Raw genomic sequence first — 144,179 nt, 5'->3', positions numbered from 1 at the left:
AATTAATTTTTAACAATGCCATATTCAAAAAACCTTTTAAAATTATGCTACTGATTTCTAACTGGTCGCACTCTTTTATAAACCCTTTGAAAACCACCAACACATTACATTTTGTTTTACTTGCAAATTTAAATATAAGTTATATATTTTGGTAGATTTGTTGTTTGAAATTGTTCAGTCAACAGTTCAGTGTCAAAGTTTATGTCTAAATTTCATAAAACAACATAAAGGCCATGTCCTTACCGCGGTTGTCCCCACATATAGCAAGTATGGCGCTGACTTGCTAACCAGGCGATCCCGCCTTCTATCCCCATGTATGTAGAGATTCGAGAACGTTCTGCAGGGACTTTCATGTCTGGTTTCTTCTTGTCATTGGTGCAAGACGAAAGTCCAAGCAAGGGAAGATTGTTAGGCGTTCGTCATCACGTTCAAGTTTCTCTAAAGGTTGTAAAACGAAATAAGGGTATGCCGTGGCAAAGTTTCCATTCTTGAATAGTCTGTTCGGTACGCAAAAGTAAGACGTTAAACCGTCCAATTCTATGTCATTAATCCAATACCAACATCAAATTTGTTCAATATATTTATTTTTTGATTTTGTTGTTTATTGATTTTAATTTAATTGTTGACGGATGCATGTTTTTGATGGATTTTTATTGATTGTATTTTTTTTTTGTTTTTTTTGTTTTTAAGTTTATTTAATAATTGATTTTATATCCGGTTGATGAAAGTCGTTTGATATTTGGTCCAGTTTAAGATCATGGTCTGTACCATACAGACAATCTATTGAATCATTATGCATGTCTATTTAACAATCATTTTCTATATTTTAATATGATCAATTTACTAGATCAAACAATGAATACATTCATATAAAACGCCTTTAAAATATATAGCGACGAATGGCATGCGAAACTTGCCTTAAAGGGACGCAGCGGCAAAATACATAGTTACAGGTTTTCATTTGAGTATTTAATTAACTACAAAAATGACCGTGTATATGTAAATCAAAATTATAACAGGCGAGAAATAGGCCAGTAAAGAAAAAAAAACACTAAATAATTGCAACGGTTTTTTTTTACAGAAGTAGGGAGCACATAAAGCAATGGGGTACCTCCATAAATCCCCTTACTCGTAAGCTTAAGTTCGTTATACAGTGAACTACGCACTCAAAATCAAATAGTTCGATCACTTCTAAATACCCACGGGAAGCCGTAAGTGTGTCTGAATCGATTTCAATTCATTAGGAATTCACTACAAGCCGAATAAAGAGAAATAAAGGATATCTACAATTATGTCAATTGTCGCCTTTCAACATATTTTTCAATCTGATTAAAATACAGTTCTATATTTCGTTTCGTTTTTTTATACTTTCGATGGCCTACACTACATGAAGATCTGACAAGTTATGGCGATTGGTCACGTCAGGGGTCAAAGGACCGACTTATGATCCTATGATGTCAGACATTTGATTAACCAATCTGCATTGATGTTACTAGTGGATTACCCACAGTTCGTGCAAAACACGCCTAATGCTCGCCGTAACATACCGTTTCATTGGCTTACCCTGACACCATTCAGAACACGAGTTAAATAACAACTCTTCCAGATCTAAGTGTAATAAAGACAAATATAACGAAATTTTGTACTATAAAAACGAAACGAAATAGGATCTGTGTTTTAACCAGATTGCACATTTCTTTAAAGACTATCCTTGTGCCCAATGTCAACTTATATATATCGATATATTTTAAGACGTTATTCTAGTAACAGGGATTGTTATCTTCATTTTTTTTAAAAAAAGGAAGTATATTTTATCGAGAAGTGTTAGAACTGCCAAAAAGATGATTGATTGCAATCAAAGAATGTAAACTGAAACGAAATCATTCTGATAATTTTTTATAATTTTATCAACATAAGGATATCTTAAATACTCTAATTTTTCAAACATAAAAAAACGTAAAATTGAAATATAATATTTATTTTGATATTACCACATTCAATCTTCACTTCTAAATTTATTGGTCATTCGTTATTGCCAATAAATTTTTAAGTGAAGATTGAATGTGGTAATATCAATCGACTAACTCTCTAACTTATCAAACCGATCTCTTAAAGATGCATTATGTAAGATTTAGATAAAGAGCTGACCGTTCTTGCTATAATAGTTCCAAAATAGATAATGAAAAGTGAATATATTAAAAAATTCAAATTACTTTATTCTGAGCGATGGTATGATGTTTGAAGATCTAGCGCATATTTTTTATTATCGTAACAACGGTAATTGACAATCGATTATCCATTTTATCGTTAAAGTTTTAAATCTCGCGGGTGTTTTAATCTATTTAAATCTCAGCTACCCGATTGTCTAGAGAGTTGATTATAGGCTTGCCATGTGCATAATTGTCTAAATAATAATTTACATAACATTTGTAACCAAAATAAAGACCTGCAATACGCATATTTGGCTCTTGCAAAATGCATCCTTAGGGTTGGTTTTAAGCAGATTATTTTAACACACGTTGCACTTCAGATGTAAACCACATATTCCAGATTTGTATGTGGAAAACTATTGAAATCAGTTAATAAAATGTACATATTCATTCACATATTTTCGAAATCAATTAATAAAATTTAAATAACATCCATTAAAACTACATTGACACCAATTACTCACATACACACAGTAATCAATAAAATTGTGAATTTGATTTGTGGATAACCATGACTCCCTAACTTCAAATATTTCAAAGAATTGCCCCTTCCCCACGCCCGCATGCTTATCCATAAAACAACTTACCTATACTAGGTACTTGTACGTTTGTTTTATTTTCTTAAGAAGCCAGCTTTTATATTTTTCCATGTGGTGTCATAAGGCTGGTGTCGGCCAGGATCGTATCGATTAAGGCGGGGAAGTCATTACATGTCATTTCGCCTTTTTATTCGCCGTCTGTCAAATCGAGGATGAAAATATTATGGAAGAGCATCTTTACATGAACATTGGTTACTTAAACTTAAAGTAATGCGCCCCAAATTGATGATTTTTTAGGGAAAATATTTATAATGTATTTATATTGTGCTTATGCAATCTGCGTTTTCAAGTGAAATGAGATGCGTGTGAATTTACGTTACGTAAGTGAATTACAGCCCACATCGTAACATCGTGATAAAATGAACATCTTTAATGTTTTAATCTCAATTTTACACTCTACAATATACATAAATGGAAGAAACAAATATATCAAATTTTGACCGCTTCTCTTCAGTGTACAGACTTTCTGGGTTGATCGGTGACTATTTCGGTTAACAATAGGTCATATTTGAATGATTATAACATGTAAGTGACGGCGCAAGAGGGGTGAGCGCCCTTTGGTTGATTAATGTATGTACTTTTCTTTCAAGAGCCAATTTTCCTCTTTCGAATCTATGCTAAGCAGTTGATTGCGTTCGTATTCCAAGACACACTACAAGTCGCGCATTTAGCCTGGACGTTTGAGAATTTTCATGTGGAGCCCCACCCTAACATTATCGACGGTCCCGGCGGCGTCACTGTATGTAAAAACTAAAATGTTTTGCATATGCAAAATGGTTAAAACATGTTATTAAAAAAGAACAAAAACATAAAGAACATCTGGAAAACAATTTGTTACCAAAATCATATTTCACGAGATGCTTCAAAATTTCCTCATTTTAATTTAGGTAGGTGACACTTTGAAAGACTCCATCATTATAAATGAAATGAAATGTGGTTTAACGTCCTACTGTTCTGCTCCTAACCTGGGCTAATGAAGACGGGCATACGCCATACAGTGTGCTATGAGGGAAATTTTGACGAGCAGCGGCGCTACGGCCTACTCTTATATCGAATTCCAACTACCAAGGGATCTTTTGCGTGCACGCCAATGTATACACGGGACCTCGGTTTGTCGTCCCATCCGAACGACTAGACAGCTGTCCTTGTCAGACCTTGCATCCTGCATCACTTACAAGGGGAAACCACGCCGGAAAATCTGAATGAACTTTCTCGGCCAATGCAGGGATCGAACACTCGACCTCCAGGCTAGCGAGCCAGCGTCTTTTACCCACTTAGCCACGTGATCCCCTCCATCATTATATGTCTAATTAATATTGAAACGCTCGTTGTCAAAGCTGAATCTAATACATTATTGTATTTAGGGGTTATTGTTTTATTTGTGTTCATTGGTCTGTAAAGATGGTATTCTTTCTGACAAAAAGTAACAATTATTATTTCGGATAAAACACATTTGGATTTTTATACGCCCACATTTTCATCGCCCTTGTCCGTTCACAATTGTTTGTGGACAATCTACAGGTCATAATTTTTATCCGATTTCAACGAAGCTTGAAATATAGCTTTATCTCCCTATGATCTCGATTCCTTTCGATATTAGCATGTATCGGACCGTAACTTCATGGATTATGTAAGTTTATAACCCAAAGATCTCGGTTCCTTTCGATATTCGTGCATATCGGACCGTAACTTCCTGAATTATGGCCCCTGATTGTACGAAAAATAGCGTTTTTAGCTTGTGGACCCTATAGAGGTCATAATTTTTATCCGATTTAAAAAAAAGGTGTTAGTATATCACCGTTACACCCTAAGAACGGTTGAGTTCGAATTTCGTGAAAATTGGCCCAAAACTGACAGACAAATTGGCCGCCCCTCGTTCTCAAATAGCGTAAAAATATGGTATATCAAGGTTTAGGACCCTCTAGAGGTCACAATCTTCTTCTGATTTTGATGAAACTTGAAATGTAAGTTTATAACCCATATTGGATAGTAACTTCCTGAATTATGGCCCCTGATTGTACGAAAAATTGCTTTTTTAGCTTCATTTCTAGTGGTGGGGTATCCCTGACAAGAGTTATCTAATTTCCAGACCACAGCTAGGCTAGATTAGCTGAAATCTGTACCACCTAAAACAGCTTTGGAGTAGTTCAGTACCACGACGGGAATCATGAATGACCACTGCCAAACAATTTGTGCGGTTGGTAACCCCTAACAGACATGCCCAAAAATGCCACGCCCCTAACTAGGCTAGATTAGCGGGCACCGTTCCCGTGTTTTAAAAAAAATAAAATTTTAGCCAGGATGCGTAGCATACTAATACCTAGCACGTATGGAAGAGGCGATAAACTGCGGTTGAAAGAAATTGATTTTTGGGCAAAAAACGTTTTATGGGGCGTGGCATTTTTTGGCGTGTCTGTTAGGGGTTACCCACCGCACAAATTGTCTGGCAGTGGCCATTAATGATTCCCGTCGTGGTACTGAACAACTCCAAAGCTGTTTTAGGTGGTACAGATTTCAGCTAATCTAGCCTAGCTGTGGTCAGCAAATCAGATTTAACTCTTGTCAGGGATACTCCACCACTACAAATGTCTGGCAATTACATAGCTCTGTCGGGGGTACCCCACCACTAGAAATGTATGTCGAGTGTTTATGTAATACCTAAAGATTCACGGTACACTTTTGAGCTAATCTAGCCTAGTTGGGGGCATTGCATTTTGGGCATGGAATACCACGCCCACCACCAGAAACCTGACAGACTTACATTCTGATAATACCTGATATACATGCATTGATACCATATAGGAGAAATTGGTACACTTTTCAGCTAGGTTACCCCCTGGGCTCCCGCGCTCTATGTAGAGGTCACAATTTTTATCCGATTTAAAAAAAACATGTGAATATATCACCATTACACACTAAGATTTTGGGTCCTTTTGATAATTGCGTATATCCGAACGTAACTTCCTGGATTATGGCTCCTGATTGTTCGAAAAATCGCATTTTTAGCTTGCGGATTCTCTAGAGGTCACATTTTTTCCGATTTTAAAAACCGTTTAATTATTTCACCATTCCACCATAATGAAGGTTGAATTCGAATTTCGGGAAAATCGAAATGAAACTGCCCGACAAATTGGCCGCTCTTTGTACGCAAATTGTGTAAAAGTATGCAATACGAAGGTTGTGGGGCCTCTAGAGGTCACAATTTTTATCATATTCTAATGAAACTTAAAACATATCTTTATATCCCAAAGATCTAAGTCCCTTTTGATATTTGCACATTTCAGACCATAACTTTTGGATTATTGAGCCTGATTGTACAAAAAATCTGGTTTGTTTTTAGCTTGTTCTCTATCTATCTCTCGCAAAAATTCTTTCAGGTATTGGTAAATATTCATGATTTTAATGCGGAAGGATACGGAGGTTGGTTAGGTTGAAATGTAGGGCGGAAGATGGCATGTTTACTGTTCTTTACTTCCAGTTTGTGTATGTCAAGATTTCCACGGTGAACCTCATGCGTGCTTTTGAGCAAAAGGTTGCCACATGTTGCTCCATGTGTGGTAGAAGGAATTCTACCCAACGAAAATTTGGGAAAAAGAGACGAGAATTAACATAAAAGTCAATGGGGAAATCATGGTGATCTGTGGCAAGATGTAAGGTACTGGAGTCAACCGAGTGTGCCGAATGGGTTATTTTAGTATGGGGGTCGTCGCGATTATCAAATCATGTATACGACCGAAGATAGAAAATATCTATCATTGTAATACTATAGGGTTTATTTTAGTTATAGGAAAAGTGTTCTGTTTAATATAGAAATTCTTCACCTACATGTGTGACGAAAACTAGGGTAATGAAGTAGCTTGCATTATTCTACTACTATCTTAGACTAACTCACCGACAGTTATGTCAGTATCATTGCTGGAAGTAGGGTACTATAGTCCAGTCATCTCGTGCACGGATTAGTACAATTAACTAGAATAGTGTTGACGTAAAACGGTGCCTATACGAAACGCTTACCCAAAAATGGCAATTGTCCCGCCCTAATAGCTAAAACATTTACAATTTCTATATAAGAAAGAGCGAGTTTAATTTACCTTCAGATATCATGATAAGACCGTAGGGAAGACCATCATTCAGAGCTCGGGGGAACATACCCATAGCCTCCTCGTCTTAGAGGCTAGAGTGAACACACCATTCTAGCGCGAACCTTATGTAGAACTAGCAAGAAGTATGTGGCTCTTGCCACGTTTAGGATATTAAACTCAGACCGTGGATATTTTAATAACTCGAAAAGTACTATCATAACTTTGTACTTTGCTGTATTTGTTTAATTATATAAACTTAGTAACAACATAAACGGTGTTCCAGAGTCAGTTAATTGATGATTGAAATAATTGATCCCACAACGTGAAGTCGAAGAAAGTCATAGACGATAGTGTCACAGCCTATCTCTTATTTGGAGTCCGTGACCGGGATAGTCACATCTGCCCCGTAGTGCAGTGGTTCTCAACCAGTGTGCCGCGCCTCATCGATGTGCCGCGAGATTTTCCTAAGTGTGCCGCGGAATTTTGCACGGCACACTAAGAAAATACGAAAAACCACGTAATCCTAATTGGGTATTTACTGGAGTCAACTGATAAGTTCATAGCTGTGTTTTTTTCTTTATTTAGTTTGAGTCATTCTAGGTGTCTACGGCTGTATACCGTCTGAGTTACCATGTTTTTATTTTGCAAAATACAAATATTTTTCATATATATTTAACCAGGTGTGCCGCTATTTTTTCCATATGTCTCAAGGTGTGCCGTTGGCAAAAAAGGCTGTCAACCACTACCGTAGTGTCACATCATTTTCGAACTGCACAATATTTTGAATTGAAAATGACGTCTTTAAAGAGACGTCTTCTTTTTACTATATTCAGAAAGAAAGTGGAATTAATCTAGAACATCCCATGATTATAAGATCCTTGTGGTATTTTGTCAAAGAAAAATTGCACAACCCGAAATTTATTATTCAACCCATTTGCAGTAGTGTGTGATCCTGCAAACGGCAGATTTAGCTTTTGAATAATGCCCCTTAAACAAATAACAATCTAATACATAAAATTAACTATTTATTCGCCCACGTTTCCATGTGGACGTATTATGCTGGATGTCTGGTCACATTTGTTGGTGTACACTCTACAGGTCACAATTTTTTATCCAATTTTGATGAAGTTTAAAATATATTTTTATTTCTCGCAAACATATTGATTATTGGCCGTGATTTTACGAAAACTGGGTTCATTAGAGGATAAACTATCGATATTGCGTGCTTCTGTTCCGGAGTTACCCAATTTGCCGAAAATGTAGAGACTACATTTGGTTTTCCAGAGTTCTCGCCTTTTTCTAAAGCATTGTGAACACGATAGAGCTTCAAATGTGATGTGAAATGAAATAGAGTTTATGACCTATTTATCTGCACTGGGTTAGCTAATGCAAGTGGGAGTTTGTCATACAGTGTGCTATGAAGTAAATTTTGCCCAGACAACGGCGTAATAGCCTAATCATATTTCGAACACCAGCTGTTTAGGGTTTTTACATGCACGCCAACGTGTACACTGGACCTCTTACCAGGCTTTCTCTCCTGAACCTTTGACAACGGGAAACCACGCTGGGAATTTCTGGGGAACTTTCTCAACCACCACCAGGATTGAACCCAACACCTCCTGGTTACTGAACCAGCCCCTTATTGACTGTCCACTACGGCTCGCTCGCAATTTGGGACAATGAGAGAATGAGCCCTATCGATGTTCCCTGTTCAGCCCGTCTCTTGCAAAGTATGGGCGTATCCTGCAAGGCAACAACTTGTTATTTTCAAAATTGTTTGATACTTTTAGTAGATAATAATAAAATACATTTTTATTTGGGGGGGGGGGGCAAAAATAAAAATCTCGTGGTTTTTATTTTTGTTTGTTTTTTGTTTGTTTTTTTTTTTAATTCTTAAATACAGTTTTATGTAAATTTTATAATGTCAATACGACCAAAATTTACCTTACATAAAAACGTCTTTGGAAGTTTGTATAGCGAAACATTATACACATAATATCATCTATCACTGTTAAGTATTTAATAATACTGTCCTATTGAGAAAGCATTACACTCTCCCCGGGAAAATAAACATAACTAATCATTTGAACGTCTCATAAATTTCAAGTAAAAGAAAATTATTCGTAAAAGATAACTTACAAGTTTGCATATCATCTTATTTTATCATACATGATATACACGAATGTTTCATTCTCGGCATCCCCAGTGGTATCGTTTCATTCTACTCCATTAAACTCCAAGTCCATCCAGGGGGGTTGGATGGCTGAATGGTTAGCGTGCGCGCGCTGTATCATAAAGTCTGTCATTGAGTCGACTGGCGTGGCAAGGAGTAGGGTCGCCTGTCCAACCTCGTGGGTTTTCTCCGGGTCCTCCGGTTTCCTCCCACTGCTAAAGACCCCTACGCGCAAGCGAATTATGTAAATAAAATTAATGACCTAGTTTGTGTCGAGTGGACGTTAAACCCCATTTATCTCTCTCTAAGTCCATCCGCGGGGGAGATACAAATTCAAATTATCCGCCCTTGACACTTCTGCTATTTTTATCGACCAATCGAATGAGCGAAGGGAAGTTATTATCTCGTATTATTTGAACTATTTTAAAGGTTCCGAATGAAAAATGGCTGCCCCCATGGAGATTTCTGTGGAGAGTGTATTATATCAACAAACGTCACGTTTGGTATTGGGTTTGGGGAATTACCAGGGAATTTTATCAAACCAGCAGCCTTGAGACAAAATCTCTGCTCATTTAGGTATATACACTCTACAAAAGACGCAATTTGGGACTTTTTTGTAAAAGCGACACATTTTCCTGTTTCAAGTAAACCGGCAGCCGCATCGCAAATGTATGGTCGTAGGTACATATCTCTTACTGTCATGCAGCCGAGATTAGATTAGATGTAGGGTAACGGAATCTGTCGAGATTTGCCGAGTGGTATTATATTGCAACTAGGATTATCGTGGTGAACGTAAGCAATAACGCTAAGGCTAGTATGTAAACTGTTTTATGAAGGGTTGGTTCTCAGAATCAAGCTACGATAAAGTGCCGGAAAATTATGCCGAGACCTTTTATCAAGGTCAAAATTTTTATAGAATATTTCCTTAGAATCTTAAAGTAATTTTCTTACATTTTTAATGAAGTTAATAAAAACATAAAGGTTTTTTTATGTACTGTTATGTATCTAATAAAGTTATAAGTAAACAGTTTTTCTTGCAATCTAAATAAGAAATATTAGCCATTAACACACTTTTTTTTAAGGCTACGAAGAAAGCTTGAAATAATAAAAAAGACAGGCTTCACCAAAGAAATAAAGATAAAACATCACTGCTAATTAGAATATTGTAGAGTCTAGACTTTTATTAGGCTGGACGAAATATTACTTCAAATAAAACCAAATAAGGTTTTATAATACATGTTCCTGGTCATATCCGCACTGAAAATGATTATTTTATCTTGTTGTTTTGGTTACTATAATCCAACAAGTTAAATGTTACCCTGTTACTGTTGGGCCTGTATGGTAAACTACGTAGATAATACCCTTTTATACGAAGGACACATTTACTGACAACTAATCGTATTGATACAAAATAACTTACACATTATTTCGGATATATCTTGGTAGTTATACAGAAATAGTTCTGTTCTTTTTTATTCCGAATCTCACAGAGCTCAGACTCATTTCTTCGTGTTTTTCTTTGACCGAAAATAGACCACGGGAAACGCCTTCGCGCATACAAGTCGGACTTTCCTTTTTAGTGCAATTCTCTGGTGACACGAAGTAGGGAAGCCTCCAACCTCGTGGGTTTTCGCCGGCCCACTACGCGCAAAAAGAAATTGAACTATATATTTGTCCCGAAATGACCCATTTTGTGTCGAGTGGGTTTTCGCCGGCCCACTACGCGCAAAAAGAAATTGAACTATATATTTGTCCCGAAATGACCCATTTTGTGTCGAGTGGACTTTAACCCCCCCCCCCCCGCGTACAGTACCTACTTTTATAATCCTGTTTTAACATATCTAATTATTCTCATAAATAATTACATGCATACAAATTATCTTAATTTTCATATATAATAACAAGCAATTAGGAAACATAAATTCCAATTAGATATGTTATGGTAGGCTAATTTCGAAATTAGACAAATCCTTCGTTTGTATGTGACCCGCCTAGAAAAATTATAGGACGAAAACAAATTGTAATGGATAAGGTTGACAATAATATGTACTTAAAGTTGGGTGGGACGATTTACCAATTACTACCGAATAATACCCAATACCACCCCATTTACTACAACATATTGATGCAAAATGGGCATATTGCTTGATTGTTTTTAAAAGTAGTGAGTTATATCGGGGGAAATGTACTTCAAATGCCATTACCGATATCTGACTTTCCATTTACCTCTCATATCAATAAGGGGCGTGTTTTACGAAATTTTAACTAAGATAAAATCCAAATTTTAGTAATTTGATTGGATAATATTAGATTGATTTTAGTGCTTAGCCAATCAAAATTGAAGTATCTACTAAAATTTGGATTTTATCTTTAGTTAAAATTTCGTGAAACAGGGCCCTGTTTCACAGAGTTATAGACTAATAGCTCTGTAAAAGATGACTTCTTTATCATGTGACGTCACACCTTGCGGTGTCAATCATTGGCTTAATGGCGCGTGCATTGTTTACATAAGACGCTACTAGTCCGGGCAGAATAGTGCCTTTTACTCATTTTACATACTCATTTACACTAAATAGGAAATATTTTTTACCTACATATCCTTAAAACACTTTTGTTTATTTTTCTAATGCTATTGTTTTTAATGTTTTGGGCTCATTTATAAGTCGCATCGATGTTATCCCTATCTTGTATACTTGTTAACGCCTCACTGATTCCTTAATCCCCAATAATAAAAAAATAATGTCTCGGTGAGACTATTCAGTTCTATGTGAATCACTAGCAAACTACACTATTGTAACAGAATTTAATCTATTAGAGTCTAATAGGAATACCAGTGCAAAGATGTTTTAATTCCGTTCAGTATTTACAAAGCTGTGTGGAACTGAAATTTCATCGATATAGTCCGCCCTCATTTATTGATAGGCCGGTTTTTAAATAATATTGACTCCAAGCCAGGACATTATCTATCGTTGATATGTTCATTTTGTGTTCGTAACTAAATGTTAAATAATTAATTTAGCATTGATTAAACTGTGATGAATATGATATTTTAACGAAAAATGCAAATGACACCAAATTACTTTAAATGAAATGAAATGGAGTTTTAATGTCCTACTGTTCTGCTCCTAACCTGGGCTAATGAAGACGGCCAAATTACTTTAACCAACGGAATAATTTGTTTCATATGAAATGAGCGAGACAAATTAATTAGCATCTATAGCTTATTAAGAGTGCTTTGCTTTTAGATTTTATAAATAGATGCCATCACCAAGACAGTAGCTGTAGCCATATTCCACTTGTCCTTTTGATCAAAACAGATTGGAGTAAGCGAACAACGCACCTCTATCGCATAATTTCCAATAAAAGTTATAAATTAGAACAAATCAAATCAAAAATGGTCCACTAAGTTTCATACATTTAGTTACCTATGTTTTGTTCATTATTTACAACTAATACACATGCATATTACACTTTCTTCGTAACTGTTTATTAGAATCAATTAATCTGTTAATCTAAACAAGTAATAAATTAATTGACACACGACTGTTTAAGTACATGTTCAAATCCTTAATTCCACGACGCGTCGGGTACAACATACAGTACAATAGAGATAAAATGCAATGTACAAACAACAATATCAAACATAAACAGATATTAATTTAAACTGGATTACATATCTAAATATACGGTAGAATTATTGGAGGCAAACGTGTTTCTGTGTACGTTGCTTGTTTGTTAAATATATGTATAGGAACAGCGTCGAGTTGTTTGGTATTGAGAGAGGGTTTATAATATTGTCCATTTAACCATGCTTGAAACATTAGAACACGAGACGCGACAGCGTCAAGTTGTTCTAATGGATAATTCAAGCATGGTTAAATGGACAATAAACCCCCGATAGGAAACATTTTTACACTCATTTTAAAAAGTCCATATTTGGTTACGTGCTTGCGTTCATTTTTCAGAATATTCTCAATAGATTTAGACTGTCCTCGCTTTCCTGCAAATTTAAAATGCTTAAGAGTCTCGATCGTCGCTGGTAATTGAATTATGAAAGAAAATGTTTCTATAACGTTTGGAGATTTTTAAAAGAACAAGAAATTAGTCTTATTACGGTGTTTTGAGCCGTCAGTGTCAGCCTTGATTGAAATTGTTGGACAGGCGACCCTACTCCTTGTCACAAACAAATGGGGAATCGAAACCCCGCCAGTTGACTCCAGAGTTCGCTTCGGCAGTTCCATAATAAGTTTGGTAAGTTTTCATACTTTATTATTTTATTTGCAGACTGTTATCATAATTTTGTATCTATTTCTTGTTCATATACAATTGCCTTTCATGCTTACATCCTCAAAAATATCCTATAAAACTGTATGATGTCTAGAATTCTAGCGGTTGCTATGTATACTGTTCTGGCGTCAACAATTTCAATTTTGGCATAGAATTCCTGTTTATTTCAGCAACTATTTTCGACTCTCTCATTAAATTATTAGGCAGATCATGCTACTCAGAATTTGATTAAAGCGTGATTTTTTTTTTAAAAAAATCCCAACATTGGTGAGTGAAGCTAGCCTACCAAGAAAAGAAAACATAATTGTACATACTGCCACTGCCTAGTTACGATTAAGGTTGTAATCGAAACTTTAAAAAGTGTTTTTAGAGTCCCTGACACATAAAAGGCAATATATCGAATAATTTTATTTAGATCGATGTGAAATTGTTGTAAAGTGTTTATTGTAAACACTAGCAGCTTTAAGTACCTATAATGTTGTTCGATCAGTTTATGTTCTCTTTAATTATTCCATTTGGCATGAATATGCTATTGCATAACGGGTAAGATAATCCCACACGTTAGTGTTGAGAGACACTGGCATAATCAGGAATGGAAAAAGAGATGGAGAAATTGAATACATGGTTGGTGTCTTTAATCTAATACTGTCATGACAATTTGGACGCACCCAGAAACATTTGGGTGTATCCATTTTTCCCCCAGGAACCATTATCAAATTATATATCATGACGAGATCGAAGCACATAAACAATAATCATATACTCAACGATACATCGCCGTAACAAACTAATTATACACACTAATTGGGCCGTAATCGACATGCACGGTGCGTTGATTGATATCGTAAATTACAGACATTCTAATGAATAGCTTATAATGACATAAGTTGACAGGCAGATGATGTACCGAAAACTACAATGTTTAATTATGGGTTATAGAAAGGTATTGGAGTTATAGAACGGTATTGGAATTACACAAACTGGTCCTAACAAAAATAGTTCTGTACCCATTTAGTTGTCTAAAGAAGCCCATGTAGTAAGAGGGCTGGAGGACAATTGGGAAACACAAAATATTCCTGTTAATATGAAGTATCTATCTACCTGTCTATGCTAGCTAACTAGCTAAAAACAAGGTCTGTCCTTGAATCCACAAGTTGCATTTCAATTCTTTGTGCCAGACTCCATTAATTGACTTTATTCCTGGTTATCCCATCTTTAAATTGGTTAATAATCAGGTAGCGTATTTTTTATTTCTAAATAGTCCAGTCATTATAAGGCCAGTCAGTGCAAAAAGTAGACGGTAAACCTAATTTCATTTCATTTCTAAATGATACTTGATAAAAATAATAAAGCCCCGTCATACAACAGACTGAATTGATCAACCCACTGATGAAAATCGACAAATTATAGAATATACTTTTAAATTGTTAACTGCCTTGTTGATTATTCTCAGCGGGTAAGAGGGGGTATCAGAAGTCTTCTATTGTATTTATTTAAATTCGAGATTTAGTTGTAGAAACCATAACCGCCGTATGACTTTCTCCAGCATGGCAGCCTTTGTAGAAACTTAAATTTGTATTATGTCTGTATACAAATATACTTTATACCAACCTCCAAAGAGCTGAAAATGTTTCATCCCGTCTTGTCTTTTTAGGGGGTTGGGGGGGGGGGGTGGATGGAAGGTTAGCGTGTGCGCGTTGTATCATAAGGTCTGCCATTGAGTCAATTGGCGTGGCTTCGATTCCCTGGTAGTACGTGACGAGGAGTAGGGTCGCCTGTCCAACCTCATATATAGTTCCTGTCTTCACTTACCCTGTCTGACATATCCCTGTCTTCATTATACTGGTTAGTGCAGACAAGAGTAAGTACCCTGTCTGGCATATTCCTGTCTTCATTATCCCAGTTGGTGCAGAAAAGTAGAACGTTAAGCCGCATTTCATTTATTCATTCATTCATTCTTATGTAGTTTTTCAGGCTTTATTTTTTATAGAAGATGCATCGAGCTGCATCCTGTTTGAATTCTTGGATGTTCGAAACATAGCCAGGGGCGATTCCGGGAGCGGTTTGACTGCATTTGATGCGAATTTATTTCGTACAGCTTTCGAGGCACATTCCGGGTGGTATTTGACAGCAATCGAACCACTACTCTTATATCATTCGTAATATTGTGACTGCATTCTACGGCATTCTAAATATTCCTGCTGTCCAACTATACTTGAGCTGCATTCGAGAGCTAATTCATCCGACATGCGCAAGAATCATTCGAGGCGTGCTCGGCGCGCCTTCTAAGTATTCGAGCGGCATTCTTACGAAGCTGCAAGCTTTTCGTAAATCTCAAATTCCCTCCCGAATGTTAAGAATTCTTCATGGTTTTCTGTGTTTATCATAATACTTTCAATCAGTAATAGACACGTGGTAACATGCATGGTTGATTAGAATAATCGTTGGACCCAGACATGACTAGATCATTTTTTGTATTCCCTAGATGCATGTATCCTCTCATATGGATTCTCTCATATGCTTGCCGAGGAAGAATAACCAGACCGCTGTCCCAGTGTTCCCAATCCTTACAAATTAGAACATAACATTTTAGAGATCTGGTTGGAAAACAAGGACATAAATTCTGTATGCAACACAGCGGTCATTTAAAGTTCATGATTTATTTAGACAACTATATATATATGTATATAATGTTCAAAGATCATGCGTATTAAGGGTGTTTTGTAACGGACGTTAAATACACTTTAATCATATCTATGATTAGTATATACGCGTTTTAAAGTTTTAGTAAGTAAGAATGTACAATATTCTAGAAATAAATACTGTTTAAACCAATACCCCCATCAGCAGCTTTGTGGTACGCACTGTAGTAAGACTACGTCTCGTGACATTTTACTGGGGGGTTAAGGACAACAAGACAACGTTCACGTAAACTGCATTTTTTGACAACAGATTTTACAAAACAGGACAAGGTTATGAGTTAAACTTAGGTTGCCAACGGATATAATGGATACTTGTTTAACCACAGAGTAGAGACAAATATGATTTTTATGTACACCAAACACAAACTAGGCCCTTTCATCAGGGCTAACATCTCTTTTCGTTATATGATGGAGGAGAGAAGAGAAAAAAATAGTACTTAAATGTCCACTCACCACAAACTAGGTCCTTTTAGCATTAATATTTATCTTATGTCTTTATTTGAATAATTCGCTTGCGTACAGGCGCTTTAGCGGTGGGAGGAAATCGAAGACGTCGGAGGAAAACCACAAGGCTGGAATGCCTGTTCACGACGAAGTGAATCTACATCCCCGTAACGCCACGTCATATGGTAGAGATGCATTTTTTCTTCCTAAAAAATAACAACGTACGAGTGAGAGAATCGCGCCATATGCCTTGGCTCCATCATTTCGATCCCGACAGTGTCAGTTGTGGCACAGGGTGCGATGACATACACGCCTCAACATCCATGCATTTTTATACGCCCACATTTTCATGTGGACGTATATTGTCGTCGCTCTGTCCGTCCGTCCGTCCACAATTGTTTGTGAACAGTCTACAGGTTACAATTTTTATCCGATTTCAATGAAACTTGAAATATAGGATAACCACACTAAGATCTCGGTTCCTTTCGATATTGGCATGTATCGGACTGTAACTTCATGGATTATGGCCCCTGATTGTACGAAAAATCACGTTTTTGGCTTGAGAACACTGTAGAGGTCACAATTTTTATCCGATTTGGTTTAAACTTAAAATGTATGCTTATTACCCAAGAATCTCGGATCCTTTCGATATTCGCGCATATCGGAACGTAACTTTCTGAATTATGCCCCCTGATTGTACGAAAAATCGCGTTTTTAGCTTGTGGACCCTATAGAGACCATAATTGTTATCCGATTTACAAAAAACGTATTATTATATCACCGTTACACCCTAAGGACAGCCGAGTTCGAATTTCGTGAAAATCTGTCCAAAACTGACAGACAAAATGGCCGCCGTTCGTTCTCAAATAGCGTAAAAATATGGTATATCAAGGTTGTGGACCCTATCGAGGTCTCAATTTTTATTCGATTTTGTTGAAAATTGAAATGTTAGTTTATAACCCAAAGATCTTGGTTCCTTTCGATATTCGCGCATATCGGACCGTTACTTCCTGATTTATGGCCCCTGATTGTACGAAAAATCGCGTTTTTAGCTTGGGGACCCTTTAGAGGCCATAATTTTTATCCGATTTAAAAAAAAGGTAGTATTATATCACCGTTACACCCTAAGGACGGCTGAGTTCGAATTTCTTGAAAATCGGCCCAAAACTGACAGACAAAATTGCCACCCTTCGTTCTCAAATAGGGTAAAAAATATGGTATATCAAGGTTGTGGACCCTATAGAGGTCACAATTTTCATCTGATTTTGTTGAAACTTAAAATGTAAGATTATAACACAAAGATCTCGGTTCCTTTCTTGTTCCTTAGCTTGTGGACCCTATAGAGGCCATAATTTTTATCCGATTTAATTATTATATCACCGTTACACCCTAAGGACGGCCGAGTTCAAATTTTGTGTAAATTGGCCCAAAACTGACAGACAAAATGGCCGCCCTTCGTTCTCAAATAGCGTAAAAATATGGTATATCAAGGTTGCGGACCCTATAGAGGTCACAATTTTAATACTATTTTGATGAAACTTGAAATTTCCTGAATTATGTCCCTTGATTGTAGGAAAAATTACTTTCTTTTAAGCTTGTTCTCTATCCATCTCTCGAAAATGTGGGCGTAGCCTGTCGGACAGCCGCTGGTCTACATATTATGAAACGTTTTGAGGGACATTTTAATTAATCGATATAACTTGAGTCCTTCCTTCAGAAGCTTGAATCGTGTATATAATTTACATACACTCCAGAAGTAAAAAGCTGCTTTCTACTTTTTGTTAACAGACTCGGCAAAGATTTGATTTGAAAAGCTGCCACAAAATTGTTTTTATGAGCAATCTTGGAAAAGTTTCATCAAACATTTCAAGGCAGCCTTTTCTATAGCACTTGAAGAAGTTGAATATGAATCGATTACACAAGGTAGCGAAGCCATTGATGCGTTTCATAGCAGATTGATGAGACTTGGACATCAGCTATCAAAAACTATTCACCCCCTTTTATTGATGATCGACAACTCATTTTCACTTTTTATTTTCTTTATTGTTATAGTTCTTTGTATTTATTTATTTAGCATAAATGTCCAACCTACTGCTCTTAAATGTACTCTCACCTTTACCAATTAAAAATAACCACCATGCCAGGAAGCGATATTCATAAGCATGCTGCTTGTTTTCGTATCCTTTAGACTGTACCATTGTATGATTATATATAATTATATTGAATAAATTAATATTGTTTAAACCAGCTATCAAAAACCGACATGGATATTTTATCGAAGTTTATCAAGGGTCTGTCTCCCTCTTTTGCATTTTTTGTTCGAGCCAGAAACCCAGTCCATTTTTTGAAGCTTTGTTGGCAGCAAAGGCGGGTGGGTCATTTGGATATGCCTCTAACAGTTTCTTCTTGCACTCACATACATCACCTGCAATCCAGATTTCAACACTTACAGCCACAATCGAATACTGGTACATGTTATTCTTGTTATGGAATAGGTCATCAGCAGAAACATGCCAAGAGGCCATCTTCTTTCAGGGTTTCACAGTAGCGCCTGTCAAGAGTGTGTACATTGCATGTGCATTATTAGATAGAGGTAGTTCAATTAATACTATTTCCAATGATTTATTTTGTCAAATGCCTGATTATATTTCTATTAAGTACAATTTTTAGCCGATAATAGTTGTATTTCTATTTTAGGTACTTGATGTTTAGATTTTGGAACTACTGTTAATGTCAATTTTTGTAGTAAATTTTATGGGTGTACAGCTTCTTAAGACATCAAAATGTATTCTTGATTTTTCTAATGTTGCTAATGCCACTCATGTGAAATGTCCTAAAATGTACAATTTCCTGTTGCCAAAGAAATTATGATTTGGGGTAAATTGTCTCAAGAATTTGATATTCAAGGATTGTTGGTTGCATCTCAAAATTTACTGCGAAAAAAACATTATTGTGTGCAAAATATTGTGTAGTTTCTAAATCTCATACTGTGCCTGTAGGAATTTTGAATACTACTGACAATCCTGTGAAATTATTTAAAGGGATTGTTCTTGCAGAGTTTACTTCCCTTGATAACTCATACTCTATTTCGGATGTTAACAAATCGTCAACTTTCGCGTCTTCATCGGATGAACAGATTAATTTGTTATCTAATGCTAATACTGATACTTGTACTCATGAGTCGATTTTGGAATAACTTAAATTTTCAAATTGTGGTGTACACAGGAAAGATTTAAAAAAAAACTTACCTCTTCGCTAATTGCTAATAAGGACATCTTTGTCACTACTCAGAATCCATCATTAGGATTAACTAATTTTGTTAAACATAAAATTTTGTTAAAACCGGATGCTGTAGGTATACATCAGAATCCATATAGACGTCTCCCTGAAATGCGTGAAGTGCTTAGTCATCAATTGTAGGAATTAGTTGCGCAAGATGTTATTTGCCCCATCTCAGACTCTGAGGATGTACCTATTATCAACCCTGTCGGATTTCCGCTATCACAATACTCAAAGTCTTGACTTTGATTATCGAAAACCATACTTGCTCGAGTTAACAGAAGCTTTCCCTACTAAAACACCAAATTTTATAACCACAATTGATTTATCATCTGGATTTTTCCGAATAGGTTAGATCCCTCGTCATCAAAATACACTGCGTTTTCAATTTGTTTTGCTTGTTATAAATTCCTTCGTTTACCTATGGGTTTAAAATCCTCACCTAATTCATTTCAACTCTTAATGGATAAAGTATACTAGTGTTCATTGTCTTGACGATGTGCTTATTTTTAATGTGATGTGAATTTGCTCAAAAACACTGTCTTTACCTCTGCCACAGAGCGATTTCCGAAGTGGGGGGTCTGACAATTTAGGGACGAAGTCCTGATAACGAAGCGTCGCGTAACGACGTGTGGGGGTATCGCTGGAGGCGTCGGAAGCTTTGATGTGATTTTTTGCATTTTAAGTAACCCAAAACCCTCCTGCTATCATGAAGAAAAGCTGACAATGACTCACCACCCGCGTTATCCATGACGAGAACAATACTAGTTATAATTATTATAAATGTAGATTGGGACGTCGATTAGCGAGACGAAATTATGTATTTCGTGTTTTGTGACGTATGGGGTGTCGTATCAGTTCTAAATGTTACGGTGGTATTGATACATCTGACGACGCTTATTAAGGACAGGCAGCTAAATTTTGATGTATCAGAATAAAAAAATAAAAGAGATTGAATTTTTATCTGGACGTTTTTTTTATTTCTTTATGTTTGGCATGAAAATGTTGTCGTTGCGAGTGGCACATTCATTTGCAACACTCGTACAGTTAATTTTTGAAGTTCTTTCCGAATGTAAAGTTAAATTATGATAATATCAAGGCACGCGTTTTCTGTTGTCGTTGCGGGTGGCAAATTCATTTGCAACACTCGTTAAGGTTAATTTTTGAATTTCTTTCCGAATGTACAGTTAAGCAGGCTAAGTTGTTGTATCTTTGCTGGTTCATGGAAGACCGCAACCAGGTTTTGAGACGCCTAGCGGTGGAGAAGGACCTCTCGCTTACTGCGTCAGTTGCTGGATTGACCAGTATTAATTTTATCAAAGTCATTATCTCGGACTACAGAAATGTTTCAGGCTGTGAGAGTTGCAGCACGCTACGGTAAATATCATCACAACAACCAGGTGCTGTGGATATGAGTTGTCGAAATATAGGCAATTGGGCCTCCAGGAGAGTGACATTTACATCAGATAGGCTCGTTCATCGCTAATATCCTCCGACTTTAAAGCTTTTACAAGGGGGGGGGGGACTAAATTATCGTATATGCCTTAATTCCTGGTTCGTCAAAGCGTTGTTTTTTTTAGCATTGATAACCATATCAATAGCTTCAATATAGATGCTACGATAATGAGCGTCGAAGGATTCTGCTTGGTATGGTTCTCCTGTACCAGACTCAAAGCGGAGAAGAGCACGTCGATTTCGGTGAAGCTGTGGGTCACTGGGTCAGATATTTCCAGCTGTCTGGCTTTCATTTTGACACCTTCATAAAACAATACAAACATCTGATCAGTTCTCATAATAGACATAGCCTGTATCACCAAATTGGCACATCGTTGACCTTCTAAGGCTGACAACTTCGTTTGCTGCAGTGTTTTGGAAAGACTGTCAGTCTGTGTAAATAAACGTGCTCCGAGATTAATTGCAAAAAAAAGTTGAATTTTTCCATCTGCGCCTTTGCACCTATTATTCGGGCTCTCATTTCTGTATCCAGTTTCCCCTCTAAACATAAATCCCATTCTATAAGTAGTGCTTCGTAGTTCTGAATTACCTGCTGGAAGCTATTGCCGCGGACTGTCCAGCGCGTTGGACGAAGAACTTTGATACCAGGAGTTTCTAAATTTATATTTTTCCTTATGTTAAAGTGTATTCCCTCGCGCTTTGGAGAAAATTTAATCAATTTGCATATTTCGCGGGTTGTGTCCATTGCATCCGAAAGAATTTTACATCCTTTAGTCATATCATGTACAGCTAAACTTAATGCATGACCGTAGCAATGTGTTAGAAACGCAGTCGGGGATTCAGACCAAATCTGTACTGCAACGCCATTTTTACAGCCTGCCATAGGACCACCAGCGTCATAACATTGTCCACGGCAATTAGATAGGCCAAGATTCATGCGGAGTAGGACATCTTTGATAGCTGCAACTATTGTGTTGGCGTTGATATTTGGGATATGATAAAATCCCAGGAAATCCTCAAAAGCGTTAAGATCTCGATCAACGTGGCGTATACAAATAGCCCGCTGTTCTTTATTTGAAATATCGGTGCATTCATCAGCCAGTAATGAGAAAAATCCATCATGTTTAATGCTTTCTGAAATGTCGCGAATAACCTGAAGTGCCATAATATTAGAAGCTCATTTTGAATATCATGAGATGTGTATTTTTCAGCCAGTCTAATATTTCGGGATCAACATTTGCTCTAAGTTTGAACAGCTGAACAAAATTTGATTCTTCCTCTGTTTGGCCTTGTAAAGCAACCCCTTGCTTAGCTAAAAATTGGATATTTTCCAAAATTTTCATAAGCATTTTGCGGTTTATTTGCATTTCTTTTTTATTTGATTCTGAAAAAGTTTTTGGTACAACTATTACTGCGTCTACTGCTATTAAATGACATGTAGATTTCTGGTGTTCCCGGAATCGATCCAATGCCTTTTTCCAGTTGGAAAACCCATAAAGAATGAATGTCTTCTCTTTATTCTTGGCAGACTCAAGCTGTTTTCTTCTTTCTGCTAGGACACACGTATGGCAGAAAACTTTATCACCAACTTCGTCATAGTGTAACCAATGAAAATCATCAAACCAGCCACTCTGGAACGGTCGTTTAAATTTACCATATTCCTTTTTAGGAAATGAAAATAATCTCGGCTGGTTGGGTTTATCTTCGGGAATCTTCAAAACTTTTTCGGAATAATATTCATCAGTTTCTGCGTTAGTAGGCCTACTCTCTGCTGACACAGAATTAAAATCATCATTAATAGTGTTAACTGATCCTACTGACGAAGAATCGCGCATGGTAGTTAAGACAGAAAACTTAAAAAACGAACTAAATGTTTTCTGTTTCTTACAAGAATTTTCTGTCTTTTCTTCGGGTGAATATGTGTTGGAAAACTGTAATAAAAATAATAGTACTATTTACTCACTAAAATGAAGGATAATTGCTTTTAAAACAATATATATGTCTATTTTATGATATGGAGGTCCGATAACTTTTTTTCTATGTACATGTATATATATTTTATTATCTTAAATGTAAACGGACGGCAAATCCCCATACAGGTTGTTTAGGCATAGTTTAATAAAAGCTACATATTATGCGATACATATATCTATATTTAGCGTTTACTCTATATATAGCAAATATAGACATCTACTCCCCGGCGATAAAGGGAGATAATTCCACAGTCGTCATAGAACGTTATAAAATCATCATGACACGTCGAGTTATCACCAAAAACGCCCGGTAAATAATCACTTAAGTGGTACAACAGCTTGCAACAATGTGTAAATGTTGAAATAGTGAGTGTAACAATAACATACCTGTGAACAGCGTTACAAACGATTTATAATATAAAACACAAAGTAGCAGACAAATCTATATATTAAACAATGAAGCAACTGGACTGTCATCCTCATCCAACAATAAAGTTTGTAAAAACAATTAAAAGTTCAGTTTCACGAATAACCATCAACCCCATTGGGGCTCCATCAGTAACGAGTACATGAATAACACAAATCACACCACAACCGACAAGTCTCTGGTAGCGACAGGATTAACTAAAGATTTTCGAACATCTAATTAATGATAATAATAAAATAAAACCAAGTACGAACAATCCAAACCATTAGACAAAATTCGAAGTCCTAAAAAAGCGGTATAGGCAAAATAGTGTACAAAATACACGACAAACAGTGGTAACAGGTGTCCGGAAGAGTAAGCTTATTCTATTAACAAGCCAATAGTGCGGCTGATGTCCCCCGCCAAAATCCCCAAATAAACAGATGACACATATTAATTATGTGCATACTGATCATTATCAAAAGTATCGAGTAATCAAACTGATTATCTATGCTTAGTCTAAACATAATGTTCATGATGAAACTCATGTCAGGTTTCGAAGTACCAGGTAGTGAAACTATACACTAAGTTTCACCACTCTCTATCAGTTAGAATCAAAGTTATCTTGTCCCACAGCATCGACATATTCTGTAAATGATGATCGAGGACGTCGTGAGAGCCGACCGGTACGGGTTCGAAAACCCTGTCTTAGCGGATAGTCGTCGTCAGTGTCTTCGTCATTAATGTAATCATCACAGACATCCAGAACAGTTTCCTGCTCCGACACGGCACTGTGATAATCTTCTTCGTGACACGGTAGGGAGAACTTTAGTTTTTTCTGTAACTTGTTCGGAATCTCTTTCTGCTTCACGGGGAATACAACCATACAAGCAGATCTTCATGTAACGACTCACGTCCATGCTTTGAATCGTAATAATTATTCTGTCTTTTTGATCGTCCGCTTAGGTAGTGTCCCGCAAACGAATGCGCATCTTCCATCGTTTGGCGGCGATGACCGCATCGACTTCGGTTCATTCGTTCCAGCTGACCATTCGATTGCGGGCGGATGGTTCCGGTTTTGTTAATTCCTAAAATTCTGCACTACTCCTGAAAAAGTTCATTCTTGAACTGCCTCCCTTGATCATCCGAATGAACATCAGGACGAAATTCCCCGCCAGAACCTTGGCAACCGTTATTGATTCCATGTTTGGGTAGGCCCCAGTATTCTTAGTAAAGTAATCTGTCAGGACCAAAATATAAATATTCACATGAGTGGTAGCAGACTCAATTCTTCCAACGATTTCAATAGCTTCCCTCTCCATTGGTGCTCCTGTAGCAGCTTTTCGCTTCCTGAGTTTAACTGGAGAGCAAATGTTACACGTTTTCACATAGTCTTTAACATCTGATTTCATTTCTAACCAAAAGTATTTAAGTTTTGTTCGGTTTATCGTCTTCGTTATACCCAAGTGAATGCTCGTTGACGGGTTATGTGAAAGAACAATAATTTCACTTCTAGCAGCTAATGGTCGATAATCTGTGATAGTACGGCCCCAATGCCACACCCACTTGCACCAGTTTCCAGTATAAATGGATTGGTAAGATCTGGATAAATCAACACGTCATAAGTGCCCGTGAGTCAATCCTTAGCATTTTGAAAGCTTCTTGACATTCCGAAGTTCACAGATATGCTCTTCCTTTCTCTGTCCTTTTTTAAAAGAGGCGCCGCTATTTTGGCCTATCCTTCAACAAAACTCTGATAGTAACCTTAAACTGTGTTACATCGGCGGGAACAGGGCATTCCCTGATTGATTTGATTTTTATCTGGATCTGTTGATACTCCCTTTGGTGAAACAAAATACCCAAGGATTTCTACCTTATGCCTCAACAGGAAACCCTTCCAGGTTTTCAGATTCAAACCAGCGGCTCCAATCTTACTAATGTCTAGATTCAAATGCTGTGCATGCTCAGCAAACGTCCTCGAGATAATAATCACATCATCAAGATACACTAAGCAGATGTCCCACTGGAATATTCCAGCGAGCAATAATGGGAGATCATTACGTTTCTGCTCGGCTCCACCATGAATGACATTTTCAGATCTCTCCAAAACTTCCAACTGTCACATCTGTATGCAAAGTCTTTTCACTATCGCGGGCGGGGGGGACATGACTGATAGTAAATTCTTGCCGGTCCTGCTTCGCCTCACCTAAAGTACGGGCAGGTCGAAATCTATTACGGGCTCATTTAAAACCAGGGGTAAACGTAAAGAGCTTTGATTGGTTTCCCTTCAAATAGGCTTTAACCATTTATTCATGTTTCTGGGATACTGTAACTGTTTCAGCTAACTGGATTCCGCAAATACCAATAGGTCCTTGCACATCTGTTCTACATGTTCGCGGGTCAATGATTTTCCAATAATATCAAAGTACATATGTGAGCTTGCATCCAGTGATACATTGGGATCCTGTCAATATTCAGCTCCATCAACAGGGCCGTAACTAGCCCAGAGCAACGAGGGGGCGGGAACCGTTCTCGGGGGTGCTTTAATATTGACGGACAATGTATATCTAGTTTTTTTATGGTCGAAATTTTTTTCACAGGGGGGCCTACCCATATGATTTTAGTGATTTGCCACTGGCAGCTTTTAGTTCGTGTCCAACGGGTAATAACCTCTAGTCCATTTGGGATTCTCTCATACAATCTCAATGAGACGATTGTCAATGTTGCACCAGTATCCAGAAGACAATAAGCGAGTTTACTACAAACCCTGGCAGCTATATTATTTTTACTACAAGACCTCAATTCCTTTTTAAAACATCAATGTTTTCTCTGAATTATTTACCTCAGACAAGGCAGTTTCGTGTTAATCGTGTGAATGCAAACGCTTATCAACTAAAACTTGCCAAAGGTGATTATGTTTATCTTAATGTTGTTTGTCAGGAGCTGGACAAAAGTTGCATCCAAATTATAAAGTATCTTATGCCGTGTGCTAAATTATGGGTCAACATCTTGACAATATTAAACTTCCAAGTGATAACCATGTTATTAAAAATATACATTTGGATTGGTTAAAGTGTGCTTGTGTTCCCAATCTTATTAAGTATTTTCCGCCGTCCACGGCCACAACAAAGGAGATTCCAGTAGATAATCTATCGCCAAGTGACAATTTATTAGATGATGATTGAAAATTCTGCGGCTTGTCCAAATGATGTGTGTTTGTGATCTCAACAAACCTAATGGATCAAATAATAATGTTGAAATATCTGAGACACCTCCAACTACTTGTACTCGACCTACTCGTGCACGACAAGAAAGGCTTCGTTACAGGAATTCGGATCATGCTATTTATGACACATCATCGATCCTCATCTAATGATGGGGAATTTTATCCCATTAAACATGTATTAGGTTAACGTTTAAATTCTCAGGGTAAACAATGAGTATCTTGTGAACCTGCTCAGAATTCCTTCTGGGTCGTAGAATCCAAGTTAAATAGCAATGCAAACTATACTTTTACAGCCAAACCCCCACCTTTTATCTGATATATTTATATAGGTATTAAATATTCTTACACATATCTTGTGTTACGTATTACTTAATGTTATTCTCTTGTACATCTTGTCAAACGTTGGTATGATGTTTTTATTTCAAGTTTTACTTAATGTTAGATTTTAATTGCCAGATTAGTATTGCTGTTGTATTTTCTGTAAGTCTTCATGTATTTTTGAAATTAATATCCAAACATTTGCATATTTTTATTAGACTTACATAATTGGCCTATAAGTAATATCTCATTTCACTATAACTTTGTCATTTATATTGTTTGTTATTACTATCTTATATGTCAATGTATCTTTGTAATCTTGCAGCACCACATAGTTTCATGTCTCATTCAAGATTTGGGTTACAGAATGTATAATTTGTCCCCCTTCATACTTTGATGACTGTGCTGTATTTTAAGATACTATGTATTGGTTTCTATTCCATTCATTTTATCAAATGTTTAAGTATTATCTATCTATTTAATAATGGTCTTAGGCCAAATTTTCAAAATTCAAGAATCAACAATATACCAAATATTGTGTACCCGTTTCTAGTCAAGAAAGTGATAAGCTTATTTTACAGCATATGGGAGATAACTCCTTTGGGCATAATGTACATTCCTTAATCGCTACATTCCGGTAATCATTTCTTTTTTTAACGCGACTTATTTCATATTATCATTGTGTAGCATTGTAACTCGATCACTTAGGCCCATTTAAATCAACCAGAGTTTGATCTTTCAAGTACGACGGTTGTCAAATTTATACTTTGATAATGGACCCGTATGATCGAGTCTTAGGACAAATATAAAAGGTGATCAAAACAATTGGCGGAATGAGCGGAGCGGATAGAACATCGCCAATGTGAACTATTATAATGTAAATGCACGATATCAGATAATAAAACAAAATGTCTTTGAAATTATTTGAGTGTCGTAATGCCTGTTCACGACGAAGTGAATTTTCATCGCGGTAACCACACACGTCACAAGGCCTATAATATCTTTTGGATACAATACATTAAAGTGCCAAACCGCAGTAATTTTTACGTTATAAAACAACACTACCTGTTCTCTCTTTTAATTAAAGACGGCGAATTTGTACTGAATTGGCTATATGGATTAAAAGATTTTGTCTTGAACAACTCTCGATCCACAGCTGCTTCGTTCGAAATTTTACGGGTATCGGTTATAAGAGTTTTGTGAATCGCTATTTCTTTTAATTGACGATAATAGATTAAAAATTAAAACATTCAAAATCAGTGTTATAAACAGCTTCTAATGCCAACATATTTTCGGATATATTATTTGTTTTCGCGCTCGCGGGCGTTCCGCTTCGCAGGCTGTGGTCCTGTGCAAAACCACTTAAATACAGCTATATTGGGCCACTTTCTAGTTGCTGCACTCACGGCCTGGAAGAGCAGTAATACGCGTTTCAGCCGTCTAATTTAATTGTTAATCGTGCATTGCTTTAAAAGCAAATTTAAATTTGACCTCTGTTATTCAAGATGGTGGAACGGATATCGGCATTTGGTCTATTTTTTCGGTCCGGTTACGTCAATATGTCAGACTCATAATATCAGCGGTACACGTATCTTATTTTGTACCCTAGGTATTGGTTGCAGTTACTTCGTCCTAGCAGTTACATACGTTTGTTATTTATGACGTCTGCATTTATATTATTTATAAGATGGTGGATTCACAGATGTGAGAAATCTAAGTAATACCTATCCAGTATAGACTAGTATTTGAGAGAGAAGGGGGGGGGGTGTTTAAAGTCCACTCGACACAAACCAGGTCATTTCGAGACTAGGGGTCTTTAGCAGTGGGAGGAAACTGGAGGACCCAGAGAAAAGCCACAAGCTTAAACAGGCGACCCTACCCCTTGTCACGTACAACAGGGGAGTCGAAACCTGATCAGTTGACTCAATTACAGACCTTGTGATACAGCGCGACGCGCAAAATCTGTTGTTGCTAAGCGACTACAACTTAGCGATCGCGTGAGATGACGCACGCTTGCCTCAGTGGTGTGAACACGCCGCTTTTTCAGCTGGAATAATGTTAGGATTTTCGGCGGTCACTCAAATAAATTTGAGTTCTCTAAGGTCCAAAATTGGTCCCTTTTACAGCTCTTTATAGCATAAACAGAGATTTATGACGAAAACTCTATCAAACCTTTTACTTTCAATCCTAAATTGGTCTTATTTCTCGGTAAGGACTCGCGACAAATGGCGATGATTGATTCTGCTGCTAAACGTAAACGAAGTTCTTCTCAAGTTCCTAGTTCGGGTTGTAATGGTAAATCCGATAAGATATAACAGAAATTACCTGACTCCCCGTCTCGCCAGAAAAAAGGAGGACCATAACAAAATTGAAAGTAGAGATACTGTCGCCATTATTCATCAACTTGACGGCGATAGCAAAGATGCCAAGCTTAAGTCTTCGTATTTGCCTACAAGAATTTCAAAAGATTACTTAGATTCTGAATTAGAAAAAATGGGGTCAGATGTCAAAACGTTGATTGCTACGACCTTGAAAGATAGTTTCGGGGATAGTCTTAAAACCGGAAGCAGAAAAAGACGAGCGTCAACACGTAGTGACAGTGAGTTTAAACCTATTTATTCCGACTATTCGGAAGACTGATGGTCTAGATAAAGCTAATTTCACCCAGGAGAGCTTAAAAATACCCAAACTGGCGAAGACGTCTAAGGAAATAAATGTGGAAGATGACATTAATGATTTGCTAGCTGAAAAAGCTGACAGCATAGAAAACAGAAGACACACTGATGTTGATTTTGAGAATGCATTAGAACTTCAGTATGTCACTTCTGATAAAGTTGACAATGATATAAACAACAAAATAGCTGGCATAGTAAATAAGCTCTTTAATGATAATATGCCGGATGAACATATAAGTGAGATTCTTCAGAAATATAATAGACCTGGAAATATTGATATCCATCTGGCTAAAGTAAATGTTGAAATCTGGGCAACACTTAAGCCTTCCACAAGATCAAAGGACATTAAGCTTCAAAACGTATGAGATATAATAATTCTTAAGGGTGCCTATGCCATATCCAATCTTGCCGACAAATTAATGCAGTTAAAGAAAACATCTACCGAGATCAAACTGAGGTTTTAACTAACACTACCAAGACGTCATTAGATGTTCTTACTATGCTGGGAGCTGCTGTGAAAGAGATAAATCAAACTCGTAGAGACTCTAAAACCTGATCTGAATCCTAAAATCAAACATATTTGTAATTACAGTAATAACTTTAAAGTGGGTGCATCTCAACTGTTATTTGGAGAAGATACCCACACGAGGGTTAAAGAATTAATGTGGGTAAAACTTATGGTAGATCTGGTATTAACACGAATAGTGTTAGGCCCTTTTTAGGCTATGGCATGGGGAGGCGCCAAAGAGGGAGACAGAGAACAGCCAATCTCAAAACCAGAAGAAGTAAATAGGAAAATAGTGAATGCCCTTGATAATATTTCCTCATTTTTTTAATGGGAGGAATTTCTCAATATTTTAAACAACTCTCTGCCTATACTTTCAGCACAATATAGGGCAGGTAAATTGAAAAAAGAATTTAGCTTTTTGGAAAACTATGACTTTAGATATTAATATTCTAAGGAATATATGTGCTAGTAAGATTGAGTTAGGCACAATATATCCTTACAAGTTTGCAACACGAAAAACATAATGCTGTGTCGGCTCAAATTGATGAGATGTTAAGATTTCATATCATAGATTATAGAGGAAACGGAACTGGTCAATTCATCTCAAATATTTTTACGAGAGATAAGTAAGATGGAAGTCTAAGAGTTATATTAGATTTTAAAAAATTAAATAATGACGTGTCTTATTACCATTTCAAAATGGATACACTACAACATGCCTTAGACTTGATCACACCTAACTGCTACATGGCATCTATTGATTGGAAACAGGCTTATTATGCTATTAATATTAAGAAACCTACAGGAAATATTTGAAATTTGAATGGAATAATAGTCCTTTCAATTTACCTGTTTACCGAATGGTCTTGGCTCCGCGCCAAGATTGTTCTCTAAATTAACAAAGGTACTGTTTTCTGATCTAAAAAAAATGGGACACTTGAATACATCTTTTAATGATGACTGTTTACTAATAGTCGATAATGTTGAGGAATGTAAACAAAATGTCATCGATACTGTTAAATGTTCTCTCAAAGCTGGCTTTACAGTGCATCAAGATAATTCTGTTTTTGAGCCTACTCAGAGTATTGTGTATTTGGGATTTATTATAAATTCAGTCAATATGACAGTAAAACTTACTAAAGAAAAAGCTAATAAAATAAAGAAAAGATGTTCTAAATTACTTTTCAATCATAAGAAAGTAACCATCAGGAATTTGGCTGAAGTGGTTGGTTTCATGGCTTTCTCCTTTCCTGGAATAGAGGTAGCTCCCTTATACTATAGGCGATTAGACAACTATAAAACCCAAGTTTTGATAAGACTGTGGGAATCTTAAGAGATTGTAAATTGGATTTAGAATGGTAGGTGAATAATGCTGGGACCCAAGAGAAATCTTTCACTCATCATAATCCCTCTGAATTTTTATGTTCGTACGCCTACAAAATAGGGTGGGGAGGCAGCTTTAATTGACATGTCACAGAGGGCCACTGGTCTGACGATGAAAACGTTTGTCCCCCGCCCTTCGAAGAAAGCAGGGGACTATTAAAATGGGTTCGTATGTCTGTCCGTCCGTCCGTCACACTTTTCGGGACACGATAACTCTCTTTCTAATTGAGCTAGAATGTTCAAACTTGGTGTAGGTGTTTATTAGGTCGATGCCTTGATGGAGTTCGAAGATGAGCATTTTCGGCTTAGGGTAGGCGGGGATAAGTAATTTGATTGGTTGATGCTTTGGGACACGACAAGTTTAATTCTAATTAACCGAGTGATGAAACTTGGTGTATAGTTTTATTACATAAATACCTTGACTAAGTTCAATAATGAGCATTTTCTGCTCAGGGTAAGCAGAGCGATAAGCAATTTGATTGTCCGAGACTTTGGAACACAATAACTCACCTTCTAATTGAGCTAGAATGTTCAAACTTGGTGTTGGTGTTTATAAGGTCAATGCCTTGATGGAGTTCGAAGATGAGCATTTTCTGCTTAGGGTAAGCAGAGATAAGTAATTTGATTGGTTGATGCTTTGGGGCACGATAATTTTAGTTCTAATTAAGTGAGAGTGATGAAACTTGGTGTATAGTTTCATAATTACATCAATACCTTGACTAAGTTCGATAATGAGCATTTTCTGCTCAGGGTAAGCAGAGCGATAAGCAATTTCATTGGCCGAGACTTTAGAACACAATAACTCCCTATCTAATTGAGCTAGAATGTTCAATCTTGGTGTGGGTGTTTATTAGGTCAATGCCTTGATGGAGTTTGAAGATGAGAATTTTCTGCTTAGGGTAAGCAGTTTGATTGTTTGATCCTTTGGGACACGATAACTTTAGTTCTAATTAAGTGAAAGTGAGGGCACTTGATGTATAGATTTATTATATCAATACCTTGACTAAGTTCGATAATGCACATTTTTTGCTGAGGGTAGCAGAGTGATAAGCAATTTCATTGGTCGAAACTTTGGAACACAATAACTCGCCTTCTATTTGAGGTAAAATGTTCAAACTTGGCGTAGGTGTCTATTAGGTGAATGTTTAAACTTGATGTAGATGTTCTTTAGGTGAATGTCTTGACTGAGTTCAGTGATTAATATTTCGAGCTGAAGCTAAGCAGAGCTAATCGATTTCATTTGTCGATGGTTTGGGACAAGATAATCTTTATTCTATCTGATAGAGAGTGATGAAATTAATGTGTCATTTATTTATTGTGCAATTTCGGCGGGGGACATCAGCCTCACTGTTGGCTTGTTATAAGCTGCAAAATATGTATTTATGACCTTTAGTAAAGATATGTCACATAAACATATACAGATTCAAACTGATATCACTACGGCAGTAGCTTGAATTCAAAAGGGGGTAAAATAACTAAATGTAACGAAATAGCAAGGGATATTTTTTTATTTGCTGTATCAAATAATAATACTGTTATAGCCTCACACATAGCTGGTATTAATAGTGTAACAGCTGATTATCAGAGTAGAGTTAATCATGATCATAGTGAGTGGGAATTAAGCTCCCATGTATTTAGCCAGATATGTTCATATTGGAGTGAACCATCAGTAGATTTATTCGCCACAAGACTAAATGAAAAAGTTCCCACTTATTACTCGTTTGAGCCTGATCCTCTACTGTTATAGATGCATTTTCAGTTCCTTGGCCAAATAGTTTCTTTTATGCTTTTCCACCTTTCTGTTTGACTGGTCGAGTTCTTAGCAAGACTGAGCATGACAAAGCTACAGGTTTTCTAATTCTAACCTATTGGGTTACTCAGTATTGGTATACAAAACTATTAAGAATGTTAATTGGTGTGCCTTTTATTTTGCCTAGATCAGAAGATTTACTGACACATCCATTCAAGAATGTGAAAGATCATCTACCAAAATTGGTACCTTGGTTTCGGGCGATACAAGCAAGACCAAGGATTTTGTTGACAAATTTAGGAAAATTATCATGTCTTCATGGAAACAGTCCACAACTAGACTGTATAACACATATATCGAGACCTGGCTTGAGTACTGTGCCGAAAGGGAAAGTGATCCATTTTGGCCCTCTGTCATAGAGGTTGTCGAGTTTCTAACATTCTTGTTTCATAAAGACTTGAAATATAGTTCTTTAAATACGACCAGGGGCACCCTTTCAACTTTTATTTTTATTAATGGAAAACATGTGGAAACTCGACAAGTGGTTGTTCGTTATTTAAAAGGCGTGTTCAACCTTAGGCCTAGTCCTCCGAGGACAGGAGTGACTTGGGATGTTCCTTTAATTTTGGATTATGTGAAGAACTTTCACCAGTGGGACTTTGTCACTAAAAATGTTAACATTAAAGTTGTTGGGTTTAATAGCCATTTTGTCAGGCCAAGGAATTCAAACTCTTTATGTATTAGATATTAGAATCATAACAGTGACAAAAAGTGCATTGAGAGTTAGAATTGGTGATATTATTAAACAAACGAACGAGGCTTGGATATCAACAAAGTGAAATAGTGATTAAAAGTTATCCACCAGACAGGCGACTGTGTGTGTTAACTTTTTTTAATGAATATATAGAGCGAACAGCAGACTTGAGGAAAGGCTCTAATGCTTTATTTTTGAGTTTTGTTAAGCCTCATACACATATTTCTAAGGACACATTGTCTCGTTGGTTAAAAACTATCTAAAAACTATCAGGAATTGATATGGAAATATTTGTTCCTTATTCTGTAGGCGCTGCATCAACTAGTGCTGCTCAAAGTGTTAATGTACCAATTGGGACAATACTAAAAACTGCTGGTTGGTCGAATCAACATTTCGACGGTTTTACGATAAACCATTACGTAAAGAAGATGTTTATGGAGAGAAAATATTGGACAATGTCGGTTCAACAGAGGGAAACTAAACTTAGGTTTTTTGTTGCAATTGTTAATTAAAATTTTGATTCATGAGATATTAATTGTGGATTGTTATTAATACTGTTTTTGTTCATGATAGCACTTTGAAGTTCTCACGTGATCGCTAAGCTGTAGTTGCTTAGCAACAATAGAATTTATAGATTAAACGAGACTTACCTGTAAGTTGAAGTTTGATCGTAATTCTATGTTGCTAGCGACAAACTTAGAGATTACGTGCCCACCGTCAATTGCTGTATATGTTGTGATTTATTGTCCCTCCCTGTTTCTTATGTTGGTCTCTTCTGTTATCATTCACTCTTTGAAGAATGAGCTGTTGGCGGACGAGCGTCATCTCACGTAATCTCTTAAGTTTGTCGCTAGCAACATAGAATTACGATCAAATTTCAACTTACAGGTAAGTCTCGTTTAATCTATAAATCATTCGGCAACGTTACATAAACTTCAGGTATGCACAGTATTTGAGTATACAAGACGAACTTTGTATACAGTTTGTCTTAATAAATTTGTCAGCAGGAATAAAACTCAATTTATTTATCCTGATATATAAACTCTAACCGCCCACGCCTAGACCTTCAGATCTCCCTCCCCCCATCTCGATTTTGTGCAAGAAAAGTGTCCACATTAAAAATGTGGGTGTGTAAAAACGATACAGTGCAGCACATATATATTCTTATATCTTTGTTTATTGTTATTGATTTTAAACAAATATTATATACAGGTGATAGGGTTCCAATTGACTTCTCCAATTAAAGTCGATATAATCACAGAGCAGAACATAAGTACATGTTTCACCACCCTTAACAATAACAATACATTAATCGGTTCATGTTACAAAACAGAATTGTTTAAGATGACTGCAGATTCCACATCGAACATACTTTTTCTGACATCACAATTTTACAAAGCGATAACAGATGCTACTTAAGTCCCCTTCACACATAACCAAGATTTATCTGCGACATCACCCAAAGTGAAAGCGGACGTTAGGCCTCAAGGAACGAGCGAACGATAACGAAGACCTTTATAGAACGTGGGGAGGTCATAGTGAAATGCCCCACCCCCTCAATTGTGTAGTCAACTACGCTCTAAGTGCGCGCAAAAAATCGCAGACATTTTCCCCCATTTCATTACGCGTGCACCATTGCTGCGTTCCTTTCGCGCTTCCTTCACGCCTGCACGATGCTAAGCCACGTCCACACAGCGCTAAACCGCACTCTAGACGGCGCCACGTTGACACTACGTTACAACGACCTCACCTCGATTTGCGAAGTTTGGTATTTAGGAGAGGTATTGAGCCTCATCCATCAAGAAAGCTACAAAAAACTTCCACACAAGACCTGAAACACCCGTCAGTATGGGCTTGGCGAGATCTTTCTGAACCTGGTAATAGAGCGGGAGCCCAGGGGGTTAACCTAGCTGAAAAGTGGACCAATTTTCTCCTATATGGTATCGATGTATGTATATCTGGTATCATCAGAATGTAAGTCTGCCGGGTTTCTGGTGGTGGGTGTGGTAATCCACGCCCAAAATGCCATGCCCCCCCAACTAGTCTAGATTACCTCAAAAGTGTACCACATGAAAATCGCACAGCAATGTACCGTACATCTTCAGGTATTACAAAAACACTCTGACAGACATTTCTAGTGGTGGGGTACCCCTGACAGAGCTATGTAATTGCCAGACATTTGTAGTGATGGAATATCCCTGACAAGAGTTATCTAATTTCCAGACCAAAGCTAGGCTAGATTAGCTCAAATCTGTACCACCTAAAACAGCTTTGGAGTTGTTCAGTACCACGAGAGGAATCATGAATGACCACTGCCAGACAGTGTGTGCGGTGGGTTACCCCTAATAGACACGCCCAAAATGCCACGTCCTCCAACTAGGATAGATTAGCCGGGGCTGTTCTCGTGGTCCAAAAATTTAAAAATTGTGCCAGGATGCGTAGATTACTAATACCTAGCACGTATTGAAGAGGCGATAAACTGTGGTTGCAGGAACTTTTATTTTTTTTTCAAAAACGCATTTTTAGCCCCATAAAACGTTTTTTCCCAAAAGTCAATTTCTTGCAACCGCAGTTTATCGCCTCTTCCATACGTGCTAGGTATTAGTATTCTACACATCCTGGCTAAAAATTTATTTTTTTAAAACACGGGAACAGTGCTTGCAAAGTTAGCCTAGTTGGGGGCGTGGCATTTTGGGGCGTGTCTGTTAGGGGTAACCCACCGCACAAACTGTCTGGCAGTGGTCATTCATGACTCCTGTGGTGGTACTGAACAACTCCAAGGCTGTTTTAGGTGGTACAGATTTGAGCTAATCTAGCCTAGCTTTGGTTTAAATATTAGATAACTCTTGTCAGGGATACTCCACCACTACAAATGTCTGGCAATTACATAGCTCTGTCAGGGGTACCCCATCACTAGAAATGTCTGAGTATTTTTGTAATACCTGAAGATGTACGGTACACTCCTGTACCATTTTCATTTGGTACACTTTTGAGCTAATCTAGCCTAGTTGGGGGTTATGGCATTTCGGGCGTGGAATACCACACCCACCACCAGAAACCCGGCAGACTTACATTTTGATGATACCAGATATACATACATTGATACCATATAGGAGAAAATTGGTACACTTTTCAGCTAGGTTGACCCCCTGGGCTCCCGGTCTATAAGAGCGTGTTTAGGTCATGGTAGGAACGTGGAGAGCGTGATAGGTCATGACCTCACTACGCGGATTTGGAACATTCGCCCTAGCACGTGTCCAGAGCGTATTGGAAGTGGGGACAACGTAGTGGACACGTTCTGAGGGCCCGCGCCAATGAGCGTGGCTCGCTTAACAAGAAATTGAACACGCGTTATGAGTGCCGAGTGGGGACTTTTTAAATGAAAAGGAAGGGGCTTTTCGAGAAACGTTCCGAGAGCGTTGCGCGATCTGATTGGTCTTAGAAAGAAAGTGACCGGGACGCTTTGCTCGTAGCGACAGTATAATTATAGGCGTTTACCCCGCTCTCGGTAAGCTGACAATATGCAGTCCCTGCTCTCACTACGCTATGACCATGTTTCCTGCTCCACATCCGCGTAATTAGGTCGTGACCTATCCTATCACGCTTCTCGCGTTTCTATCATGAACCAACCACGCTCTTTTACGCTGGCCGACAAAGACCTTGTCACGTCTATGCTGATTTTAGTCACGATTTTGTTGATTTTTGAAGTCGTAGCTAAATCCGATTCTTTGGCACCTAGAAATGGACACAACTGGATCGCAACGCATATGATAATCTATGAATGTATATAAACTGATTTACGTTCAATCTTTTCTGATTTACTGTAATTTCTAATCAGTTATGTTCGGCGAAATACGGGAAGAGTCCAAATTCAATGGCAGTCTTTTGCGTCTGGTTATTCCAGTCTACACCAGTAGTATTCTCCTGTGGGATAGGTTTAGCCTCGTTTATCGAGTCGCTTCATGACACGCGATTCGTGAACCAATTTTTTCACGGTAAGATAACAACATCAATGTTAATTTAAATTGGCCAATAAGTCGTGTTCGCAATGTCTTTAATTGTGGATGATACTGACTTGCCCCCTTTACAGACTTTGTCATTGAAACCATCGCAATCTTGTATTTCAGAAACCGAATGTCCATATATATATATCTATTGTCTTTCTCTATTAAATTTGTTATCCAACTTTATTCAATTTCCATATTTGAATACCTTAGAAATATTGTGTAATAGAGAGATATGCATGGTAGTTTAATTAGGAGTTCATAGTATGCACTACAATATTGTTTTACAACATCATACATGTTGTGTGAAACAACAATTAATATGTAATGTCAGAAGATATGGCTAAATGATGAAACGTGGCACGTGTAATCTATATCTTTAGATACAGTTTCCCATGATAAGTTTTAAAATATGGATTTGCCTTCTGTAATTGTTAAGAATAAACAGCACTAGGTTTACGTTTTATGCATCACGAAATCTGACATAAATTAAAACAAATGTTAAAATGAAACAGTGGGTCATTGAAAATGGTGAATCACCCGAAAGAAGTTCTCCGTTAACATTTGTAGATGCTCTTCCATCCACCTAGGTTTTCCTTCTGGCATTCCGCTGGATGCTTAGTCTTCTAATTCTCTACTACATTCTTTGAGGTTCTACTAACAACAGTCTCACTAACCACAGCTACACTCATAGTAGACCCAGCCTGCGATGTTATAGTCATTTGTGACGAGACTGAGGTGAGGGAGCCGCCCTTATTTCGACAGGGACAGATAAGAGCCGTGAACTGGTCTCTGAATCGCTTTCCACTCATAAAGTAAAGAAGAAAATTCAAGGCATGGTTTGTATACATCATGTTGTTGAAAACGGTTCTCACCAAATGGTATACAGCCGATTCATGAGGACTTTCTTTCACCCAAATGTATTTTTCAACGACGATTATAACGGCCATCGGACTTACAAACAAAAGGAAACAAAACGTAACCAGAAGAAGCATCGTGGTGATCTGACGTTCTCTGGCGCTGCTATCCGCTTTGGTGACGTTTGACGCCCTATCTGTTTGTGTCATGCGTCTCTGCATTTTACCAGATTTCTTGATTTGTGTGATAATGAGTACATTCAGAATAAACAGGCACGATAATGGCAAGTAACAATACCATACAGCATCAATCCACGGATAAATTTTGCTGAGAAAATACTGATTCATCTCACCTTCAGAAGAGCATTGGGTGCCTGTGCCATCTTCAGTTGATACCATTTGGCGGGTAAAGAAATTGTGCATATCCAACAGAAACACTATCAACAGTTCTATTAAGATAATAATACGTGCTTTTCGAACATTGAACCATCTCGATGCTTTCAAAGGAAACTTGATGACTAGGTACCGCTCCACCGTCATGGTTACCATAATGATCACGTTAAAATGAATCGCAAAGAAAAAGAGGAACAGGATCAATTCACATGTCCCTTTGTAGAAAATTTCGTGTCCTGGAAATTTTCGAACGAGGAACATTATGTTGAGGATGAGAACTAGGGTGTCGGTGCAAGAGATGGTGGCCATGTATTGGTAGGTAGTTGTGCTTTTTGATAGCATCAACACAAGAAAGGACATCGTGTTCCCTATTATTCCTAACGACGAACAAATCGGAGCGTAAATCGTATCTAACGCCCAAGCTGCTCTAAACTCAATAAACTTGCTCAGACGGTCATCCTCCGATAAATATAGGCTAGGCTTTGATTTATAAGTGGATACAAGTTGCGCCATTGTCGTGTTCATCATGTTGCCCATCATATCGTAGGTGTTATTTTCCATCATATCACCAAAGTCCGATGTGATGTTGCTGAGTGGTGATGTTGTATCCATGGTATTTTGTTTTCTTTGAAATACTGCAATGACCAAGCCTGAAAATTAAAATACAATATTTATAATAATTACCATCACAATTATCAAGGTTGAATCAAATTACTTCCAAAACTGCATCTCTTTGATATTAGCCAGAGATAAAATATCGATTTCAATGGATTTTACATGTTGATTTGTTTTGTCAGATATTGTCTTTGATATTAGCCAGAGATAAAATATCGATTTCAATGGATTTTACATGTTGATTTGTTTTGTTTTGTTGCACCCTTACCTCTCAACTAATAGCACCCCGAATTCAATAGTAAATCATAAGAGAGAAAAATTGGGTTTAAAGTCCTCTCGCAATAGTAAATCATATCTCTTGTTGTAAACAGTAATTAATTATTATTACCACCAAGATGTAATGTTATATTCAAATACTCTTTGAAAATCACTAACACATTTGTACGGCTCGCAAATTTAAATATCATATGTATACATCGAAGCGGTAGTTTTGTTATATTTGTTCAGTCAACATTAAACGACGATCTGTAATTTCAAAACTGATGCCCGAATGAAGTAAGGTCCCACCCCAGTTCAATATTTTTTTTAAGAATTGGCTTCTATTACACTTCGTTTTAAATTTCATAAACCAACATCAAGTCTAGTTTACGTCCAAATTGCGATTGGAAAGAAATGAAATATGGTTTAATGTTCTGCTCCTACTAGACTGATGAAGACGGTAGTGTCCCAATATGGATTGGCTCTGTCAGTATGGTGCTGGTTCAAACTTTTCATGTCTAGTTACCTTTTGCCAGTGGTGCAGGGCGGGAGATCTAAGAATAAAAAATGCCTAGTCTTTCGTCAACACGTTAAAGATTCTCTGACAGTTGGAAATTGAACTCAGGGTATGCCGTGACAAAGTTTCCAGTCTTGATTAGTCTGTTTGGAAGTGAGACGTTAACCCCACGACCCCCCCCCCCCCCATTTTGTTTTACGTCATTAATCCAATACCAACATCAAATTTGTCCAATATATTTATGGATCTGTTGTTTATTGATTTTAATTTAATTTTTTATAGGTGGGTGTGATGGAATTTGATTTTTACGAACTTTTATTAATTGATTAATTTATTTATAAATCTTATTTTGAAATTGATTTTATTTACGGTTGATGGAAGTCACTTGATATTGACAATCTATTGAATCATTATGCATGGCCGGTGCCTATTTAACAGTCATTTTCTATATTTTAATATAATCAATTTACGAGATCACATAATGTAATGTCAAATGACATGCGAAGCTAGTCTTAAAAAGGCACAGCTGGAAAATAAATAGTTAACTACGCGCCCAAATTCAAAAAGTTCAGTTCTACACAACTACTGGATGCCAATTTCTAAACAATTCACGTCTGAATAGATTAAAATTCATTAGAAATTCAATACAAGCAGAATAAACAGAAATCGTGAAGGATATCCACAATATAATTCTGATAATATTTAACAATTTTATCAACATAAAGATATTTTGAATACTCTGGGGGGTATTTTTCGGATCTTCAAATTAAAATAAAATATTTATTTAGGTATTATGCATTCAATCTTCATTTCAAAATCCATTGGCAATAACGAATAAAACCCAATCAAGGAACTTTCCGACTTACTACACTTAGCAATTGATACAATTTAAATCATATCCATGTAACTCCTTACCTTCAAATCCCATTTAAAGAAACACCCCCTTTGTCCTTAAAACAACTTACCTTTACAGGGTAACTGTCTGTTTATTTTCTTTTCTTAAGAAGCTAGCTTTTATATTGTTCCCTGTGATGAAATTGTCACGATTAACATAAGGCTGGTGTCAACCAGGATCGTATCGATTAAGGTGGGGAAGTCATTACTCGTCTTTCCTCCATTTTATTCGCTGTCTGTCAAATCGAGAATGAAAATATTACGGAAACGGAACTTCACAATTTAAATTTGTACATTGGTTGCTTAGAGTAATGTGACGCAAGTTGATTATTTTTTGGGGAAAATGTTTATAACGTATTTATTATGCAATCTGCGGTTAAAAGTTAAATGAGATATGTGTGAATTTACGTTACGTAAATGAATTACAGTCCACGCGTAACATTGTGATAAAATGAACATCTTTAATGCTTTAATTTCAATTTTACACTCTACCGTTTAAAATTATCATGAATGTGTACGAGGTGGGGAGTTTACAACTAGCATCAATCAAACTTACGACAATTTGTGTACAATTTTGCTATCACTGTGTATAGTAATCTAAGCTACTAAAATACCATTAATGGGCTAATTCTTTATCCTTATCCCTTGCATGTATGTGAAGTCCTGCGATTCTTTCAGAAGAAATATAAATTTTCAGTTACCAGATTCCACACAATGTAAAGTGTACGGATGAATATGTCTGTATATTTGTCGAGGGTGTAGTAGTGTGTGATCGTCGCGATTATCAAGATTGAAAAAAAGACCTCATTTTCGAACTGCTCGAACTTATTGTATTTTGTCAAAGAAGCGTTGTACAACCCCGAACGATATTATTCAACACATTTGTAGTAGTGTGTGATCGTCGCTATTATCAAGTTACTCATTTGGCCGAATCATGAAACTTTATAAACTTTAATTTACGTATTTTATGCTATAAGTTTGAAATAATTATTGTTCAGTTTAAAGACTCGAATGTTAATTGAGGCGTGATATAAATAAAAATTAGCCAGATACTGCTGTGCATGGGAACAAAGGCGCAGCATGACCCTTATGTTTGTCGGAATTTCCACAACTCACAACAGTACAAAGTCACTGTAAAATTGTTCAGTCACAAGTTTATAATCAATAAGAATTCAAGAAGAGAAAGTTTGAAATAATTATTGTTCAGTTTAAAGACTCGAATGTTAATTGAAGCGTGATATAAATAAAAAATAGCCAGATACTGTTGTGCATGGGAACAAAGGCGGAGCATGACCTTTATGTTTGTCGGAATTTCCACAACTCACAACAGCACAAAGTCACTGTAAAATTGTTCAATCACAAGTTTATAATCAATAAGAATTCAAGAAGAGAAAGGCCCACTCGTAATTTGTTCGTTCTTTGGGGCTTAACGTCCGCTTTCGCCTTGGGTAGTATCGCAGACAATTCGTCCGCTCGTAATGTTGCGTAGGGCTTTACGTCCGCTTCAACCGTGGGTCATATCGCAGACAAGTGTTTCCTGAGAAACTTGCTAGGAGGTAGGCTTAGACTAGCATGGGTATGAGAAGCGAGGTCTATTAGCAGGCCTATTCGATTCCGTTTCCTTAAATAAGACACATTACCTTTTGCAGGGTAGTGTCCAAGGCAAATTTCATCCAAAGGGCCTGCTCCCGGTACTAATAATAGTTTATGGTATTGGGAACCGTAAAAGTTGGCGAGCATGCGCAGTTTGGCCCGCCTTGTCACCAATATGATCTTGCCAAGGCTAGGTTAGTAGTGGGGGGGGGGAGGGTAAATGTGGCTGCCAGCTGGACCCGGGCGCCCACCGCCTACTCGACTTAGCTCCTTTACTCCTCTTGTAACAAATTCTTCTGCCTTATATAATGCATGCTTATTTGTAGCTTGTGTACTGATTAGTTCAGTCAGTGTGTCAATTGAACCGTCAATAAACATTCGTGTATATATAGTATGCGTAGTCCCCGTGACGTCACATGCTAATCGACTGGATTAAATTTGTAACCGAAAATTTGAAAAGTGTTTTAGAGTGTCTGAAACTTAAACGGCAATATATCGAATAAAGAATAATTTTAATCAGATTGCTCTGAAATTGTTGTAAAGTGTTATTGTAAACACTAGCTGCAATAGTAAGTTTATGATAACCGCACTACACACAAAACCAAACTGATAAGACAAACCTGTCAACAAGACAAACTGCACAGACACTGCAAGAAATAAACAAAAAATATAAATGCACTTGCATAACAGGAAATATGACCTCAGGAAAGGATAAAGAAATGGAGAAGTTGAATACGTCGTTGCTGGTCTTTAATCTAATACATTAAATCTGTGATGAACATTTAGGCGCACCACGAAACTGGGGCATGACTTTTAGCGCTGTGATAATATGTGGAACTGGGTGTTATACAAACGGACTGATTATTATTATCTAAATATCAGTTCTTTTGGCGAGAACTTTTTTATTGCGCTTCCAATAAAAAGACTGCATTTTAAAGATGTGTTTTTCAAAATTTTGATTTCTAAATGGACCAGTCTTAATTAGGCCAGTCAGTGTAGAAATGGATACGTTAAACCCCATTTCTAAATGTATTAAATAAATGGTTTAATTTGATTAACATTATTATAATAATGGTGACGCAAACTGTATACGATATTTTCGATTTGACAAAGTAAATGAAAGTCAGTCTGTTTACTAACTATATTTACCCGGAAAAATGTGAACAAGCCGCCTTGAAACTCCAAGAACCTCTAAATATGTAACATTTAAAATTAAGAATGATTATATTGCTAACTATTAAACACAATTTCATAATATTTTCCTGGGTAGTTTTCGAGATTACTGCGTATTCCTGTCTTCACTTAACCGGTTAGTGCCGACAAGAGGAATTACCCTGTCTGGCGTATCCCTGTCTTCATTATACTGGTTAGTGCAGACAAGAGTAAGTACCCTGTCTTGCGTATACACCTGTCTTCACTATCCCAGTTGGTGCAGAAAAGTAGAATGTTAAACCGCGCTTCATTTATTCATTCTTATGTATTTTTTCATAGCAAAATTCAACCTTTATTTTATAGAAGATGCATATGAGTATATCGAATATTCGTAACTAGGGATGCTGATATTTTAACGGTATGTGTAACAAAAAATTAACAATAGGGTGCACACATAAAGACATGGGAATTGGGCAGTTTTTCGGGACTAATTAGAATTCTATGTTCTGCGTAAAGGTAAATCAAATTTTAAACATTGGATGGGGGATAGTAGCACTTTAATTAAATAGGAAAAATATCATTTAAGCCTTTAGCGCTTGGGTCATCAGGAGTATCACCTCGTTTACTTCTTACACACAAAGATTAACATTTCTTTAAAGCGAATGACATTTCTTACAATTATATAACTGGTCATATTTTGTGCAATGGTACAATATTTTCAACCTATCTATATTTAGTCCTAAATATTATTAATTATATGACTATTGTCGTTAATTCTTCAAAATTCGAGACGGTGATAGACGCTTGCCGGCCCCCGGATACGTTCATTTGGTTTGATAGTATTTGAGTTGTGTCTTGTATGCGGAATTGTCGGTTGGGTTTCTGTTTGTTTATGTGCGTTTCTCATACACTCCTCGTTAACTCTTCATTAATTAATTACAATTATTTTAAAAAGTCATGACACCTTATTATCAATATAAGTACAATTTATCCACACAATTTCATATATGGGATAGGTTGATCTGACAACGCTGGAATGGAAAGAAATCGATATGTAGACAACGGAAATTATAAACATTTCAGTGTGATTTGGTATGTAAAAGTTTTTGAAGTCGAAAGGTTAATTTGTTCTGTACCTCATTAGATGTACGCGACCTCATCATTATTCCGTGTGGGAATTCGAGATAAGCGCAATCAATTGAGTCCAATAGGCAAATAAAACGACGCAAGCCTAACAATTCTATGTTAGTAATTATTTTCTTATCAACCCAATGGAAATTAATAATAAAGAAATTCATAGTTCTTGTTTTGATCTAAGAGTGCCTTCGTCATTTTTTGGTCTTCTAGAAAATTAAGGGGGGGGGGGGGGCTTATGCGACAAATGCTTCACTTTACGTCCCCTTTAAATGAAATGGGTTTAACGTACTATTTTTCCAAGATGTATATTTGTGTTACATCAGTACCTTTGGACAATCGGCTCACCTTAATTCTACAAGAGGAAACATTGACGCCATCTATGCGCATCTGGTTAGGCGTGAATAGTATAGCACAAATCTCTTTTCTGCTACATATTTTATTAGTCCTGTGATCGTCTAGTGTCTCTGGTTGTATTTTGTTTCTTATTCTCTTCTTATGACTCACGTTGTGAATATATATTTATCTCCGCAGTTCAGACGCATCTTTAAATGTCACTCTGACATCCCACGTTATCAGTCCCAAAATATCGAACGACTAACAAACAAGATAACAGGAACAAAAGTACGGTTTCTACAGTTTTATATCAAGCTGGATACATGTTACGAGCATAGATTAAAAATAAAGTCATACTCTCTATCCCACTTCCATCCACACTAGCTAATGCGAGCTTGCTGATAGATCTTGCTACATCCTCTCCTCTAAAATTTACATGGTGGTCTGAAAGAATCGCCCATAGCATTTTACATTCCTTGACCTATGCTATCTATTATTTAATTGGTTAAATATTACGTAATTAATTATGCACTAGTTGTTAAGTCTAATGACGTGAATACTGTCCTTAAATGGACAGTGGAATATTCCTCTCATGAGTGAAATAGACAATAGAATCTATCCCTGGCCTTAGACCCCAATATGCTGTTATTGTCAAAATATTTCATAAACATTTAATTTTCGTTTCAAAATAAACCCATACCATAGGTAACTTAGGGGCTTCTTTCTGAATTTTATATTGGTGACATATTGAAAAGAAGACTATCCACTAATAATTTCCACTAATGGGCGTATCGAACTAATCTGCTGTTATATTAAAGGCATACATAGATCGGTATTTATTTGAAGACCTGAAATCCTCAGACCAACTAAAAGATCCACCGAGTGACGTTGACGATTTGTGTGAAAGAAGAAGGACACATGTTTCGAATAACCACGAAAAAAGTTATGCCCTTTTGTTACTAAATTTAATTTGAACTTTATAGGCTATCTTCCTGAAATTTATAAAGATTATCCACCATTCCTATGTAAAGGAAGACAAATATTGATTTTCAACAATTTTCGATAATAACGTTTGAAGTTATTGATAAGAAATCTTGTCAGACCTTTAGAGACGTTATTGATGGTCTGACACTGTCCAGTGTTAGTGCGTTGTTTAGCTTGTGTCCACTCGGAAAACGTAGTTGCTGACAAAATGTTTCGGAGTTCGGACGGATTCAATTTATACTTGACTGCATTGATATTATAATGATAAGGAGAGACCACGTCGAATATCAGATCCGTGTAGCACTATCCCACCCAACCGTTGAATTTCAAACAGAGTAATTGCCCCACACATCCGATGAATTTCAGTGTTCTTGTCCACAATAATTCTGCCATAACACAGGGTGACTGTCAATCACTAAAATGCTGGTATCGTATAGACAGACTACTGTTACAGTATAGGAGGTTAATTCTCTTTCAGCACATGTGCATTCAGTACAATAAAGTGCCATTACTGGAACATCAGACAATGATCTTCCTAATATACGTTTTAATTCATTCTTATACATACATTATGCAAATGCTAAATCTGCCTATTGCAGGTCTTTCTTTAGGCCTGAAATGTTATCTAAATGATTAATTAGACATTAATTATTTTATCCAGACCATACTCAACTCTCGATGCCATCGCTAGCCTGCGATATTTAGCCTAAAATTCAAAAGGAGTAATTTGACAGAAATTTTCAGCATATTCTATTTACGTTATCTATTTTGTAACCATTATAGCGAGAACTGTCAACTCTTTATATAATCTCCCATAATTCCCTTTAACTATATACTTAATACGAGTGAAACATATATATCTAATAAGCCCACAATAGAATACTCGTTGTTTGTGTGTATTCACATCGTAAATTCCAAGTAATTTAGAGAGAGGGGGGGGGGGGTAACGTCCACTCGTCACAAACTATGGCATTTTGGGACTAACATATAGTTCAATTTTATTTCAATAATTACCAGTGTGGCGAAACCGGGGGACTCACTCGGAGAAAATCCACGAAGTTGGACAGGCGACCCTATTCCTTGTCACGTTCAAGAGCGGAATCGAATCCACGCCACTTGAATCGATGACAGACCTTGTGATTTCACGCGCGCGGGATAAACGACTAGACCACCCTCCCCCTTAACTGAAATAAACCGTTTATGATCTAGAGCGTCACTGTAGATAATATAGATTTAAATTTATATTGGCATAATTATTATTGATGAATACCAACTATTCTGTTACGCGATTGACTTTCAAACGTTGTGCTGCACTTCAGGAAATTGTTTACCATCATACAACAAACGCTATTGATATGTTGATTAATGTGATACACATTTTAATTTCTGCTCTACCATCAAAAACAACCCAAAATTCATCGTTTACCTTTTGAAAAAAATAGAAAATTACAACAAATTCTGCATGTTCGTTCTTTTTGCTTTACTTGTTTCACATCTAATAATTTAAAAACTTATCGTTCTAACAATGATAACTATGTTACTGTTTGATGATAGACACTTGGTTGAAATAATTAGCTGTACATAGTGTGTATATTAAATGGATTTAAAATAACTGTGGTATGTATTATGACTAATTGTAAAGCCGTAAATTTTTAAATGTAAGACAAGTTAAATATGACACTTATCGTTTAAAATAGCTAGTTAAAGGGGCTAAATCTGTATTCTTTGGCACCTAGAAATGGACACAGATAGGTCGCAATGCATATAATAATGTAATATAAATGTATATAAACTGATTTACATTCAATCGATTCTGTTTTACTGTATTTTTGACTGTAAAGTGTGTGTGTGTGTGTGTGTGGGGGGGGGGGGTGACTGGGCTATAGTCAGGGAGCCCAATATTAAACATACATTATGCAAGAGCTAAATCTGATTATTGCAAGTCTTTATTTAGGCTTCAGATGTCATAGAAATTATAAATTAGATCTTTATTTACACAACAAGCACAGAATCAACTCTGTAGACCCACGGATGGCTTGGATTTCATTGATTGATTAAATTTTTAAATGGCGTCGTAAGCGGAGATTAACCGTTACGTTGACGTCATACTCCCTGAAGTTTTAGATCGAGGCTAAATGATAGAGTGTACGAAGCGAGGCCGCGGTTGGGCGAGGCCGCATGTCAGTCAATTTGATTGAAAGTTCGATATATACGGCCTTGATATTATGTTTAGTTGTGGTTAAAATGAGAGTTTGGATGTCGGTATTATACGCTCTTTTGTCACTTGCATTTACATAAACATTATGGAAATTGATAAACATCGCAGCTAACATCACCCCAGTTGAATTGCAGCCCCCATTGGATCACTGTTTCCTGTTTCAATTTGTCTGCTTCGGGAGTACACACAGGCTAACAAGATTGAAGAAGTCTGCTATAATTATGCCTCATTGATTTGGTCCATTCCTTTCAAACTTTTGCTTCTTATCTATATATTAAAAGTCTTATTTTTAATTTGTAGTAAAAATAAATGTGATACGAATTGAATTGCAACCCCGTCTTAAACCGAATAGGCTAACGGTACCACAGCCACTGAAAACGTTACTTGATAATCGAGATTTTGTAGGAGGGGGTGGGGGTAACGCCTGTCAATCAAACGATCGGCCATTCTCGGAGACGGTGAAGAGAGAGTTGACTCCTATTTCTAGTCAAAAATTACAATGGTGATAACTTTGTTCATAATTAAGTAATTTGACTGAAATTTTCAATATATTCTTCTTTCATTATCTTTTTTTGAACTGTTATAGCAAGAATGGCCAACTCTCTATTAAAATCTCCCGTAATGTATCTTTAAAGGTGTTACAAAATGAGTTCTGCACACCTTTTTTTTTCCATAAATAACTATGACATTCATTAAGTTGTATATGTTTGTGACTTCTACCATACTGTCATGTACAAATTACATTTATGTGTGATGGATGATGACAAAAATATGCAAGGGTCCCGTGACATTTTAAGCCAGGGCCTTATTGCACGCTTAATCATGCCCCGTGTGTAAGAATCTGTAAGTATGCATATCACTACGATTTAAGAAAATACTCAATTGAGACAAGAGTTGGCTAGACTCTACTTTTGAGCTTGCTTATAATTCTGACGGATGCAATATCCTCCTCTTTTCGTTGTGCACGTATCCACTCTTATATGATTAATTTGTTTAAGCGAAATGTTATTTCGTTTAAAAGACATAAATTCGTTATAACGTAATATTTTAAGTTGGGTGTTAACCATATGAGCATGATAGAAACCACAATTGGTTGCGAAACATTGGGGTCATTAGTCGACGTATTAAATCTTAAATTTATTTCGTTTAAACGAATTAGCATGGGGTTTAAACAAGTGGAATCGTGCACTTAAGGGGCTCCTTATATTGGCAAAGTTGAAACACAGGAGCGGAATGAAAACAACAATTGTTATTTCCTCTACTTGGCAAAATAAGTGCCCAAAATGTAATACAACACTAATTTTACTTTCCTCTTAATTGAATACCACGAATTTGTACTGAATTGACTATGTATTAAAACATTTTGTCTAGAGCCAATCTACTTTGTGCGACATTTTTCGGGCATCCATTATTATTTGTGAATGCAGCTGCAAAGTCTGATTGGATGGTTGGAATTCATAGAGTGGGGTATCGGTTGCAAACCGATTGGAAACTTTGAAGTTGCTTAAATTCATGGCTAGAATAGCAAAAAACGCATTTGCGACGGTTAAATTTTCAAATTTTCTCGAGCCACGAGGATTGAGTGGTTGTTTGGGATTTGGGTTTCAGATAACTCATCTAAGGCAGGCTATACTGGACCACATTGAAGTTGCTGTATGCAGAAAATCAAAATTTTCTCCCGACGGTCCTATCTCCGTGGACGGTAAACGATTGATTGGTTGATTGGAATTCGAGACAGTCATCTAATTTGGGCTATATTAGACCACTTTAAAGTAGCTGTATTCACGGGCTGGAATGGTAGGAAAATTTTTCCAAATCTTTTTTTGGGGAAGGGCGGGGGAGAGGGGGGGGGGTGTCGTACATGGTACGCCCCGCACATTCGCCTCTCGCAGACGACTAACGCAGCCGTCTGTAACATTAATTTTTTTCGGGCATTCCAGGTTCTGCCCCTCCCCCTCTCCCCCAACATTCAACGAACCCGTACGCCTATGCACCACGGAAACAATTTATATATAAATTTATCTGATATTTCTAGATTTATCTTGATAAGAGGACACCGGGGAAATACACTTCATAAAAGATCTATTTCATATTGTGAAATAGAATTTGTATTGCAGTGCAGGGGAGGTAACTCTTGTTATCATTCCTCAACTGCTTCATTTTGAACAAAGCACGAGGCAAGACTGCAGCAAAGAAAATGTTGTCAACACAAATAGTACAGGTTTTTTTTTAAGATAAGAGTTGTCAACACTATTGTCTAATTGTCTCGGGGGCTACTTCGTTTGTTTTACAAGGGTTGTGACGCTACGTTATTGGTTAAAACCCTGTTGTAAAATATGAGGTTGCATGTTTACCAATGAGCTTTCGCGGGGCTGGGTCACGTGACACTAGCCCGCCATGTTTGTTTTCAAGTTAGCAATCCACTATTGAGCGATATGGCGTCTGTTTTAATTCTTGGCAGTTCACATGTCAACCATCTTCAGACATACGTCGAACATCAGGCTAGGCTTTTTAATTTGGGCTTAGGCCGAGAAACCACAGTTTTCTTCCAGGGAATTTCCGGGGGTCGTATAACAAGTGCATCATGTACCCGTTATTTAGAACGATGCATTCGGAGAATTCAGCCCCGTTTCGTTTTCCTGCATATTGGTGGGAATGATCTCGATGCTTTGAATGCCGATGTCGATGAAATTGGCCACAGAATCGTTTCACTGGCTAATTTGTGGTTAAGGAAGTTCCACATATCGGCTATATTTATAGGTCAGATTTTTAAGAGGCAGTCAACAAGACATATTTCAGTACAAAACTTGGTCAGGGGATCCTGGAAAGACATTCAGTCTAGAGGAACTTGGAGTGCCTTGGCAGATTTATGTAGTTTTTTTTTAAATTTTAGTGACATTTATAATCCTGGATAGCTGGTATACCAGTCTAGAGGAGAGTCCTGTTTCAGAGGATCAGAATAATTTATAATGTTCTGTTGTAAAATCTCGAAGTTGCTAGGGGGATCCTGGAAAGAGTGATTTCATTTTCATTCTAGAGGTTGTCCGGAAAGCACATTTATTAATACAATGTTACAGAAGTCCGTCCAATTGGTTAAACTGAGCTCTAACTCGGACATTTCTAATAGGTAACATTTATTTAAATGGTAGAAAAAGTTGAATCATGGCATAATGTGTCATTTTCAATACTATTTATGATTTTCTTTGCAGGTCTACTAAGGCAGTTTTCAAAATAATGAGCCACATCAGAAAATCACAGCGGATAGCTGCGGCTAGAGAACCGGTTGCCAGGAAAAGATTAAGCCCAGCAAATGTTGCACAGCCAGCTCAAAAACATTTGCGTCGCTCGCAGATTCCGGTACTGGTTGATAATCGAAGCGGGTTACGCAGGGTTGTTCAGGCACCACAGAATCAGGAGTCTGGAAGGGCTAGTTTAACCTCTGTGGTGACCAAGTGTGTGTCATCCATGCTACCATCTATTGTCGAACAAGTTGTGGCTAAGCTGAATATACCTCCAGATAATGCAGATAATGCAGATGAAATTATTACAGATATGAATAACCAGGGAAATTCGTCCACCAACAACATATTAAACCATGGAGATTCGTCCACCAACAACATTTTAAACCATGGAGATCCGTCCACAAGCACTTCTATGGACCAGGTCGCAGACAGAAATGTGTCCGCAGTCTTAATCAACGAATTATTAGAAGCACCAGGTAGGGACGAAAGCTTTCACGAGTCAGACTTAGCATTAGTTAAGCCTCTAGATTTGGGTATCGACCCCGGGCGGATGAATTTGTGGAGTTAGGTACACTAATTGGGACAATAGGAGCCACTAACAGATATTCCATGATTGAACAAGATGGGATAATTGCCCTTACAAAAATGCAACAATCGCCAGAATTTTCCTCTTTCTCCGATTGGCACACCGCTTTTATCACGTTTGTAGGTATCTATGTGCAGAAGCACCCAAATCAGAGTTCAGCACTGATGAAATACATGCTGGCTATCCAGAATTTAGCAACATCTGCTGGTGACGCACACGCTTTGAATTACGATCGAGCATTTAGGCAATTAAGAGCCCGTCACCCTGCAAGAGTTCCTTGGGACCGTCTTCATCCGGAATTGTATAGCGATGCTGTTACACGGGGTGTGGTTTCTAAACAGCAGCAGGGGTCCGGTGCCAACAATTCTTTTCGTGCCCAAAGCAAATCTCAAGTATTCAGATTCTGTTATGCATACAACAGCAAGCTGGGTTGCAACAAGGGTTCGACCTGTTTGTACGCTCATAAATGTCAAAGATGCCGGGGAGCACATGCCCGGATATCGTGTTCCAACCTGCCCAAAACCTTTAGGTATAAAACTCAAGGAGGACAAAAACCTCAGAAACGTGGTCCTTCATCCAGTAAATAAAACCCTCAACCAATTATCTTGCGACCAAATTCTAGCCAAGTATAGTTTAACGAACACAATAGATAAATTGCCTACTCCTATTAACCCAATGCGTTTGGCTTTTTGGCTTCAAGGTTTCGATCTAGATATTACAAAATTTTTGTTAGCCGGTTTTACTTTTGGTTTCTGCATACCTTTCGAAGGTACTCAACAATTTCGTAGTTGTAACAGTTTGATCTCTGCACAGCAACATCCCACAATCTTGCGAGAAAAAATTGACAAAGTACTTCAGGCAGGCAGGGTGGCTGGTCCTTTTGACGTCCCACCTTTTGAGAACTTTCAGGTGTCCCCTTTAGGAGTAGTGCCAAAAAAGGCTCCGGGCGAGTTTCGGTTAATCCAACATTTGAGTTTTCCCGATGGGTCAGCTATAAACGATGGTATCCCCGAAGAACTGTCTACTGTCCAATATCAAACAGTTGCGGAGGCAGTCCACATGGTTCAGACATTAGGTCCTGGGTGTTTTTTGTGTAAATGTGACATGGAAAATGCCTACCGGCAACTCCCCATTCATTTAAACAGTCAGCACCTTTTAGGTTTTAAAGTAGATGGGAAGTATTACTATGATCGTTCGTTGCCCATGGGTTTGAGTTTTTCGGCTCGATTATTTGAAATTTTTAGTTCTTCAATACACTGGATCATGGAAAACAAGTTTGAGGGCACTCGATGCATTCATGTGCTGGATGATTTTTTATTTGCAGCCAAAACTCAGCAGTCATGCCACACAGTATTATCAAATTTTGAACAATTATCTCAGGACATAGGCATTCCGTTGAAACAAGAAAAAACAGTTCCACCTTGCAATATATTAAGTTTTTTGGGACTCGAATTTGACACAATAGCTATGCAGCTTCGCTTACCAGAGCATAAGTTGATAAAACTTCAAAATTTAATAACTGACATGAAATCCAGGCGCAAAACAACTTTATTACAACTTCAATCACTTTTAGGACTTTTGAATTTTGCCTTGCGGTGGTAATTCCGGGTCGACCTTTCATGAGATGAATTATTGATTTAACTCATCATCATAGGAAGTTAAATTCGGCCGCCAGGGCCGATTTGGACGCTTGGAGTATTTTCATAAACCATTTTAATGGAAGGGCGTTGATAATCCCCCAATTTTCGCGGTCCTCCAGGTCTTTGAACATGTTTTCAGATGCAAGCAATGTGGGTTTTGCTGCTGTATTAAAAAATCATTGGTTTTCACTTCCAGCTTCTAATAACTGGTTGGAATACTCGATTACGTACAGAGAGTTGTTGCCTATAGTAATCGCAGTCCAACTTTGGTCGTCAATTTTGCAAAACTCCAGAATTTGTTTTCATTGTGATAATTTAGCAGTGGTGCATTTGCTTAATAAGCAGACATCTAGAGAACCTAATATCATGAGACTTATTCGTTTGTTTGTTGTGAAAATTATGGAATTTAATATTTTGTTTACTGCCCGCCATGTTCCTGGAGTGTCTAATATTCAATCAGATTTACTATCTCGATTACAGGTGAACGAATTTCAACACAGCTTCCCACACATGGATCCCTCGCCTACAGTAGTTCCACAGTATCTATTACAGATCTGAACACTGTTGCAGGAAATTTAGTGACAGATTCGTTAACCCCTGGGTCAAGACGGTCTTATCGTTTAGCTTTCCGTCACTATAACAAATTTTGCAATCAGTTTTACCCTTCACAGGCAGTTTTTCCAATATCAATAACTATGTTGTGTAATTTCCTAGCATATTGTTTCTCTAATCATTTGGCGGCAAGCACAGTCAATTCTTACGTCTCCGCCTTAAATTTTATTCAAAAATTAACTGGGGGTCCAGATGTTTCCCAGAATTTCGTTTTGCGTAGATTAATAAGGGGTTATCAGAATAGAGCGGTATCCTATGACCAGCGTTTGCCTATTACACAACCCATTCTAGCTCAGTTGGTAACGGTTTTGGGTGGTCTAGGTTTGTCATTTTTCCTGAAAAAATTATTTACAGCTATGTTTCTTCTGGCATTTGCAGCATTTTTGCGGATTGGGGAAATGACAGACTCCCCGAACAACCTGCAAACGCAAAATATTGTCTTTCAAAAAGCCACTGATACTGGTGTAATTTCATCTTTAGAAATTCATATGCAAAATTTTAAACACAAGAGGGGTAACAACTATCCAATTCTTTTCATCGAACGCAATTCTGACAATCCTAAACTATGCCCAGTGCAAGCGCTTTTAGACTACCTTGCTGTCCGCCGCCAATCAAGTTTGTGGTTGTTTACATTCATAAATTCGACGCCAATTTCACGTCATTTTTTTATGCGCCACCTCAATTTAGCTGTTCAAGCATGTGGTCTAAATTGCGCACGTTATAAACCTCATAGTTTCCGCATAGGTGCTGCTACGACAGCAGCTGCTAAAGGGATCCCCTTTTCCCAAATACGTCTTCTAGGTCGATGGCAGTCAGAAGCTTTCCAAAAATATATTAGGATTCCAGTGCTTAAACTCTAGATCACTCCTGTTGTCCCACTATGCCATTTCAATGTCAACCGGTGACAGATTTTTGTACAATTTTTACTGAGAACATTGGGTTATCAGTATTTTAGTCACCGGTTGGTTTTCGGAGAATTGCTCAATTAACAAAACTCGTGAAAGTTGTTTGTCTTTTTCTGGGAATATTTAAGTTTACAATTATTGTGTTTAATTTGTTTTCGTACAGGTCTTTACTGAGAACATTGGGTTACCAGCGTGTTTCCAAAAACACGTGTTAATGTTAATGTTGATGGTGTTTGTTTTAGGTTTAATTAATAATATACAGGTCATGGGATGGGGGGAAATTGTTGTTTGAAATCAGCAATTTTTGTGGCCGTAGTAGATACCCCATTTTTTGCACAAGGGGACACTTAATGCATGTTTAAATTGTATTTGTGCTATATTGAACCATTTTGATATTAATATATTTTATGTTTTAGTATGTTTCATTTCCATGTTGGAAAAATTGTGTTATTTATTTTGCCCAGTATTTGTTATTAGTCAATGATATGAGGCAAATAAATGACCATTTCAATTCAAACAAATGCTTTTTCGTATGTACAAAACATAGCCATTCCAGGGCACGGGGGATACAAAAGCCGTTTGGTTATTAAAAAATTAAAACGTCACGTCATGATCCAAATGTATAAATAAGGAATTACCCAACCATATATTTATCGTTGATGTTATACAATTTCACACACTGTCTTCTTTATGTTATATTATTGGCAACAAAGTTACTCAAATATCTATTTACACATGTGAAGGTGTTAAGGGGCATAAAAGATCCGACTATTAATTGTATTCGTGCAAACCAGTGAAGATATAAATAGAAGATGTTAATACAACATTCTTAATGCTAGGTTCCCACTCTAACGATTCGCGCCAGGAAAATGGGTTTGCGTCCGTCAAATTTTCCAAAATAACTTTTGGGTGGGGAGGGGTCCAACAGACGACAGTATTACAGTATTGTTTCTTTGAATCCGGTTCTTGACGACAACACTGGTTTAACTTCATATGATACTTTTATTGTTCTTCAAACATATCAAGTACAAAACTTCTTATAGTTAAAGGACCAATCCCGATAATATTTTGTAGAATAAAACTGCTTAATAATCCCTTAAAATCCTCTACCTCAGGGCCGAGCAACCAACTCAATATATGTGATACGTTTCCAAACAACCCGTCCGTCTTCATCTGGAAATGGAGACCGGTGTCCTACGCTGTGTGGATAAAACCAGACTTTTATAGAACAATATGTAGGTGAAATTTATCTTTCGTTATGAAGTACAGCACATGGGTCATTCGCTGTATAGATCTCTAAATGAACGAGAATCGATTATCAGGTCACCCAACCGAAAAATTGACCGGAAATCTTAAAAGGGTTATGTGTCCGGATAAGCAGATTTGACGTTCACGTGCTAACCACTCAGTATTTTGAGCGCAAATGTTTCAATCAAGTTCATTTATGGAAGGTGTTACTTGACATTTTCCTGAAAAAAATCTCCAATTGTGTAACTCCGGCCTGCTATTATAACTAATAACTTCCACATGGCCGTTGACCGTGTCAATCCAGTACCAATGTCGACCATCTGTGGGTCATAATATGATAAGGATACGTTAGTCAGTTTCATGTATGGAACGTGTTAATTAACATTTTCCTAAATGACCTCCAATTATGTGTAATAACAGACACTGTCGTCTGTAACCCGAAATCAAGCCCGTACGCCTATGCTGATATGACTACGACTAGTAGATTTACCTCATCTATGGAATAGAATGGAATCGGAATTAATGCAGTGGATCAATACTTCATCCACGAAGAATGGGGGATGCCGAAGATGAGGGGGATGCGCTTTGTGCTGCTGGTTTATCTCACTTCCCAAAGGAGGGTCGCCCAGGTGCGTTCTAGGCTAGACACAACCATGTATAATGGCTCTAAACTCTGACCTGTACAGTGATCACAAGTAGTGGATCAACGAACGGACCGTTGCAACGACAATACGCAGCCACATTAACATACAGGAGAAAAAAGACAACATAAATTAAGATACTTGTTTTTATTAGCACTTATCAAAAGAAACGATAATTGAAATAGGTGTAATGATTTGTCTCAATGGCGGGAACCCTGCTACTGTATACAGAATATTCTATAAAATTATAGATTGATAAATAAGTTTAGCTCAGATTTGTTCGTCTATTCACTGAAATTAGTAATCAGGGCGTCAATTTACAATATTGACAAAAAAAAACCTTCGTCCACAATTTAACCTATTTATCATTCAAAAGTATTCATATACCAATCTAAACAGTATTAATTAGAATATAATTACGTTTACAATATTTTTAATACAGACAAACAATACAATATTGTTCCAGATTGCAATGTAAGCTGCTCAAAATAATTAATTATATAAGTTAATTCTAAACTAGGCCAGTGCTCGCTCACTCATTTATCGTATTGCAAATGTTCCCCAAAATAGAGTGGCTTTGATCTCTTTAGAAAATTAAATAAAATGCGGTTAAACTGGGCGAAATGGTAATCGGTTGAAAATGTAAACCTTGATATAGATTTTTGATATTATAACAATCGATACATTTCAAACTGATTAGTAGGTAGACAGATTCTAATTGTTTGAAACTTCATTGGGTCTTATAAGTCAACGTACACATTTATAAAAGTATTGAACAATAGATGGAAATAAGAGTAGATAAAAACATCAAAGACATTCAAAAGTGTTAACCTGAGTGTCAATGTCTTTTACAACGATGGATTTCACTTGTCAAACTGAATATAAAACTGTTATCTATACGAGACTTAAGTGGTGCTGAGTCTTCTGAAAAGAACAAGCACACACTGTCTTACATACGACACCCATTAAGGCTCAGGGCAAAAACAACATTAAGAAATTAAAAATACATAGCAACACAAATACAGTCTAGTTCACAATTTCCGGGCAATTCTTATTTGTCTATCGTTTCTCGATAAACTTAAACAACTGTTAAAAGTCATTCGACAAAATGATTTTACACTCTAATGTGCTGTTCTTTAGGTCAATAAACCACAAAACATATTTGGCTATTGTTTCCTTTTCTACAGAGATTTTCTGGATTGATATTTGGATATTTCAAGCTATTTGTGCGTTTCGGGTCGATATTATAAGATTTGCTCCTCATCTGGGATTTAGAACTACACTATAGAGAATAAATTGATAGTATTAAGGGAAAATATACATTTTTTCTCTCTGTTAGCAAAGCTCATGGCGCCCATACTAATGGAATTATTTTATTAACGAATAAGCTAGTTATAGTATTATGCTGTCTATAGCTTATTGTAGACATTACTTCAGCGATGGTTGTTTATGGTATGGGGAAATGAATATGGGCAAGATAAATATGATGACAATGGTTTATATAAAGCTACGCGTATATTAATTTATCATACATGTATTCTTATTTCTGATTGGATGCTACTAATTCTTCTCGGTTGAGATAACCATCCCCTGCAATGGAAAAAAATATGTTTATGATCCGGCATTCATTTACATTCCTAACGCAATGTTTATGCAAACTATATTATATGAAATATTCGGCAAAGTTGCTTTAGAAATATATTTTATATGGGCAGTGTAAGAAAACAACAACTTTGTTAAAATACTTGGTGCCATTGCTTTAGAAATATGTTTTACATAGACAATATACGAAATAAATATAACAAATAAAGGTCAATCTATACAAAAAGTCAACACAATGAAATAAATATGTATTCACACACGATATTGTTTTTTTTATACATATTTTATCAAATGATTGGTCGTTAATATATTTCAAGGGCTATAGTAGTTCTCTTGACCTCTGTGTTAAATCAATAACATTCCTTGACCTGTACATTTCGATGATCTTAATTTTTATAATGAGCCCAGGATGTTACAATCATCTCCTAAAAATATTGAATGGGCTTGACTGTTTCCTTTTGATCTCAAGCTCTAGGATTTGGCGCATCAAAATCGTAAATATTCACCAAACATCTAGCTGAGAAAAAACCGTGATTTTATTCTTCACCAAAAACTATTGCCGTTTTGACCGAGAAAGTTCCACGGGATTTTCATGTGTGCTTTCCCTTGTCAGTGGTGGAGGACGTAGGGCCTGACATTAAACAGCGTCTAGTCGTTCGGATGGGACGGAAACCGAGGGTCCGTGTGTCAGTTGGCGTGCATGTAAAAGAACCATTAACAGTTGGAATTCTAGATAAGAGTAGGTCGTAGCGCCGCTGCCCCGGCAAAATTCCTGTCATAGCACATTGTGTGGTGTACGCCCGTCTTCATTTGTCCAGTCGGTGCAGAAATGTAGGATGATAAACCTCGATACTTACCATCTAAGTCAAAATTATCCTGAATAAATATTGCTGCTTTAGAAAGGTCATAACACAAAAACTTAGCTGCATCCTCTACACTTATCTTTTCACTACAAAAATATAATTTAATCTTATTCAAAATGTCTTTAATTTTGTTTCAATTGCAAAGATAAAAAGTACTGCTTACTGTTTGTTGGATATATTAGTATCATTTTCTCGCTAATTTGGGTGCCTCTCCTTTTGAATCCCGTCTCGTGTCGAAAAGATCCTTTAGATTATTTCATATTGGGTTCCCACTTGTAAGGGTGACAGTGGCACCTGTGCGCTGACAAGGAAAGTACGTCTAAACGGAGCAAAACAGTAGGACGTTAAACCCCATTTCATTTCCTTTGCGCGAACAAGGAAAATATGCCTAGTCGTTTGGATGGAATAGAAAACAGTGGTCCACGTGTGCACGTAAAATTGACATTCGAAGGAGAGTTAATTGGAAAAGCCCCTGTCAGGACACAACTCGCACAGCACACGTAACCATGGCAATGATAAAACCTTATGATAATCTCAAAAATGGCCGATATACTGTATTGGCGAAACGCTATCTATATTCCATTTCATTGTCGTTAACTTACCCCCGGAACTGCGACTTGTATCTGATTTACGTGTTAAATCTTGAAATCCTATTGGCTAGAAGTGAAGTCGATGAAGTGGTAGCTAATCAGGGTAGTCATACGTTGCTATACATGTGTGTTTAAAATTGCAATCCATCATCTCGCTATAAGCCCTGGTTATTAATATTAAATATTGACCGTACGAGGTCTGAGTCTGAACCCCTTTTATAATTAGTGACCAATCAAATTAGAAACCACCGGGGAATTCCGAATGACATTGTTAAACAGTGTCCAGTGTCTAGCGCTAAAAGATAATTCCCATTGCAGATTTTGTCATAGGTCAATGATGAAAATAGGGTTAGGGTTATGATAAGAAGTATGGCGGACTAAGGCTAGGGCTAACTCTAACCCACAATCGCGTCAACAGTCACGTACCCTAGCCGTTAATTACATCTCGTGACCTATGACAAAATCCGCAATGGGCCTTAGCTTTTATCCTTTACCGTGTCCACTTACTCTTTAGACAATATCAACGTATCATCAAATGAACCGAAAGAACGGTCAACATGAACATTTGAAAATTTCATAATAAAAATAGACAAGCTACCTTTGGCCTAAATCAAGATACGTTTCCTTCTCTGCCCCATGGTTGACAGATATGATTTGTGGCCTCGTTCTCTTCCATGGCATCCGTCTAATTGTTGAGCCGGAGAATCCCGACATAACGATAACGATATGTAAAACTAATAATAAGAATAATTCCTTCTTCATTGAAACCTGAAGTAACAATCTCTGAAAATAAAATATAAAGTGCTTAGAAGATCCTGAAAATTGAAAAAAAAAACAGTCATTAATTCAATAATTTGATATCCAATCTGGGTTTATTTCCATGGACAAGGCTATAGCCCGGGAGTCCAAAAGGTTTGAGGTCTACAACACATATTTTACCCTTAGATCATTTTGTAAAGCTAAGTCTTAAGTTTTATAACCTGTGCATATTCCTGGGAGCGCTCCCCCTAACTCTCCCATATTTAGTGGCAGCTAAAATTCAATGTCCACCTACAATTTTCTTGCAAATGTTTCATACTTAACACTAAGAAACAGAATGCATGACTTCAAGAGCATACAATGTTGTGCTAATGCTAATTAAGAGCTTAATTAATTAGCACTAATTAGTGATCGTAATTAACTGAAAGCCTAAAAGCTAGCTAACCAAGTAATGAAACCAAAAATATCACCTAAGAGAGCGACAAAAGTTGAACAAACCTTGCTTAAGACTCGGTCAAAGGTGTCAAAGGTCACTAATGAATGACCATAATTAAAATTTAAAGTCCATAATTGAAACAAAGCCTAAAAGCTAGCTAACCAAGTCATGAAACCAAAAATATCACTTAAGAGCGACAAAAGTTGAACAAACCTTGCTTAAGAGTGGTTCAAAGGTAATAAGGGGTCAAAGGTCAAATTTTGGGTCATATAATGACGTTTGAGTGGATTTGATTAAATTGATTATTTTTCTTTCTAACACCATTTCTATGAGTTTCAGTGCATAAAATGACTACTTAAGAGCATAAAATGTTGTACTTATGCCAATTAAGAGCTTATTAATTAGCAATAATTTGTGATCATATTTAAAACTTAAAGAGTCCATAATTGAAGCAAAGTCTAAAGTTGAACAAACTTGGCTTAAGACTGGTGACAAAAGTCATATTTTGGGCCACATTATGACCAATCAACCAATCAAATTGCTTATCTCTGCTGACCGTAAAATAAAATGCGCATCTTCGAACTCCATCAAGCCATTCACATAATCAACACTACACCAAGTTTAAATATTCTTCCTCAATTAGAAGAAGAATTATTGTGTCCCAAATGGCTTAATGAACAGACAGACGAATAGGCCCATTTCAATAGTCCTCTGCTTTTTTCGAAAGGCGGGTGACAATAATGTTGATGTCAGCAATAATTATGCACTTGAAAGTATGGCAAAGTTATCAGTACAACACGGAATTTTAAAATTGAAGGAGGCTGAACTTCCTTTTAGGCATTATTTGATTTAAAGAAGTAATTCCAGATAAAGACAAAATTGGGTCGGAAAGCACATATGATTAATGTAATACGAGTATAAAGTAATATGCCCAAGTTTGAATTTGTTTTATTGTATATTATAATCAATTATTAAGCGTCATTGTGAAAAATTAGATAAAGAGCTGACACTTCAGCGCTATAAAAATAGCTAATGTAAAGAGAATAATCTGAAAATTTCAGTACAGTTGCTTAACTCTGAGCCCAAAAAAACTCATTTCAATAGCACAGTAGCCGCAGTTGTAATTGTTAATGTTGTAACGATAATAGACAAGTCTCGCTTATCGATTTTTACGGTTAATCACCAAGCATTGTTGAACAGAAATCAGATTTAAATTTTTGTCAAGTCAGACCCGTCAGATGTCATCGAGTGTTGATTATGGTCTTGTCATGTTAATAAATGTCTAATTAATAGATTATATAACATATAACTAATGAAATACCTGCAACTGACAGATTTAGCTCCTGCATAATGTTGTTTATTATGTTTGGTGAAATACGCCAATAATCCAAATCAATCCGATTAAAATACGTAGATCTATATTTCGTTTCGTTTTTTATTCTTTAGATGGCTACACTACATGGAGATCTAACCGGTTGTTGCGATAGGTCAAGTCAGAGGTCATACGAGTGCAAGTGAGCCTATGGCGTCAGACATTTGATTAACCAATCAGCATTAGTGTTACTAGTGGGTTACCCACAGTTTCGTGCAAAACACGCCTAATGCTCGCCGTAACCGGCCGTTTCATTGGCTAATACCTCACACTATTCAGAACACGTCAATGATAACAACTCTTCCAGATCCTAGCGTAGTAAAGACAAGTAAAACGAAATTTTGAACTATAAAAACGAAACGAAATAGGATCTGTGTTTTAATCAGATTGAATCCAAATTGAATGGCAGTCATTAGCGCCTGCGATAAAGAGAATCTCCTACGAGTCTTTTTTGATATCAAAAAAAGACGAATAGGAGATTTTACTTTTCTACAAAGTTTGTTTTGTTCTGTTTGTGACAGTTGTGGGGTGTGTGAAATAGCCATTTTAAATTACTTCCGCATTGTCGATAATGTCTCAGATGTGTGCTTGTTAAAATTAAAGTATTTTTTTATTGTGGACTTATCAATTAGTTTGCAAACAGGTTTTCTTATCAACACCCCTGTATTTATGGGAAAACAATCAAAGGTTACTATAGCCTGCATCAAGCTTGACAGTACCAGATCCATATCTACAATCGTTAATAACAATATAATATTGTTACGAACAGATAGATAGCACACAGTTAATGAGGAGACAGAAATGTATGGAACACAATGATGACAATACAAATAAAGAGCCCCGGGGAAGAACGATCTAAGTTACTTTTTCAACGAACCCCAGTTAATGGTGCCATCTGGTAGCAAATTGTATAAACTTTCTGAGGAACAATCAATTTCAGGTAAAAACGATCGGCGTCACATCAAACCGGGGCCCTTCTGAAATGGTCTCCCGGACAAATACGTCTATCGTACCCTTTATTTTACCTTAATTTGGCTGAAAAGTGGAAGTCAGTTGCCGTACTGGTAATTATGATTCGTATTAAACATCATTTTGAAGTTGTAATTAAACCCAAGCGTTGTTCTGTTCGCGTCAAGCATTCTCGTCCAAAAGACTGTTTTGCCTTTTATGCGAAAAGACAAAAATGTGACTTAGACCGTTCTTCCCCTGGACTCTTCAGATATTATATCAAAAAAATCCACTTCACATATATATATATAAATAAAAGTAGCATTGGTGGATTTTGTGATTAATCACATAGACAGCTCTGAACTACTTTTGATATCTAGAAAGGTTGTTTGCAAGGATTCATCCTGGGGTTGAAATCGCCCAAATCAGCATCACATTCCAAAATCTGTGCTTCACTCCACAGTAAATCTAATTTACAATTGGAAATAATCCATAATAGAATGAAAATTAGCCAACAAGAGTATCGCAAGTCTGTATGAATGTATTACTTTTGTGTACATGTATGTGTTTTCTATGTTATATGTATTATTAAATGTATACGACTATGTCTAAATATATATGTATTCATATATGGACGTTTTGATGCAATTAACATCTTATCTTATCTTATCTAGCACAACCATCTTGTAAGTGTAAGCCAGTCTGGATAGCACTATACCGAAAATAAGCTTCCGATTTCGACCTTTTTTTCACCAAAGTGGCATTAGTCTTAATTCCCTTAAATATCCATGCAAAGGAGAACACATAAATGTTTCGAATCACATATGGACTAATTTAGTATTTAATTGTCTGGGTATTTTACGACCAGGGAATTATCCAGTTCTATACTTTCATTCTCAATATTTAGAATCATTGGAAAAAAAGTTAACATTTTTTGCATTTCATTTCCTAGGAATGCGTGATTCGTCGCATAGTTTTTCCACGTCTCTTTAGGGCAAGCAGGGATAAGCAATTTGATTGGTTGATTGGTCATAATGTGACCCAAAATATGACCTTTGTCACCAGTCTTAAGCCAAGTTTGTTCAACTTTTGTCGCTCCTAAGTGATAATTTTGGCTCCCTGACTTGGTTAGCTAGCTTTTAGGCTTTGTTTTAGCTATGGACTCTAAATTAGTGCTAATTAATTAGCTCTTAAGTACATTTTATGCTCTTAAGCAGTCATTTTGTGCACGCACTGTAACTCATAGAAATGGCGTTAGAAAGAAAAATAATCCCTGACAAGACAATGTTTAGTTCTCATTATCTATTTAAAAACTATTATTGCATGAACGGTCATCACCTTAGCTACACCTTACATATTGCATCTTTAAACTAAAACACCTATACACAATGGAAAGAACAATATGATAATCGATTACCAATAACTGACAATGTAGTGGGTAAACCAATGAATGTCCGCTTAACAATTGCAATGGCAAAAAGTTTAAAATAATAAGACTGCAGATGAAAATAAGGACAATTTGTATCATTGTAAAATTTCAAAATTTTGCGCACATGATTAATGCCAAGGTTGCGACGAAATCGATTGTGTATTCATGTGTTGACACTGTGAGCCAAAATGAAACTAACCATCAGTAAACAAATATCAGTTTTATCCTTTTGTGCTTGTCAAATCACTAATGGAAACAGCTCACCAGAACATCCAAATTAAATACTTTTTTCAGGTGTAGCTCATTGAATGGGTTACTGAATTTGACGTTTCACGTGAAACGACTGAAGTACATTGTTTACATGGCGAAATCAACTTTAATGTTAATGTGTATCTGGGCATTTTGTTTCGTCAATGTGTTTACACTTACATGTATATGTAATTCAACGAAGTTTGTACAAGATGCAATAAGCGTAGACATTTCTCTCTCTAAATTTAACGAAGATCCCTTTATTTCATCCTGGTAAATCTCCTGATTCTAAACTATTACGGAAATTAGAACCAAAATCACCTAAAAGCATGATACAATGTAAGAAGGTATAATGAATAAATTATTCTCTGATGTACGTGCTGTGACATATACTGTTGTCATGGTGGTTACATATTTCACATTCATTATTTATTGATACATTCGTTTAAAACACTTCTGAAAATATATTTATATAACTTTTGTAAAAACAACGAACATAGTACGGGGCGGATGAAGATTCTTAAGATTATTTTGATTTTATAACTTCATTTACAGTTTAAAAATCCACCAAAACCCTCAACTCTGTAACAAGAAACGTATGAAAATATATTACTATGCTGAAAATGTAAATACTATTAGTTGGTCCGTCTTAATTAGCCCGGATTTAACAGAAACATAGAACCATGGTAGACCGTTAAAAGTCGTTTTATTTTATTACCCATTAGCGGTTGACCCGGCGCAGCACGGGTATAGCCATGAACCAGAAGTAGCGTAATTCCGAAACCGAAAGTGGTAAGTCATCGCCACAAGGCCCATATGTTACTTCCCGGTCTGAGCTTCCCCTGTACATCAGATTTCAGCCCCGGGACAACCCTAGTGTTGCCGCCAATCCTGAACAGACACAGACAGACACAAACCACAGTCACAAGATTATTACAAATGTTTAGTTACAGCCTTTAATGAGTTGTTTCCCTTACTCCGTATTCCAACTATTGAGCGAAAACACCATTAATATGCTCTTCACTCTGCAAGCGCAGAGAAGTAAAATGTTATGGTACAATGATAAGTTATTTAGAAAGCAATCTAAACTACTTTTCTGAAACTTAAGACTATGAAGAACTTATGGAAATGTAGTATTACGCTGAAAATGTAAATCCTATTATTAAGTCCGTCTTCATTAGCCCAGGTGGTACAGAAAAGTTGGATGTCATAACCCATTTCATTTTCTATTAATATGAATGTTTAGTTACAGACTTTATTGAGTTGTTTCCCGTCCTCTGTATTCCAGCAACTGAGAGAGAAAAATCATCAATATTCTCTACATTTTGTCGGGTTTTTTTTTATAAATAATGCTGTAATATTAACAATAATCGTCAGATTTTGAAATTTGATACATTTTGACATAGCCGGAGACTTTGTCCATAGCTTCGGTACTTTAGATTTTTGATTTTCAACGAATCTTCGGCGATATTAGGCGCCATTGGCTAATTCACTTTTTCGGTCCTAAATTAATTATTTATTGTTCGATTTGTATAAAACAAAGTTCATATGCTCTGTGGTCCCAATTTTCATTTTATTTTGTTACAGATGAAGTCTCCTGTCGGCACCGGAAGTTACGTAATTTTAGCAAAAACTACAATTTTTACAGTTCGGTACCACTTTTTAAAAGCAAATATATTTTTTTTTTTAAATCTGATATTACCAAAAGGATGCGCCCTGTAAAGGTGCACAAAACATCGGACTCAGTTTTTTTTAATTCAGATTTCATTTTCGAGCTATTTCGATTACAAGGTGAAAAAGGGTGTAAAATTAAGCTGTTTACAACCCATTCAGCGTCCTCATGTTTTAAAATAACTCGTAGCAATAATCCATATGAAGAGAATGTGTGTGAAAATTAGTTTGTAATATGAGCAGTTGCCGGGAAATAGGCATTTTTGCATGCGTCACGTTTCACTTTATTTTGCCTGTAAAAGAGTCAATTATTATTCGATTTTCAATTTTTTTACTATTTGATGCCTAATGCCAATTATGACTGGTCAAAATCAATTTAATATTTTCACTGTTACCGGAAATGACGTCATTTGAACAAAAACAGATATTTTATTCATACGATCTTATTTGTAATGTCTTTAAAATTATGATGTTTGATTCCAATCAACAAATAGAATGAACCCATACGATCGTACAGATACCACAAAATGATTTCCAACTTGTACGGTTGCAGAGAAATAGACGATTTGCTACAAGTCACTTTTCAAGGTTTTTGGGCTATAAAAGTGTCAATTATTATTCGATTTTCATAAAATTTTCACCATGTGATGCCTTATGCCATTTATGATTTCATAGATTTAATTTAACATATTTTCATTATCACCAGAAATAATGTCATTTTATCAAAAACTGTATTTGTAGCATTGAAAAACAAATAGTTTTTTGAAGTGAGTTATATTTATTATCCGTTTAACATTATGATGTTTGATTCCAATGGACATATCGATTGGATCAATACGATCATATAGATATCCAAAAATTGCTTCTAGCATCTTCCCTTGTCGAGAAATAACCAATTTTTTCAGGATTACTTTTTAAGATTTTTTTTCGCATTTTAATTTCCCACCAGAAAGTCAGCTAACTTAGCGGTAAGTTAGTAACAAATTTTGTCAGGTTCACTTTTTTAAATGTGTAACACATGCTAACAAATCAGGGCATCATTTCTGTAAAACATGCAGAAGTCACAAAAAGCTCTTGCACTTAAATTTCCGGGAGCACATAAAAACGCACCCTCAAATTTGCTCGCAAGAGCTTTTTTTTAACCATCTATCCAAATGGTGTAAAAACAAACAGTTAAAAATCCAATTTGTTTATTTATTTAATAGTACTTATTAGTTATTAACTGACAACTAAATGTATTGAAAGGAACACGACACTGATATACATGTAATATAAATCTAATAAAAGCGTTTAGATTTTTTTTGTAAAATTGTCTATATTTTAATTGTCAATGTGGTTACTGTCACTCATCTCCTCATTGTCAGAGGAGGAGGAATCTTCAGCACTTGATTGATCACTGGTTAAGTTAATAGGTGGGTCATCACTTATTTCAACAACTTTGCGCTTTTTAGCCACATCAGTCAGAGTAGTAGTAGTATATAGTACTTAGTTTATTTACGTTTTCTAGACAAATAAGATTTTGCTGCAGAATCAAGAATACTCTGAATATCCGATGGACTCCACACAAACTGATTACATTTTATTATTAACAAATTCTCCATTGTGTCATGTTTAACTTAGTCTTGTGTCAGTTAGAAGAGAAGTCAGATGACTAAATGCACTTTCAACAATGCTATTGGTCACTCCAATAGACATAACTAATTCAGCCAACATACAAATATTTTTAAATTGTTCAGATTTGTACACAATTAATTTTTTTCACAGATTTTTTTTTAAAGTGCACATAAGATGGGTCTGGAAACTTTGAGATACGTGTAGCCAATGGTTACTATATCCACTTTACGGTAAGTTCACACCAATCTGATTGAAATTAATTCAGCTATTTTCACTCAAAGTCGCAAAAATAGACCTCCCGTAAAAACGACTTTGCCAATTATCGAAAACACTCTTAATCCCCTCAGACGCCAGTGACGTCACAGTGACCGAATGCATATTCGGAATGTTTATTCCTTAATTAATTATATATAGCTGGCGTGTGTATTCATTAACGCTTGACTGACTCCTTAATCTCCTAATTAAATAAAACAATTGACTGCGGAATAATTTGTTTTGTAATTTATTTTAATTTAAGATCCTATTTAGAATTTGTTTTATAATGTCCCGCCCTCTCTTCTCACGACAGCGATTTTAAAACTGTGTTTTAAAGTGACTTTTTGATAAGAGCCAATCTACCATCATGTGCAGACCAAACGATTCAAAATATATTTCCGTCAGAAGAGTATCGTGGTTCTAATTTCCCCGAGTAAAAGAGTACAGAAGTAAAAGATGTGGTCATGCAAAATGAATCATTAAAGTCAAACATGACTGAAACGTGATTTTTTAATGACGATCCGTAGCTCGATTTCCTGTAGTCATCGTACGGCGTCTTTCTTTCTGCATGTGGATTTGACTTCATTACTCTGAAATCGACCGTAAAAATGAAATACGAAAAAATATCTCAATATTATACGTTAGAATTAAGAGATTGAGAACGGTCATCTAACTATCTTTGTGTATTGATAAAGTGTACTGTCGTTAATATCTATCATTAATCAATCCGACTAAAGTTGCGGACATGGGGCCATAAATTAATTTACATATCGATGTAGATAATATTTAGCGTTGCACACACATGGTGTTATAAATTAATTTACAAGTAAAGATGTTGGATTAAGAATGCTGATTAGGTTATTATTAGCCCGCTAGATCAAAGACATCACTCTAGGTAGAACGTGTTAAAACTCCACGAACGAACGACACAAGTTACGGGGGAACTTTGCTGCAAACATTTCTCCAAACAACTAATCGTTGAATCGTACATTACTCATCAGTTGTTTATAATTATTTTTTATCCAATAATCAATTAGATTTGTTCACCGGTGTTTTTGTAATAAAGTAGCCTCGTATTATTTGTTGATTGGCGTTTAGACAATATTTAATGGACTTGATACGAAATCTGAATATAAATTATTCGATAGATAAACGTTTGTGATAAGATTAGGTTATTGTCTAACATCGTTTAACTTCTTTATAAAAAAAAGTATTTAACAATTACATTCACACTTTAATAGCTCACTAAACGGCATCAGGAACTTCAGTCACGATGATCACGTGTATTTGATATTCATGTCCATGAATCTCATGCAATTGTCATTATATAGCCAATAATGAATATAACGACAAATTACTGGCACTATTTGTATTTCTGTGCCTATATAGAGATAGTTTGGGAAATCAAATATTATCCAAATTACCGGTAAATGCCGACGTCCGTCCGTCCACAATTGTTTGTGGACTCTCTACAGGTCACAATTCTTATCCGATTTCGACGAAACTTGAAATATAGGTTTATCCCCAAAAGATCTCGGCTGCTTTCGATATTGGCATGTATCGGATCGAAACTTCATGGATTATGGCCCCTGTTTGTACGAAAAATCACGTTTTTAGCTTGTGGACCCTATAGAGGTCACAATTTTTATCCGATTTTGTTGAAACTTGAAATGTAAGTTTATAACCCAAAGATCTCGGTTCCTTTCGATATTCGTGCATATCGGACAGTAACTTCCTGAATTATAGCCCCTGATTGTATGAAAAATCACGTTTTTAGCGTGTGGACCCTATAGAAGTTATAATTTTTATCCGATTTAAAAAACCGTTCTATTATATCACCGTTACACCCTAAGGATGACAGACAAAATGGCCGCCATTCGTTCCCAAATAGCGTAAGAATATGGTATATCAAGATTGTGGACCCTATAGAAGTCATAATTTTTACCCGATTTAAAAAAAACGTATTGACAGATAAAATGGCTGCCGTTCGTTCAGTTCCTTTCGATATTTGCGAATATCGAATTGTAATTTCCTGAATTATGGCCCTTGATTGTAGGAAAAATCACTTTCTTGTTAGCTTGTTCTCTATCCATCTCTCGAAAATGTGGGCGTATCCTGCCTGGCAGCCGCTGGTTATCTAAGCATAGACTGGTTTTACCTAAAAAGGTATCGTCCAAGAGAGTCTTTAAATTTTCTGATGTGGCGTCCCCGTAGTCCCCGACATTTTGCAAACCGACAACAAAGTTCTCTGCTACCCCATCCCGTTTTGATCATTATGAGTTCTTTTTCTTGCTTGCGAACCATCCGAAAAAAACAGTAAAAAATTGGGTTTCATTTATAACATCACAAAATTTCTTTCTCATTGACATGGCTATTTCGTTGATAAATTCCCTGAACACCGTATATTAGTTGTACCCCATGTTTTTTCTGAATTTCAATAAAAGATTTGAATGATTTTAGAGGCAAACCGTCTGTAGCTACTTTATATGCAGTGGTTATAAGTTTTGTATATGCGTCGTGTGACAATTGTTTCAATTTACTGTCCATCACCGGTTGAGTTCCTTGAGCTGTAGCCGTCGTATTATTAGTAGAACTTGTAGAACTAGATTTAGAAGCATGGTCGGCGATGTCCCTAGAAGTTTCTCAAAATATATAGCAGCTTTGTGTGTTTTTTTAATTTAAATTTCTAAATACAGTATGTTTACTGATAAAGGTTGTCCCCACAACATACTTCTCAAACTCTGTTAATGTTTTGCCTCGTAAGTGCGGAGAACGTTAAACTTTTTCGTGGTGCCGGGCACAAATTTTGCACCAAATATTAATTACAAATTGGCGGCCTTGTGAATCAGTTTTGGTATTAGAACCAATTACAGCGTTGACATCCCAATTATTAAATGTGTGTAGTTGTACACAATTTCGGTGTTGAGACATTTTTTAGTCAATATTTCTATTGATTGTATCCAAATTCTAGCAGACGAATACGCTCATTGAACATGCCATTGGTTGTCAAGTACTCGATTTATCGGTCTTATGCTTACAACAGGAAACACTACCTTGGACGTTCGAGTAAATCTCTAGCTCAATGCTAAAGGCGGGAAAGGAATGTATATATATCGTGATTATCCAGATGCTTTCAATATGACCACGACAGAAATTCATAACGTTATATGTAGTCAAATTCCACAATCAAAAACTCTTACAAAAATAACGCCGTAACACGGAAATCATTTAATTTAAAAACGATCAATCGTGTATTACTAATGTAATACTATCACTAATAAATAATAATCTATCATGAATGCAAACGTCATGGAGAGACTTGACAACCGAGCTAATAATCTTCAACCCAAATGTCTCGATACCATAACAAAACTACTCTTCACGATTTTTGGATACAATAATATTTTATTTAACTTTTCAAGCTCGATTTTCTTGATAAAAATTTCGAAATTGTCTGAATTTTTAGCAGGAGTTATAACCTGCGCTTGTGTTTTCAAGATGTCAGGCGCAGACGGGCGCGAGCGCGCAAACGCCCGTCAAAAATGATGCCCTGACAAATCTATAAATACAATTGATATTGCTGGATTTCGTTGATTCTGCGTCCATTTTATAACACGTGTGCAATGCTTATGTGGAAATCCGTTTAACGGTTTCATTGATGCCGGAAGTGAGACAAGTTAAAGGGTAACGTGGCACCGGTGTAACTCGTCATTACTGCTTCGCAATTCTAGTTTAAATTTGAATCCGCCCACTACCAAACCAAAGTCACACATATTTAATATTAAAAATACTGTATTCAACGATAGACTGACGTAATTAATGGCACGTTTATTCGAAATATACGCAAACATGCTGAGGCATTCCATTGTTTCAATCAGCAAAAGTCATCTGTTTTTACTAATTGATACGTTTCTCAATTGCGTTTGGGGTATAGATTTGTAATACACTACATTTATCGATATGGAATTATTGAAAATATTGTTGACTCTACTTATCCTATACTCCATTGACGTCTGGTGGTTTGTAATGTATCCCCCCCCCCCAAAAAAAAAACAGCAAGGAATCGGATAATTGTGTTTCAGCATTAAAGGCCCACATCAGAATCTCCTTATAATTACACGAAATAATTTCATGGGTTAATTATCTTTTGGATCAAAGCTTCAAAACCAAATACAGTCTTTCCAATGTACCATGATGTGCTCTTTTTAGATTTAATTGTATGGATTGCACTTCTACCAAAATGCCTAAAATTTTATATATAACAGTTTTACTATTGTCGAGAAATTTATACCATAGCACCGTTCAATTCTATTTTTTGTAAAATTACTGAATACATGCATTTTATTGACATCTTTCACCTATTCCCAACACGGAAATGGACATTATATTTTGTAGCATTAATGTAATTGTTTGTTTTTTTAAACATATCAAAGCATAATACTGCCTTTACTTATGAAAGAAGTTATTTGTTCTAAAAATAGGAAATCGATAACAATAATAATTACTGCTATTAAGTATATGTAACCTTTGTACGACTGTTCGATACATTAATGCACTATATTTAATAGTCTTTAATAATGTATTTCCCATAAAAATACTACTACACCGTGACTTGGTATAGTACCAGTTCGGCTTTCCTGGTTTAATTATCTTGCACGGATATATCATCTATATTCTAGTATTACGTGTTCCTTCCTGAAAATTATTGGGAATAAAAGCATATTCAAACTACTGTATCTATCAAAAGTTTGCTTTAAATCCCTATCAAAACAGGAGGGTTGGATGGCCGAATGGTTAGCGCCTGTGCATTGTATCGGGAGGCCTGTCATTGAGTCAACTGGTGTAGTTTCGATTCCCTGGTTGTGCGTGACAAGGAATAGGGTCGCCTGTCCATCCTCGTGGGATTTCTCCGGATCCTCCAGTTTCCTCCCACAGCTAACGAACCCTACGCGCAAACGAATTATTTAAATAAAATTGAACCATATGTTAGACCCGAAATGCCCTAGTTTGTGTCGAGTGGACGTTAAACTCCATTTCTCTCTCTGTCCCCCCCCCCCTCTCAAAACATTTTAATTGGATTACCCCATGCTAACCGTATTTATCACGTGATAAATTAATTTGAGGGAGAATCCATCTTTAGCTTGTATTTGTCATTAGTTACTCTCCAATTGCCATAAATATCGAAGCATAAGTAAATTCTTGGATTATTCTCTGCCAACTTTTTTCCGGCCTTTTTATCGCAGTCTCACAGTCGTTAGCCTTTAGATCAGCACGTCAGAAGCGCTCTTTTCGTCAACCGGGTATACGTTTAGGGATACTCTCACATTTTGTCTCATGCGCTACCATGGGTGATTTCAGGGAAACTAGTATTTGTTCTAGTGTAAGTGGGTGTCTCTGCTTTCCATATACCAAAATTGTCATACTTTTATTGGAAATAAATACCCTCTTAATACGTTCGTAGGAATGTATCATTGGAAATAACTAACCGATATATATTTTTGTGGGAATGTATTTTTAAGAAATATTATAAACACTAAAATTTGGAAGTGAAGTTGATGTTTCATCCAAAGCATATGCCGAATCCGCACACTATGTTGTAACACCACCCTATACACAGTCATGCTTCTCCAGCAAACAATTCAGCAAGTCCGTACACAGGGGAACATTTGCTCTTTCTATTGAACAAAATTATGGTATCATGAAATACCTTCAATTTAAATGAAATGGTATTTAACGTCCTACATCTCTGCGCCATCTGGGCTAATGAAGACGGACACATAACGTACAGTGTGCTATGCGGAAAATATTGCCCGGGTACCCCTCCGTCCCATGTAGGAAAGAACAGTTGAATGGAATTTTGGACGAGAACACGGTATTGTCAAGATTATGTAGCTGAAGTTGATGTTGATTAATTAGATCAAAACAAAAAATAGTAAACCCTAAAAAGTATATGTTATACGGTACTTTTGATCACTGACAGACTAATTGTAAACTATTGTGCATCAAAACCCATTATTTAAGACAATAAAATGCAATATATTTAACCAATGTACTTTTAAACTTTTGTTCAGACGATTTGCAGGGATTTTATTTGCCTAAAATCCCTGCCTACCAAAAGATATTGTGTTTTTAAAAGATGACAACGAAACATGTACTGCTTTATCTATAATAGATTATTAAACTTTTGTTCAAATGATTTGCCGGGATTTTATTTGCACTTCTGCCTACCAAAAGATATTGTGTTTTTAAAAGATGACAACGAAACATAAATTAGTTAAATACGAATTCGCTTTTATGACAGTATACAAGCTATCTGTTTTTCAACTTAACACGTTAATCATCTATCAATTTTTACAGTGTAGAACATACTATCGCCAAAAACGATTGATAGCTTATCAACCACTACCACTTGCTGTTCCTATCAGAAAATTGAATCAATCACAATCCATATGACTAGACACGAATGATATCTGCAACACTCATCGCTATCTGGGGACAGTTCAACAACAGAAATCGAATATATTATTTATACACAAATATTGGTTTTAAAATAACGGCATTTAATCACTCAGCAATCACGATTCTGGACAATGCAGAATTTCTACAAACTGCGTACTAGTTAAAATTAACCGATGTTATCTTTCATCTTGCTTTGATCGTTTTTATAAAAAATTTATTCTTTCATTATTAATAAAAATGCGTTTTCTAGTAATAATACCAATACTAAAACCTAATAGAATAAGTTAATAAAGTGATATATTTTTTTTATAAGACATTAGGATTAATTATGAATTAGGTAGATCAATACATGTATACTAACAATTAAAAATGCCGATGGATAAAAAAATAAGAATTGCAAATTTGACATTTTCTGTTCTTTTCTCTCGAATGTGTGTGTGTGAAATGACATGAATGATGTGTGTTTAACGCCTTGCTGTTCTGCTCCGAACTGGGCTAATGAAGACGGGCCTACGCCATACAGTGTGTTATGAGGGAAATTCAGCCCGGGCAGCGGCACTACGGCCTACTCTTATATCGAATTCCAACTGTTAAGGGCTGTGCTGGGGGGGGGGGGATTTAAATAAAATAAAACTATCTACTTTTGAGGGTGCGGACTTTATCTGGAGAACCAATAATTTTAAACACATAACATTACATTGAACGACACTTTCTAGGCATTTTAAGCAATAACATTGCAGCCAATGATACACTAAGTAAGACTGTGGTGCTTCTTATAAATCATAACGTTTTGTTGTTGTTGTTTTTATTTTGATTGAAGCCTGATTCATTACAGGTCCCGGGCTTTAGAGCGGAGGGGACTCTTACGACAATCCCCGGATACATTTACTTGATCTGATATGTGCGTTGGTGGTGTCTGTATATTTTGTCCTGTCAGTAGGTTTTTCTTGTGCAATTGTTTGTGTGTCGTGTACTCCTTGCACTTACCATTAAAACTCTTGTGCTTTAACCAACTGAGACAAATTACTGCACCTACTTTTAAGTGAAACTACAATCTTTGAAATTGTTTCTATTATTATTTTTCTTAATTTGGTTCATATATAAAAACTATCATAATCTAATATTTTCCTAAAAATTTGTATCCTGATATTAAGAATTTGGAGTTCAGTACATTAGAACCAACATTCTTTTGTTGAAAGGGTTGTTGGCCACCAACAAATATGTTAATAAGACCAGGTTCTACAGCCCAGCCTTTTTTATCCAACCAAACAGCCATATGTTCAGCTTTAATCGTAAATGAAAAATGGATTCTGTCTTGTGCGAGGATTGGTAATCTTGAAAAATAAACCAACTGAATATTGGGAGTTATTACAGTTGCGTTGCACCATTTAATATAAACTTGAATGACTTCATCCGCAGTAATTTTCCCGATATTGAGGACACTGGCATTTCCGTGTACATCCTCTCCGGCTTTTAGTATGTACACTCCATCTTTCTGTGGTGTGTCTAAATGCAAGGACTCATACCAAAACTCGGTGTACGACAACCCGTATCCAAATGGGTAAAGCGCTGGTTGATCATCTCGTAGGTATCGATAGGTTCGACCAGCCATTGTATAATTAACCATTGGTGGAAGCTGATCTGTTGATTGGGGCCAGGTATACGGCGTCCGAGCAGCGGGTACTGAATACGGACCGTCGTTTATAATGATTTTTCTCAAGGCCGTCCCAGTGGCTTGCGCTGGGTAAAATGCTGCTATGATAGCTGAAATGCGTTCGCTGTGCTCCGCCCATGATAAGTCCACTGCACCAGCGTTGAATATAATGAGGATGATTTTAGCATCTTTTGGACTATAATTGATGGCATCTTTCAGCAATTGAAGTTGATGTCCCGGGAGACTAATATTAGATCTATCGCGACCTTCTTGTTCTACTTCTATTCCCAGTCCTAAACAAACGAACACAATTTCTGCATCATGGACCGCACTTGCAATGTCATTATATATATAGTGAGTGCATCGATTATCATTACAACCTTCTCCAGAGGTGATATTTCCGCCCAAAACTGACAGTCCGTCATATGGCGTGACCGTGAATTTGGAATCCATCTCTGGGGTATAATCTCCAAATATTTCGTTATTATTGATCATTGGACCAACTATAGCTATCCAGTTGTATGGTGCTTGACGTAAGGGTAGAGTGTTATTAAGATTCTTCAATAGAACAAATGATTTCATAGCTGCTTCTTCTGACAGATCTTGGTGCTCTTGGCTTTGTATTATAGAGAGATCCAAACTACGATATGGATTCATTTCTGGGGGGTCGAATTCACCCAGTCTCATACGTGTGTACCATAAAGGCTTCATTCTTTCAGAAATTGTCTCTTGTGACAATTTACCTTGTTTGACTGCATCGACCATGGAATAGAAAGCATTAGTGAAGTTAGACCAGTTTCCTGCAAAACATAACTTATAGAGTTGGCTATTTGGTAAACGTCGTGCTGATATTTTAAGTAATATTAAACACAATATTAAAATGTATGTCAGAAAGTAAATGCCACGGGATTGTTGTCAAAATTAACACACAAATATGCTGAAAGTTATCATCTAGATCATGCGAGGATTAATATTTCAAATATTATACTTTGACATGTTCTTTCTGGCGACATCATCACGCGTGTGCAGATGTCATCTTATTGTTAAAGAAAATTTTGAATAAAAAATAGCACCTAAGACAAAATTAACCTGCAAATGACTTAAAATAATAAGTTGCGTACACCCCTTTTTCTTATATTACAGTATAAATGCTATAATACATCTTACAATATCATGCTCTGTTCAGATTTGTGTAACATTAGGAGTTTAAAGAAGGATGGAGATCAGAAAAAAACGATTAATGTGATTTAATTATACATTTACCCGGTGATTGCGTGAAAATTAGCTGAATCTACAGACAATGCCCCACATCCCCACCCTCTGTACATTTTACAAAGACGGGATATGCAAGCGTTGGCTTTGAAACCTAGATAACCATAGAAAACGACACTTTTGTTTGGCAAAAAAGGCATAATAAGTTTATCCTTTGAGTTTTTAGTCATGATTTTTGACAATTTTCTGCAACTAGCCACAAGTGTAGAGGTATGGAGTCAGGAGCACGATTTATGGAGAAAGGCTGTTCCTGTCATCCATGGGGAAGACAAAATAACATTCTTATCATCAATAACGATTTGAAATGGTGTCCCTGACGCTGCATTTTCATACACAAACATTGTCCCAAGGTTCCGTCAGATCATGATTAAAATGCTTTCGGGTTGTCATTGGTATCTTTTCGCAAACCACATTCCTTTTTCTTTGGTTGTTATCAGAGCATCAAAGTGAACGCTCGCATATAGTATAACTTCAATATAAATGTATTTAAAACGTGATAAAATATCTTTAATCATCGACTCTGATATCCAGGCATCTAAAAACGTATCCTGCTTTAAAGTCACAGTGTCTCCAACCTAATGTTAATTTTTGCTTTAAACTGTACTATAATGTAAAACAAACCCCAGTGTAATGTCATATATTTCTATTAAGTTAAGACATAATTTTGCTTTAAAAGGTTAATAAAGGATGTGATTAATATTACTTTATTTTGTAAATACCTTTGGAGTGAAAGATATTCTGACGGTAAGTATATATCATCAATTATTCACGAGAAGTTGGTGTAAAAGGCCGATTTACATTTATGTGGATACTTATTTTAAATTTAAACAATATATTTTATATGGTTTTAAAAAACAATCGATTACATGTCCAGTTTAGTAAGTTCAAATTGATCTCAACTAGACGAAAATTACACGAAAATATTCCTAGAGCTAAGACAGGCTTAATATCATTGAATATCTTATTTAATGGCAACAAACGAAAATGAACGTTGACGCTTTGGTAGCAAACCATTAGCATAAGTGTTTCATTTTAGGATTGTTTTCTTCCTTTTTAAAATAAAAATAACTCATTTAATTTATTTAGCGTTTTTACACGTGGGAGTGTAAAAAATAGTTAAAATAAGTGCTATTAGTGAAATATCATTCTTCCATACTCACCAGCCGGAAGGTCTAGATTACAACCAGCATTAACGCAAGCAGCAACAGTGTCGACATTATTGCTAGTATAGTTATGGTAGTGTCTGACATATTCTACAGCCCCAGCATCACTGACGACATATCCAGTAAACCCCCACTCCTCTCGTAATATAGTGGTTAAAAGTTCCTTGTTAGCACAAGACGGAACTCCGTTTATGCTAGTGTAACTGCACATAATGCTATAGGAACCAGCATTAACACAGGCACGGAACGCCGGAAGGAACGTTGTCCTCCAATCTCTCTCATTCACTACAGCATCAAAAGAAAATCGATTTTCTGGGATGTTTTCTGGTCCAGCATACGCATCGAAATGTTTACATCCAGCAGTAGCTCGAGCATAACGGGGGTGATCACCCTGCAATCCCTGAACAAAGTTTGTTGCCATAATTCCCGTAAAATACGGATCTTCGCCATATGTCTCCTGACTTCGACCCCATCTGGGATCCCTAAGGATATTGATGACCGGACTGAAACAGGTTAGACCTTGGTGGAAGCCGTACAAACCGTGTTTTGTGTAATTGTTATTTTTGGCTCTTACTTCCAAGCTTGTCGCCATTGCAACACGATACAAAATATCAGTACTCCATGTTGCTGCTAATCCTATTGCCTGTGGAAAAGACGTTGCGTTACCTGCCCTGCCATCTCCATGAAGACATTCAACTGCCCAATCAATCTGTCCAATACCGAGGCGAGGTATACCCGGAGTACCGGTCGTGGTATTAGCCCTGCCTTTAGCCATCTGGTTCATCATTTCTCCTAAGGTTAATCGTGAAACTAAATCATCCACCCTTTCTTCCCACGATAAGGAAATATTCATAAATGGGTATAAGCATGCTGCAATGTCTATACAGAACAGACCCACCATCAATCCGGGTTTTAAACCTTTCATGTTAACGTATTATCTGAAATAATTCGCTCTTGCAGTATTCATTTCAACAACGTTGTTAAGATAGGCTATCTGGGTCATATTTGACGACTCCCATTAACGGCTTTTATATGGAAGACCAAATGGGACAATATTCATGATTCTTGTTTCTACATTCCAGTTTAAATATTTTAGACATGAACGCAACATTCTAAACTAATGATTCTTGTTTCTACATTTGTAAACACATTCGAAACACGCGTAGGTCTAAGTTGCAAACACTATCCTATAGTTATAGTTAATATGAAAAAGTAAACAAATAACTGAATAAATTCCATTTAAAACACAGCATTATCATCCATTTTTGTCATATTCGAAACACGTGTAGGCCTAGGTCTAATTTGTAAACATATGAAAAAGTAAAAAAATAACAGCGAATATGTAAGAAAGGCCTTTGTCCTAATTTTTCTAGCTGTTTAAATTATAGAAGTTATTTGTATTGTTATTATATCTCGAGCTTAATTTCTGTTTCATGCAACTAATTACTGTAAACACAACAGGGGCCCACTTCCACTCGTGAAAAAAATGTATACTTTTGATTTCTAATCTATAGTCTGTATCAAAGTTGTACACATACGCTAACGCCCTCTGGTGTAATAATGTTGATAATTCATTATATTTTTCTGGACATTTTCATTTCAAGATTTTAACTTCAAGACTTTTTGAAACGTAGAAAATATTTTCATAAGAGTTCAAATTCCAGATTTTTTAAAGATACTTTCAGAAAACAATGAATTGATTTCTTTGCCGTGTAAAATTAAGAAATTATTTTTTATTTTAATATTTAATGATATATAAAAGTTACCGATAAAACGCCGAAAATGAAACATAAAGTCAATTTTTTTGTTTAAAATGTAGATTTTGTGCATGAAATGTTGCCATAAGAATGTAGAAACAAGAATCATTAGTTTAGAATGTTGCGTTCGTGTCTAAAATGTTCATACTGGAATGTAGAAACAAGAATCATGAATGTTGTCCCATTTGGTCTTCCATACTTTTAATATATCACACATTGCCAAAGATTTTAGCTTTTTGACGTGCCTTGCAATATTTGACACCCCCAAAATACCAAAGGAAAAAATGCAACCCAGCGCGACAACTAAAAAAAGGCTTTATTGTAGTAAAAATTGTTTAAAGTTAATCAGGTGATATAGTGTGTGAAATACATTATTGGGAGAAAAATAACACTGACACGAGATAGTGGTTATCTTGTTACTCCTAACATATCTTATGATAATCAAATATCATAATATGGATGCTGAATAACTAGATTAAATTGATATTTAATATACATACTTCAACACCGTTTGAAGAGATAACAGTGTTTACACATTACATTGTAATATATTTTGAGAATTTCACTTATAATGGATTTGAAACCTCGGGAAAAACAATTCACCTGCAATAAGTCCAAAACCATAAAAAGGTCCAGACCACTTTTATTTTCTCCGCTTTTCCTTTGTGATTAGTGTTTTGTTAAGAATCGAAGAAAAGAGTTGAATTGCCATTTTCTTCCTATTGTCAATTAATATCCACGATTTTGAGTTAAGAGGTTGATTATATTTAAAGTAGGGCACGTTTACTAGTATGCTAATTTCAGTTCGTTTATCTCAAAATTTTCATTGTGAAACTCGTGTGCTTTTGGGCACGGCGCTGCAACATTGTAGATGTATTTTCTAAGAAATCAGTAACATATGATATACTAACAGGATACCCGGCGTCGCCCGGGGATCACGAAATTCGAAGAATAAGGCCCAAGACTCAGCTAATTCAGGTAGCATCGACATGAAACCTGTAATGTTTGTTCTTTGGATAGTAGGGCATCGATTGACGTCACAATTCCAAGATGGCTGCGATGACATACTCGAATCCTGGTCCATAGAACGTTCGTACTTGTTGTCTCCCGCCTTTCGAAGAAAGCGTGGGATTATTAAAATTGGTCCGTCCGTCCGTCCGTTCGCCTGGCTGTCCGCAACACTTTTTAGGATACAGCAACTCTTGCTTCTAATTGAGATAGAATTTTCAAGCTTGGTGTTTATTAGGCGAATGCCTTGATGATGAGCATTTTCTGCTTAGGATAAGCAGAGATTCACAATTCGATTGGTCGATGCTTTGGGGCACGCTAACTTTTCTGAAACTTGCGGTAATACCATGACTAAGGTCGATAATGAGCGTTTTCGGCACAGGTTAAGCAATTTAATTGGTCGGGACTTTGGAGCTCGACAACTTTGATTCTTGTTGAGTGAGAAAGGTGGAACTTGGCGTATGTCATTACATCAATACCTTGACTAAGTTCGATAATGCGCATTTCCTACAGTTTCATTACATCAGTACCGTGACTAAGTTCAAAAATGAACATTTTCTGTGTCGATATTTTGGGACATGATAACTTTGATTACAATTGAGAGAGAGAGAGAGAGAAATGGTGTTTAACGTCCACTCAACACAAACTAGGTCATTTCGGGACTAACATATGGTTTAATTTTATTTCAATAATTCGCTTGCGCGCAGGGGTCTTTAGCAGTTGGAGGAAACCGGAGAAAACCCACGAGGTTGGACAGGCGACCCTACTCCTTGTCACGTACAACCGGGGATTCGAAACCACGCCAGTCGACTCAATGACAGACTTTATGATACAGCGCGCACACGCTAACCATTCAGCCATCCAACCCCCCTCAATTGAGTGAGAGTGGTAATAATGAGCTCCAATAATGAGCATTTGCGGTTCACATGAAGCCCTGATAATCAAAATGGTCGATGCTTTATAAAAATATAAGTATGAAATTTTTAATTTGGTGGGGACACCAACCTCACTGATGGCTTGTTTTATATGATTTGGCTTCATTTCTTCAAATATGCACTGAGCTTAATGTTTGATACATACTCGAGAGACATAATTATTTCAAAACTCCAAAGGGACAATTTTAAAATGTCAACAATCTTTACATGGTGTAAGTAGTAACCCTAAGATTTCACAATCGTTTTGATAGAAATATGTACAAAAGGTATCTGATTTATTATAATACTGTAATAATTAAGCTATTTCAATTTTTTTTACAAAGTACGACATGAGAGGTTTAGCTTGAACAAAGCTTGGTATCTACATGTTGATTTCTTAATGTTTCCATGTAAATTATTCATAACGCTGCAACAACATTTGTTAAAGCCGGTGATCGTAGGACAATATCTAATTTTCACGGCTTAATTCAAATTGGTTATAGAACGTCTAATTTATAAAAAGGCAAATCTAGAATATCAACTGTAGATAATCTCCTCTTTGATTGACATTTAGTAATTGAACATATTAACACACAATTACTGAGTTTAATACCAAGCGACGTTTCGACGAAGATATTCTCGTCTTTATTAAGCAAATGAGACGGGTATGTGAATAGTAGGCAAATATATACAGAATATGCAACAAAAATAGCAATCAAATACAATTAAAACTTAACACTTGATTTGATATTTGTTTATTTGGTGCAATGTCTATTTTCTGTCTTGTCCGCAGGTTTATCTTGTAGATTTTTGTTTTGCGCGTAGTGCGGTCCTCCTGCACTTAATATTTGATTAAGGGCCATTTAAAACTAAACCTACACAACGGAAACTCTTACAGGGATTAAAAGGGGGGGGGGGCATATTATTTAAAACGGTCAATGTATTAACACTATTATTAACCAATTAACCTGGGCTATAGATAAACAATAAGTGTAAATGTATGAGAGTATGAGTGAACAAGAGTGATCGCTGATGCAAGGGAGAAGGAAAAATAAAACATATATTAATTCAATAAACAGAAAATCATGAAAGGTAAAACCTATTATTAGACTGTAAAACTGGAAGGGGGAACCGTAAATATAGTAATTCAATAAACTGAAAATCATGAAAGATAAAATCTCTTATTAGACTATAAAAACTGGACGAGGGAAAACGTAAATAAATCAATTCAATAAAATGAAAATCAAGAAATGTGAAATATATCATCAGACTGTAAACCTGGATAAGTACTGAAAACCAAGATGTGTAAATGGTATAATTAGACTGTGAAAAATCTGGATAAGCACTGAATTAGAACAAAAATATAAATTCTAAGTTCGTCATAAGCTCCTGAACAAAGTGGTCGATGATGCAAGGAAAACCATAAATGTATTATTAATTCAATAAGCTGGAAATCATGACAGATAAAACATATTATTAGACTATAAACCTGGTTGAGGGAAACCGCAATATATTAATTCAATGAATTAAAGGTCAATAAATGTGAAATATATTATCAGACTGTAAAACTGGATAAATACTGAAAATCAAGATATGTAAAATGTATAACTAGACAAGCATTGAAATGTATTAAGCTAAAAAATCATGAGAGATGAAACCAGCAGATAATAAACCTGGACGAGGGAAATTGTAAATATATTTATTCAATAAATTGAAAGTCAATAAATGTGAAATGTATTATCAGACTGAAAAGAATTGGATGAGTACTGAAAATCAAGATATGTAAAAAAAAAAGAAGCGTATAATTAGACAGTAAAAAATGGGTAAGCACTGAAATAGAACTGAAGTATTAGAATCAATGTATGAGTTGGCCATAAGTCCTTGGTATAAAGAGTCCCACATCATGGTTTAACTTGGGTTTGGTGCGTTTTATATTGATGGCCCCAAGGCGGCAATGTGGATTATCTCAGGCATCAAATCACGAATATACTTTTGAAAATCAAACCTCAACCAATAACCTATCAAAATCCCAACAGCAAAATTCTTAACCCGTCTTTTGGCACCACTTGTAAATCAGCAGAGTCTTTCATTGCCGCTTCCAGCCATGTTTGCCATAACCTGGCAACAGTCCCATCAACCGGCATCATTCTTTCCTACGAGGTAGTAGACTTTTTTAGCAATATCCCCATAGCCCAGACACTCCGAATACTTAAAAAGAAAGTCAATGACTTAGAGACCCCACTGGACACCAATTTAACCACTGATAATATCATTCAACTGTTACGTCATTGTATAACTGCCACTTACTTTAGATGGTGTGATGAATATTATCAACAAATACATGACCTGCCTATGGGTAACCCACTATCGCCACTACTGTCAGAAGTATTCATGGTCAGCTTTGAAACTCATGTATTGCTGACTTCCCCATCAAACCCCTTTCTTGGTATCGCAGGGTTGATGATGCATTTATGGTCCTCAATCAAAACGACAACCCAGAAACGTTACTCCAACATCTGAACAGTCGACAAACGAGGATAAAATTCACAATGGAAACGTCGCTTAATATTACACTCAGTAATTGTGTATCCATAAAATTTTATCTTGTGTAGATAATCCGTTGGTTCAATTCAATCGGATTGAAAGAGATCCTACCAAAATTGACTTACTTGTATCATATCCCCCCCCCCCCCGTTTATCGGGTAGTCTGCAGAGGATGGATTTTAATTGTTATGTTTTTTAGGGCCATAAAATCTTAGGCCAAACTCTTAAAACAACTATTATAAAGGACTACGGGGAAAACACCCTATCATCGGCATAACAATGTCGATTTAATTGGATTCCAATTTTGGGATCATAAAATCGTAGTCTAACCTCTATATTAAAAAAATCATTAAAGATGGGTTCCCAGAAAAGTATTTATCGGGTGGTTATTTCCAATAAAAGTATTGCAATTTTGGTATATATGTAAAGTAGAGATATCCAATACTGGATTCCCCGAAAAACATTCATGGGGCGTATACAGGACAAAAATGTAAGGGTTCCCCTAATCAACAGCCCGACGATTAGGAACTTCTGCACGCGTGATGTCAAAGGTCACAAGCGAACATTGAGCGTTTGATGTACAAGTTGATAAATTTTATGAAGAGTTAGACGTACAATACTTTCTGAGATAAAAATGACGGAAAAAGACGCGGGTAGTGGATAATCCGAGAATTTAGTTAGGATTCGATATTTGTAAAAAAAAATAGTAAGCGATTAAAGACAACATTGTCTTATGTATGCAATGAATTCTCCTCTGACTCCCAAGACGTGACGTAAACATGACCTGGTTTGATCGAATTTTAATAGCAGGGCATTCCTTCGCAATTACAATGTTTGAGAAGGATTTGAAGCATAATTATGACAAATTAATTAGTTTGAATATGTTTTTGGTCCATATATACCATTAAATCACCCAGTTTGTACGCGGGAACCCATCTTTAAAGACTACGCGGAAATCGGGTTGTCTACTAACATTGTGTTAAATAAAATCCTCTATAGCCTACAATTAGATATTCCAACGCACACATTTTGTACATGAACAAGCTATTAGTCTCAGTTCTTTCTATCTCATACTTCCCAGCAAGATAGCTTGCGGAAGTCTACACTACCTTTATCTTTTGAAATCGGGTGAGCCCAGAAGCTCCCCTAACTCTCTCGAACCTGCAGGAAATATGGGTTTTATAAACATTCTAACAATAGTCCTGACGCTGAGTAGCATCCTGTATACATTTCTCTTTTACAGTGAAACTTTAGATTTTCCAGTTCTATATGCGGAGACGCTTGGAAAAAATCTGGCTAACACTCCTAGACCATGTGCATTTTTTTCTGCACAGCCAAAATTAATGATAATGACTTGCCGTCAATGCAAAGTTGCAAAATTCAGTTTTCTTGGAATAATGCAAGAGTTGACAGCATATGATTAAAATGGAACATTTATTTATCCAAGTTTTACTGAAAAATCACTTTCAATTTGAAAGTAGGTCAGAAGTTTCCTCATAGAGACATTTAGTAATTCCATGCCTTAAATTCATGATTACGGGTATTGTAGAGTGGCCGTTGGGCCAAACAACGGCCAAATATCATCAAAAGTTTCCCCTGCCGTCAAAAGTAGTATTTTGTTTTTGTTATAATTAATATTTTTATTCATTAAATCTGTATGGATTGGGTAACAAGCTATGCATATGTGTATCCCCTACCTCTGATACATGTACACATTACAAATATATACATACATATAATTACATAAATATACGATACATAATGAATAAAATAAAGACATTTTATAGTAAATATTTTGGTGGAAATCTATTTAAAAATACTGCTTGGTAATGTGGTTTATGGTAAGGTCTGTACAACACACAAACGTCCAATAAAGCAGTGATATGTCATGAAAAACGATCCATACAAAAACCTCTATTAGACGCAACGCAACACTTACTTTGTCTCTGTCCTTCTTGACGGGTGTGTTAATCTGGAGGTTTTGCCGGTCATTTTGAAAATATGCAAATTAGGTCTATTTGGACAGGGTTGAATATGGTCCTACCGAATAGCTTGCTATCAATGACCCATGCTTAGACACCAAAACAAACTTTATATCACACTTACTTTCGGTGTTGGAACAATTTAACCAATTATGGTCAATACTACTTTTGGTGGAAGGGGTAACTTTTGTTGACATTTGACCCAACGGTCACTATACAATACCCTTAATCATGCATATGATGTATGAAATTATTAAAGGTCTCTATGAGGAAACTTCTGACCAATTTTGGTTGTTTTATCTACAAAATTGGGTGTATTGAGAGGTGGTCAGATTTTGAGGAAAATTTGGCTATATAGGGTATTTCTCGACTGAAAATGATATTTTATGGTGTTGAACTATGTTTAAAACATGTTACTTGTGTCTAAACACAACAAATACACGATCCATTTAAATCAAATTCTACCAACTCTTGAATTATTCCAAGAAAACTGAATTTTGCTTTTTTTGGCCGATTGACGACAAGTCACTATCATTAATTTGGCTGTGCAGAAAAAATGCACTTGGTCTGGGGGTGTTTCCAGATTTTGTCCATGCGTCTCAACCTATACAACAGGAAAATCCAAAGTTTGGTTGTAAAAGAGGAATGTTCACAGAATGTTTACCGGAGATAATTTACAACATATAGATAAATGGGTAATTTTTTCAACAACCATAATTACCTAGTTTATTCATACGGGACGGGACAAACATGGCTTAGATAATAAATTCATTAAACTATTTTATGGGGTTACACGACAAACTCAGTCTATGTTATCTTTAAGACGAAGAAAACAATATTACTTTGAGTGGTTTTAGAAATAAGGTTTAGCGTCTTACATTTCCGCACCAACCTTGCAGGTTGTTGTGCGGAAAGTTTAGTCTTGATAGCTAATATACCTCCTACCCTTCGAATTGCCAAGGGAACTTTTACCTGAACACTAACGTGTACAAATTTGGTCGTTTGATCGACACACCCAGAACTCGAGCGTAAATCCTGAAAATAAATAAAATATATCAACTCCTTGGCATGGCTTGCCGTTACGTTAAAGTTGTACTCACCATCTCTGTGAAGACTATTCTTTTTAAATATTAAAATTGAAATCTATCCAGATATATCAAAGTAACAAAAAGAAATTTAGAGCACCACAACTAAACGTCCATCAAATTTATTCCTGTCCGGTTTCTTGGTTTGACGAAAATGCAGAGACAACTGGCATATGAACGACAAAGCTTTATATTAGGGGTGTAAATTATTTAGTAGCTATTACTTAGATCCGCTCTCATAAGTGTGTTATGACATTTCGCGGTCTGTGAAAACAGAATACGATACGGATAATAGTATTATGTCGAAATAAATTCAATTATCGTCATAAATAATATAAATCAAAATATTGAAAAGTAGTATTTGTAGGAGTTGTTTTTAAATTGACAGCGGTAGAAAAATACCAAAAGACCCACACATTGGGGTGGTAGCCACATGTTAATGGACATCGAAGCACACTTTCCAGGGTTTATTCAGTAGGTGTATTACATTTTCATTCATAAAACGCCTATGATCCAACATAAAATCTATAAAGATTGTCAAAGGTGTGTAGTTCTTTTATCATATTTAATGGCGCAATTTTTCGTAATCATATTCCGATGTATATATTGCGACTTACCATTTTTAAAACATCCGTACCCCGTAGCCAAGTATTTATCAACATCTTTGGGAAAACATTCATAATTGCTGACAGCTTTGATGACGAAAAACATAAGAAGTCTCCTTGGAAAAGAAATGTCTTTAATGGAGAAAAATGGTCTTTTATAGACTTCATTTTCAAAGTATACAAAGTGCCAAGACGTTTCCCCCCACAAGGGGGTGATTTCTCGCGTAATACTGTAAAATATATGCTCAGGGCTCGTTGTTTTCCGATTAGAAATATATTATATTATACCATATCTCTTGAACCTAGACATTATTCTATTTCTTTTGTGGAAAATTAAAATGTTTTGCGTATTATAAATTCCTTATACCAATTGAACATTCGAATAGATTTATAAGATTGAACATTCCGGTTTTCATAAGCTGATATGAAAGAAAAATAGACATCTAAAGTGAACAGTAAGTCATTTACTTCATCAGACAAAATGTTCATGATTTACTTCCTTTAGCCTACTGCTCAAACATAAAACGTTAAACTAACACATGGACCGCACTTCTTGGGCTTTGCGGTCCAAAGATAAACAGTCTAAATTAAAACAGAGCCATGTTCATAGACTGTACTAGTACTGTCCAAACCCAAAGGGCCAAAAGAAGAGGTGGCTTTTCCTTCTTGGGCTTTACTTGATGTACAGTCTAAACATAAATAGTCAAAATAACAAACTATGAGTCACTGTATTGTCCAACCATATACAGCCAAAAGAAGAACTGAGTCATATTTCTTAGGCATACTAACATACGAGCAAAACTGGTGGTGTTAATTCAATTTTAAACCTTCTCGTTTTCCCGGTAATAACACGGGCAAAACCAGAAAGTACACCACGATTTTTGCTCGTATATTATTATGCCTAAGAAAGATGGCCCAGTTCTTCTTGGACTGTACACCAAGGAAAGCCCAAGAATAATGGCCCAACTATTCTTTTGGCCTTTTGGGTTTGGCCAGTAAAGCCTATGCATTTAAAAATACAATTATTCCCATGACAACAGACTCCCATTATCTAGTCATGGTACCGAAATACTCCTTAGCAGAGTCCTGGATGTCAGTGAATGATGGTCAATAGCATACGGTATAGACAGCAATTTCTTGTACATCGGATTCGTCGGCATTATTACGTAGTTTACTACAAGGTTTTGCCCTTGGCTTAGTGTTGTTTACTAAGTATACAATGCGGTTCGGTGGTTATTTACACGAACTCACAATAAGTAAATTAGAGCACACAGCTAGCATACTTTATTCAAATTGAAAATGTTTAACAAGCCATATGTTATCTCAGTTTCGACCCTTTTTTCCATCTTGATTATTGCAACAACTTTCCGCAATGTCAACTTTAACGGGTACAATGCGTGCATAAATCTACTGCACGTTGACCCAAGCTCATAGATCCAACCACATCACACCCATTCTAAATCATCTTCACTGGCTCTGTTTCTGCTCGAAAATATGTTTATTTATTACACTGCTTCTACTTGTTTGACCATGCGTTGGATAAAAGAAATCGGCGAACTTATAGAATGACAATTTTTGGTTACAGTTCGTTGGAACCCATGTCTGTAAACCTACGTCATCATTCAAGCAAATTTGATAAAATCGCTTGTTTGAAACTGAGAGCTAAATACTCTTTATGTAGATATGTTTGTTAAACACTACGTTGGCTTTATAGAAATGGACATTTATTATTATAGAGTGTATAGCATTGTCGTATTTATGGAAATATCGCTTAAAATAAAGACACGTTTTTTTAGCAGCGAAAACAGATTGGTCGTTTAGCTCTTTCAGCATCGGCATAATTTATATTTAATTTAAATGTATATTTCATTTGATTCTAATTTGTATTCCCCTTTGGGGCTGTGGGCCATATTTAGTTGCAAAATAGGCTTAAAACTTCGATTTGTATCTATTTAGTTTCACGTTATAGGAACAATGGTCATTAAAACATTTTGTTATTTATCCAAATGAATGGGTTTGTTCTGAAATAGCAGCACACATCCTAAAATCTTTACAAATCAGAATATATACCCATTCGCTTGGACGTTAGCCATGAAAACAAAACTAAAAGCCTTGTTAGTTTCTTTCAATAAAAGCTAAACATGAAAATGGTTTTTGTACTGAAGTGGCTAAACGATCAGATTATTTATTGTCTGGGCAAGAATTTAGTCGAAGACGAGGATAAAGGCCAGATAAAGGTGGGAGGTCGTGATTGTGAACTGTAATCAATATAAGGTAACATCATTTTAAAACCGATAAGTAGACTACAATGAAAACTATTGTTAAAGGCACCAGAGACGAGATGGTATCACACGCACTTCAAGTCGGAAATAATTTATCTGATTTAAACCCACTCTTTTCAATGAAAACACGAGCCGTACAATTCTGTATTCTGTTTGTGTAAATATTTTTAAACCTCGAGTATGGTGAACGAACGTTAAAGTTACAAACGTTCTTTGTTGTCGTTTTGATTTTATTTTTTACTTTTTTATTTTTTGTGTTCTAGTTGGGTTAGTAGCCTATCTGTGTTTATTGCCATTCACGAAATGGACACTCTTGACACTTATTATATTCAGTCGTTACGGGTGAATTAATACATTTTTAACTTATAAATTCTTACTAAACGATCAATTCACAATAATAATTCATTGAAAGGCAGTCATACGATAAGGGTCATTGACCTTCCGTGAGTGTACTACAAGCTCTGAAAAATCCGAGCAAGGCGCTTTCAAATATTTAAATAGAGTTGTTCGGGCTTTCCTGTACCCGCGATAATACACAAAACGCATTATAAATGTACACATTATTAACGACTTTTAAGAAATTATACTGCAATATCGAAACCTAACCTAGACGCCACATTTCCATATTTCCTGAAACAGGTTATTTTTATAGGCTCAGGCTAAAATATAATAATTTTATACACATTACTGGTTGCCATGGCCATGTAACGAATTTTATCCCAATAACTTTATGGGTTTAAAAATTAGAATTAGTTTCGTAATTTGAATTATATGGAATACAATTACTCTTAGTATCACTTTTCATTATGGGTATTTTGACTTGTGACTAATCTACTTGGGGTGAGGCTTAACGTTTGCCAGTTAGATCATAAGGTCTGTCATTGGAGTCGTTTCGATCCCAAAATTGTACGTAACAAGGAGTTGGGTCGTCTTCCCTACCTCGTAGGTTTTCCACGGGTCTCCACCTTTCTATAAAATTCCGCCTTCGTCTATGACCCTTTAACCTCCAACGAGGAAGCTTATTCTGTTATTTCCTAGAAAGTGTTAATTGTGTACCCACGGCCACAGAACTAGAATATGTAATGGCTTATCTCCAGCTTTGTCGTCGAGTTTATTGAAAGTATAATGTCCATATACGAAGATCAGATAGATCAGCAAATATTAAAATAATTACTGCCATTATTGGGTTACTGTCGTGTTCTGTGTCATATAGTCAAAGTCAAACGAAGTGATAATGAGTATTTCTGTTCTGTGAATATTCTATTTCATACGCAAAATAAATTTTAGTATGTTAACTTAGACTGAACTTCGATAAAATGGTCGATTTGCAATTATGATATATGTGTAATTACAGTAACGAAACCCACAAGGAACCTACTACTAAATCCGAATATATTATGAAGTTTAAGTAACCATATTAGTGGTCGGACAATGCACTAGATCGAGGTGTCTATGTCGTTATGTTACTTCCGTTTTTAGAAAATTCCGATAGTTTCCTTGGATCACGACATCAATATTTTTTGCTGTACCACTATTTCGTTTTCATTCCGGGTTTTGATTTTGGGTTGCCAACTCTTTGTTTTCTGATTATCAGTCTTACTCAGACTGTTATTTTATATTACATAAATTTGAGTTCTCAGATATTTTATATCACATCATTTATTTTTCAGTTATATTAAATTACATAAATGTGTTGTCCAGTTATTTTATACATAAATATGTTCAGATATTTTATATTACTTAAATGTGTTGTTCAGTTATTTTATATTACATTAATGTTACATAAACTTATTTTTCGATTATTTTATATTACATGATTTCGTAAAACACGAAAGGTTCTCCTTTCATATCACTGTAGCGATACAGTAAATTATAGTATTACGCACATAATGGTCACAGTAAGGGTATGCCGCTTCTGCTTTTGCCGCTTTCGTGTCCTGTGTGAATTTTTAAAATTTGACCAACCCTTTACTGAACTACCGTCAACTAAATAAATTAACACCTATGGTCTTATAAAAGTCACGATTTGATTTATGACAAAAACTGACAGGGGTTAACGTCCTACTTTTCAGCGGCAATCGGAATAATAAAGACGGACATACGCCATACAATGTGCTATGAAGGATATTTTACCCGGACAGTAATTGAATTCCAACTGTCAAGGGTTCTTTTACGTTCACTCCAATGCGCACAAAGGACCTCAATTTTTTGCACCCTTCCGAAAGACTCGTGCAGGGCTTGACAAATACAGCTGTCTAGTCGTTCAGATGGGACGAAAAGCCGAGTTCCCGTGTGTACGTTGGCGTGCACGTAAATTATCGCTTGACATTGCACACTGTCTGCATTAGACCAGGCGGAGCGGAACAGTAGGACGTCATACCCCATTTCATTTCTTCCGAACGACTCAACACTGTTCCTTACCAGGCCCACCGCGTCTCTCTCTCTCTCTCTCTCTCTCTCTGCCGAAGTAATACCCCAAGGCATAAACACCTAAATAGCCCCATTCATTACATTATGGATCAATGCTTTTTTTCCCCATTTGTTCAAATGCATAACGCTGTACAAAATGGTTTTTCAAATATAATTTATTAATTAGATAAATATCAATCAATCAATCAGGGTATTTTTGAAAAATAAATAGGCTTTTAACACTTATCATTAATTATCAATAGGTTTCGATTTCTGCTAATAATCATTTTGGAATTCATGATATATTTATGTGGAGATAGGGTATAGAATTGCTGCTTTTAATAGTGTTGGTTTGTCACACCTTTAGCTTGAATAATTAATTAAACGGTATAATATAACGCATTGCTTCTCGGGTATAACTGTTATAGATAGCGTCAACTTATTTTCAGCTCAGATACAACCTGAATAGAATTAACAACGCTTCTCTGAAACTCTTTTCTAGTAGGTAAGTTTATCACATAATTATCATTTTACGCTTAGAATATGTTTTAGCGTGAAACAGAAACGGTGGAGAAATCCACTGAAATTATTTCTGAATTTCGTCAAATTAATTAAAGATACATTATGGGAGATTAGATAAAGAGCTGGTAGTTCTCCTCATTATAATAGTTATAAACTATATAAAGGGGATTTGCTGAAAATTTCAGACAAATTGATCCACTCTGAACCGAGATTTTAGCGATTGAATTTTGGGCCTAGCCTCGATCATCATTACTAAAGTCGGTACGATAAAAAACATAGTCTCACTTATCCATTTTTTTATTTAATCAGAAGCAGCATACCGGGTTATAATCCAGTAAATATCGCAGGCTAGCGATGCCATCGAGAGTTGATTATGGTCTGGATAAGTTAATTAATGTCTAATTAATAATTTAGATAACATTTCAGGCCTAAAGAAAGACCTACAATTGGCAGATTTAGCTCTTGCATAATGTATGTTTAAACTATTGCATAAATGTATTAGACTTAATTAACCGGTTAGATTTTAAATCCCACTAACTCTCTGTTGGGGTCTATTACATGAGGGTTTCCTATTTTGTTTAGTTGAACAGAAAGAACGCATTTGATGTTTCAAATAACATGTATGTATGCAATATTTTGTTTCCTTTATAAGATATGTTAATAAGGCATTACATGTTCCCCTTTGAAAAATACCAGTTAATAGATGACGGAAATGACGCGGTATTTATATTTTGGTGCTTAACTCTTGAAGTTATTTTTAGGCAGGTGTTTTAACTCGACTCAACAACGAATCTCAGTTTTCAATGTTTCATACATATTTTAGAGAAAAAAAAATCTGGTCAATCACATAATGAATTATATCCTTATATTTCTAAATCTCTACTCGTCAGAAGATCTAACATGTTCATAACAGTTGCTCATTTTAGATATAGATAGGTCGTTGGTAGGTCGAGTGGTCTAATGCGTGCGCTTTAAATCATTGAATCAAGTGGTGTGGTTTCCAACCCAAGCTTGTACCTGAAAGGCGTAAGGTCGCCTGTGCAGCCTCGAGGGTTTTCGACGGGTCATCCGGCTTCCTCCGACTGCCGAAGCCCTCAACGCACAGGCGAATTATTTAAATACATTTGAATCATATGTTAATCTTGAAATGACCTAGTTTGTGTCGAGTCCGCCATCTTGGAATTCTAAAATTTGTCATGCCAATTGGCAATTGTCCATGGAAAAAGTATACTTGAATTGGCGGAGCCTTGGGCGTTTTTCGAAGTCGCCCCCAAGAAGAACAGCAAGATTAGTAGCGCTCACGGACCATTTGCTGGTCCAAAAACTGTCAGAACTAACACCCAAAATTTCAAAAAAAATAATGTGATTAGCTTCCCAAATCCATTTCCGAAAAGCACTTCATAACTGGAAGTAAATGCGGGTGTTGTGCACGAGACATACAATACTTTGTACAAATTCTTACAATTCTAGAAAAAGATAGCAAAGTATAAAATTCAAACGGGAAATACGCGGTCCGTGTGTATGTTTGAATATGGCATGATAGGAAATTAAAAGTCTGTAACATCTCCGTGTTGCTCCGAATTATTGATTTCTCCAATAGTTCTAGTGGTTTGATTTGGCTTGGAGTTTTATTTCTAGTCCCTCGTTTTAACATCCATTGAGGGAGTTGCGATCAAGGAACTATATAGACTTTCGACTAAAATTTCCAGATGTTGCTGTTAGAACATAAGACTCGAATGACATGGAATATATTTTATAACAGTCGGGTATCTATTGCTCATGTTGATCAGCTTTCTGTAAAACATTACCTCCTGGAAGGCTTTATAACAATCCACCAGCTTAATATATTTATAATTCGAAACTTTACGAGCTGATACACGAGGACCTATTCAAATTAGCATTTTAACAATGGATTTGAGCTTTTTGATATTGTCATCGTATGAAAAAGTCATTTTACAAATTATATACCTTGATTATGTATGAGTTTGTAAACGTGGTGATTTGGTCAAATGTACATTTTAAATTGCGATTTAGATTTTGCGGCATGAAAAGAAAAAAATATAAAAAGACATTAAAGGTCATCTATGCATATGCATAGAGCTCATGCAAAATTGGGGCCATAATGGCTGTCATATTGGAATCGTCGAAAATAAATTTGTAGTCAATAAACAGAATCAACGTATTTTTTGTAAAAAAAAATCCGACCAAAGACACAATAGAAGGCACCCTTGTCCGCTTGTCCGGGGGGGGGGGGGCAAGAAATTTCGGGATGGCATGTACAGTGAGAGTGGTTTGGTGAAATAATCAGCGCATAATAGATCATATGTTTCCATGGGGGAGGGGTTCCCATTACTCTCAGCAAATCTCATTATTTATCTAGCAAGATTTTAACTTAAAATAAAAACTATATCATCAATGCAACACCGGACATCTAAGCTAGTACGTGCGTATACGATAAAATGAAAGTTAGTCATATTTTTTAATAATATCCATAATCTTTATGCGGAATCATTCAGATCCCCAATATTCTTTGGGTTCAAATGCTTTTCCACAATTATCGTGACTATAGACCAAAATCTGGCAAAAAATGTAAATTCGGATCTTTTTCGTCAAGTCTCTACAACAGAGTTAACAAAAATTGCGTAGGGTCCAGTGCAGTCTGAAGCTCCCAGAAAATAGATTCGAGGTATATTCAAACTTTAACCTTGGTACGAATCCCAGACAAGACAAGTTGTCACTAATGTATGAATGATCTCACATTTCCTGACCAATTGGCGGTATTATACACATATAGATGTCTATCAGCAGAGTTCAAGCCAATGTCAAAATTAACCACGGAGTTCTTTTGGGTGTAAAAGGGCCCTATCGAACACAACGACATGGAGTTAAATGGGCCCTCCGACTGTGCACCGAACGAGGACCCTAAGAATGATCTGCATATTTTCAAATCTAAATTAGAATATCTCGGTCATCCAATGGAACTTTGATCTTGTACTCAACCCAACATGTGGTGGGGACTGAATACGTTTCGGAGATCTGAACAAAATAAGAGGGAAGCTTACAATGGTCCGTATAGGTATATTGTACAATGGAAACTCTAAAGGCTATGCGTAGATTGAAATCCTAAAATGGCGCGAATCTTAAAAAATAAGAAGAAGAAAGATGTGACCGGGCTTAACCAATATTTGATATGCCAAGTTCATTAATGGAATATAGAAGCAAATTCAAACACCTGCGTGCCTATCTATAATGAACTGTCGGGTATCCATTTTGAAAAGTTTAATTAAATTCAGAACATTTCAAAAGCTAAAACATTTTTTCTAGAAATTTACTTCATCCCGAATGAACCAGATGCGAACATCATTATTTAATGAATTGGACTTTTAATATTCGGAATAAATCAAAGGCATTAATGTTATCGGTGTTATTATATTTCATTTAATGAACGTTACATTACACCGTGGGTGTATACTCCAACAGAGGGTGGTGGACTTTCCATAATTAATAAATTAAACCAACTTTGTAGATACGGTAATTTTTATTGTGAATTACCAAAAGCTTCAATCTGCCGTGGCCCAATCGAGAGAAAATAGAACCATGAAAACATTTTTCATTCAGAATATCCGAAAGTTGCATTTTATGAAAGATATCATTTATGTTTAATGTGATAGGATCGGGTTTAAACATTATGTTCAATAATTCCGGAAACTACAACAATGTCATTCATTTTAACAATAAGAAAATTACTGACAGTGCATCCCCTTGTGGGATATTACATATTGTGAAAGTAATAGATAACTGATGATAGCGATAGCCGTAATGTGACAGGAGAAGAAAGGCTATGTCCTAAACCGTAACAATCCAACTTTGTTTCTAAAAACTTTCATGATATAAAATCCGTTACGGATCGAAATACATTCATACATTGACAATGAATTAAAACCTTTCTGTCATTTAGTGGAAACACGTAATCGATCGATTAATTTGACACACGTCTAATAGATTAATTCAAATGGTTTATGTGTGAAAGAAAACAACCTGGCATTAATCATGGGACACCCTGAACACAAATTTATCTAACAGGTCTCCGTTTCCTTTTAATTTTTCTCACAAATTTATCCTGAGTATATTTCATTTTTTGTCAATCATTTGACAATTTTGCGACCTATTTAAGTCTTATCTTTTTTTAAATTATGAGAAATGAAATGAAATGGTGTTTAACGTCCTACATTTCTAAACCAATCGGACTAAAGAAGACGGGCTATCGGCGAAAGTTTACCTGGAAAGCGGCGCTATGGCCTACTCTTATTTCGAATTTCAACTGTAGAGGTTTACTTGCACACCAACTTATGTACGGTATTTCGGTGGTTTCTCCCATTATATCGACTAGGCATTGTTCCCTGTCACGTCCTTTGTCCTACGTCGTCATCTCCAGAGCAAATAATATAAAAATGGATATTCTATCACAATGTTTTTTTCTATTAATAATCCTCTGGTACTTACAAAGTTACCCATATCCCAAAGTGTAAACCAGCACGTTTTGATTTCCATTTTAAATTCTGATTTTCTAAATAAATTGCTTAGATATTTCTGGTTTTTTTTTTCATTTTTATTTCCCTTTATTCAAAGTACGTATATCATTTCCCGAGACTCCCTGGGTATGTGATTAAATTCGTAATTTAACAAAGGTGTGAATTCATTTAATATTGAGGTAACACGAGCGAAATCAATAGGGAACCAAAGTAGATTAACAATAAATTTTAATTAAAATCTGAGACGGGCTTCAACGTTTTTAAAGTAACCGTTGTTACTTTAGTAGTATAAATCATTTCCAATAGTCACCAATAACATTTTAATAACATAAACGCTCTTCAAACATGACAGTGTATTCCAGATATGAAAAAATCCAAATTGCAATGTTATTAGAAAAGGTAATATAATTCTTAGGTGGTGATAATATATACGTTATTGTTAACATGTGATCCAATTCCGTGTCAGTAAAACATCTATTTCATGAAGGTTACACTATAATAACTTAATATATTAAATTTGTATTTTAAAAACAAATTGTGGCGACTAAGGCTTTAATAAATATATGTAGAACACGCACTGTTTTAACTAAAAAAGATATATTCACGATGTTTAGAATTCCTTCATTCAGAAAAAAGAAAGGTGAAATGAAACAGCGACGTAGACAGATATACAAAGAATCCTGGTAGTTCATTTCAGTTTGTAGAACTTATTTTAAAATCCTTGATCCCATGTAAGTGTTGAATGGTTTCGTATAGTAAACATTCGACGTGAAATAATTACGGAAATGTGAGCTCACTGCCATACTCTAAGAACTTTTAAGAAAAATGGCGATTGTCTCAGATCCTTTATTTACTACATCAAATCTAATCGTATACATTTCTAGGATATATTTGTTTTGATTGGATCACTCGGTGTAAAACCCTTTCATAGAACAGGGAGATATAACTTGAATTTGCCATGATTAAATGAGCCTTTGGTTATTTGAATACACATCTGATTTAAAATGAATTACTCGCTGAAAGTGGTAATGCTTCTTTAAAGCAGAACTATTATTAATTTATAACAACTAACCACGTCCATCATTCGAACGGATTTAAAACATGGTATATTTACAGCGGGGTCATAGATAAACAACGGGCATTATTCAAGAAGATTCAAGTACTAGAGCGTAAACATATTATTCAACAATTAGTATGATTAAAAGCTTATTTATGACTACAATTTATTCTAGCTTGCATACACGTATTGCCACTTTAAGTCAGTGAGTAGGTCTTTAGTGTGTGTGTGTGTGTGTGAAATAACGTCCGCTTCCACCAAAGGTGATATCGCAGACAAAGGTCTTTAGTATTTTATACAGGTTTATGTGTTCTATTATCTAACCTTTTGCTGTATTTGTTACAGTTAACACGAAATAACAGTCTTATTATATCAGTGTAATATCCAGAAAATAATTTCTTTAACAATCATTCTAGGTATTAAAGAAATCTAAACACTGTCATTTAACTGTCATAAATATTACTCGTCTAAATCTGATATTAGATTGTGGCCAAAGAAACTTTAATTGTCCAATAAGACACAATCTTTTAATCCCACAGAATGGCACGATACGGACCAATCACCGTTTATGTTGTATCGATATTGGTTGTGGGCGATAGGCTTATTTGTGATTTGTTGGTTGTGATTTGATTGTGAAGGAAATCATCTTCGTGTCGGGTATAAGGTTTCAAACAACGTATCTCTGTATATATTGATATGATCATAATATTCTTTCATTCTGGCGCAACACCTGTGATAGTTTAAAACAAAAATTACGCTATTGATCAACTTAATCTAAATATTGCTAACTTTGAAAGTAAACTTAAGAGGAAGAATGTTTTAGTAGAGGAATAAACTATCCACATCCGTTCTTGTTAGAAACTTTTTAAAGGTAAGTTGAAAATGAAAGTATATTGGTGAATACTTATCTTATTTCAATAACGGTTAATTTAAATTAGCTACATATGTTTCTTGGTTTATATATATTATATTTTAATTAAGGTTTTATGGATGTCGTATCGTAATAGGTACAATAGCACAGTGACTATGTCATATCGCGACGTCTAGAAAGGGTAAGCATATCCTATATCGTGTACCACACAACTTTATGTAATTCATTCGTAGTATGCGGCAACTACTTTCTTGCAAAGACAAACCATTGAGTATGAAAAAATACGAAGCGGTTTAACATATAGCTGTAATGTGAAAATATTTTATTTCTATTGATTATTTTACATTTGATATTTGATTAAATGCTCGAAGCGAAAAAAAAACATGCTTTCAACAACAGCGGGGGCAGTATATTATCCTTATATAACTCATTGAAAGTAATCGCAATTTATTAAGTCTCCAAACCGGTTCATGTAGCTAACAGTTTTGTTTACTTACTGGGATTCAGATTATATTCACTCTTTTAATGTGGTTGTAAAAGGGTTTCTCATTCACGCTGACATAGACCTACGTGTTCAGTTTGTTGGGAAGCTCTGTTGCTTTTGCTATAAAGGCAGCACTGCATTACATCTTTTGTACACAACGAAGGAATATCTCTAATTTCTGAAAATGAGTTTTCGATACATATGCATTTGTCTTTCCTCTCGAGCAATACAGTATACATCAACAACTCGAGAGTCTGAGTGGCTTTAATTGCATGCAAAATGTTGTGTTAGTAGTTGGCTTATTTTCATTTTTGACATCCGGGTTACATATTATATTCGATGAGATTTAATTTTCAAATTTGACTGAAAGAAATTAAACCGAAGAATCGAGCTGGGTTCTATAAAACTGGTCTAATTAGAGATTGTCATAACTTTGGCACAGGTGCTGACAATTAATCGGGGATTAGTGAAACATTACGGATCTGTATTAATTAATTGATTAATTAATTAATGAATAACATAGACTTGTTTTGTGAATAGGGATCGTCATTAGAATATATTTAACCGAAGATAAAACAAATAACAACCCGGTTTTACACGTATAGCCATGTCAAGTTGATAAAAAATGGTTTTACTTTCCTATGCGACGCATAGTAATTAGCAAGTGAGGGTTAGGATTGCAATCGCATACTTTAAAAGGGTTAGTGGGAAGGTTAAAGGACAATATTGGTGCCAGTCATTATCACATATGTGATAGAACTGGTTAAATACATTCCAAATATAATTTTAACAGAGAGATCACTGCTACGATAGCTGAGTAATACAGGATTCACGAATCGGAAGTGACGAACGCCAAAGGAAAACACGGGACATACTTCTATATAACTGGCTGAAGTGCCGACTGATAACAGATACATGGGCGAATTTCTGCTCACTAATAATTCCTTCGAAGACCAAAAGTTGTTATATGGGACTGTAAGAGGATAGCTGACAATTCAATACAGTAATTGAATGTCATTAGATAAGAGAACACGAGAAAAATAGAAATAGCCCGTACATTCCCTTGTTTATATTCATTCTGTAGGGGAGAGCGGGGCTAGTTCGCACCATTTTCAATGAAACCAACATATCTCGATAACTTTTGAAGCTACGTTACCGTAGACCAGTGATTCCCAACCAGTATGCCGCGGCACACAGGTGTGCCGTGAGATCTTCCTATGTGTGCCGTTTAGTTTGAGCCATACTATGTGTCTATGACTAGTCTGTGGCTACAGTTGTATGCCGTCTATGATTTGCCATGTTTTTTATTTTGCAAAAAAAATCAAATATTTTTCATATATATTAAGTCGGGTGTGTCGCTGTTTTTTCATGTGTTTCAAGGTGTGTCGTTGGCACAAAAAGTTTGAGAACCACTGCCGCAGACCATACTAGATTAAAGACAGTGGAGTTGGCTAATTTACGGCATACATTAAATAGTTTTATTGACAGGCGTATCCAAGTAATTTCATCTCAAAGTCACCATGTCCGAATGGGCGAACATCAAGCCTCAGCTGTATGACAGTAAGTGATATGTACCTACGCCTATACATTTGCGATGCGTCACCGGTTTACTTATGCCCCCGTCAGACCGGGGTGGCGTCCTTACTGCGCTGCTGCGACCGTACGGCGACCAGAAAATGCACAAGGTCGCCGGCAAACGTGAACACTTAAAGATTATGCCACTTAAATATTATGTTAAACGTGAACACAACGCGCGAAAATGTCCCCAAAAACTACAAACTTGAAAGAAAAGTCGTATTCTCATAGTTTTACAGTTCAGATCGCAGAACCTTGGCGTTTGCTTTGAACATGCTCAAAATAAAGCGGTGACTCGGCGATCATTGGCGACCATGGTGACTACAGTACGATAGCTGACGTTTCCACTACGCTTATGGCGATCTTAACGCGCTCTAAAACTATTTTCCATCGCCGTAGCAGCGAAGTAAGGACGCTACCCCGGTCTGACGGGGGTATTATTAGGAAAACTTGCCGCTTTTAGAAAGAAGTGTATGTAGACTTTTCAGTTCAAACTGGCCCATGTCTAAAGGAAATAGGATAAACTTGAAAGAAAAACAGCTTCAGACTTTGAAATCTTTGTATGGTAAAGTCATGGGCAACGGCGTTGGTAATCAGGAACTTGAAAGTAGTCCCAATGTCGGACTTCGTCATACAGCCGAGGCTAGATGTAGGGTACTGGAATCTGCTGAGGTTTGGCCGAGTGGGCGCGAGATATGAATGGGGTCGGACTAACCCCGCTTTCCCCTACCTTATAAAAACATGGTAATGCACTGACTTTTTTTCTGTTTTTCTTTCGTGTTCTCTTATCTACTGGCAGTCAATTCTTTTTATAAATTGTTAGATATCCTCTCACAGTCTCACACAACAACTTTTAGTCTTCGAAGGAATTATTAGTGAGCAGAAATTCGCCCATGTATCTGTTATCAGTCGGCACTTCAGCCAGTTATATAGAGGTATGTCTCGTGTTTTCCTTTGGCGTTCGTCACTTCCGATTCAGGAATCCTGTATAACTCAGCTATCGTAGCAATGATCTCTGAGTTAAAATTATATTTGGAACGTGTTTAACCAGCTCTATCACATATGTGATAATGACTGGCACCAATATTGTCCTTTAAGTGGCCGTTATTACCTGTACCATTGTACCTGCAATGTATTATTATTACTTAAATTTGTATAATATGCATGCAGCCTACTAAACGCCCTTAAATGCGACGTTTATCAATAATTCTTTATAAATGTATAAAATAGCAGTATTTCGCACTAAAATCTCAGGTATATTATTGTCTTAAACTGTTGCAATGCCATTTAGTAACTGGGCTGATAATTGGTATAAATTTGCTAAAAAAAAAAACTCGTGTCGCAACTACGATTTCTTCGAAACCGTCCATTTCCGCACTATAGCTGTTTGTTAATTATTTTTCATCAGTACGAATGCGTACCGTTTTATTAGAATTTCGCTAAGATTGTATCATGACAGCTGCCACGAATTGCCCGTTCCACCAATAATGGTAATATGACATCAAACGAATTCAACTGTTTGAGCGTCTTGAACTTTGTTCATGACGAAAGTTTACGGATCCTTTAGACCCTAGTGAACTTATAAATCGTCAAATAACTTTTCCCTGACAAATTTTTGTTTAAAGAGCCAATCTCGATTATATTTTGGAGAATAAAACTGCTTAATTTTATGTTAATAGCCCTTAAAAACCTCTACCTTCGGACCGAGCAACTAACTCAATATTCGTTTTCAAACAACTTAAACCCGTCAGTCTTCATCTGGAAATGGAAACCGGTGTCCCAAGCTATATTATACGATATCTGGATAAAACTAGATTCTTTTTATAAAAAAAAAACGCGTAGGTGAAATTTACCTTTCGTTATCAAGTACAGCACGTGGGTCATGCACTGTATAGACATCTAAAGCAAAGGCAATAGATTACCAGGTCACCGAAAGAAAAACACGAACCGAAATCTGAAAAGGGTTACGTGTCCGGATCAGCGCTTTTGACGTTCACGTCCAAACGACTTAATATTTTGAGTTGAAATTTGAGACAAGGTAAATACAGTATTCCTCTATATTTTGGCGCTTAAATTTCATACCTACACGGACTTTTATTTATGTTAAAATCGGGATGGTCTTTTTAAAGTTCACAATGGTTGGTATTTAAATTACATCTAAGAAGTCAAGTGGCGCGGTATCTGGTGATCCCTTATTCCCGAACGATATCTTGGAATCAGGGATTAGGGACTTATTGTGCAAAATATCTCTCTTTCACTGAAACTTTAACCCTATTTGTCCCCCGTTGCTGGCCACTGACCACCGGACTCGAGAGGTTAGAATAAGAATTAGACACCAAGAATATGTGAGCAGGAGTGATTTTTACACCAAGTCGTATTTTAATGGTCAATCAAAATTAACTCATTTCTAGCACGGGCTCAAAAGCCCTAAATATATATAGGTATTACAACTTTCACAATCAATTCCATAGCATAATCCGCTTACTATTTCTTTCCGCACTGTTTGTCGTGTATTTTGTACACGGTGAACAGTCCATATGCTGATTACACTATTTTGCCTTATTACAATATTTTGCCTATACCGTTTTTTTAGGACTTCTAATTATGTCTAATGGTTTGGATTGTTCGTACTTGGTTTTATTTTATTTCTAAACCCTAACCAAAAATAATCCTCAAACTAAGATTCATTCTATTTTTAAACCATTGGGTAGACACATGCGCAAATGAAATGACCATTGATAGTCCAACATAATGGTTAGATAAGATTGGCAGTATTCATGACTGGGTTAATAAGTGATTACTTTTTGGTATAGACACGTAGTACTTTGTCTTTGATGCATCGTGACAACGTCAGAATATAACTGACATTGGACAAATATAGTATTTGAATTTGAATTACCAGTATCTGTTTTTAAAATCTTTTCCATATTAAGCCATTTAAAATCACGATTCATAAAATGGAAGTATAATTGTCGCCATTACTCTTGTTCTTTGTGGTTTAATATTTTTAATGACTTACGACCTATCGTTGTTCTTTAATGTCAGGGTTATTGGGTCGACCTAGCTGAAGCGTGTATCAATTTTCTCCTATATGGTATGAGTGCATTCATATCTGGTATCATCAAAATGTAAGTCTGCCGGGTATCTGGTGGTGGGTGTGGTATTTCACACCCAAAATGCTATGGTTTCACGCCCAAAATGCCATACCCCCAACTACCACACCCATCATCCGATACCCGACAGACTTACATTCTGATGATACCAGATATGCATGCACTGATACCATATAGGTATCATCAGAATGTAAGTCTGCCGGGTATCTGGTTGTGGGTGTGGTAGTTGGGGGGCATGTCATTTTGGGCGTGAAATACCATACCCACCACCAGATACCCGACAGACTTACATTCTGATGATACCAGATATGCATGCATTGATACCATATAGGAGAAAATTGGTACACTCTTCGGCTAAGTTGACCCCCTGGGTTCCTGCACTATGTAATTTCAAAAAGAATACATTAACATACAAATAAAAGCGATTATAACAATTGACACACTCAACATTATACACTGTAAACACAGTATATAGATTTACAGTGTTAACATTTTGGGGTGGGGGTCAGTACCATCCAAAAGAAATTTTCACTTTTGATACTATATTATCTTTGCGCTTGAATTTAAACTGTGGATGTAATCTTCCTTAGTGGGCTGTTTAGATATAAGTTTTGTCGTATACATGTAATTAAAATAGTTGGTCAATACTATTGTCTCCATACAAGAGTTGTTCACTATTGCTACTAGTAAATTCAAGCAGAATTATATTACAAATATATTTTTTTTTAAAAATGTATATGTTGTGTGTATGTGTTGACGTTGATCTTACGTTAAGCACCAACATTATCAATCAATAACCAAATTGCTTTTATTGTTTCAATCTGGGGAGAATAATTTCTACTTCAACTTTCAATTGCGAACAGATTTCAATTCACATAATTTTGAATCATACCGACACACGTTGAAACTCAATTACTCGAAGCATTGTGAATGTCTCGAAACGCGTAGGCGAATCACGAACTTTTCAAATTAACAAGAGCTATAGATGATTATTGAGCTCTTGCGAGTTCCTGTTAGGTCGCATTTTGTGTTTTTTCAGTCGTATTGTGTTTAGTGGTCTGAATGAAAACGATCGCTAATCAAATGGGCAAACAGAAGAAAGCGAAAGGTCATCAGTTTGTGTCTATAGTGGCCCTCTGATGTTAGGAGTGTAACTATCTCCTAACTCCTACAATAGTCAAAAAAGATGCCACAAAATGGTTGTTAATTTAATGAAAACATGTTAAACTACAAGTGAATCAAATTTGGTCTCCAAAGTAGCAGTTACTATCCCTATCGATTCCTATAAAAGTTCTCTTAAGATTTTATTGTTGTCGGATAAATTTTTCATATTGGCTACTTCATCGAACTCTACGTTTGTGCCACTTTTGCCTGTTCTCTATTGCTTCATATATAATCAGACTCAATATGGCCATGCGATAAACTAACAAATTGGACCTAAATACCTTAATCTTTTGAATTTATCGCTTCATTTGTTAATTCCAGTTTGTCACTTCTAGAAACCTCGACTCAAACATACAAGAGTCCCAAGAGTGACGCAAATCAATGCTACCGTTACTATTTATATTTTGTTATAGTTTGGGCTTTGTTTTTTTTTCTTTGTATTCATAAAAAGCTGAAATAAGAATATCAAAAGCCTTTGTTGTATAATTTTATTGCCCACATTTTGAGGAGGATATCCGAATGCTGTAAATTCGTATACACGCCCTTTGCTATCTACAAATATTATGCAATTTTGGGGGGAAGGCGTTTGAAATTTGATTTTAAAGCTATTCCTAGATTTCTCATAAAATTAGTTTAAGTATGCAAAAAAGATGAACTAGCCCACTATTGAGCAGAGAGAGGGAGGGAGAGAGAGAGAGAGGGAGAGAGAGAGAGAGAAATGGGGTTTAACGTCCACTCGACACAAACTAGGTCATTTAGGGACTAAGGTGTGGTTTAATTTTATTTCAATGATTCGCTTGCGCGTAGGGGTCTTTAGCAGTGGGAGGACCAGGAGAAAACCCACGAGGTTGGATAGGCGATCCTACTCCTTGTCACGTACAACCGGGGAATCAAAACCAGGCCAGTTGACTCAATGACAGACCGTATGATACAGCGCGCACGTGGTAACCATTCGGCCATCCACCCCCACCCCCCTCCACACACACCCACACACACACCCATGCAGAAACACACACACCCCAGATCAATTGAAATAATATGACATACATTTTTTAGGTTTATTGCTTGCTGTGCCTATGTAGTTTGTGTGTCTTATCCCCATGTTTGTCTTATGGATTTTATTTATTTGCTGCCCGGTCCTCCAGCATTTAAAACTAAAAAAGCCGCATTACGTAAAAGCGCAGTGCATTTCTGTTACCATGTATTGCAAGTGTAAAGCATAATAGCGGCCACAACATTTATATAATGTGTTTGGTTACAAATATATCCGTCCTGGTAGTTTGATATGTTTTCCAATGAATGGTTTTGTATGACAGGTCGCGACCGTAGAGGACACCACATCTTTAAATCTGTAACGGTATTTCTGCTGAAAGCGACACTTTTTTACAGTGCATTTTAGTTATAGATTTACTCTGATCCAGGGATTGCAAACAGAAACGGTATTATTTCTTTTCATAAAATAATGAACGAAAATAGAGAATTTCAGGGGGTCAATCCCTTCTTTAATCCAATTGGTAAACGTATTCCCTGTCAATCGAATATATAGTAATACTATTTGCAACGGTGGGACATGATTTGTAAACCAAGTAATACTGAATGGTAATAGATACTAATGTAGCGTAGTAGACTTAAACCATGTGTAAACTGATGTGATGACTGCTGATAAAACCGTTAATTGTTACCATCCATTGTGTACATGAGGATTTGAAAAACAACGCCCGAAGATGACCCCGAAGAAAAAATTGGGTTCTGTTATTTGACTGATTAGCTGAATAACTGCTACTTAAAGTTTAACATAATGCCCCAGAAGAGTTTTTCTCAACTTTTCAATCCCGAAATTGTAAAGCGGGGTTACTATATTAACAGCGGATGTGATCAGAAGACGCAATACACCAATACGAAAAAGTGTGATATTGTTATAAATAAACAATATTTAGAAAATTTCTTGGTCAAATGGAATTTAGGGAAGTCCTCGATATAATGCCTAGAACCATAGACAAATTTAAAATACCCTGAGCTCAGTTTTTGTTATATTTTGTGATTAAACAATATGCCTTCCTATTTCGAGGCTATGTTTTAAAAGTCTGTTATTTAGCTATAAAATGGTGATGGTTGTTTGGTACTATATAGTTGTTTGCGAAGTTAATATTGTTGTACACCTCCGGTGGTCATGTATTTAATCTTCGACTTTGTACCATTGACTCATGAATTCATAATCTACACATCTCACCTTTTGCATAACACGGATGTGGAACTAGAGGGGTAGATCTGCATTTTTATATTAGCGTTATAATTTTTTACTTCCAAAGCTGTTGTTTTTGGTTTAGTAATAGTTGATCTCGATAGATAAAATGTTTACTTTTCAGAACACCTGATACCCCTTCTCGATTGTTTAATAGTACATTCACATCCGTTCCAATTTGTGAAACGCGAATGCGTCTGTGGATTATGATACATGTGACATAATAAAGCATTTGGTAAGGACCAGTTTGGTATTTAATCCTGCAGACGTTCGTTGCCAATACCAAGATATTTTTTATTGGCAATATTTGATCCAATCAACGAACTGCTTCTCTCAATTTTGACAAGATGCTATTCTTCTCTTTGATGTGGGTTTAAAGTGGAATGAGAATGACTGGCAATTTAGTCAGCTCTTGTTTTGTTGGGGTTTTTTGGGGGGTTTTTTTTGGTTTTTTTTCTTCTTATAATCTTTGCCAGAAATAAACCAAAATATCCAAGTACGGTTATTTTTCTGTGACTTAAACGAAATGAATACTTAAAATACAGATAAATCTATTGTCCCGTAAGATATACACGATCAAATTCTCTAGTGGGCATAGCATCCTACATCGCATAAAATGCTCGGGGAAGTTAGGTCGATGGCAACCGGAGAGAGTATTGGTTGAACTTAATGGGCGTTGTCGATTAATATTTCCGATCGATGGTATAAAATTTTTGGGAAGAAGTATCTATTGCAGCGTGTGCTAATGACCATTAGATTCTGAACTCTCATTACTGTAGAAGCCATGTATGGCCGTTTTTACGCAAGCGGGCATCGCTATGTTAACCATTAGGGGTTTCTGTAAAACACTCTCATTTTGACGTTAAAGGCACACAAACACAACTCGTGTGCGGTCAAATGGATAACCGTGAGTCAAAGGCTAAGAACCAATGGTTTTAGGGGGTATGATCATCAAGACTTTTCATGGTTATTGGTAGAGGAGACATTAAACACCAATCGAGGACCAGCCCATTGCCGTACTAAATTCACTCCACTCACGGTTAAACTCAGTCATGTATACCCTAGTGACATCCGCAATATAGATACTATCTATTATATGACGTCTATCATATTATAGTCTGGAACATCGTGATGTGATACTGTAGAGATTTCTCTTAAAACCTGTTATGTTGTCAACAATACGTTTGTCTACGGTCTATCTGCCCAGGAGATGCTTTTCTATCATTTGATATGTAGATATCCCAACGGACTTAATTAATTCGATTTTCCTAATTGCCCGATGAGAGGAAATTTCTAATTAATTAAGTTATAATATGGGACGTATACATACCCAAACACTTCTGTTAGTTATGGGCAGGAATCTTCATATGATGTAAATTTGTATTGGTTTAAATGGAAAGTCAGTATATTATTCAATAGGCTTAATGATGATAATTTGTTGCTAGTTTGTTGTTCCGAAATTATGGTCCTACACATAGGCTTATATACTGTAAAACCTATATAGGACTATGAATAGATAATCTTTCCGGAATCCAGGAAATAGATCCTTAATTCGTGAAATTTTACTTTTGTTCAGATTCACTGCAGCAATGGAAGTTTCTAACACTGGTCCATGATTGTTTGGGTGTTAGGTGGTGGGGGGGGGGCGGTTTAGAATCAAAATGATAAAAGTTAGTTTTAAGAAAATCACGTTGCCTTAAAATTGGAGTTTCTAAAATATCTCAGATATATCGGTGTACTAGTAGTCACACCGGTTGCACTATTAAACTCTTGCTGTAAATAACAGATTTTGAGGGGATAAAAAAAGCAGTTAACTATTTACCAGTTTGGATCCGCAAGTATTGTAATTTGGTTTGGTATATCCAAAATCGTTCAAAATAAGACTATATATATGTTCGAAATCAAACTAAAATGCCACTTTCTAATTGCACTTATAAATTTGATTATAAAGACAAGAGATGTGATAAACACTATCTGATATTCCCGAATGGTGACGGGTTTCGATTGAGTACCATATATGTAATTAGGTATGTGCTGGTTAAAGCGATGTATAGAAACTCTTACACACTTTAATATATAAAAAGGTGTTAATGGTATTAATGGCGTATGTGGACTGTACTAAGTCGTATATCTATTAACTGTTAGAATTAAATATGGTAGGTATGTGGGTGAGTAACAAAGTGTTCCAAGTAACTTGGTTAAAATGACTTTCATGGACCCGCAAGTATTGTAGTCTGGTTTGGTATATCCCAAATCGTTCCAAATCAGACTATATACATGTTCGAAATCAAACTAAAATGCCACTTATAAATTTCGATATAAAGACAAGAGTATGTGATAAACACCATCTGATATTCCCGAATTTTGACGGGTTTCGATTAAGTACCATTTATAGAAGCTTTTACACACATTAATATATAAAAAGGTGTTAATGGTATTAATGTTGTATGTGGAAAGTGCTAAGTCGTATGTCAAAATTAAATATGGGAGGTATGTGGGTGAGTAAAGGAAGTGAGTATTGGTGACAAAGTAATCAAGTAACTTGGCTAAAATGACTTTTATGGATTAGTAAAAAAGTCAATCCGGTCCCATAGGTTCAAACATATGTAGGTTCATTACCAGATATCTTTTTTGTTCTACAGCATGCTATAACTAAGCTTATATTGCACATACATCTTTATCTAAGATCATTTCAACTCACATATGGTTTTATTGTTTGTCAATATATGCCATAAAGAATAATGTTTTTGATTATTGACCTGAATTGTTGTTATCATTCTGATGCAAATAAAACCATGACATGTCTTTAATAAATAATAATAATTCACGCTTATTTAAGGAAACATTAATTCGATGTTGAATAGCCTTTGTACACTGAGCATTCTCCGGCTGAAAGCTTAAAAATGGAACTAAACAAACAAACAAAAAGAAATAAGGAGACTTATTACATTATATGAAACGCCAGGAAGTGTACAGTTATAATTCCCTAACCAGTATTTGTGCAAGATTTCGATCTGACTTTCTCTTTCCGAAGGGGAGTCGTGGCGACTCGGTGATGTCCCTGGGTCGATCTCGGTTTTGGCCCCAGAACGTTTTTGTCAGTGGTCCAGGACTGGATGTCTGGCAAGAAACAGTGTCTAGTTGTACTGATGGGACGAAAAACAGAGGTCCCTTAAGTACACATTATTTTGAATTCGAAATAAGAGTAGGTCGTATTGTCGTTGTCTGGGCAAAATGTCGACCACAGCACAGTGTAAGGCGTACTTCTGTCTTCTTTAGCCCAGTTGGTACCGGATAGTAAGACGTTAAACCCCACTACATTCCATTCCGAAACCTCTATCCGTGTAGCATTTTGGTCTTTACAAGATGTCCTTAAATCTAAAATAACACTATCGTAACATCAGTATAAAGCAATAAGTTACATTGTTCATTTAAATAGGTTGAGAAATATGTGAATAGTTTCGTTGATGAACATCCCAACAAAGATCACTTGCATTATCCGACAATGCTAAGTGGATTAAAACAGATTGACAAACAGGAACGGTTCTTGATACTTCAAAACTGTCTTGAGATTTAAACTAAGTGTGGGCAAAGGCTATTCCATCCCTTCTTGATTAAATCAAGTCTCATTAACTGCCAATATATTGCCTAATGTTATCACACTAGGTGACTTTAAGTGGTCCAGAGAGTCAAGCGAAACATGCCTAATCTTCGCAAAGAGCTAATCTCTGCCTGAGAAGCATTCATTGCAATCCTAATCTATTTTCGGAACAGAACTTGGTTAAATACTCGAAATCCTCTTCATAGCTAGTTTTCCATGTCCATCCACAGACCGACGTACTGTGTACAATAAAAAATAATTCCCTGATGTCCGGTAGAATTATTAACTTATATCATCTGGTTTTGATATTTCTGATATTTACTATGACCAGTTTAAACAGTATCATATTCCCCTAACGACCAACTTAATAATGTTTTTCTATTCATGTATTTAGTTTGGGTAATTGGAGTGTTTCTATTTTTAATTTGATTTCTATCAAAACGTGTTTTGGAGAGTGCTATATAATGTTTTATATATATATATATATATATATATATATATATCATTTTTATATTAAAATTCGCGCTGTGAATTATTATTTTTTTTTTGTATATTTCCTTCTTAATATCGGATGTTGGTCTAAATGGCCCAAAACGTTGAACTATGTCTCATAAAACTGTTCTCTACGCTTTGTGGAGTCGTTTGTCAAACCTTGCAATTCTGCGAGTCTATTGCTAAAAAGTTATGTGTGCAATCAAATTACGGGATTGTGTTGATGTAAAGTCGGGTTTCTATGCGGATTATAGACCTTCATCCTTAATCAGTCGTTATTGTAAGGGGGCACTTATTTCATTTACCAAGAGCTATAATCTATAACTGGTAAGTGAAGCAATTTACCAATGAAAAGCGTAGGTTTACAGGAAACGAATAATATGCCCAATAGCAGCTAAGTCGATCAAGCAGTTATGAATTTAAAATACATACAAATTTCACAAAAAATAACAAGATTTTGCAACAAAGGCTAATAATTCTGGAAGTTATTTTCAAAAGGTTAATAGAGTTATTCCTTTCAATATTATATAAATTTCAGAACGATCATCAAATCATAATTAAAATCTTTGCGGGGATATTAAGCTTTCATAACCAAGGGCAATACCACTGCGGTGATAACAAGATTTTATAACACAACTATGGGAAGACGGACGGACATGGTGATAACAATATACAACCACGTGAAAATGTGGGCGTTAATAAGTCCCTTAGATCATTCTGAGCGTGATATTTGATGTTCGTTTTATTTAATTCCTAATGGGTGGCACACTACGTATATACATCTTCCAATAACTGTAAACAAATTGGTTAGTTCTCTAGCTATCAACTTTGGTATTTAAAAAAAAAAAAAATGTGTCAGAACCATTTGCCTGAACTTAAATTTTAGTCTTCCCTGTGGGAGGTCGTGTAATCAGTGCGATTAATTTATGATTCCGCCATGAATTGTGTCTTTGACACCCAGTTTAATTGAGACTTTGACTAAAAATAATTTCTTGTATTAGGCCATCGACCTAAAATCATCTTTGCAGTTTGTCCACTTTATAGCAATTAAACATTGATATCCGAGTAACACCACCATATATAGGATTCTTCCGGTTTTAATTCTAAATTTGTGCTGACCCCCGTGCTTACAAAATTAAGTTTATATTTTGTTTGGTAGATAAAAAAAAAACCCACTTTATTGCGGTTATAACTAATATCCATTGGTATAGAAGTCGTGATCATTCGGGGTTCGTCAGATTTGTTTCACAACAAATTATTTAAATAAGAACCAAGGACCTTATTGTAAGGTCCATGTAAGAACCTACCTTATTTGTGACACCAAATGGATTAGTTTGTGTTTAAGTGGAATTTAAGACTTTTAGTTTTAACCATTAATAAAAAATTTACGTTAAGCCCCTTTTTGTTTGGGAACAATTAATTAGTTTCGATAATCTTTTACGTATGTTTAATATCAGTTGTAAAGTGAATTTAATGACTGTCTCGCGATTTGGCCTTGAGATTAAACGATACAAATAATCGTAACCAATAAAAACCTATGTTTAATTGTTCATTCTGAATCTGTGTGACATAATGTCAAAGAAGAATTCGAGTTAGAGACATGGATCTATTTACTATGAAAATTCAGTTTATATATACGAAGTAACGGGTGTCGTGTACACGGGTAGGACACTTGTCAGTGATGCAGGACGAAGGGCCTGACAAGGACAGCTGTCTAGTCGTGCGGATGGGACGAAAAACCGAGGTCCCGTGTACACCTTGGCGTGCACTAAAAAGATCCCTTGGCAGTTGGAATTCGATATAAGAGTAGGCCGTAGTGCCGCTGTCTGGGCAAAATTTCCCTCATTGCACACTGTATGGCGTATGTCCGTCTTCATTAGCCCAGTTTAGGAGCAGAACAGTAGGACGTTAAACCCCATTTCATTACATTTCCAATTGCTAATTTGATAATTATGTGTGCATTAGTATTTATTTAATTTATTCTGGATGACCGTATCGTATGAATTGTTTCCAGTCAATATCAACTAACTGTTTCGTTATCTCGATGCCAGCTTTGGTACTGAAAGACAAATTAAATGTGCCAAAAAGATGTTCCGTTGGCGAATTTGTATTTATTTCATTGAAAAATGATTTGACAGAAAGACCTGTACGAAATTAGATTGCAATAAATTAATTGGTTTATTGGTTTAATGGTGTATTGAGAACCCTGCATTGTTACGTATGATCGCCATTTCCTGACATGTTGTTAATGTTGTTTCCAAAGAGTAAATATTAAATCAAATGAAATAATTATAAAAGCTTTTACTTTCGTGTCATAGATTAACCCATATGCTATGAACTGTGGAATCGTTGAACGCCATACGTAGCACTGTGCAGTGCAATGCGTCGCTAGTCAGATGTGAAAAGCACAGATGCCAAAAATTTCCCACATCCAACGCGTGACGCATACTCTCTTATCTGCTACTCATTTTATTAGCATTGTGATTGTCTGGTGTTGTCGCTGATTATATTTGTAATTCTCTTCTTTTGGCCACACCTTTTCTGGGTTTTTTTTCTTCTTACTATCGCAATTGTTGTTAAGACGTCTGTCTTTCAGAGAAAAAACAATGCAAAAGTTTGTTTATACATATTATGTCAAGCACTGGATACATAGGTTACGTTACCATACTTAAAATTTACATGTCCTTCTCTCTAATCGAGTTTACTGGCGGAACATACTACATTATATGGCTCTATTACAAATCAATGGGGTCTACTCAATCCAGATGGTATCTCCATCGAACCTACATGATCCTGCTCTCTAAGAATCTAGCGGCTGTCTATAGGACATAAATCAGTCTTATAACATTGACAGTGTGGTGAGACAGCCCTGTCAATTATTTTAATTGGACAAATATTACGTAATTATTGATGATGACTGGTTACTAATCCTAATGACGTTAAGAGAGTGAGAGAGAGAGAGAGAGAGAGAGAGAGAACTAACATGGTTCAATTTTAGTTCAATAATTCGCTTGAGCGTAGGGGACTTTGGCAGCGGGAGGAAGCCGGAGGACCCGAAGAAAACCCACGAGGTTGGACAGGCGACCCTACTCCTTGCCGCGTACAGCCGGGGAATCGAAACCACGCCAGTTGACTCAATGATAGACCTTATGATACATGATACAGCGCGCACGTGCTAACCATTCGGCCATCCCCCCCCCACCCCGACGTTAAGAACCACCCTTATATGGACAGTAGAAACTTTCCACCAGCCATGTAAGACGTGTTATTTTGTTATAAGCCAGAATTAAATGTTTATGAAATTATAACTTTTTTATATATATAAACCTATCACTCATTCAATTTGAGTGTGTGAGATATGGCTTCTCTATAATATGAAACCAATAAATATTCAAAGGCATGGTTAATATAATGCTATTTTTAATTTAAAGGGCAAAAATTCTACCAATCTTACTACCCATAACGTAAGAAGTAAGGGGTCCTATTAATCACCAACAAGAATCGACAGGTGCATTTTATTTTAATAACGCCCAAATTATTGTAAAAAGTGACCGACAATGAAGATACGTTATAGATGGACACGGATCATTTAATAACGCCCAAATTATTGTAGAAAGTGACCGACAATGAAGATATGTTATAGATGGACAGGGATCACCAATTATTCCTACGTTGCCACCGAAACAGTCCCCCCCCCCCTTTTGCGTGGTGATCTTTGTTAACTTTGAGGTGCAGAATCGAAGAAAAGGGTTTGAATATACATTTTCTGTTAGGTTTTGGTGAATATCTACTTCTAGTTTGTGTATCTCAAACTCATAGCTGCTTTTGAACAAGAAGTTTTCACGTGTTGCTCTATCTGTGGTGGAAGGCGTTCAACCCCCTGAAAATTTGAGAAAAAGTAAGAGCCGATCTAAGAGACGAGAATTAACATTTAAGTCAATGAGGAAATAATTGATCTCTTGTCAGATATATATATTCTCCCCGTCATATCCAACATGGCGAAATACCGGCTAGGATGAACTGCAGGTTATCCTGGATAATGTATTATAAAAGTCAGAAACAAATGTGTGATAGGTATGTATGTTGTGTAACGAAGTGGTTTAAATGAACGACTTTAACTAAGATATGCAGGCTGTAAAAGCTCATGCATGTGTCCCCAAATTCATCTATTTTCACAAATAAGCATAAGGACCAAAATACGAAATGATTTTATGACTTCAAGCAAAAAAGCCAAGATCTATAATATGACACCTCTTATCACATCCAAAAATATTTACGTTTGGATAACAATTAATGGAGATATTGCAAGATAAAACTGTTTACACTATTTAATGTATGTAGCCTTACTCAATCAATCAATTTTCTGCACTGGGATATATTTAGACAGATGTTTGGTACAAAATTTCAATTATCGATATTTTTTGTCAATTTGTCATTGAATCATTTAAAATTGGAAATGATGAGTAGAATGTGCATATACATAACATATATATTATTTCACTGTCACTCACTTTTTGGAATACTTTGGGTGCTATAATTGATAAAAGTAAAACTCTTGTTCGCTCTTGTCAATGATTTGTAGGACCGGAAACGGAGATTAAAAGTTACAGGAATCGAAAGCACAGTATATACAACAAAGTTTAATAGGTACGCGGAGTCCCAAAATATTTGATGTACTTTCTGGTGTTCTAGAAATAGTAAGCACAGAGCGGCTAGAGTTTCCGAGGGGCACGAATTAGCAATATACTAAGACTTGTTCTAGAAATGGTACTACAAAATCGAGACTATCTTGCCAAACTTTCAAGTATGAACAACTTTAATCACAATAAAGCAATATAACTGAAATTTTCAATATATTTATTTTCCACTATCTATTTTTGAGCTATTATAGCAAGAACAACCAGCTCTTTATCATAATCTTACATAATGCATCTTGAATATTTATAGCCGTAAAAAAGAAGATTCATACTATCTCCCATTTTTAAAAAAGAGGATATGTTTAATGTTTACTACAACATTTCTTTAGAGCACAAACAAGACATTAGAAAAACAATGGGTGGTTACGTTGTAGTGAAAAATGGCAGTCCCTTCAGTTGAGAAAGACAGCTTTTATAATATGAGAGTTTTTGTCTAAATTATCCTCGATGAATTCTTGCGTTACGCTTCCTTCAATTTATACATAAAAGCACTGTAAAACTATTATAGATTGGTTATTTTATAGTTAACTCCATTAATCCGCTGTCGTGGATTTTTAATGAATAAATTGAATTTCAGAATTCTATTTCGAGATTTTTTATTTATCGTTTAAAATCAACATGACTATTATGGCTATATACGTCTTAAATTGATTCTTAATGGCTACACATTTTTGAATTTATCTCATTTATTCTACAACGTAAGTGAAATAAAATGAAAAATAATGAATTAAAGTTGATGTACTTAACTTCCATGGGAGACTACCAAAATAATATATCAGATATAGGGTTGTGATTCCAATAAATTTTGATATTTTATTTTCTTCTTCTTTTTACAGAATAATAAAGAAATACACGCCAGCAGATATGGAACTTGGTCTTTTATTGGGTTATATTATGTTATTACTGGCAGTCACACGTTGTATAGATGGAAATCATGATGCAGAGATAGACCTTCAATCAGAACTAGATCATATAGAAACATTAGAAAACGAATCAAAAATGGATTTATTAAGAGAAATTCCGCAGTCAGATGACAGCTATAGCGACTTACAAAAACGATCAAAGCTAGACCGCATGCCAGCCATATTTGGTAAAAGAGCAAACAAATTAAACAGAATGCCAGCATATTTTGGAAAAAGAACTCGATTAAATCGAATGCCAGCCGTTTTCGGAAAAAGATCGCGTCTTAATCGAATGCCTGCTGTCTTTGGCAAACGTTCAACCCTTGATCGAATGCCAGCGGTGTTTGGAAAACGATCAAGATTGAATCGAATGCCTGCGGTATTTGGAAAAAGATCAAGATTGAATCGAATGCCAGCTGTGTTTGGTAAAAGGGATAATTTGGTTGACCTTATGCCTGAAGAATTTGAGAAAACAGACACTGGATTGTCGGTGGAATCAGACATGCTTGGACAGAATAAAGCAGTCGCTGATTTATTGTCTATAATTCAAAGGTATGTTTTTAAACCACAATTATCTTTAACGTGAAAGAAGTACAAATTTAGTTTTATTTAACTGGTCAAATAGAGATTCGCAATGGCAACACGGCAATCGAGAATGAGAGAGAGAGGGGGGGATAGAGAGTGTGTGGAGGGGAGGGGGTTTCATCTTAACGGCACCTTAACACAAACCAAGTCATTTAGTTCGCACTGTTGTGCATAAATGCATCCGTCTGTATATCCCTGCAATGTCAAAACAAATTGCACCAGATGCGTTAAATAACTTGCTTAGTCAATGAAACCAATAATGTATTTCGGGTATATAACTAGGTTTGTGGTAGCGCTGCACCCAATTGCATATCAGTTAAGGCAATTTAAAAATTTAAAAAATTGCGTGCTCCTTCTGAGATTCCCAATACACCACTGTGCTGTCAATGGGAGAAATTATGGCAGTGTGAAAACAGTTTTACTTTCCGGGACTAACAAATCCAAAATCATTCATGTCTTTCTGAAAAGCAATATTGGGAACCCAGAAACTCAGACTAGCAGCTAATGAATATTTATTATGGAGCAGGCATAGACGAAAAGATGTGTGTACTATTGTAAGTTCATATGCAAATTCTATAGGTCACCAGATCGAAACGTGCCCACATACACTGCTCTAACTTAATTAAATTCATCTCTTTTGGAAAGAGATAAATACATGTATGGGTTGCGTCCTAGTATATTTTGGCGACCAACATATAGAATAGCGTTCTTTTAACAATTCAATTGAGTCTACGGGTCTTTAACAGTAGAGGGAAACCGGATAACCCAACATCTACATACATTTACGAAGTTTTAAAAGAGTAGTCACCACAGATTTTGCAGGACATTTTATTGATTTAAATATGAAAATCAAAAGTCAACATTTTCACGTACCGAAATATTGAGTCGTTCGGAATTGTTTGCTCGATCGGCTTGCTTTTCTTCGAAAAGAGCTTTAGATACCGAATAAGAACAAAATTTTCAAGATATTTTCATTCTGAATTGACCTGCTTCATTCATTGAAATATATCTCGGATTGCTTCTTGACAATTGACTTTGAGATATTGGTGATGCACAGGGTCCTTTGTTTGTAAATAAATCTCGTACTGCTTCTTGACAATTAACTTTGAGATATTGGGGATGCACACGGTCCTTTGTTTTTAAGCTTGTTTCTTAAATTGAATGTATGTTTGTTTCAGTAATAAAATGACAGTAGAAGAATTATCTGCTATAATGGCTCAAGATATGTATCTGTTGGTACCACTTGTAAGAACATTTATAGATACCAATGGTAAGCTTAATTCACCACTAATTTAACATTTCGTGACATATGTCTTTGACCACTCAACACATTTACTATTTACTTTATAACTTTAAAAATATTGTTTACCGTGCATAGAATGTAGTTAGTAAATGATTCAGTGTTCATTAATTAATTATTAATTAACTAAACCTTGTCAACTTTATTAGTGTAAAAATGGCTTTAAAATCAGTTTTCTGCACTTATTTGTGACTTAACACCCCAAATTCTAGAATTATTAACCCCATTTATAGATAACACACCATTTGTCTTCAGAAATGTCGAGACAGATCCGATTGCATTAAATATTTCACCCTTAAAAGTCATCTGTTAAATGATGAGCAGTATCCATCTCGAGATCGATAGATGAATGGCTGCTCCTTTAACTAGATTTCGCTTGCTATTCCTCTGTTATCTTGGAGTTGGCTTATTTCATTTTATACTTATAGACCTCACACCCCCACACTCCCCAAACAAAACACACACAACAATATATTACCTCTGTTTTTCAACATGATGCTAATCATATTCGATTATATGGGCTAATCATTATAATGGGCGCGGTCTATCTCGTTCCCAGTGGCCAGTTTTATTTTATGGGACGTGTAGGAGTGTCCGTCCTTGGAGTGATATAATGTAACAGTTAGCAAATAATGAACTTTTGTAAGATTTATTAGAATGTGATATTGTAGAACCAATTCAAATCGATCATATTGGCAGGTCATTTCAATTGTTCTTCGATGGATAAGCTGCCTTACTGTACCTTTTCCAGAGGCCGTGTTAATTTAAGTCAGTGCCATTGAGGCGACAATGGCCACCGTGTTGCCGCCATTGTGTCTTTATGCAGATCATTTGCCGAAACAGTAAGTGTTGATACTACACGTTTCCTGGATTCTGAATAACGTTGGCTCTTTATTACGAACAAGAATCGGTGTAAAATGCGCCAAAATGTTAGAATGTCCACATCTCATTAATATATAATAGAAACAATACTATAATAATCTGGAATCGATTTCTGTATTATTATTACATTACAAACACGTACATGCAACTAAAGATGATCATGTGAAATGAATAGAAACCAATTTAACTCACAAAAAACATGCTGGAGTTAATTAGAATGGATATAGTTGAATACTGATTCAGCATGGTAACAAACTATATTTGACTTGAACCGTTTCAGTGGCATTTGGTAATTGGGCTGAACATACACGGGACACAGTTATATGGAATATAATTATTGTTTATATCTGAGTTATGGCTGTAGTTCCCAACTGACTTTTCTTCGCCTCGCAGATCCCTTTTTACATTTTACAAATATTCGAGGACCAGCTCAGCTCAGCAGTATTTACTCTGCTCCATCAGACCTGGGACGTTTTTCACCACCTTTCACATAAATCTTTGATTAAAGCTAACACCGGCCATCTTAATAGCCATCTCGATCAAAAACGCAGTACAGTTTTTAACAAACGATAGCTAGATGAACATCGTTAATGTGACTCTGATATCAGTTGCTGAAATGTCTTCTGTGTATAAATTTGTCTTTCATTTTAACGCGTTGGCGGGGGGGGGGGGGGCGAATGGTTTAACGTGTGCGCGTTAGATCCATTTTTAGTATAAAAATTGTTTATGTAAACTTATGGCAACACACCATGGGCAAATTAAAGATCCTTTTTGGCCTGGCAATGGTTTATCTCCGCGTAACATTTACATAGAAAATACAAATTCCATTTTTGGCATAAAACTGTTTAAGTAAACTTATGCCAAGACCATTCAGTAGATTTTCATTATTTATCTGAAGCCCAGGGCAGAATCTCTTAAAGCTTCTTGTACTTCGAATCATCAGAATGTTGATTGAGTCACTAATCTTTCCCATTGAAGACTTAGAGAGATTTCCTCCCCTTAGATATTTTGTTCAACTTTTCTATCTCAAGGAAATATCTTTTTAATAATCTATCTTTTTTCATTAGAAGTGAATCTAGCTATTGTATACATATAAAGTTAAACAAAGCGGCCATTAATTCTTCGGAGTTCTATAATTGCCTTTCGGTTGTGATTACCAGCAAAGTCCATTACGGACAATCGAAACTCCGTCGGGGTGGCGCTGATGTCAGGATGAGAGAGATTACAAATCAAATGTCCAATAAATTTTGTTTCCCGACACCATTCGTTTTTTCCACTTTACTAATTTAGAAATAACATGTCGCCGTGGAATACTAACTCATTTTTTGCTTTTTACACGTTAATGGTAAAAGAGTAGCTGTTTTATAACTTCCGGTACGAGGAAAAACATTGTGATGCAATTATCTATCAACTGGATGTAAAATCATACGCTTGGCTGCGCATTCTTCCATTTATGCCAATTTACTGCTTTCTGAGTCTCTAATGCGAAGAGAAAACTTGGCCCGAGGTTTCTTTCGTTTTGATACAAACAGAATGCTCTTTAAGATCTACCAACGCAACATCCAATCACAAAGACCAACCCGAAAGTTTTAAAAAGTTTAAAGTAATTATAATGGTGTCTGATAGGCTTTATTAAATAAATTAATAAAAAGTGCATAATGATAGGTTGTTTACACTGGAGATGTATTTCAGTATCTTGTGAATGCGACAGCTTCAAAATGGCATTTGAATATTAACAAGACTTTTAACAAATGATATGAGTTGTGTTAACGATAAGCGAATTTTCATTTATCGTACCAATCTTGGTGATCGTCACAAATTAATACAATTCTCCTATGGTCTTCTTATGTTAATGACGTTACACGCAAAATCGATACGGATATGCGATACGGACCAGGAATTTGCCCTTACCAAAAGTCTCTAATATCGCCAATGGTTAGGCGATATTACAGGTATATTAGTTAGAATGGATCTGTCTCAATTTCAGATCTAATTCTAAATCTATCATAAATAACATGGGCGGAATATATTTTCCCCTGTCTGTCGAAAACATCAGGGGACTATTAAAAGGGGTTCTTCCATTTGTCTGTCTATCTGTCCATGACACTGTTTTGGCCACAATAACTTCTAATTGAAGAGGACTTTTCAAATTGATGTAGTTATTTATTAAGCGAATGTCATGACTAAGTCAATGATGAACATTATTTTTGTAGGCAATACTAAGATTAGTAATTTGATTGGTCTAGAGTTTGGAACGCTATAATGTTTGATTATGCGGGTTACATCAGGCTCACTGTTGGGTTTTTTGTTTCAAATATTTAATGAATCACATATGTTGAAACGATATCTCCTTGGAGATAACGCAACAGATATCGTTTAATCCCAAACAAGCGAAAGCACACATGAAATGAATTATTAAACGATAAAATATTGTTGTTATTAAGTTACCTATACTATAAATTTTTAATATATATTTGCAGGTGATGGGCTTATATCTGTTCAAGAATTGATGTCGATTAAGACGAGGAATCCATAAGTAATAAAAACGACAAACAGTTGCGGAAACTACAACATATTTGACTAACAAAACGAGTTTCATTCAAACAGGACTAAACTATGTTCAACGTGTATCATCTAGTTAGCTTTAAAAGTGATTCTAGACTGTCCCTGATGGCGCATTAGTTTGTAAAGTATAGCACTCGAGTGCTATTATACGCACATTAGCCAAATAACACAGGCTATTAATCTTCATTATTGAGCTGTCTAATTGAATCGACAAACACTTTTTCTGGTTTAACTTTCGAAAAGAGCTGGGTCGTGTTCGATGGAGTGCTAACTTCGCAACGTTTGTGAGATTATTGCAAAAGAAACGTACATCTGGACAATCTGGGTTTAAAATATAGGCTAAATATAATTTTACTCTTTGATATGTTCGTTAATCCGTGGATTAGACAGACAGTTCCCTGTCATTTGTTTATGGCCACTGTTTTGTTATGATAGGCTGTAAGCCCATTATAATGATGATTCTAAATAAGTTGATTTTTTATAGCTCACGTGTTTATTTATTTTAACAGGGTATTTTAATTTAATTCGTGTAAACTTGTTAACTTTTTTTTATAAAAAAAGGGATTTTACCACTTTGATTTGGGTTTTCAAAAAAAAAAACAGTGTCTATTTAGATTAATTCTGGTGTGTTGGCTTGGTTATTAACAAAGTTTTGGTTAGTTCCCTTAGATTGATCACTTAATGATATGATACATTTTAGAGAGTAGAATATGTAAAATCTGTCCGTAATATATCCCCGATGTCATATACTAGATATAAGTGTAATTTTATGATGAGCTATAATAGTTGCAACTTAACACCGTTGTTGTTTCCACTAATTGTTTCACGTGACGTCACAGATACGTACGTGTATATGCGTTCAAATGGTTCACCAGTTCAAGTTCAATTAATCCTGTAATGCTAGGTTCCCACTATCACGATTTGTGCTACGATTGAAATCGTGGTTTTAATCGTGGAGTAATCGTGGTGATCCTATCAGATCTTATCATATATTGATAGTAGTAGTCGTGTTGATCGTATCGAAACGTATCCGAACGTATCTGCCCTTATCGGATCGTGGACTCAATAGGGGCAATCCTATCGTAAAGCATCGTACGACAGTGGGACCCTAGCATAACCTAAATGAACTTCTTTGAAGTATGATTTTTAATTTATGATGTACAATTTGTTTTATCTCAAAAGCCTATTACTGTATAAGGGAGAACTTTTTTCCACCTATATACTTGTGAATATGTTAGTGATATCATTAACCAAGTGTTTATGTTTATTAGGCAATTTAATTTTAAAAAAATACCACTGAGAATCCCACTTTAATATTTAAAGATAAGTGAGTGAGTTATGTCAAAACATCCTGCTACGTGTTTGGACATTAAAATTGACTATTTTCGTAGGCCACAGTGTGTAAACCGAATGGTTTCTATCATAAACAAACAAATTAACTTTGAACCTAAGCTTTTTAAAAAATATATATAAGTAAGAAGTCTGCTAAATGAAAACAGTCTTTAAAATCTTGGGACTTTTAAAACAAACATGTTCGTAGATAAACAAAACAAGTTTCCCTTTTTTAAACAGGGTTGTTTCTTTTTAGCTGTAACGTTATAATCTTTATTTATTAAATTTGTTTCTGATTGTAACGGTATGATAACATATATTCATTAAATATATTTCTGTCTGTAACCGTATATTTTTATTATTCATTCTTTTCTGACTGTAACCGCATAGTCTATGTTCATTAAATTTTATTCTGACTGTAACTGTATCAGACAAATATTTATAAAATAGGCTGTTCAACTTTACTCCAATTCGTAATATTGTTTCTGACTGTAACGGTATAACCTATATTCGTTTTGTTTCTGACTGTAACGTTATAACCTATATTTATTAAATTTGTTTTTGATTGTAACGTTATAATCTATATTCATTAAATTAAGCAGAGCACTGATGGTGGCTTTAATTGAATTGTTTTTCTTCATTTTTAACAATTAGAAAGGGACGGGGGGAAGACATCAAACATAATCAATACTATATTTAATTTGCAATCATATCATGTTAATACCAGTGTTATATTGATTGTTTCTTTTTATTCTTTTGAAGAAAAAAAAAATCTTTGATCTAAGTAATGTTGTCATTTTTACGTCGGCATACTTGAAAGAAAATTGATACATCAAGTAGCAGTTGTAGTATTAATCGTTAAGTGACATTTAGTAAATTAATTAACAGAACCCAATTTATATTGGAACAGCCACTGGTTTATTATATAAGCACGAGGTTTCGACAAGTATCCTTTTGATTAAACAAATGAAATGAAATGAAATGGGGTTTAACGTCCTACTGTTCTGCTCCTGGCTAATGAAGACGGGCATACGCCATACAGTGTGCTATGAGGGAAATTTTGCCCGGGCCGCGGCACTATCGCCTACTCTTATTTCGAATTTCAACTGCCAATGTATACACGGGACCTCGGTTTTTCGTCTCACTCACCCGAAGGACTAGACAGATGTCATTGTCAGTCCCTCCGTCCTGCATTAATGACAAGGGGGGACCATGCCGGAAAATCTGGGTGAACTTTCTCGGCCAATGCAGGGATCGAACACCCGACCTCCAGGCTAGCGAGCCAGCGTCTTACCCACTTAGTCGACAGAATTAAACGTATATAGCAATACTCACTTCGAACCCAAAACCGCTTACTTTTACGGATTACCCTAAGTCCATAGAATTAAACTCATAAAGGATGCCGTAAGACAAAGAAACACCACAGAAAGTACAATATGTCTTGTGAACCCAGATGATTTAAAATTCAGACCTATTGTCCGTGATCCAAATAGTGTCACACAAAGACTGAGGTGGTCGGTCACCTCTGACTTGTGGTCGTGGTTTCGATCCTTGGTGTGGGCGTATGTGGCTTGGCGATAGGTTTACTCCGGGTATTCCGTTTATCTCCCACATGAGAGACTCCTGCGCTATTGAAAAAAAAAGTGATTACAATTGTCTTTGAATTTTCTGGACGTGACAGTTATATTGTTGGATGATGGGCAAATTGAACCTGACCTGTAATATAAATCTACCCATATTCATCAATATCTTGATTTCTTATCCCATCAACCTTTCGGTGTTGGCAGAGAAAGTTCATCGGGATTTTCCGGCTTTGTTTCCCCTTGTCAGTGGTGCAGGACGAAGCGCCTGACAAGGAGAGTTGTCTAGTCGTTCGGATGGGACGAAAAACCGAGGTTCCATATAGACATTGGCGTGCACGTAAAAGATCCCCTTGCAGTTGGAATTCGATATAAGAGTAGACCGTAGCGCCGCTGTCCGGGCAAAATTTCCCTCATAGCACTCTCTATGGCGTATGTTCGTCTTCATCACCCTAGTCGGAGCAGAACAGTAGGATGTTAAACCCCATTTCATTTCATTTGCATGATATTTGCCTATGTTAATACAGAAGTTGAAAGACTAACTGAACTGAAAGCATGTCTTCGACATCAAAATTACCCCGAGAAATTTATTGATCTAGCTTACGAGCGAGTTCTTAATTTAGAGCAACCCAAATTAAGAGAGCCAAAAGACAAATTCACTATACATAACACTTCTCAAGAGGATGTAAAATTTATTGTGCAAAAACATCTTCCCATATCCATATTACTAACAAGTGACAGAATGAGAAATATTATGAACAATTCAAGAATCATAAATAGTCTCAGACAACCATCAAATCTTAGAAAATTATTCTCTTCGTCAAAATTCTCTTGTCATCAACTAACACACGTTGTTACAAAATGTAATAATTGTTTTACTTGTAATGGTATTATTCAAGGGTCCTCATTTCAAATAACTAATACTGGGATATTTACAGTAAAAAAATTAATGAACTGCAAAATCCAAATATATCATTTATTGCGTGATTTGTGCTGGGTGTCGTGAAAAATAGATTGAAAAGTCTATTAAACTATCAAATGAGTCTCCACAGATCCCAGACATCCAATCCGGAAATGTAGTGGCAGTAAATTCGAAGTTTTTCCGATGTATAAACTAAATGGTTTTAATAGGGAACTCTTAGAACGAAAAGAGTCACATTTTATTGAAAAAGTACAAACCCAAACTAAATGTTGAAGAATCATTCATCGTGTAATTATATGTATTAATATCAACGTCATATTCGAAGAGTTATTCCCCTTTATGGCTCTAGTATTGTAACCGTCACTTTCTTTGCTCAACATTTTAATTGTAGAGATAGAAGTACGTTTCCTTTTTCTTTTTTAATATAAGGGAGCCACGCTGGCTCAGTGAGTAAGACGTTAGCATGCTAACCTGTAGGTCTTGTGTTCGATCCCAAACGTATAGTTGTTTGGGTGAGACAAGAAACGGAGGTCCCGTGTCATATTGCGTGTACGTAAAAACTCCCTCGGCAGCTAGAATATGATATTTCCCTCATAGCACACTATATGGCGTAAGCCCGCCTCCATCAAGTTTACTAAGCTGTAGATTACGTTCTCTTAACAGTGGTATAGCTGGTGGTTTCGCGTCTGCTTTGGCGGAAGTGAAGCGCATCAATTAAGGAGCTTGGCTTTTACCCAAACATCGGCTAGCCAGATCTTCTAGGCGGGTGTTAAATCATTTATGCTGAAATTAATTGGTATAGTCTAGTCTACCCTATAAAATGTTAGGGTAATGCATGGTAGCACTCTTCGGCTCTCCTATTTCTTGTCTGCGATATCACTTATGTGGAAGCAGACGTTAAACACCAGGATACTACTACTACATGGTAGCACTGAAGTTTAATCCATAGTTTTTCTGGTGATTTAAAAACAGTAACCAAGACGAGCAGAAAACATGAAGTCCGGTAGCGACCCAATGATATATTGCCAAAGAAATACTTTCTCTGCATCTTGATTAGTAACGCGGAGAAATAAGCAATGCGGTAAGCTGGAAATGAAATGAAATGCGGTTTAACACCCTCCAGTCCTTTTCTTCAGCGTCTGGGCTAATGAAGACGGTCAGAATGCTAAGAGGCAAGTTTTGCCCTGATAACTGTCTCGGGTTCTTTGCGTGCACACTCGACTAAATGTCGACAGGTTCGAATCCCGACATGTGCTGATAAGAAGTTGTCAGGGTTATCATTCGGGTTGGAAGAAGGCGGAAACATCGTTGTCCATAATAAAATTCTTGTCACCAAGTCTGTAAACCTGACTTTTGGAATAGAAATGGATATTAGCCTATAAATGAACGAAGTTTTGCGTTGACGGGAAGCTCCATGCCATTACTTTTCTTCACGCAATAATTCGTGTAATATACCTTTAATGGACATGAGAACTAGTTCGCGTCAATGTGTCCATGTAGCCGAGACAATATATTACTGTATTGAATATATATAAACTGCAGATAAACCTCAAGAGGGAAATAAACCTATATCGATTCCATTTCAAATTAGCAACGCATTTAGATAATCCAGTCATCAAATACAACAAGTTGAACACTGTCTAGAATAAACCCGTAGTTTTTAGCAAGCTTCGTCAAGTTGCGTTCATGGGGATATAGGGAAAGTGAGAAGACAGCGCAAACGGCGATAAAGCCCTGTGTTTTGGTAGTGGAGCATGGCCAGACAATGTATATTTGGTTAATAATCACATCAGGTATTTGTCTCTAATAATACCCTGGGTGACAGCGGATGTAAACACCTCTAAGGAACGGACGTCGCATCAGAAATCTTAGGATAAGAAATATGACAGTATGTTATTTAAGGTTTTAATTAGGTTTTCGATCCAGTTACCTAATATAAATTGTAAAAACATTTAAAATGTGGTTTCCTACTAATTTATGACAAGGGTGTTATTTGTCAATTGCGCCCAAAATATTTTATAGATATACATTTACATATTTTGCACATCATAAATGATATCACAAAAAATTGATATATGTATTAGACTACGGCTCTCTGGCCTTCATGAACTGCGCGCCATTACTCTTAAGGAAGCTTGACACCATCCAATACAAAGCTATTGCGACTGGCGTCGGGCAAGGGACTGGAAGAGAGGCACTACTGTAGGAAGTCGGGGAGTTGCCCCTATCCCTAAGAAGAAAAGAACTAGCGACAAGGTACTGGGCTAAGATCTCGCAACTGGGGGAAAGATCCCCAACATTTGTCAGTCTACAAAATACAAGATATGTGAGAGATCCTAGAAAGAAAAGGTTCGGCCAGGGTATCAGGGAAACAATCAAGGAAATGCGACTGGGGGAGCTCGTGATAAATGAACACGACCACCCAGCGATCGCCCCTTGGACGCTCCCTATACCGCCGATTAATCTAGATCTACTACAGAAAACCGACAAGAAAAACAACCCCACTGCTGCACGTGCTTTCTCTCTAGAACACCTGGAAGACAACTGGCCGTCTGATGACTGGGACCATGTGTAAACTGATGGCTCACGCAATCCTGAAAGGGGCACCAGCTCGTTTGGAATATACCTGCCAAACGGGGAACAGGGAATAAGCAGGAAACTACCCAATAACTGTTCGGTGTACAATGCAGAGCTTGTGGTCATTCGTGACGCTATATCATGGATTTCCCATCAAAAGACTAGTAAGTTTGTCATTCCAAGCGACTCTCTGAGCAGTCTGATTTCAATCCAAAATGACAACTCGGACTCAAGACCAGAAGTCATTTTGGAAATCGGGCAGCTGTACCAGAGGGTTTTAGAGAAGGGAAGCAAAGTAGAACTCGTGTGGATTCCATCACATGTCAACATTAGAGGAAACGAGGAGGCAGATCGACTCGCCAATGAAGGTCTCAAGGACACAGCACCACTCCGCACCATAGACTACAGCACCACGGAAATCTACAGTATGGTCAAAAGACAGGTCATTTCAATCTGGGAATTAAATCTCGTTGAACTTGACACATACAGATTCCGGCTGGATAACAAGATCTACACAAAGACAACACTCAATCATCCTAGAAGAGATATTTGTAGACTTATATCGAAGCTAAGGGTGAAAGAGCGGCTGCGAGACTACAAACACCAAGTCATCATCTGTGATTGCGGAGAAGAATGTACCACCAACCATGTCCTGGTAGACTGCGAGGTATACGAGGAGGAGAGAAGGGAACTAGTGAGAACAATGGAGACCAACAACATAACATTCAACACTAAGAACCTACTCTTCCCGAGACCAGATCTGAAACTGCAAATCTTCGAACAAATCCACGCCCTAATGGACACAGTTGGACTAAGTAGAATAGTGAAGTAATACCAAACTGGCAGGATAGTGGAGTAAGGGGGAGTCACGATCAGACCGACTCGGCATCTAAACACTATTCCACCAAAAACAGACACCAAACCTACAGAGTGGGATAGTGGAGTAAGGGGAGGTCACGATAAGACGGGCCTGGCACCTAAACACAAACCCCACAAAGATGACATCTACCAAACTAGCAGGATAGTGGAGTAAGGGGGGGTTACGGTCAGACGAACTCGGCACCTAAACACTATTCCGCAAATAAAACTGATACCAAACCCAGAGAGTGGCATCTTGGAATATTCTAAAAAAAAAACAGGAATCAGCTTCGGCTCTCCTATGTCTTGTCTGCGATATCACTTATGTGGAAGCAGACGTTAAACACCAAGAACTAACTAGCTACTAATTGATATATAGATCATGGATAACAATTAATGCTTAAAGATTCCACATTACTCCAATCTATTATAATTATAGGTAAAAGTTTTAAATGAAATATTCGAAAGGTTCCATTCATACACATCCGTTTATAATCCAAAACTTTTAGATGTTCTACTTCCAAATGCATTATGTAAGATTTAGATAATATTTGAAGTCAAAATAAAACCCTCCAATAGGCAGATTTAGCTCTTGCAAAATGCATCTTAAAAGGACAATGCTGTTTCACACCAATACATAACTGATAGAACTTGTTAAACACATACCAGTCCGGCAGGGATGGCCTCCTTGCCCTATAGAATACTGGCAACATTTTTGCCGCGTGTTCTACACATCACTTTATGTGGACATCCTAGCCGAGAATATCATAAACCTATGGGGTTTATCTAATTGAGAAGTTAGCATATCTGATACAAGAGAAATAACTTCGTTCCGTTGTCGTTGAAAATTTGTTCCCCTAGTGACGCGAGGTAAATTTTTGTTGGTTTTGTTATATCTAATACAAGGAAAATAACTTCGTTGGTTGTCCTTGAACAAGTGTTCAACATCGTGAACATCAACCTATAACAACCATTTACTTACCCCATAGGCTAAACTGCATAATATTTAGGATGACACGAAAAACTGAGGTTCCATGTAATCACTGGCGTGCAATTGGACTCCAATTTATAGCGTATTGGAGCAGAAAAATAGAACTTAAGCCCCTTTTTAATCATTGATATATGTGTAGTTTATCATATCTAATTGGTGGAGCAACCCTTCGTTGTAGTGAATGTCTGAAGCAGTGTGACATACGAAAATGCCTTAAAAGGTCGTTACGAATTGTACGATTTTTATGGATGGTGAAATAATGGGCATGCGCATAAAAATGCATTATGTAATATTTTAGATAAAGGGCTGTCCATTCTTGCTATAATAGTTTCCAAATAGATAACGAAAAATTAATATATTGAAAATGTTAGTGAAATCACGTCATTCTGTGCGAAGGTATGGCTGTTTAAAGTTTTGATAAGAATAGATTAGTCTCGATTTGCTTTGTTAACATTGTTAAGATAATAAACAAAGTCTCGCTTATCCATTTTTAAATCGCCTTTCAATCTATTAAAAATCACAACCTTTCGATGTTCTAAAGATTTGATATTGGTTTGATTAAGTGTCTAATTAATAAATTTGTTTTAGCCCAAAAGAAAGACCTTACATAATGCATGTTTAAAGGGACTATCCCGATTTCAAAAGAGTCTCAAAAATAAAAGTCGGAGTACGTATGAAATTTAAGCGCCAAAATATAGAGGAATGGTGTATTTACCTTCTCTCAAACTTTCAGCTCAAAATATTGAGACGTTTGGACGTGAACACTCAAAACTGCTTATCCGGACACCTAACCCTTTTAGATTTCGGGTCAGTTTTTTTGTTGGGTGACCTGATAATCGATTCCCGTTCCTTGAGAGGTCTGTATAGTGAATGACCCATGTGCTCTACTTGATAACGAAAGGTAAATTTCACCTACACATTATTATTATAAAATAAAAGTCTAGTTTTATGCAGACACCGCATAATACAGCTTGCGACACCAGTCTCCATTTCCAGATGAAGATTGACGGGTTTAAATTGTTTGAAAACGTATCACAAATATAAAGTTAGTGGCTCGATCCTTAGCTAAAGGAATTTAAGGGATTTTAATACAAAATTAAGCAGTTTTATTCTCGGGATTAGCCCTTTAAAAAAAGTGATAATTAACCTAAAGTATTACGAAAACCACAAAAGTGCTTGATAATTTTGGATATTATAGGGAGTTAAGTATCTTTGACGCAGGTCAAAAATGTATTGAAATGGGTTGATGTTGTGTGTTATTTCGATTAGAGGGCAGACATGATCTGAACGATTAATTAATTTTCTTTTCTGCGGAATGTTAAGTGGACGTGGTTTCTGGTTTTCCGGAAAGCATATAATAAGCTATCCTTACGGTCAGTGCATTGTCTACGACATCACCTTAGGTGGAAGTGGACATAAAATTTTAGGAACGAACGAACGGTCAGTGCACAATATAAATACAAAAATGATACCAAAAGAGAAACATTAAAAACCGAAGGAAATGAGTATACATGTATTATATTTATTTCTTAGGTCTCTTTGGGCGTGGGGTCGAATTTCTTTAACGACAGCTGCATGAAAAAAGTTATATTTAATTTGAAAGGAATAAATCAAGACGGAAGAAGAAATAATGGACAATGAGACAAATCAAAATTGTAAAGTAATCCACAAATTATTGAATTATTTCAATTTACATGGTGGAAATGGTTAGAAAACACGCTGACTCACTAACCAGGAGGTCATAGGTTCGATCCTAGTGTTAGTCTTGGGATTTGTTCAGTCTTGTTTACCCTTGACAGTGGTACAGGGCGGAGATCCTGGCAAGGAACAGTATGTGACGAAACACCGAGGGCCCGTGTATACTGAAAAGCTTTGAAGTTGACATTCGATGTAGAGTGAGCTGAAACGCCGCTACCCGGGCAGAACTGTTCTCACACTTCATGGTGTATGATCGTTTGCATTAGCCTGGTTTGTGTAGAAAAGTAGAACATCTGATACGACTTGTTATTTTAGGAGTTCACATATAGCTAACAAATCATTATTGTACATTGTTGTATTTGAGCATCCTGGTCGGTCACTCTGATGATGGTCTTGGGTTCCTCGTTTTTCTTTTATTCAGTAGCTGTGACTTCCCCAATTCACTCGGCTGTAGATTATGATAAGAATGGTGCACGAGGCAGGGTACTATTTCTGGAGTATGTGATGTCGTTTCTAATAAGTTACATGGCTAACAAAAACCATTGTTGTACTTTTGTGCCAAACGTCCTCAGGGGGTTCCCATCATCGATTTGTGTTATATACAGTTGTTAGATATATAGTACACATAACTGATCATAAGAAACTATATTTTTTTTTACAAACATTAATTGTGTTAATTGTTCGTATCAACTGATGCATGTCACTCAAGGGATCAAAAATATAACATTTCTTTTGATTCTTTTATTTACCTTTTTTGTATAATGGAAACGAAATTGGTCGATCCAAAATGGAAGGCCAAGTGTATCTTAAAGGGCAAATGTCAACAAATTCCGACACTTTTTACTCCCAACACGTGAACTAAGTGATGGATTTCAACTTTATTTGATAGGTGTGTTGTTCGGTTTGTGCTGATTTAGATTTAAGCAAATTAAATTTATGGTTTCATAAGGGTGGGGCAATTGTACATTAAAGACGCAAATTCCCACATTTTCTTATTCCCACTTGGCGAATTTCAAATAATTTTGGATATTATTGTTTAGGTGGTGGTGGTTGTTCAGATTTTTTAAAATAAATCTGTAAGGGTCCATATTATTTTTTTTCTCACTTTTTAACAGTACGTATTGACGTATTTAATACTTTTGATAAAAGAACGATCTAGTCGGACAACATTCATTTGACAGTAATATACAAGTACATTTCTTGTATTAACACTACTACTTTTAAAGTAAATAGTTACCTGGTTAAACAAATGAAATAAACACAAACGGGACTTTGGATTTTCGCCCCCTCCGAACGACTAGACGCTTATCCATGCCCTGCCCTTGGTCCCATACTACTCACAAGGGGATACCACCACGGAAAATCTTGAGGAACTTTCTCGGTCAACACAGGGATCGAACCGGGATCGCCAGGTTAATGAGCCACAGCCTTACAGAGACACCGCAGCTCCCAATAAGGGAATTGACATTCCAGTTCGTCTTCAATAATTCAAATGCAGTACATAAAGTGTTAACATTAACGCTAAACAAACAATAGGCAAGTAAAAGTGTTTAATACTATTTGATACAATGGATATGATAGATGAATAATTTACAAAAAGATATAATTATTATAGACAATGCGTTTAAAGATTACCTACGATACAATAAATTACAATCTTTGTGTGGGTTGATATGGCGAATTCGACATTTGCTAATGGACTGAATTATGTAATTATGAGGGTATTAATTATTTCAAGATTACGGAAATTCACAGGAGAATTTTAAAAAATCAAATATGTTAAAAAGGCCATATTGATCTAAGAAGAGCAATGCAATTGTGCCATTTACTTACTAATAACTGATACACAAGTCTACATTAACCCTATACTAATTTTGGGCTGTTAAAGTACAGTACACACTCACTGTAAATATGTTTTCCCTTGTATATTGGTTATATAAAACTGTAAATAATGCGGAGAGAGGGAGAGAGGGGGTGAGATGAAATGAAATGGGGTTTAACGCCCTACTGTTCTGCTCCGAAATGAACTAATGAAGACGGGCATACCCCATACAGTGTGCTATGAGGGAAATTTTGCCCGGACAGCGGCACTACGGCCTACGTCAAGGGATATTTTAAGTGCACGCCAATGTGTGAAGAGAACCTCGGTTTTTCGTCCCATCCGAACAACTAGACAGCTGTCCTTGTCAGGCACTCTGTTCGGCATCACTGACAAGGGAGGGGGGGGGGGGGGCACGCCGGAAAATCTGGATGAACTTTCTCGGCCAATGCAGGGATCGTACACCAATACCTAATGTTTTAAAATAAAATAGCACTCCCGATAAAGTTATTTAAAAAACCAAAATACTGTTAATGTCCTAGCGTATAGTCAACGCTCTTTTACTGTTATTGCACCCCTGTTACCTTATTCAGTCATTTATTTCGTCAGCATTTAACGATTTATCTCGCTGAATTAACATTTATTTTTTTCGTATAATTATCATTCATGTTACATTCTAAAACTATAAAATATCCCCTGAACACTTTGGTATGGTGCATTATAAATATGCTATAGTAATAACTATTGAAATCTGTTTCCATAGCAATATACGTCGTCAATCAGATATGGAAAGACCCAAATCTTGAAAAAAAACTAACACATCCGACGTCTGCTACAAATCTTTGTTATTCTGTGATCGCCCAGTTTTGTCTCTGGCCCGAAAATTTTTCTAATTCTTTTCTTATGGACTTTCCATTGCGTTTTACTCACGATACCGATTTTCAAATATGTCACAGGAACAACGATAGTTTTTTTTTGTTTTTTTTTTTGCTATACGCTTTTATGTCACAACAGTTAAACAATAGTCTATATTACAATATTTAATATTAACATGTCTCTCTCTCTAACCCCACCCCTGTAAAAGTCTAACCAGCGTGGCTAGACTCAGGAATCCACTACATGCGTGTCTACCTGTAGCGCCCAAATCCAGTTCCTTTATATGCCTAGATTTCCGCTACTGATTACACAATTGGCCAAATATTACGTAAGTAATCATGTGATTGGTCACTTATGCCTAATGAAATAATTAGTAATTTTCCACTCACGTGTATTTCAAACAATAACAACTTATCTTTGAAAAGTGTAAATGACCAACATGTTTACTAAACTATAGCTCCGTTAACGTATCAAAATAACCCGCATACTTTCTATATTTTTGGTTATGAACTTATAATCAATCATTTGTAAAGATAACAATATTGTTTCAGCCATCATATTTCTCCATTTCTTGTCTATGAATTTGAAAACAATGTAGCAACGATAATATTGTTACAAATGTGCAAAACATATCCTCATATTTTTTAAGCATACACAGAGACCAATAACTTAGAACTATTCCAGTTTTAATGTGATTGTATTATGAGATCGGTGATCGAGCTTCTTTAAATTTAACTGGCTCCTAGCAATACATTTTTTCGAAAACCCACATTTAGAGGAAACATAAAGTTTTATACTTATATTCCCTTTTTTCAGCTGATGCGCCGTGATATGCTTGAATTTTATATCTATGTTCCATTTAATGTTTTGTTCTAAAGGTAACATTTTAGACTTTTGTTTTTGAGTTTTATTAGGCAGCAAACAAAATTTTACATACACGCTTCTGTTTTGCGCAATTTTCGACGGCTATAAACTGGTTTCACGAAGGGACATTTCTAAACTATTTGTGCTGTGACAAAATGATGTTTGAATTTCAGCTGTTTCTGGACCCAATTCGTTTATCTCCGTTGCCTGTCGGCGTTGCTCGGAATAGTGAACTGAACATCCCGAATCTGAATTTTCTTTATCATAGTAGCCGCGACAATCGACAACTTCAACGTCATTGAGACGAGTATCGGATTTTGACTTCCAGGGTGCGTCTTTGCTTTCAATCATTTCCATGAAATAATTTAACTGGGGATCAATAGCTATCGATGGTAGTAGTTTTTCAGAAGGGTGTATACTATCAAACATCGTGGCAAGAGATTTTCTTTTTGTTAACGGATTAGACTTTTGTTAAACAGAAAATTGTTCCAAATCCGGCTTCGTGAACAGAGATGTTCCCCGAGTCGAATGTTTAAGAAGGTCCAATGTTTCTATACCTGGTGGAAATAAAGTATCTTTCTGGTCACATAGAAAGCCAGGAAGATCGTTTTTTGCTGGACACGGAATATTGAATATCTTGCAGTTGTGATTCTTGTTTTTCGACTCTTTCAGTCAATTCTTCCTGACTTTTTTTTATCCATACTGAAATTTAACATTGTAAAGAAAACATAAGTTTCACAAAAAATCAACCCCGAAGCGATGTCTGTGTGACTACCAATCTGAATAATACAGATCTATATTTCGTTTCGTTTTGTTATACTTTCGATGGCCTCTACTACAAAAAGATCCGAGCAGTTGTAGTGGGACGTCAGACAATCCTTCTCTCAAACAAATCAAAGACGCCATGATCTTTATTTCACTCAAAGTACTCAGTACAATTTCAGGATGATGTCATGATTTCTGGCAAATCTTAGCAATAAAGTTCGTGTACAGTTTGATTTGAAGCAAATATAACATGTTTACTGAGCGCCATGGAAAACGCATCACTTTTTTTCCCAAATATTTTATTACTAGGCGGTTTTGTATGTATAATATTATGCAATACTATGAACTATTGTTTCACACAATGCTCCCAAACGCAAAAAATATCGGCCCGTGTGCACAAAGATGCACATGAAAAACCCAATATTCACGTGCAGCATTGTGTGTGAGCCCTTTAAAAGCATGTTTTCAAATTAATGTGCAGTACATGAACTGTGAAACGTCAATCTGTCGTAATTTGTTGTTGGACGTGTGAAGGAATCGAGCTAGAGATGCCGAGACTTACTGAAAATTAACGGAATGAAGCCATGGGAATGTCCAGGGCTGGCATGTCTACACGTGCTATTGCCAGACACTTCAATTGTCATCAGTCCACTATTGTAAGGTTGGCGGAACGTGTTCGAGTTACTGGATCAACACGTGACCGTCAACGTCCTGGTCCACAGCGCGTTACAACCCAGGCTCAAGACCGCTACATCCGGGTCACTCATCTGCGTGACAGATTCCGCCCAGCGACTCGAACAGGTGCAGCAGTCGTCGGAAGACAAGGACCAGTAAGTGCCAACACCGTAAGACGTCGTCTAAGAGAAGTAGGACTCCGTGCACGACTACCTTATGTTGGAGCTATCCTCAGGGATCATCACCGTCAGCGGCGTTTGATATGGGCTCAAGGATACCAGACATGGAGAAGAGTAGACTGGCAAAGTGTGCTCTTCAGTGATGAGAGTCGCTTTCATCTTTATCACGCTGATGGCCGTCAACGTGTGTGGAGACGTCTTGGGGAACGTCTTGCAGACTGCTGCGTCTTCAAAACGAATCGATGGGGTTGGGGAAGTGTAATGGTGTTGGGAGGCTTCACATTTCATCACCGGACCGCCCTACACATTTGCAGGGGTCGCGTTAATGCTGTAGCCTACCGTGGTGATGGCCTGTGGAGGACACGCGCGCTACTGACATCTGTGTCGTACTTTTGGTTTTGACCCCCCTGACTTTGTACCCTTGATTACAGTTTAAACATCCATAAGTGTACAAATGTGTTGTTATTGATGTGTCCCCATTTGAATATTGTTCACAATAAGAAGCAAAATAAATAAGATATGTTTACAGGATCATTTTGTTATACGAAAAACTAAGTGATGCCTTTTCCATGGCGCTCAGTATATTATTACAAATAAAAACAGAGAGTGTCTCTTGTTATCAAATAAGTTAATAGTATGATTACCTGTTTGTCGAGGATGATTTCTGTGACTTTTTGTGGAAGAAGATGGCCTCGTGAATACAATTGTTGGATTCAAAAGGGTTATTTATACATGAATCCTTCGGACTTCTGTTGAAAAGTACATCTTCATCCCGAGGACGAAAGAGTTCAGCACCTGGCACAGAATTTTGTCCTCGTTTTACGCTAGGTTTCCTGAATCCCATTAGTTCTTGTTCTCGAGTTTCCACAAACAATCTGTTTTCTGCAATTGATGATGGTTGTTTATTCATTCTAAAATAGAAGAAATAATTGAAAACATTCTCAAGTTTCCACAAACAATCTGTTTTCTGCAATTGATGATGGTTGTTTTTTCATTCTAAAATAGAAGAAATAATTGAAAACATGCAGAATTCATGAGTTATTGGACTTGGCTAGTATGAATAGTTATAAACAGCTTTTGTTTTCAATGTACGTGCACTAACTGAGATAACTTGTAAACACATAATCGATCATGCCATAAACTAAAATAATACAAATTTGGGAAAATACGCCTCTTTTTCTTGAACTGCCTCCATTGTTCTTTCTTAGAGTCCTGAACTGCACCGAGCAGTGGCCACTTTATGGTCGGTTGCAAATCCTCTTACTTGATCTGATAATATATTTGTTGTATTACTTGCAATCTCAGTGTATCCTGTGTTTTGTCAGCGCGTTGTTTGTGCGTGGTGCGGTTCATAGCTTCTCCATCTTGGATTTGAGGAATTTAATAATTTTTAATAGGCGTAGACCTACGTACAATGATATATCAGCATTGTAACACAAAGGAGCTTTTGGCGGCGATTTTAAATTTATGCAAATTAGGTGAACTTGATTATAGTTGCAATGAATAGCTTAGTATCAAAAACCCATACATAGACACCAAAAACCAACGTCTGACCAATTTTGGTTGCTTTATCTGGAAAAGTGGGTGTATGAGGGGTTATCTAATTTTACAATGAAAGCGATTTGGAGGCAGATATCGCTAAATAGCATATATTGCGGCTGGGAAAGAAGGTTTTATGGTATTGCAAAATGTTAAAAATGTGTTATGTATAAAAATGATAAATACATTTTACATTAAAATTTAATTATAAAATGAAATGAAATGGGACTTAACGCCCTAGTTTCTTGCTCCGGGCATACACCATACAGTGTGCTATGGGGGACATTTTGTCCAAACAGCGGCGCTAAAGCCTACTCTTTTATCGGATTCCGTGCACGCCAATATTTGGACGACTGTACGTTGTCCCTTATCAGGCTCTCTGTCCTGCACCACTGACAAGAGGATACCACGCCACACAATCCCAATGAAATTTCTCGGCCAATGCAGGGATCGAACACGGGACCTCCAGGTTAGCGAGCCAACGTCTTACTCACTTAGCCACCGTGGCTCCATCTAATTATGTCTACCAGTGAATATTGTGTGAGGACTCAAACACATACACTGGACAATACCGGGATTTATCAAGGAATCCTGATTGAGTTACGCTGGTGGCGTTCTCAAAACATCCTAACATTACCAATTTTCGCAATTCTTCTTTCAAACAAATCAAATACGCCATGATCAAAGTGCACAGTACAATTTCAGGATGATGTCATGATTTCTGGAAAATCTTAGCAATAAAATTCGTGTACAGTTTCATTTGAAGCAAATATAACATATTATTACAAAAAAAAACAGAGAATGTCTCTTATTATCAAATAAGTTAATAGTATAATATGATTACCTGTTTGTCGAGGATGATTTCTGTGACTTTTTGTGGAAGAAAATGGCCTCGTGAATACAATTGTTGGATTCAAAAGGACTATGTATACATGAATCCTTCGGACTTCTGTTGAAAAGTACATCTTCATCCCGAGGACGAAAGAGTTCAGCACCTGGCACAGAATTTTGTACTCGTTTTACGCTAGGTTTCTTGAATCCCATTAGTTCTTGTTTTCGAGTTTCCACAAACAATCTATTTTCTGCAAATGATGATGGTTGTTTATTCATTCTAAAATAGAAGCATAAAGTATGCAGAATTCATGAGTTATTGGACTTGGCTAGTATGAATAGTTATAAACAGCTTTTGTTTTCAATGTACGTGCACTAACTGAGATAACTTGTAAACACATAATCGATCATGCCATACACTAAAACAATACAAATTTGGTAAAATTTGTCTCTTTTTCTTGAACTGCCTCCATTGTTCTTTATTACAGATCCTGAACTGCACCGAGCGGTGGTCACTTTATGGTCGGTTGCAAATCCTCTTACTTGATCTGATAATATATTTGTTGTATTACTTGCAATCTCAGTGTATCCTGGGTTTTGTCAGCGCGTTGTTTGTGCGTGGTGCGGTTCTCCTGCATTTACTATTAGAGAACAAAACAGAGAACAAAATATTTTTTTTAAATGTCAAATTAGTTTAATTTTACTTTTCGCTATAAAACTGTGAACTTAATAATAGTTCCCAACTGTTTTGTAAATATAATAATAGAATCTCACCACATGCAAATAAATATGACAAACCTGCGGACAGAAAATTGCAAGAAATAAACAACAAATACCACATAAGTGAATGGATCCGGGGGCCAGCCGTAAGTAATGTTTCTATACAGGAACAATACTCCAAATTAAAGACAATACAACAGTAATAGACGTCCCTAAAACACTGGAAGCACTGATCAACGTTTGAGAACACCTAATATTAACACTTAAATATCAAAATGGCATATCTCAAATTTTTAAAATCTATCTACCTGGCTGAGTTATTGGCAGACATGTCTGTCTTCAGAAAATATCGGATTTTAACTAATATCATAGATTCTTGAATCTATATATTTTA

The 144,179-nt window shown here is 36.3% G+C and overlaps 3 protein-coding genes and 2 long non-coding RNA genes across 6 annotated transcripts in view; 1 reads left to right on the top strand and 4 right to left on the bottom strand.

The window, feature by feature from the left end:
- Positions 1–38,455: 38,455 nt before the first annotated feature.
- LOC126832673 (growth hormone secretagogue receptor type 1-like) lies at positions 38,456–40,124 on the bottom strand. The gene has a single exon (XM_050563541.2). The coding sequence runs from the start codon at positions 40,088–40,090 to the stop codon at positions 38,855–38,857; it is 1,236 nt and encodes a 411-aa protein (XP_050419498.1). The 5' UTR covers positions 40,091–40,124; the 3' UTR covers positions 38,456–38,854.
- An 18,067-nt stretch (positions 40,125–58,191) lies between these two features.
- LOC126832676 (uncharacterized) lies at positions 58,192–89,842 on the bottom strand. Its single transcript, XR_007684798.2, has 4 exons — positions 89,695–89,842; positions 61,707–61,891; positions 60,513–60,604; positions 58,192–59,643 (listed from the first exon to the last, which is right to left on the bottom strand). It is a non-coding gene; the product is annotated as an uncharacterized LOC126832676 (long non-coding RNA).
- Positions 76,963–80,661, bottom strand: LOC126832672 (uncharacterized). Of its 2 annotated transcripts, none has more exons than XM_050563539.2 (2): positions 80,387–80,661; positions 76,963–78,754 (listed from the first exon to the last, which is right to left on the bottom strand). In XM_050563539.2, exons 1-2 carry the CDS (start codon positions 80,598–80,600, stop codon positions 77,418–77,420), a joined length of 1,551 nt encoding a protein of 516 aa, XP_050419496.1. In that variant the 5' UTR covers positions 80,601–80,661; the 3' UTR covers positions 76,963–77,417. The 2 variants fall into 2 exon arrangements, with proteins under 2 accessions (XP_050419496.1, XP_050419497.1); XM_050563540.2 differs by having other exon boundaries at positions 76,963–78,706.
- An 11,874-nt stretch (positions 89,843–101,716) lies between the features above and the next one.
- LOC126832677 (uncharacterized) lies at positions 101,717–127,669 on the top strand. Its single transcript, XR_007684799.2, has 4 exons — positions 101,717–101,957; positions 120,162–120,779; positions 121,991–122,082; positions 125,475–127,669. It is a non-coding gene; the product is annotated as an uncharacterized LOC126832677 (long non-coding RNA).
- Positions 127,670–141,686: 14,017 nt separating this feature from the next.
- Positions 141,687–144,179, bottom strand: part of LOC126807692 (fibrinogen-like protein 1) — a 15,440-nt gene continuing 12,947 nt past the window's right edge. Inside the window, exon 3 of the mRNA XM_050532441.1 lies at positions 141,687–141,691. Coding sequence (XP_050388398.1) covers positions 141,687–141,691 — 5 coding nt within the window. The remainder of the gene's footprint in view (positions 141,692–144,179) is intronic.

This window comes from Patella vulgata, chromosome 9 (assembly GCF_932274485.2).
Source record: "Patella vulgata chromosome 9, xgPatVulg1.2, whole genome shotgun sequence".
Taxonomy (NCBI): domain Eukaryota; kingdom Metazoa; phylum Mollusca; class Gastropoda; family Patellidae; genus Patella; species Patella vulgata.
This window is presented reverse-complemented; position numbering and strand designations above follow the sequence as displayed.

Excerpts from the sequence above, each read along its gene's own strand:
- LOC126832673 (XM_050563541.2), bottom strand. The coding sequence starts at position 40,090 with ATGGATACAACATCACCACTCAGCAACATCACATCGGACTTTGGTGAT.
- LOC126832672 (XM_050563539.2), bottom strand. The coding sequence starts at position 80,600 with ATGTGCAGTTACACTAGCATAAACGGAGTTCCGTCTTGTGCTAACAAG. Across the intron at positions 78,755-80,386 it reads TAATCTAGACCTTCCGGCTG|GAAACTGGTCTAACTTCACT; the intron begins GTGAGTATGGAA and ends TATGTTTTGCAG.